The 122,571-nt window shown below is 41.4% G+C and overlaps 2 long non-coding RNA genes across 9 annotated transcripts; one reads left to right on the top strand and one right to left on the bottom strand.

Moving 5' to 3' along the window:
* Positions 1-15,735: 15,735 nt before the first annotated feature.
* LOC310714685 lies at positions 15,736-30,691 on the bottom strand. Of its 2 annotated transcripts, XR_014529971.1 has the most exons (4): positions 26,460-26,584; positions 24,079-24,275; positions 22,282-22,492; positions 15,736-19,071 (listed from the first exon to the last, which is right to left on the bottom strand). It is a non-coding gene; the product is annotated as an uncharacterized lncRNA (long non-coding RNA). The 2 variants fall into 2 exon arrangements; XR_014529970.1 differs by lacking the exons at positions 15,736-19,071; positions 26,460-26,584 and adding an exon at positions 30,544-30,691 and having other exon boundaries at positions 22,222-22,492.
* Positions 30,692-55,109: 24,418 nt separating this feature from the next.
* On the top strand, positions 55,110-83,657 carry LOC310714655. 7 transcript variants are annotated; one of them, XR_014529924.1, is made up of 7 exons: positions 55,110-55,411; positions 56,710-57,012; positions 59,255-59,498; positions 74,270-74,348; positions 75,801-76,048; positions 76,254-76,352; positions 83,362-83,657. It is a non-coding gene; the product is annotated as an uncharacterized lncRNA (long non-coding RNA). The 7 variants fall into 7 exon arrangements; XR_014529925.1 differs by having other exon boundaries at positions 56,707-57,012; XR_014529926.1 differs by having other exon boundaries at positions 55,111-55,411; positions 56,710-56,951.
* Positions 83,658-122,571: the final 38,914 nt, after the last annotated feature.

Here is a 122,571-nt window from a genome sequence, read left to right as displayed (position 1 = left end):
GACATTGACCCAGGAAGATTGCAACATCTTCAACTAATGATGCAAGGTCTTTGGGAAGCTGTGGATGGGGGAGAAATACAAGGTAGCTGCGAGTGGAATCTATGCTGTAGGGTTGTTTTAAACATTCATTTCAGATTAACAATCCCAAATGCTGCTACACACAAATGTATAAACCTTTAAGCGAAATATCATGTAGGCCTAAAGTTCTGGGCTACGACTCCTATAGGAAGGGTGCCTTTCATAAGGTAAGTTACTAAACACTATAAATAAGGATTCTATAAATTGTGGGATTTACTCTCCTGTAATGTAATAATGATGGGACGCGGGTGGCGCTGTGGGTTAAACCACAGAGCCTAGGACTTGCCGATCAGAAGGTCGGCGGTTCAAATCCCCATGATGGGGTGAGCTCCCATTGCTCGGTCCCTGCTCCTGCCCACCTAGCAGTTTGAAAGCACGTCAAAGTGCAAGTAGATAAATAGGTACTGCTCTGGCGGGAAGGTAAACGGCGTTTCCGTGCACTGCTCTGGTTCGCCAGAAGCGGCTTAGTCATGCTGGCCACATGACCCGGAAGCTGTACACCGGCTCCCTCGGCCAATAAAGTGACCCCAGAGTCAGTCACGACTGGACCTAATGGTCAGGGGTCCCTTTACCTTTACCCAATGTAATAATGGTCACCAAATTAGATAACTTTAAAAGCAGATTAGGCTAATTCATGGAGGATATTGCTATCAGTGGCCACTAGCCATAAAGACTACATTCTGCTCTACTTTCAGAGACAATATGACTCTGAATACCAGTTTCTGGGAAACCCAGGTACGGTGAGTGCTGTGGCACTCAAATACAGCTTGCCTGCTTCCCATAGGCATCTGGTTGGTTTGATTTACAATGTCCCCTGCATAGCCACTACTAGTCTCCTTGTCATTACTGGACTGCTATTTTATTATACAGTAACTATAAAACAAAATGTGAAACACAAAATGAATAATTAAATATAATCATAAAATAATTATAGATAGGTAGCCGTGTTGGTCTGCCATAGTCAAAATAAAAAAATTCCTTCCAGTAGCACCTTAAAGACCAACTAAGTTAGTTCTTGGTATGAGCTTTCGTGTGCATGCACACTTCTTCAGATACACTGAAACAGAAGTTGCCAGATCCTTCTATATAGTGAGAAGGTGGGGAGGGGTGTTTCCTGAACTCCTGCGATACATTGACGATATTTTTATCATCTGGACACATGGTCAACAGACCCTGGACACCTTTCACCAGAAATTTAATGATTTTCACCCCACAATCAACCTTACAATGAATCAATCTATGCAAGAAATACATTTTTTGGACACTACTATAAAAATACAGGATGGGCGCATAGACACCACCTTATACCGCAAACCAACTGACCGACAAACATATCTACATGCCTCTAGCTACCATCCCAAACATACCAAACAGTCCATTGTATATAGCCAGGCACTACGTTACAGCCGCATCTGTTCCAATTCTACAGACAGAGACTCTCACCTAAGAGATCTACAGCAAACCTTCTCAGAACTAAAATACCCAGCAGATGAAGTTAGACAACAGATCAACAGAGCCAGACTGATACCCAGAGAGAACTTGCTGCAAGACAGACCCAAAAAAGAAAATAACAGAACACCTCTAGTCATCACATACAGCTCCCAAGTTAAAACAGTACAACGCATCATCAGAGATCTACAACCTCTCCTGGACAATGACAGTTCTCTTTCTCAAGCTCTGGGAGGAAGACCTTTCATTGCCTACAGACAGCCACCCAATCTTAAACAACTCCTAACCCACAATAATACTACAACCAGACTTAACACGGACACTGGCACCAGAGCCTGCAATAAACCCAGATGCCAACTTTGCTGCCACATACACCCGGACAACACCATTACTGGCCCCAACAACATCACACATACCATCTCGGGACTATTTAATTGCTCATCGTCTAACATTGTGTATGCCATCAAATGCCAACAGTGTCCTTCAGCTCTCTATATTGGACAAACAGGCCAAACCTTACGCCAAAGAATAAACGGACATAAATCTGACATCAAGAATCACAAAACAGAGAAACCAGTAGGAGAACACTTCAATCTCCCAGGACATTCTATACAAGATCTCAAAGTAGCTGTTTTACTACAAAGGAATTTCAGAAATAGACTGGAAAGAGAAGCTGCTGAATTACAACTCATTACCAAACTTAAAACCATGGAGAGACCTGGGCTGAACAAAGACATTGGATTCTTATCTCACTATACATGACTAAACCATTTCTCACCTTCTCACCCCTTGCCTTTTCCTGTAAGACCTATTGCAGTCGTTAAGAGTCATCAACAGGCTCATCTCAGCTATCTGCCTATCTCCCATTCCCACCACCCTTCTGAGTAACACCCCTCCCCACCTTCTCACTATATAGAAGGATCTGGCAACTTCATCTCAGAAATGCACTCTTTGTTGCTTAGCCAAAGATGGCAGAAGCACTTTGTAAACAAACAGTTTTATATCAAAGGAGCCATGCCATATAATATGGCCGTGTAGAACAAAAAGCTATAACTAGAAAGCTGATAATAAATGGGTGCCTGAAATTTGCTGGTGTTGTTTTTTTTTAAATGCAAAGTCTAGACTTCAAAACTATGCATGTATTCATTCAGGCAGGTTATGAGAGGCCACAATGCCTCAGAAGTTGGCAGTTGCTCACAAACTATTCTAAAAATATCGCTGTCGTCAAACTTTCTCTTCTTTTGACTATGCATCTACTGAAGCAATACAGGCACTTATAATAATTAACACACCATTGTTGTACATCATTCAAACCCAAACTATTTTCTGTTGCTAACAAAAGAGAACAGCATTTCTTTTTCTTCCTTTATTGTGTTGCTGTGCTAGAGTTGCTTCTAACATGACCATTTCCTACATCATGTTTCAAGCAACTAACTGGCAGCTAAGGTCTGCTGGTTATGATACTATTTTCTGAACAGACGGATCTCTGTGCAGAAGAAGTGTGTTTATGGCAGTGTGTGACGTGATGAATTCTATTGTGAAACACAAGCTTTTTCAGCATGAATATCTCTCTATGACATGGTTAACATGCAATTGAGTAACATGCACGTTACTGCTGGTCCCTTCCAACTCTACAATTCCATTATTCTTAAAGTGGTCTAAGTGTTTCAAATGTATTGTGTGGATGTGACTTCTATCCTACCTCCTATTTATAATATATTGATAGTGCTCCTGAAGGGTTTTCCTCCCCTGAAGTGGATCAGGCTTGGAATAAACCTTTTTTCTAGTACCCGAAGTCCCCCCCCCCCCAAGAAATGTAAAGTCTTGCAAAGTGGTGTAAGGACAAAGTTCTGAACATCATTTGGAGTCATTTCAATACCATGTAATTGATTTTTACCTGGTTATATTAACCATAGAGATCTGTACTGAAGGTCCCTCTCCATGTGATCAGCAAACAAGTAAAAGCCCTGAGGGAGAAGCAAAATGGCTCCTGAAGGCTATGCCCACCTACATCGATTTTCACACCACCTGTGTCACCAGACAACTTAGGTGTGAAATGGTCCCCATTTGTATATATGGTTCATGTACACAATTGGAACCAGAGTCCTGGTAGCACTGAGAAAACCTACATAAAGCAGTTGTATGTTTGCAGGATCCCTTTTACAATAAATAAAGAATGGATAACATAATCAGTGGGCCTATTAGCAAGGGGGGGGGGACACATGGCCAGCCCACATTATCCCACCTTCCTTCAGGTTTACTGAATGGACAGGAAGGTCTCACAGGAATCCTCCAAACAACCTACTTGAAGCAGGCTTTCATAGTCAAGGATCCTAATTGCCCCCCAAAAGAGGTCAGCCTAAAGCAATACCCTTTGCGCTCGCATAACAGGGACCCCAGTAGGCCAGCACAAACATTGCAGCATGGTGACTGTATTTTCAATATGGGACCACTTGCTGATGGGTGCTATGAGAATGGAAATCCAGATTGGATGGAGGCATGTAGGTAGAAATGATCCAAAACGTGGCAGATTCAGTATGGTGAGGATGCGCTATTAAGAATGAAATAGCCAATTCAGAACCATGTAGCGTATTTGATTCTGGTTTCTTGTATACAAGTTTGCCCAAAGCATCCTGGGCAGAAGGGATAAGACTGGATAAGCCTTGCACAGAACACTGACTGGTCTTAAAACTTTAGACTACAGGTTGCTTCCAGATAAGCTGAAGATGAAAAGCTGTGAATTCTCAGTCGACCAAGACAAGGATCAAAATGTCAAAATCTATAGGAAGATAATGATTTATTGCCTGAGTTTATTTTCCTAGCTCTAAAAAAAAGAACCAGGAGGGCTTTCCCTGCTTTGTAGCACCACTGGAGGAAAAGAAAAAAATCTTAAAACCATCCATTTACTAGATTATCTTCAAACTTCAGAAACTTGAAAGCAAGCGGTATGGGAAATGCAGTTCAGCCTTCTGACTTCAGCCTGCAAAATAGATGGGAAATTCAATACCTCAATAGTATTAACTGTTGTATTTACAGCTGCTGCTGCTGCTGCCCACATGAAGAAATCTTTCCCAAGGGCAGAGATCAAAGGTACTGCCACAATGTGACATGGTACTGGACTACACTATAACAATTTTACAGATTGTTCTGAATGGGGGTGGGGGCTGCATGACATAAACTGCAGGTGTTCCTAAGCAAGGGCCGCAAGATCAAACCATTTAAGAAATGCTGGATTAGATTTCAAATTAGCCACTTCACATAAGCAGCAGTTTCATTTTGCACCTTCTGTGTACTACAAGTAAATGGATATTTAGAATCCACACTTTTACAGGGATGTAACCGCCCCCACAGAGTGCTTTCATATAAAATGAATGTTTTTAGTGTTTGATGGCAGAGATATCAAATGCTTTATGCAGCCAATTAAAATTAGCCATCATTTGTAATTTGCTTCTCTCACCCCCCGCCTCTCTCTCTCTCTCTCTTTTTGAAGCGGTTCCAAGTTGTCTTCCACTTGAAGGTTTTAAATTCTCCAAGCTTTAAAACAAAAAGTATTAGCTATGAGATCTTTAAGAACAGATTTGGTTGATGCAGATTAGAACAATTCTGCTGGCGCCAGTGAAGGATTGCTGATTAATGCACCATCCATTGTACTATGAAATTGCAATTAACCTTGAGCTAAGCATTTGTGGGTATGTTGGTAGAATAGTGCAGTCCTTTCCACACAATATTAGATTGCAGTTAATGCATGTGTGAATTATACACAGTCTTCAAGTCTTCCTTTAGGCTTGCACTTTTGATTTGCAAAAGGGATGGATGGAAAGTGGTGGAAACTGGTGACTGGTATCCAACAAGCCATGCTTAATTGTAAGAACATGCTCTACGTGCATTTTCACTAGTGTGTTATAGTCATTAGTGTTCCCAAGTGTTCAGAACGCTGCATGTGCATTATCTAGCTGCAATCCTTAAAACAACTCTGTAAGGTAAGTCAGTTGTGATCATGGTAGGCTGAAAGAGAGTAGCTTGATGAAAGCCATTTGGCGAGTTGAAATCTGAACTGGGATTGATGCCTCTGCAAAACAGTTGTTACACGGAGGCATCGATCCCTTGCAGTGGTGGCTGATAGACCAAGTGGGGTGGCCTATGTCCAAGGGGTCAAGTGAGTGTGTGTTGCACTTCCAGTCTGCCCCAACTGACTTGATTAGATGAAAACACATCCTTTTATTGTTCCTGTTCCCACCTCTTGCTCTGAAGCTCAGGTGGCTCTGTGGCAAAATCAAAATCTCATGACATTTCAGGCAGTTTAAGCCTGAAGATTTCTTGTTGTGTAACTGTCTTCTCTCTGACTTCCTTGGGTGGGTGGTAAGGATGTTGACATGGGGAGATTCAGGGCTTTTTCAGCTGGAACTCACTGGAACTCAGTTCTGGCACCTCAGGTGAGTACAATTGCCATTAAAAGAAAACAAGGGAGGTATTTATGTTGAATTCCAGCATCTCTTTTTCTAGAAAAAATAGCTCTGGGGAGATTACTTTCCCAAACACACATCTTCACAGTACTCTTGTGAATATTGTTTGGTATATCATTGCACAGACATGGCAGGCATGTATTGGTATTTTTATTATTGTTTTAAAAATGTGTTTAATGAGGAGCACGTCTGTGGAATTATGTGCCAGGCATGACTGATGCCTCTGTGATAATTATTCCTCAGTGGAGGTTAATGGGGAATATCCAACTCTCAGAATCACTTAAGGAGCTAAAATTTGAAATCAATTCTAGTCTTGTCCAATTAGTTACCATAGGGTTAAAAGCTGTGCCACACAACTGAGATGAGAGCCAGGCACCACTCTCAATGATAAATGTTTGGAATTCCTTGACTGCTTAAATGCAAAGGCATGCAATGAGTCCAACCAAAATAAATGGTCATTCAAGAGAAAGGCATGACCACGGCATACCAGAAACCAAGGCATAGAGTTAAAATATTTTTCATCTCCATTTGAGAAATGTCAAATGCTAATGCCCTAGGACGACACTGAATTTGTTAACTTTAAAGATTCCAAATTATGTAAATGAGCCCAAGTTCCATAGAGGGAACGGGCTACAGGGAATGTGCAATTCTAGAATGTATGAAAGCTGTTGGTGGTTTTGTGTAGAATGGGAAGAAGAAGAAGAAGAAGAAGAAGAAGAGGAGGAGGAGGAGGAGGAGGAGGAGGAGTTTGGATTTGATATCCCACTTTATCACTCCCTTTTAAGGAGTCTCAAAGCGGCTAACATTCTCCTTTCCCTTCCTCCCCCACAACAAACACTCTGTGAGGTGAGTGGGGCTGAGAGACTTCAAAGAAGTGTGACTAGCCCAAGGTCACCCAGCAGCTGCATGTGGAGGAGCGGAGACATGAACCCGGTTCCCCAGATTACAAGACTACCGCTCTTAACCACTACACCACACTGGCTCACAGAAGAGCATGTTCCCTCTCATCCTCTTCCCCAAACCTTCCCAACCAGCTGGAACTAAGAGAATCTGGTAGATGGAGGGAGAGACTATGGTGGCAACAGTTTCCTCTGACTGAATAGCTTCTGGTTATCAGGATCTCATGGAAGACGTTCTAACCAGGATCCAATTAAAGCAATGGCTGTGGTCAGGTATTTGGGCAATAAAACAAACATAAACTCCACCTCCAACATGCCCATGTACACTAGCTACTTAGATCATAGAATAAAAGAGTTGGAAGGGATCCTGAGGGTCATCTAGTCCAACTCCCTGCAATGCAGGAATCCTGCCCACATTCATCCCTGGGTGGGCTCGAACTACCAACCTTCTGGTTAACATCCAGATGCACTTGCCCATTGTGACACCTGAGGAAGGTGATTGTCTTCTTAGGTGCATTCAACTGACTGTCTTCCCACCCATGCTCACTCAAACATACTTAAAACTATCTCCAGACTTTTGTGCTAATTGCACAAACATCCCAATAGCAGCTGGTGCCCTCAGGGATGTTGGGGGGGGGGACTTGTGTGTGTGCCCCCCCACCCCATCCTGTGCTTGTTCAAGGATATACCTGAAGATAGGAAATGCCTCAGGGCCATACAGGGCAAGGGGAGAAATTCAATAAAGTTTGCATTTAACGATGAAGTTACCAAATCTGCACTTTCTGAAACAATACAAGGATCAAAACAAAACTATTCTTCAAAATCCATACTTCCCTAGATTTGGAAATGCAATTCTTCAGCCAAGCAATATGCACACACAAAAATCCATATACTAGGGTAAAGTGTGCGTATGAAAGCATACAGTAGTGAAAAAGCATACAAAAATGCATTTTGTTGAGTGAAATTGCTTGGCAAAAATATGTCTGTTAGGAAAATGTATATAAAATGCATATATTAGAAGAGATTTATGCTAGAATGCTGATGAATTTTTGTGAGGAAATTCCCCCCCCCCAAGTCACAAACTGGACATGTAGAGAACCAAATTTAAGACTGGAAAAATCAGAAACTGAGAGAAACCAGTATGGACATCTTTGTCATCTGCTACCCACTTGTTTCTCTTTGAGATGTTCAACCAGGTAGGAAGAGCTTGTGTGAGATGATTCCCAGGGCTAAAATTGGTCCACCTGACCTTCTGGCACCACAACTGCTATTCCAGGCCCTGAAAGCTTCTCCCTGGTATCCATGTGCTGAATTGAGAATGTCCATAGAGGGACATAGCTTGCATTCAGCTCCACATGCTCACAACCAGGCTTCCTGTATACTAAGCAAGCACCTGTGTGAGTTCAAATAAATGCTTGTAGGCACCCCCTTCAGATGTCCACTGTCCATGCATGGACATTGGGTGTGGGCCCAGAGAGGCACAAAAGGTGTGGGGCCAGAACCTGGAACTATGACCCCACTTTGCCTGTTTGTTATTAGTCCTATGTGTGGATGAGAATTTTCTGAATAGGATTTGCATCACCTCAAAATGCATAACACAGATTGCTTTAAGCAAACTCATGTCTAAGTCTTTTAGCACCTGGATGGGTTACGCAACAGGTCTTTTTGCTTAAACAATTGGATTTTGATACAGCTTATTAAAAATAGTGCTTGAAAGTCATGCGGTATGATTTTACAACAGTCGGTCATTGCTGCTGCTTTGGTACAAACCAGCCCTTCACTCCCTTCATTCTCGCGCTCCTTACTCTACAGCCAAAGTGTTTGTCCTTCTGGGATTGCTGCTGAAGCAATTGTATTCAAACCATGAGAAAATTCTCTGCTGCCCTCTTTAGAAAAACGAGCCAGGACGTGGCTCTGTCTGGTCAATTCCCTTTTGGGACCAGGAACAGTTGTTGCAGGTGGTGTCTCTTTTCATCTGCACAACCCATACTTTAAAAGCCTAGATAAAGATTTTGGCTTTATGCGTCTCTCATCTGTAAGCGTAAAAATTGCACTTGGATGCCTTACAGCCACACCCCTAAAAGACTCCTGAGGTTTGGGTTTCTGCTGTGTACATCATTCACCATGCAGCTGTTGGGCCATTTCCTTTGAAAACCACACATAAATGTTTAGCAGCTTTGAGGCCTACTTAAAATGTCTTGCTGCAGCCCCAATGAGTCAAAACAGTGGCTAGTTGTTTCGAGCCCTAAGTAATTGGAAATATAGACTATGCCTTTGCCTCAGATATCAAGACACAACAGAGCAGAGAGAGCCAAAAAAGAAAAAGGCAAATGCCGTGATCTTCATATGGAAGAGAGAGAGAACCACATATTTGCCATTTCTGCATTGCTATGACAAGAATAAAACACTGGTAATAGACTGCCTCCAACGTCCCTGGGCCTATTTATGAATTCACAGCAGCTTTTGAGGTTAAAAATGACTCATGCAGATATGGAAATAGAGTAACAGAGAAGTCTGACTTGTATAGGTGAAAGTTCAAAAATGCTGGCTGCCTTCTCTTGATCCTCCCAGTGCTGTAAAACCACATCCTCAAGCATATTTCCATATTACATTTGGAAGCCCCTGCATCCTGCATGCAAGAATGCAGGCTTAGTGTCCCGGTTCTTATAGTGCTGGTTGCCTTTAAGGTGGCAGAAAGAAGCAAGCACTTGGATCAGTTCCTTACATTGCCTTCAGCACTAACAGGTAATCAGCTTAGACCAGGGTGGAGAACCTTTTGCAGCCTGAACCACATTCCCTTCTAGGCAGCCACTTCCCAATGGTAGGCAGGGCCAGAGGCTAAAGTGAGTGCACCAATGAATGCAACTGTTACCTTTGCATAGTAGGCCAGTGTGTATAAACACATTGGAGGAGCAAGGGTGAAATATACTCGGAGTTGAGAGTGGATTTCATGCTCTTTATTCAGCTCATAGTGGTGAGGAGGAATGAAAGTTCCAAATACTTGCTTTATATATATTATTTACACAATGGACTGCATGTGATTGGCTAATTCTGGGATTCTCCTGTAGGCCAATCAGGTTGTGGATTCACTTCCACCTGGAGCTGGATTGGGTGGCTCCTGCGGACCAATCAGACTGCTGCATTGTTCTAGGACCATTCAGACTGCTGCATTTTGGATCCTATTCAACTCAGTACATAAGAAAGAGGCACCATCAAAGCTCAAGGACACATTCCAGCCAGGCGAAAACACCCAGTGTCCAAAGCAGGGCTTGAGAGGCATGTGGCTTGGGGGTAGAGCTAGAAAGAGAGGACTGGGTGGTCACAGTCTGTGCCTGGAACTGAAATTTCCCACCTATGACTAAGACATAACCATTTTTCCTGTGCACATTATTCACTTAACTTGGTTTTGAACTCCTGAACATTCTTTGTTATATACGCCCCTGTTTACATGGTTAAAATATTTTGGGTCAACTAGTGAATTGGACTGAACATGGCACAATGTTTGGCAGCAACCTTGGAGTGGGCGTTTGAGAAGACTGTATGGTGACTTTGCCCAATCCAAAGCACAGTGGCCTAACACTTACCAGGCTATATTGAAACCAGGGAGATTTAGGCAGCGGTTCTAGACCTGCTTTCCTGGGGCCCACTGAATTCAATCCAGCATACTTCTCATGATTGCACTGTTCAGTTCTTGCCATTGGGGGACAGTTTCCTTCTTCATGTTTTTGAACAGCTCTTCTTCATTTCCTTCAGGCTTGTGCTGGAGAAATTTGTAGTCTGTGCTCACTGTTTCCATTGCGGTTGCCTAAAATATGACCCTGAAAGTTGTGACTTTCCCTTTGAAGGAGTATTCCTGAGCCACCGCCCCCCACGAACCACGAGATAATGCAACATCACAAAATCTGAGTCTTCCATGGTTTCACAAAGCTGCGATAAATGAACATTCCTTGTTGCTAATTGGGGTGAAACAATATAGTATGCAAAACCTGATCAACCAATTTGAGGCTTGTAGCATAAGGTTTTTTGTCTGCCTAATATATACAGTATAGATCATATAGATCATGTATGGCTTTGCTTCCCACTTTTACAAAAGGCAGCCAGAAAACTGACTGGAAATCTATTTTATGCTGGTATTTCGTTTTCTGTCAAATTCTTTCCAGCTAATAAATGAAATGAAAAATCATTTGGCTTTCTTTCATAGGAAAATCTGGAGACCATAGAAAGTGATATGGCGGAGGTAAGCACCAATGGAAAACTGTTTTTGTGAGGGGTGTAGCAATTTGAAACACCTTGCAGTTTTCCTGCTACTAAGCTACACATAATATTAAACTGATTTTCTATCGGGTCTCACCAGGTGTTTGTTTCTGGGAAAGGACCAATAACAGGCAGCTGGAGACCACAACACAGCTGTCTGTCTGCAGTTTCTTATAGTTCTTTATTTTCTTGCTTTCAAATATTCACACCCTGTTTTATTTTTCCTTTGGCTGCAGTCCCACAAACAAAATAATGTCAGCAAATTTTAATGGGGTTCCCTGGAGTTGTATGTTGCTACCGACATAGATAAAAATGGTCAATGCACAGCATTCTTTTTCCTTCCATAGTCTAGCAGAGGTGTCTGCCTTTCAGTGTAGGGATAATAGTTCTCCTGTAGAATCCATTGTGCTCTCCAAACAAGCAATCAGTGAAAGATGCTGCAAACAGTTCAGACAATATCCTTTGCTCTCACCAGCCATAGTGGTGAAGGTTCCAAGCACTCAGTTTGCAAAAGGAAGAAAGAACTCGATATAAAACTCACATTTTTTTGAGATGATAATTTTCAATTTCTTCCATATTAAGTCACTCATTGCCTATACTGCCATTCCCACATTAAAAAAAATATTTATTGAGGGTATTAATTTAATAACAAATGGAAAGTTGAACTACATGACTCCTATTAAGTTCAATTTTACTATGGTACAAGACTAAAGCCATGAGTAAAAGTATGAATGACGGGGGAAGATTGCCTTTTCTCATAGCTATGGATTTCAGCAGCCATCTTATAGGAGATACCATTTTGTTTTCTCAGAATGCCCAAGATGTTTGGTCATTCTGGGATGTAAAAAAAAAAAAAAAAAAAAAAAAAAGCTGTGGATGAAAGAATCAATCATGTAATATCATTAGGTCTAATAAGGACACATTTTGGTTAGTCTAAACTACGGTTTATGATCCTAGCTTGTCAATAAACCATAGTTTACCACTCCAGTATCTATGCACAAAACATTACAGCATTGCTGGTGTTAAAACATGCTGCCAGGATCCTCGGTGTGGCCACACTGTAGGATGAATGGTGAAGAGAGTATACAAATCCAATGCTCAGGTTCATGTAAATGATAGCACAGTATGGCATCTGAATTTATTCACCAGGTGGCTAGGTTCCAAAGAGCTGTGTAAGATTTGCATGCCCTCTGGGATTTTAGACTATGAACTGCAGGTGTCCTATATCATCTCATGGCTAGTTTTTTAGAACTCTTTGCCATCAGTGGATGGTCATGTCTTAGAGAAAGATTTTAAAGGTGCCTTGTGGGTTGTGCATTTCCCCACTCAGTTTTATTTCAAACTATGCAAGCAAAAAAGGGTTACCTGACATCATTGTGACATCAAGTAATTGACAGTTGGGTTGCCCCATCCACCTGTAAAATTTGGCTCCTGTCAGCTAGATGGGGAAGGATGGCAAACCTATGACCTTCCAAATGTAGTAGTCCCAGGCAGCATGGATAATGGTCAGGGATGATGGGAGCTATAGACCAACAAATTCTGGATGGTACTAGGTTGTGGAAGGATGAGGGAGGCAAATGTAGGCATCACTGCTCCCTCTCAGGTTTTTGTCTGACCCTATAAAAAGCCACAGGCTGGCCTCAGTCTTCTTGTGAGAGCCAGTGTGGTGTAGTGGTTAAGAGCGGTAGTCTCGTAATCTGGGGAACCGGGTTCGCGTCTCCACTCCTCCACATGCAGCTGCTGGGTGACCTTGGGCCAGTCACACTTCTCTGAAGTCTCTCAGCCCCACTCACCTTACAGAGTGTTTGTTGTGGGGGAGGAAGGGAAAGGAGAATGTTAGCCGCTTTGAGATTCCTGAAGGGGAGTGAAAGGCGGGATATCAAATCCAAACTCTTCTTCTTCTTCTTGATTGACAACTGAAGACCAAGCTGCTACCTCTCTGCCTGTATATGCTTTTCTGTCGAGGTCCAAAGGATAAATTTTGCTTACATTGCTGAAAACTGGTAAAATATGCAGACTAGTGATTTTTGTTTGTTTGTTAAGTATTCTTTGATTTAAAATACAAACATATGCAAAAATATACAAAATCATTACAATAGAAGTGACAAAAAGTAAAGAAAGAAGAAGCCAAAAAAAGAACAAAAACAAAAAACAAAAAGAAAGAAAATGCTATGTACAGAAAAGAAAAATATCTTCTGTAATAACACTTAAATAAAAATTCTGGATGTAAAACTTCCAACTGTTCTCATTATACTGTTGGTACTGTGGTTATTTTTTCACGCAGTTTTATATTCTTTTATATCATTTCCATCTAGTCAATAAAATATTTGTTACCTGTTTTCACTTACAAGTATCATTCAAGTTCTGCTAAAATGGTAGGATTAGTACAATATAGTCTTAAGTAATCCTTAAATATTCTCCATTCTCCATGTATTTTCTGATTTGAGACTCCTCTAACTTTTCCTGTCAGTTTTGCTAGTTGTAAATATTCTATCATGAATATCTGCCAATCTGTTATCGTTTTTAATATTTCACTTTTCCAATTCCTCGCCACAAGAATTCTCGCTGCTGTAATTCCATACATGAACATTGGTCTTATATATTTTTTAATTTCTAATGGTAGTATACCTAAAAGAAAAATCTCTGGGGTTTTTTTAAAGGTAAGTTTGAAAAATTTCTTAAATTCGTTGCAGATATTATTCCAGTATTCACCAATATCTGCACAAATCCACCACATGTGATAGTATGACCCCACATCTTTTTTACATCTCCAACAAGTTGGTGACCTTCTTTTATACATTTTAGCAAGTTTTAAAGCAAGTTTTAAGCCTGTTTGCCAATATATTGGCAAAAATTCTGTAATCACAATTTAAGAGTGATATTGGCCTGTAGTTGGATATTGACTCTGGGTCCCCTCCCAGTTTGGGTATGAGAGTTACGTAAGCTACGAAAAATTGGGTATTTTTCCTTGATTGAGGGTGTTATTCATTATTTCCGTTAGTGGTGCTATTAATATTTCTTCCATTTTTTTATAATATTCTGCTGGGAGGCTGTCTGGACCAGGTGTTTTACCTATTTTAACTTTCTGGATTGCTTTCCTAGTTTCTATTTCTGATATTGGGGCATCCAACATTTGGACTCTCTCTTTTTTAATCTCTGGGATTTTCTGTTGGTGTAAATAGTCTTCTACTTCTTCTCCTGTAACTACATCTTTTTTGTATAGATCTCCATAGTATTTTTTTAAAAAATTATCATTTTGGAGTTGTCTATACATTTCTCTCCTATTTGTATTCTATTTATTTGTTTTTCGGTTTTTCTCTTCTTGAGTTGCCATGCCAGGTATCTTCCTGGTTTATTGGCAAACTCAAAGTTATTCTGTTTACACATTCTCAGGTTCCACTCCATTTCTTGCTTTATTCTGTAGTAGTCTAATTTCTTTTTTGGTTTTATCATTACTTGGTTGTTTAATTAATTCTTTTTCCTTTTTCTTTATTTCTTCCAACAGTCCCATTTTTTCCTTTTCCTTTTCTTTTCTAAGTATCGCATTTTGTTTTATGAAATATCCCCTAATAACTGCCTTACTAGCATCCCATATTGTTCTTACATCACTAACTTCATTGTTATTCAATTCAAAATATTCTTTCAATGGTTTTTTTGCACCCTCTATTATCTTTTCAGGGACACGGGTGGCACTGTGGGTTAAACCACAGAGCCTAGGACTTGCTGATCAGAAGGTCGGTGGTTCGAATCCCCGCGATGGGGTGAGCTCCCGTTGCTCAGTCCCTGCTCCTGCCAACCTAGCAGTTCGAAAGCATGTCAAAGTGCAAGTAGATAAATAGGTACCGCTCTGGCGGGAAGCTAAACAGTGTTTCTGTGCGCTGCTCTGGTTCGCCAGAAGCAGTTTAGTCATGCTGGCCCCATGACCCAGAAGCTGTACACCGACTCCCTCGGCCAATAAAGCGAGATGAGCGCCGCAACCCCAGAGTCGGTCACGGCTGGACCTAACGGTCAGGGGTCCCTTTACCTTTACCTTTATTATCTTTTCATTTTTCAGTAAAGATTTATTTAATTTCCATCTCCTTATTCCTGTTTCCCAATCTGGTTTTAATCTTAACTGGACCGGCTTATGATCCGAAATTATTTTTGGTAAAATTTGTACCTTATCAATCCTTCTTAGCAGCTCTATGGAAATCCAAATGGCATCCATCCTGCTAGCCAATTTATTTGATTCAGAAAAGTATGTGTATTCCATCTCTAATCTATGCTTATATCTCTAGGAATCCATTAAATCTAGATTTTCAGTCATTTTTACAAACGTGTGTGGCAATTTCCCCTGATCTTTATTCCCTCTGGTAATATTTCAAGTAGAGTCTTCTCCCTGACCTTTAATCTTTGTGTACTAGTCCTCTGGGGTTAATTAACATTTACTGGACCACCATGACTCGCGTCAGGTCGTTTTTACAAATAAAATCCAAACCGTTCCCCTTCTCCTCTTAGTCTCTTCTTTACTGACCCTTTTTCTAGGTTAAGGGGTTAAGAATAAGGGAAATTTTGCCGCCGTTCGTACCCCTTCGGGTTTTAGAGGCTTGCTGCCAAGGGTTGTTCACCTCCTTGCACCTGGGTATACTCCGTTGTCTCACCTCTTGTAGAAGATGCGAGCTCCAGAGGTCCCCTTTTTGACGCTGCAGGATAAGTTCAGTTCTGGGTCACCCCCAGAGCCTTTGGGGGGTCATGTAGCCTCCGTGTTGCCCCCTAAATCACCCTCTGGCAGCTACTTTTGCCGCAGAGACTCCGCGAGGCATACCCGAAGAGGAAGGCGGAAAAACCGGAAGTCAAATATGAAGACTAGTGATTAAATACATTTCAAGTTACTGTCCTGAGATGTAAATAGAATGTTCACACATCAGCTACATGTTAAGAAGCTGCCTGAATCTGCTTATAGATGTGTTAACAGGGACAGGGAACCCATAACCCTAAGCTGCTGCAGTCCCATCAGCCCCATCCAGCATGGCCAGTCATCAGGGAATTATGGCTTAGCAAGATCTGGACAGCCACAGGTTTCCTCATCCCTGCCTTATTATTTTTGAAGGAGAATATCATTGAGGCCAGTCTGAAATGGGTATTGCAATGGATTTTTTAGATTTCATGTCTTCCAGATGCCCAACTGGTTACCTTCAATCAAATATTGGTAACATTGTTTTGTTTTTAAAAAAACCTCAGTGTGCAAGAAAATGTTTTGTAATAAGAAGCAGCTACCTGAAGTAAAAAAGAAAATGTTTTGGCACATAAGTCACATTTCTGAGTTATAGGCTTTTGGATTGCATAATACCAGAAGCAACTTTCTCCTTTTATTTATGAAACTGTGCCACTGACTCAAAATCTGAAAGATGAATACGGAGTAAACCCCCTAAAGCAAAGAATGTGTGATTTATTTCCATGGGGATAAGCAGCCCAAGGTTTTGTTCCTCTGTTAATGCAGAGATAGCTTTTGCTGAATAAACATCTTCCCTAGTATGTGCAATATCTATGAAAAGCCATTGTTTAAACAAAAATTAATGCAGTTGCAGCATTTTAATAGTTTAAGATTGCAAATCCCTTTTGATATCTTTAAATTAGGTGCCACATGACGTTGCTATCTGGGAATTAAAGAAAGCAAATTAAACTACACTGTAAAGCAGGAAAACATGAAAGAGGAAAAGATTATGGGAAGGGGTTTGTCAGTCTGGTTCAACTGCTACCAGTAATAATGATAATATTTACTATTTCTATAGTGCTTCAAAGTGCAGTACATTAATGAGCTCACAGCACAGTCTTGTGTACATTTGCTTGAGAGAAAGTGCCATTAAATTCATTGGGGCTGACTTCGGGGTAAGCATGCATAGGATCATGCTGCTCATAATGCTTCCAGAATTCCTGTAAGCTTGGCAAGAACTTTTGTCCCATTGTGCAGATTGGGGAGAGATCAATGGCACCAAAGGAAAGCGGTTTGCCCAAGACCACAGAGTGAGCTTATAGCTATTGCAAAGTTTAAAACAGAGACTTGTTGCCAGGCAGCTGTTGAGGCCTCAATGTCCTGGCAAGTCCCACTGCTGAAGGTGGCTGGGTCCAGCAGCTGTCACTTCCCCCACAATGGCCTGGAGCACTGATCTTCAACAGGTAGTTCGAGAGCCATTACTGGGTTAAGGCATGATCCAAGGTGGGTGGCAACAGCATCATTTCCACCATGCAAACATATGCTGGTTTGGATAACAGTGGGTCCCAGGTCTGAAAGGGCTGAAGACTATGGTCCTAGAGGTATCCTAATTTAGAGGCATTGAAATGGTAACAGCCAGTTTACAGGTAGTGCTATCTAAGCCAGGGCATGCCCAAGAATGTTCAAGGGAGCACACCAGAAATCACTTTTCCAAGAGCACCCGTGCATCTGGAGCCAGCCCCGCCTTGAAGTTTTTGGCAAACCCCCCTATAAGTAACTACTTTGTGCCAGCAACCACATCACAAAGCCTTTTAGAAGAAAGCCACTGCACTTTAGACCAGTGAGGAGAGAAAAACCCTTCATGTTCTGGAACTTAATAGGCAGGGTTATTGTATTGTGATGGATATCAGGAATTTAGATGGGCTAGAGGAGATGTGGCAATTGCGGAGGGAGAGCTTTGACATATGAGCTGAAGATTGGGACTATTTAACGAGTCTCCTTTAGCCCACCTCCATGATTTATTGAAAGAGCTAATCTGAATGCAGAACAGGCACTGGCTTTTATGAGATGTGTTGACCTTCAGAGTTAGGTGATCAGGCTAACACGGAAAAGTGTACCAGAGCAGCCATATGCAATAGATACACTGTGGTACTAAAATATCAAGCTCCTAAGAAGTGCACAGATAGCTTTGATGGAGAAAAAATATGGGTTTTGTCCAGTTTTTTAGACATTTGCCTTTGCGTTCCTCAGCCATCAATTGTGTCCTCTTTCCTTTTGCTTCTTCTCTTCATGGTTATTCAGTACCATGGAAATGTTGCTCACCTAGATAAATTTCAGGGCATCAGCAGTTTGGCAATCTGGCTGGTGACAGATTAGATTCCCGAGAGCTTTGTGGTTTTCGGCTTCCTGATAACCTGAGGGAGGTTTCTGTGGGAGCTCTTCCAGGGGCTTATGCAGTTGGCAGTGTATCTCTGGTTTGCCGTATAATTTTTCATGCCTGTGCTTTGAGCCTTGCAGCACTTCCTGCTTAATGCCAATTCCTTTCCTCTGATGTGGGTAGACAATTTCACAGCTTCTGTCAAGCTGGTTCCTAGCTCAGGGCAACTCACCCCATGCTTTGTAAACAAAAGGCTCATTATATCAGCGTATCCTGAAACTCAGCTTGACACTCCCACAACACTCTTGGGGTGAAGTCCTGGCTCCGCTGGAGCTGATAAGAGCTTTAACCACAATTTCAAAGGAATCCATATTTCATCCATAATATTTGATGCCGTTATTACATGCTGCAGGTGTGCTGAGAAGGGACCACACCATCGAGATCTGTAGTGCCCCAAGCTAGTCGCTGTGCTGGATCCCCAACAGCTGGCACATTCTGTTCCTAATTCACAGGGAAGATGATTGCAAACAGATGTTACCCCTATGGCACTCTTACCTAGATGACAACAATCTCCAACTGGATTTTCCTGTGGGATTGTGTTCAATATATTCAATGCTACAAGGACTCATTTGAGTCAAATGAGGATATTGGCAAAGTAGTTTTGTGCTGCATTGTTTTTTTTAAAAAAAAATTATCCCAAAGGCAATGATACTGCTGTTAAGGAGAATCATGTAAGATCAAAGTGAGTCTTTGGTAACATAAGGACTCTTCTTCATTTCTCCATTGTCAATGGAACCTAGAAGAACAAATGTTTTTCATCCTAAGGACTGCATTTTCTCATGGACAATCTTCCAGAGGCTGCAGAGGGATAGAGAGGCACAAAATCTTAGTGAATGGGGAAGGGTAGCAGAGGCAAAAACAAGTAGGTCAGTGGTTCTTATCATTGTATAGTAGGCTACATTTCAGCCACACAGAAGTTTATTTTCTATTGCAGGAACATATTGGGCTCTCCCCCTACCTAATGTGCCTGATTGGGGCAGATGCATTTATTAAACTCCTGTCAATTGACAATTTGGACAGTTATCCCTCAAATATGGCATTGCATCTACCAGTACATATTTCTGTCCTACAAATATACTTAGACTGAGGCTCCCACCTTGCACTGTAAATTAATTGCATTAATTCAGATTGTATCCCTACATATATGCTAAGAGCAAAATATTTACATAGCTTCCTGCTTTAAGACTGAAGAGGAGATTTAAGTTTACATAATAACGTTCTGTTTATAAGGTTGAATCTTAACCCTGCCTTGATTATTTTGGTGTTGGCAAAGATGCTAAGGTCTGCTTTACCATCTGATGAATAATTTCAGTCCTCCCACAAAGAATAAGGTCCATAGTCTATGATAGGCAAGACTGCTGGGAAGGAACAAAAACCATTCACCATCAATAATGTGAAGTCATTAGAGCCCAGGAGCAAGTTTACTTCCATGTCAGGGCCCTTGTTCAGAATACACCTTTACATTTCCCCAGATATTTGAATACGAATAGAAAGGACTGTATTTTGGAGTGGGCCCACACTTCTGCCTTTGACACTTGATAGGCTTGTTGACCCTGGATGGAAGTGGAATTCACAGAATGCCACAATGGGCAGACAGAACCCCAAGAGAAGCAGAACACTTTGCTGGGGTCCATGTAGCAGACAGAACCCTTTTGCTGGTTCCAAAATGGAAACTTTTGCCAATTTTAAGCGCGCCTTAAAAAGAAACCTTAACTTTCAGTCTTCTTGATACAATAATAAGGCAGGCATGTTATTTGAATGCCACATTCAATGTTCTGTGGCATGTTCCCTCACCCCCCCAAAAATTGCTAACTTCAATGCCGTGTGTAATGACAAAAGCCATTTCAAACCATTAATTTAGCTTACCTGATATTTTTCTTTTACTAAGCAAATTTGGACTAGGTAAATTCACCTGCAAAAACCTTTCCAAAATGCACATTGGTTCCAGAGGGAGGGCAGAAGGAGTTTGAATTTGGGGGTGGCATAACTTTAAGAAGTGAGATCTCTGCTGAAGGCTGAAAAGCACCTGAGGGTCTGACAGCTGTTAGTTAGCTGTTACAACCCTTCTGCTCTTACCTTCCTTTTGCGAGCGAATTTTCCATTCCTGGATTGAGCTGTAACTACTTCACATGCCTTTTATTTACACAACACCGCCCCATTTCTACAGTTCCCAGTTGCAGACATAATATGGTGGGAGCCACTAAATGCCCTGAACAATGCTCCCGAGAGTCCCTTAATCCACTGGCGGGTCTTACTGTGCCATTTGGTGGTCATTATTCCTAAAAAAAATAAAAATAAAATACAAACAACCTTTTAAAGAGAATGATTTTGCGAACAATGGTAATTAGAAGTTTGTTGTTATTTCACTTATCACACATAACTTGACACTGTAGCATATTATTGCTTAAAGATAGGGAATTCTGGTTTTAGTCCTAGCTATCTTGGTATCTCAGGAAACTACATGATGTCATAATATTAAACAGTGAAATCTGAAGAACAATAAAGTCATTTAGATGGATCCCCACTCTGAATAGTAATGGATGATTTTTTGCTTTCTTGGGTACTTTACCTCTCTGGAAATCAGGGTGAAATCAATTATTTCAGCACTATAAAGACAAGGGTTGTGTCCCAGACCACAATCACAAAGCAGGCACATTTTAATACCCAGAACGACCATCTGGATCATGTTGACTTTTTTCTCTCTTTTTTACCATGGCAAAAGGGGTAAATGAAACCCAATTCCTGACTGCTGATGTCATGGGGATTCCTTCAGTCAGGCAACAGCTGGAATCCCCAATCCCAGAGCATTTATAATTTTTAGAAAATGTTACAGATGTTTTGTGTAAAGAATCACTCTAATATACATTAACATTACCACGCTCTCTGGGTAAGAAAGAAAAAGAGCAATTAAGAGGCCAACTGGCTGATCCACAACCCAGTTAAGCTGAAGCTCTTAGCTTTAAATTAATTCAGATCGATTGGCTTTAGCAGTATTAAACTGGCCCACATCCAAATACTTCTGCTTGATTGTGTTGGGGATTGGATGGAGTGTGTAATGCAATTGAATGCAATGACTACCGGCTATCAAAGAAAAGTGAATAGGAAACGTCTCAAGGTAGGCTCTACCTCTGGTTATAGACTCATAAATGTCAGGTTGCCAGGTGTCCCCCTAAAATTTATTTTCAGATTTTTATATCATGCTGTTACATGAGAATAAAAGTTATTGAGCTTAACAAACACACAGTCTAGGGATAGCTAGAGGCTGTCCCCTATCATTGCCCATTGACTGACATCCAAGATTATCTGTGTCACCTAGCACCAGGCAAGGGGACGACTGAATGGGTGGAGGAACAGTTTATGGAAACAGAAGGGAGGATGTGATAACCAATTGCAAAGCTGAGCTTATATGTGTGTACTGCAGTCTGAAACTTCCAAGCATTTACATTTTAGATGTTGGGTTTTGGAGATATTAAAAGCAAACTAGATTCCTTTGCCAGATGGATTTTCTAAGCACCAACAGCCTTAACAGAAAATCCTCTGGATTTGAGATGCGTTCAGAAAGAGTTAAACACTGTGATGAAACAACAAAGAGATGCAGAACCTTTTCATGACAACTCATTCAATATCACATTTGCTTCAGAGGTTTTTGAACCATCTGTTGTAAACAGCTCATTATACAGAGCTGTGACGAATATATTTCGGATAGAAGAGAAAACACTGACGGTCAATCTCTTTAAAGTGCAAAAATCTCATTCCTGGAAGTGAAAGAACAATGTGTCTTGGGATCATGGAAGATGATTTTGACTTGCTTATACCTACTATACCAAGAGTGTTGAAAATAACTTTTGTCATTCAAAGCCTTTAGTTTAGGAGGTATGTAAATGTGGCCATTAATCGCTGGGCTAAACTTGTTCAGTCATAAATTGAACAATAGAACTACAAATAGAAATAGCACACAGTTTTCTTATTTCCGTGTTCCAAAGTGAAGATTGTAGTTTCATAACTTACAGCATCACACTGAGCCAGTTTAAAGGTTGGTTCAGAGTGAAATCTGGCTCACAGGTACCTGTAGAAACCAACATCTGCAACTGGAGCTGCTGATATGAGTGCTTGATTCTTCAAAGGCCTGCAGTCAATTCTGGTTGCATATGAATTAACTTGCAGTCCAGTGGCCAAATCTCACTCTTCTGGGCTGCTACAACAGATTTTGTACCTGGGGCTGGGGGTAGAATGAAAAAAAAAGTAGTATAACCACATTATCTCAGGGGAAATGCTTCATTTCCATTCAATGCTTCATTTCCACTCCTCCTGGTCATGATGCAGATTGGTAGGGGGGGGGATTCAATTCAGTTCACATTTAAAGGCGAATTGCTTAATTTACAGTAACGAAAACAGTAGTCAAACTGAAACATTTCTCCAGATAGTTCTCCAGGCAAGTGTGTACAAAACTGCATATAGTGGGGTAAAGCATGCATAAAAATACCGAATTATGGAAAACTGATTTGCATAAATGTGGCACATTGAGCAAAATTTCATACAAAAATATGCATGTTCAGAACAGTTCACAGCAAAAAAACAGATTCATTTTCATGTGGACTTAAAAAAAAAAAGCAAACTGATACGGAAATGTGGGAACTAGAAAAATGAGAAACTGAGACTGAAGATTTGCCTATCACTAGTCGGCCCAGGTTACAAAGTGACTTCTATAGGAAGGGAACTGGAGGTTATTTCCCCTGCCCCTCCAATGAGAAGTGCTTTCTCCAAGATTGTAAGCAAGGTTGGAGAAATGAGAAAAGACACTTGTCCATGGTGTATTTCTTTTAAACTTTTGAGATGATCATTCTAGATTTTATTAGAAACTAAACTGAAACAGAAACAGACATAAAGCCATAAAAAAGAACCCAGCACATACAGTGTTATCAAGGGGACTTGCTGCCCTACACATTGCACCTTGCCCTTTTATGACAGAATTTGTCTATAGAAATAGATACATGCAACATCTGTGGGGATGCTGAAACATCAGAGCAGATGTAGGTAATTTTGAGAATGTTGAAAGGTCCACCTGTATGGAATGATTTTCCCCAATCCATTTCTGTTCCTTAAAAACAAAACTGAAAAGGTGCCTTTAACACACATCGAAAAGGCCAGTAATTATTTTAGACCTTCATAACAATGTTCAACACCTGGAAGAATTTGGTCTTTTAATCTTCGTGGAAAATGTTTTCACACTTAGCACAGTTTTTCCTCTCTTAACTCCGTCCCTGCCCCCCAAAACTCCAGAGCAGTCTGGGAATCATTAAGGAGTTAATGCTTTCATCAAACCCATAAGCAATGGGGAGATTCTACAGTAAATCAACTTAATTCACAGGAGGTTTCAACAAAGTTCATTTTCACTCATTCAGGGCACAGGGAATAAATCTTGAGTACCTTTGAAAGGGACCTATGTTTAAGCACAAGGCTTCTGTCTCAGGACTGGATTTAAAACAATAGGAGAGGCCCCTAAATTCCAGTGTCATTTTGGAGCTTGACAATACTTCAGCATGCAAGAGTTACTCTATGTTAGCTGAACTGTGGGTCAGCAACAACTCTATGAACAGCGAATATAGGCTAGAGAGAGTTCTAGGATGAGGTGGAAGAGAAAGAGAGAAGCAGTGTAGCATAGTGGTTAGAAAGCTTAATACCTGGTGTCATTGGGTGAGCTTGGGCTAGCCACTGCCTCTTAGCCTAACCTGTATACAAGGTCAGACCATCCCGCTTTGCCACTTGAGACGAAACAGGAAAGTGCTTCCACAAAGTCTCACTTACCAGGGTCATATGACAGTGGCTTCTGGTGATATGCTACAGAACTCTTGCAGCCATGCTACCCCAGTGCTGTCCAGCAGGATTCCCCTGCCTGAGGCAGCTGCTTCAGTCTGCCTCATGGGCAGGCCGGCCCTGCCTATCTCATGTGGTTGTTGCCAGGATATAATAGGGAGGTGAGTCATGTATGCCATCTTGAGCTCCTTGGAGAAAAGGAAGGATAGAAATCTAGTAAATTAATACAGAAGGAGAATAAGAATACTGGATGAGTCAGCTTCTACATTAGAAAAACTGGGAGTTCTTGAGCTTCAATTAATTTTGAATGAATCGGGAAACTTTCTTTGACTCTAGCCAAGGATGAACTAATTTAAACATCTTAATTTCTTAATTATCCTTAGAATTATTTAATGACTTTAAAGGCAATTAACATTATAGTTTGACTTTAATTGTAGATCATTTGGTAATTTGTTCTGTAACCTCCACTTATATTTACAAGGTACACTGCATACTTTCTGACTATGTGAAGTGAACCTATTGCTATGTACACCACATCTGTAACGACTTATGAAGTGTTTCTTCCCCTTGCATTTATTTGGATGGTAGAATGCCAGTCTCTTTAAGCTTTTGTACATGGTCTTACTTATGTTTCTTTTTCTTAAATATTAATCTTGCTTCATTAGTTTAAACTTTAAAAATTAAAGAAATGTTTTTAATAGTGGGGTGAAGTTCAAAATTTTTGGAATTCCTCCCTGCAGGTTTGTGGCATTCAGTGGCACTGTAAAGTCCGCAATGTGAATTTGGCTGAAACTTCAGTAGTAATTAGGAATGAGAGAGAAATTGGCATGGTCTGCTTTTCAGAGCAGACTGACCCAGTTTGATGTTCCTGAACATACTTGCAGACCGAAACATAACTATCCATCAGATCACACATTTCCTGGATTTTGCGCTGGCATTTCAGTCCCCAAAAATGTGCACAAAATCAACACATTTAGTGTTTTAAAATGCGTACAGAATGCATGTTTTAGGGAAAGGGTCATGCATACAGTGGATGAGTGGGGGAGAGCAGTACACTTAGAGCCCACATACTGAGCCCAGCAAGCAAAGTGGAGAGCTTAAAATCCTTTTTCACACCAAATAACCCAAATGAACCCAGCACAAAAAAGTTTTTAAGCTCTTTGTATTGCTTAGGGGCAAGGCCATCTCAGCGCACTAGCATTGGAAGGCAGGGATGCTCATGCAAGATCTCATGGGAACTCAGATGGCCCTGAGAGATCTCATGAGAGACCCATCATGCTGGGTGTCTCTTGTCCCTAAGCAAGGCAGAAAGCTTAAATGCTTTTTGTGCTCCCACCTGCCCAACTCATGGCAGAGAGCTTAGAAGCTCTTTATACATTGGGTAACTCCAAGCAGATCTGGAGCAAAAGGAGGTTTTATCTCTTTGCATTGCTTGGATTTGACTTTCACATTTTCAGCCAGTCTCCCTTCAGCAATGTTGGCATCTGTCTGTCTTGAGAGACAACAGAAGAGTGTGCCACTGAGGGTAAAGTCAAGCCATTGGAGCTTTACGGTGCTTGCTGGGGCTGAAGAGACAAATACAGGAGAGACATGTTTTATTGCATCTGGGGCAGACAAAGCCGTCCAGTTTTGCTGTACCACAGAGTTTCTTCTCTCTGCGCTCCTCCCAACAGTAATTCTCCTCTGGTCACTGCTGTGGATATACATGACCCGGCACTGTGGTTGTTTGCAAGGGATTCCCTCATGATAGAGTTATCGTTGAAATCACACAGGTTAAATGCATGTAAGATGTAATTGTACTGTATGAAATTGTTGTTAATTGGGGCTGGGATTCCATCTGGAAGTGCCCAGAGGTTAACAAAAGATAGAAAACAAATGAATCACTCAACATGATAAGATCATGTCAGATTCACATGCAAAGCAAATATTAACTAAAGGAATATAGCCTTTTTGCTAGGTTCTTGCCAGTCAATAATGAAAAACACTTGTCTACCTGTGTAGGCAAGACCAAAGAAGGCACAATGAATAATGTGGCTTGCCTATTTTTAAGGGTTATTTATTTCTACTCAGAACAGAGTATTGAAGGATGATTTATAGCATGTGCTCATTTTGACCCAACAGCAGTTGTTGCTTCAGTTTAAACTCTTCTGCAACCATGCTACAACATTCTTACCCAATCGCTAATTCAAACTAGTCCATGGTGCACTGTCCCTTTTAAAGCAATGACCTCTTGCATTGCACAAATGCCAGGAAATTCTGTGTATGGCAGGTCAGAATCTCTGTTTTGTTTTGTTGTAAAACACACACACACACACCACCTTTGCACTTAACTTAAGCAAAATTAACATCTCTGAATTAACTAGATAACTTACCTTATACAAAAGGATTTTTGTTGACACACAGGGGCACATAGTACTTGCTCTCTCATCCCCTTCCAGCTGTAAGTCTGTCCTCAATTGGCAAAGGATGTAGCAGCTGCCTTGCTTAATCTAACACTCTGTGGACATTTCATATTCTTTTAAAGCAAGGTCATTTCTTTCTCATCCTCTTTGGCTGCAGCAGTCTGTCTTCTTTTTCCCCCATCTAAGAATCTCATCGGTTCCTTTAGGCAAAACAATTTGAACTTAATAAACTCTTAGCTTCTCTAAGAATACCAGTTTTCAGATACTAAGGAGTATCTGGTTTATGCAAAAAGTAAGGGTTTTAAAAATAAAGAAATGGACATTCTTAGATTGTCAGACTGTACTGTCTATCAAGCATGATGAGGAGAGAAAAAAAATCTTGGAATTTAGCAGATTCAGCCTTGCATACTCCTAATGTTATTGATGTGAGAGACAGTGATAGCTGTAACTCAAACTTAATTGCCATTCAGCTGCTTATGAATAAAAGATCAACAAACCTATTTTCTTCTCTCTCCAATTTAGCATCCCAAATCATTGCATTATGGTTGTGTCCATTGCTAGTCCTACTCAGAGTAGACTCACAGAAATTAGTACACATAAGTTAGTTTCACCCATTAATTTCAACAGGTGTACTCGGAGTAGGACTGGCATTGGCTATAACCCTATGTCTATAAAAGAGGGGGAATCATCACAAATGTGTATTTTTTTAATCCCCCCTTCAAAATATGCATTTAAATAATATGCTGGTATAATACAGAGTATTTTTGATAGTTGCTCTGAGTTTATGTTATCTGGGAACTACGTCTTTCTCCTGCAGGCCCATCCAGTGGCGTAGCGTGGGTTGTCAGCACCCGGGGCAAGGCAAGTAATTTGCGCCCCCTAACCCGTGGATTTGCGCCCCCTAACCCTAACCCCCAGATGTTGCGCCCGGTGCGGCCGGCCCCCCCTGCACCCCCCATGCTACGCCACTGGGCCCACCACAGCCTTAGCTTGAACCAATGATAGGCAATAGTGTGACATATTTAGAAGGTTGCCAGAAGGAAATAAGGGATAGAAATACTTACTGGGAACACATGCCCAGGTGTATAGTATTCTGAGAGGTGGAATTATGGGTCATTGTCCAATAATGGCAAGCTTGGTTTAGTCATGGAAAACCATTCAGGTGGGTCAGAAGTTCTCTTGGATAAAAAAAATAATCATTTGAATTAATTGTCTCTTAGTGTTTATTGCTTTATTTGCCTGAAAGTTGAAGGTGCTCATCTCCTGTACACCTGTAGTGTACTGCCTCTGCTTCCTGAGTCAGATCCACCTCACTCAGAGGTGTGGGATTAGACTATGAAAAGGTCTTAAAGAGGTTTCACATTAGGGCTTCCACAGCCATTCTCTAGTACCCTACCATCTGTGATACAGAACTCTGGTTCCTTTTAACCAGGGCTTTTTTTTCCAAGGGGAACTCACAGGAACTCAGTTCCAGCACCTCTCAGGTGGGAGCTATTGCCATTCTAAGAGAGCGAGGGAGGTGTTCATGGTGAGTTCTGGCACCTCTTTTTCTAGCAAAATAGCGCTGCTTTTAACCAAATAGAAAACCAACCAATTCTTCATAGCCTCACCTCTCCCTCCTCATCTGCTCAAACAGAAGCCTGACTCCTGGCCTGTCTTTGACTGTGCCACCTGCCTCTAGCCCCTTACACCCCAGCAGCCTGCCTCTGAGCCTTGCCAAGCCCTGGCAATGATTCACTGACAGCAAGCATAAACCTTCATTTTAAGTTGTTATGAATAAAAGGAATCCACACATTGCTCCAGTGCTTACAAGCATTTCACAACAGGGACCCTGTGATGGGAGGTTGTCTGGGCCATAATAGCCAGTGACAGAATATTACCTTCCCTAAACACCCTTTTGCCACATTATCCCTCAATCAACAAACATCCCTTTAACTCAGCAGACGATAATGGCACTCTCAGAGACATTCTGGCCTACCCTTTGGGAACTATCATGTTGTTCCTCAATGCCAGTTTCACACATACTGTGAATCCTCTCTTGCAAAATCCAGAATGCCTTTAAAATGAGGACAGACCTAGAGGGAAATTTCTGTACTAAACTAGGAAACGGAAGTCTGTGTGGAAGAAATGAGCAGCAGATGGATGGTCTATTATGCATTTCTCATTTGGGGCACTGCATGCAATGGAGTTAATAAGAGAGTTTAATAAAGATAATAGGATGGGTATGCTATTATCTCCTGGAAGAACTTATGTCCTTTTAATTTCCCAGAGTCTCTTCTACCTCTCTTGTGACATGATTGTTTGCTGACACCACAAAGCAACAATCCTATTATCTCAACATCATTGCAATCACTGGCAAATTACCTGGTGCTGTAAAATAACTTTTTGAAAAGTTAATTCCATATATTCAATCCAGCAGTAACCCATACCAGTTCTTCCCTTACAACCCTGCAGAAGTAAAGCTTTTCTGTTCTCTGCCCCTACAAGTAAAATCTCTGCTTCATATCCTAGCATCTCCCTTATGTTATCTCAATAAACAACTTCTAATATTTGGTCAGGGGTAGGCTGACAAGAAGATCTACTGGTAGATTTCTAGATGACTTGCAATAGATCTCCAAGCACTTATCTTATCCCCCGTTGTTTAGCAACAGCAACAGCCACAAAGCATCTTGCCCTGTGCTTTAGGCTGCTGGAGTGGGGGAAAACAAGGAATAGATTTTGGGGTGACAGGATTAGGAGCTTGCTTCTGACATTGAAATCGCATTTCTGGGCTCTGCACCTGCCCAGAGGCAATGTGCTACTTGTTTTCTCCCACCACATCTGACCACCATTTTGTATCTAGTTTCAGTTGACAGAGCTCATTACTAGCTTAAAACATTGCTAGGTCATTCTTTTCCTGAATCTGGATTGAAACTAGTTAGTGGTGTTTGGACATAAAAAATCACCCCCCAAATTTTATAAGAAACAACAGGACACACACAGGATAGATTTGGCTTGTAGCTTACATCATGTGTACATCTCTTCCCAAACCAGTGGCTGGAGTGCACTAGAGTTAAGTAGATATTACAAGCCTGAAGTCTGCCCATCCCTGAAAGAAATCATGAATGGTCTTCAGATGTTGTAGTCAACAAATCCCATAATCCCTGACTCATGGTGACATCATGATGGCTCATGGTGATGGAAATTGGATGGCTGCAGGTTCCCCACCCAGAATAGGGTAAGCTGAAGCTGGGAGACAGCGACTTTGTCAAGAGAAGGGACTAAAGTCCTGCTCAGACAACAATTATGTGTAAAATGGAGAGGTAGGATTGGACCCACTGGTCTCACCTCTTGACCTTTGCACACTGATCAGGTCTGATGAGCTGTGTTTACACCAAAAAAGTTTATATTAACATAGGATCTGTTCACAAAATCCAATCAATATTCAGTCTTGTACTCTTTGCATTGATTTGTAAGAACATAAGAAGAACTTGCTGGATCAAGCCAATGACCCATCTATATGATTGTTTTCTGAATGGGGCTCTGGCGAATTCATTACTGAAGTGAAATTTGAATGGAAGAAGTCCTGGTTGGTGCTCTTAACCAATACACTAACTTCCTATAATCTCTGACTATTTGCGCAGACAGCTTTCATAATTGGTACAGGCTAACAGATATAGATGTCAAATGATGTTTATCTCTTCCCCTATGGTCATGTGAATTGGCCCCTCCTGATTCCAGGGATAACTATGTAGCTGAGGTCAAAATGGTAGCCTTCGGATGGCACTGGCAGAGGCAGGCCGCAAAAAGCCAGTCATACAAGAGGGCAGAGCTGCATTTCCTCATGAGTAGGAGTGATCCTTCTGGCCTAGTTCTGGCTCTTGATGAGAGTCTACAAAGCACCAGACACACTGCAATCAGAGCACTAACATTAGCTCAGACAGGATGCATGAGTCAAGGATACTGAAGGAAATGGGGAAGATCTGCCACTTCCCAGTTGCTGACCACTATTTGCGAAAAGAAACAAGAACAGTTTAATTTGGATTTAGCAACTGAACCCTCCCCTGTGACTTACTGAAAAAGAAGAAGGGCTTAGCTGCGGAAGGGAAGACTTGTGAGATTCCGGCTGTAGCAGAAGCCTCTCCAGAACCATCCTTTTCAAATGACAGGGCCTTTTCCTGCTGCCTTTGATTTTCTGTGTCCACACTGTCAAGAAAAGAGTGTGTGCTAACCACCAAGGCTGCAGTAACAATTATGCTGTCTTCTTTCCTTTATAGCGGGCTCTTGGACTGGATTAACACCCTAGGTCAACACATAAAACCAAAAATAGAACCATTATAACAGGTCCCATTTATCTGGGTTGGCGTAGTGGCTGCATGGAGAAATAAAAAAACAAAGAGAGCTCAGCTGGTTGACCTGGGTCAGCCCTAAAAATAGATGCTTCTCTTCCAGAGCACACTTTAGCTTAAGTAAGAACACTTAACGGGACATTTGGTGTGAAAGGATGGAGTCTGCAGGCCAATGAGCAACACGGGACATAGCCATTTTTTAACTCAGGTCCCTAAGCAATATAAAAATGTCATGTGATTTTGGGCTCCTTATACTAATAAAAGAATAATTGGGGAGGGGGAAGCAATTCCCTGGCTCCAGCCAGTGCTGGCCCAAGGCATTTTGTTGCCTGTGTTAGGATATTTCCGTTCCACCTTAAAAGGGAGCAGGCTTTTGTGAGTCACAGAGTCTGCGCATGTCCTGATCACAGGATGTTTTTGTTCTGATTTTCCTTTCGTTTTCTCAGTTGGCCGAAGATGCTGACACAGAACGGTCGTGTTCTCTTCCGTTCTGTTAAACGCTAATAAAGTCTGTAAATTATGCTCTTCTGCGGTGCAAGCTTTTGGCTGTGTTTCTGCTGATAAACAGTGTACACCCAGCCCTGGGATGTGGCTAGGAATTTCCAGAGGCTTCGTGTCGCTAACTGCTGGATCTGCCTGTCTACGGGAGGCCGATGGATCGTCCAGAACTCCGGCTTGGGGGCTCATGATGGACACTATCTCCCTGGCAGTTTCCCAACAACAAGGTTTCGGGCCCAGATTCACGGCACCTACAGGAGAGTAAAGCTGCAACAGACTGCGTTTGAGGTATGTTGTGGGAAAAGCGAAAGAAAGAAGGGACGCTTTTCTTTGATCTCCGGCAAGGCAGATTAATTGGCCTGGGAGCCGAGCCAGAAAGGCTTCGTGATTAATGGCTGCCAAGATAAGGAGTCTTTCAACTTAAAATAGACTCGCGGCTAAAGTAAAAGCTGGAATGGAGCTTTTTCAAGCTGATGGAGATGCCCAGTCCCTTAAGTTGCATGGGCAGAATTATGAACCCTGGGCAAAATGGTGTGAGAGTTTACTGCGTCAGTTTGGGGTGTGGCATGTTGTTTCTGGAGCCCCCCCAGTTCCTCTGACAGAGAGATGGAAATCAGCTGATTCGAAAGCGATGGACATAATAGTCCTATCCGTATCTCTTGAGGAAATTAAGACGCTGGCTGGCAACACCACTGCACGTGCAATGTGGTGTGCATTGTTGAAAGCTCACAAACCAATATTCCCAGCCCAGAGTTTGACTGCATCGGAGGTCCTAGCTGTTTCCCAGAATGCGAATGAGTGCAGGAATGCTGAGGGCACCGGTTGCAAGCTGCAGGGGGAGCTGACCGTCACGTCATCCCAGGCAGCATTCCAGCCTCCAGGGGGAGCCAAAGAGTCGGCAGCTGAGAGCTCTGTTTCTCATGGGAACCAAGGCCATCGCCTTTGCAGAAGCCGGAAAGGCAAAGGTAAACAGATGCCTGCAGATGGCCAGGAGCAGAGGGAGGGTGAAGAGCCCGCGGCGCCAGGGAAAAACAAAGCGATGTTTGCTGGCACAGCTTCACCAAAGGCTAAAGGCACGTCTGCTGGCCAGGAGCAGCAGGGGGGCAAGCTGCACAAGCCCAAACCGCTGGAGAACAAGGGTTTGCTTGCTGTAAGGACTGCTCCAACAGCCAAAGGCAGATTTATTGTGGATTCAGGTGCGAATCGCCATGTTTCCAAGGACAGGCATCTCTTTATCTCCTTCAAGCCCCAGGAAGGTGAGATCCACCTGGCTGATGGAAGGACGTTGCAGATTGCAGGAGAAGGGACTGTGAAACTTGCAAGTCTGCACACAACCATCAGCGGTGTACTTTATGTTCCAGGAGCGGCGAGCAACTTGTTGAGCGTCCCACAGCTTACTGGGCGTGGTTTTCAGATTTCCTTCAAGAGGAGCGTCTGTGTCATCAGTAAAGGCAAAGAGGACTATTTGCATGCAAAGTTTATGGATGGTTTGTTCCATATAACTTATGAGGACACTGTTGTTGTATCTAATGCTGATTCTTGTTGTGTTGCACAAACTAACAAAGTTCTTCATGCAGGTTGCATTCATGATGCGCATCGAAGGTTTGGTCACCTCTCTTGGAAGGCACTGGCCAAGATGCCAGAGGTGGTTGAAGGTTTGAACATCAAACCTTGTAAATTTCACATGAAATGTGTATCTTGTGCAGAGAACAAGGTGAAGGTTGCTCCAAAAGGCAAGGAGTCTAGCAGGCAGGCTTCCAAGCCCTACCAGCTAGTGCATGCGGACCTGGTTGGTCCACTAGCGCCCTCTATAGGAGGAGCAAGGTACTTCATGATTCTGATTGATTCTTTTTCCAGGTACATTCATGTGTATTTGCTCGAACAGAAATCGCAAGCGTTTCCAAAGTTTAAGGAATTCTGTGCTTGGTTGGAGAATGTGCACAGTAAACGTATTTCTTGTTTGTTTACTGATCGGGGCGGGGAGTTTACTTCTCAGCAGTTTGAAGCTTTCCTGACTGAGAAGGGAATCCAGCATGACATGTCAACGCCCAGATCGCCATGGATGAATGGGCTTGCGGAGAGAGCAAATCAAACATTGCTGCAAGGAATCAAAACCTTGTTGCATGATGCCAATCTCCCTGATAAGTTTTGGGGGGAAGCTCTGGGGAATTTGGTTTATACCGTTAATCGCAGATTGTCATCACCCATTGGTTGTACCCCCTATGAGAAGATGTTTGGTAAGAAACCCAACACCAAACACATGAGGATTTTTGGTTCGGACATGTGGGTACGCACACAACAAACCAACAAGCTTGGGAAGCGTGGGGCACATGGTTTGTTCATGGGGTACGAAAAAGGTGCATACAGGGTGTGGATGACTGACTCTAAGTCCATAAAGTTCACAAGGAGTGTTGAGTACAATCCTAAGTGGGGGGAAAATGTGGGAATTTTCCAGAGTTACCCAGAGGAGGAAGAAGGTGATGTCAAGCAAGCAGCTAAAGCTGAGGAAGCTGCTGATGATGATGAGGATGAGGATGATGATGAGGATGATGATGATGATCAGAGTTCGGATTCCAGTTCAGTGGGCGGCGCTGCTGCTGATGTCAGTGAAAGTGATGACACAGCAGACTACCAGAGCGCAAAGGCCTCAGTCAGACCATCTGATGCGTCTGACAATGAACTGGAAGAACCACTGTTCACCATTGGTCACTTTTCTCCTAAGAAAGAGGAGATGAGTCCAGAAGACTTGCGTCTAGTACGCAGATCTGAAAGGGCGACCAAAGGCAGACCTCCAAAGAGGTATGCTGATGAGTTTGCTAAGACAGCAACTGCTGTTCTTAGTAGCTCAGAGAAGGTATGGGAACCTTCAAGCTTCAAAGAGGTTCAGGAGTTAACCTCTAAAGATGCTGAGCCTTGGCTTAATGCCATGAAGGCTGAAGTTGATTCCTTGAACAGGAACCAAACTTGGGAATTGGTACCGGTAGTCCCAGGAATGAGACTGGTTGGCAGCAAATGGGTCTTCAAGGCCAAGACAGACCAGAATGGCAAGGTAGTCAGACACAAAGCCAGATTGGTTGCCAGAGGTTTTTCACAGGTACCAGGACAGGATTACCACGAGACCTACTCACCCACAGTCAAATATGAGAGCATTCGGCTGATGCTCAAGGTCGCTGCGGAGGAGAAACTGCATGTTTCCCACCACGACATTAATACAGCTTTTTTGTACGGGATTTTGAATGAACAGCTGTTCATGCTTCCACCTGATGGGATGGAGATACAGAAGGGTATGGTCTGTAAACTGCGGAAATCCTTATATGGTCTCAAGCAAAGTGCCAGGTGTTGGAACACAAAACTCACTGAGACATTGCTATCTCTAGGTTTTCACCAGGGCAAAGCTGATCCATGTGTGTTTGTCAAGGAGGAGGGACAAAACAAACTGTATTGTTTATGTTTTGTTGATGATCTTCTGATGTTTTGGAAGAATCAGGCTTTTTATCAAAGCACCCTAGCTCAGCTAAAGGAGCACTTTGACATGAAGGATCTTGGTGAGGTATCCAACTATCTTTCTCTGCAGGTGGAGAGAGACCAAGCAGGTAATTTTCTGGTACACCAAACACAGAAAATTGCTGATGTGTTAACCAGGTTGAATTTGGTTGATGCAAACCCAGCAGACACACCGATGGTGACAGGTTACCAGGTAGACAGTACTGCTGAAGCGTTTTCTGACACAACGCTATACAGATGCATTCTAGGCAAGCTGAATTTCATTGCCAGATGTTCAAGACCTGACATTGCTGTAAGCTGTAATCTGCTTAGCAGACATGCCAACAATCCTACGGTTCAGGATTGGAAAGCTCTGAAGCGCATAGCCCGCTATTTGAAAGGGACTATGCACTACAGGCTAAGGTTCACCAGTCAGAAGACTGGAGGTCTTGAAATCTTTGCAGATGCAAGTTTTGGGAGTGACACCACGGATGGTACAAGCACTTCTGGTGTGTGCTACATGTACAACCACTGCCTGTTTGACTGGTTGTGCAAGAAGCAAACAACAGTGAGCCTAAGTTCCTGTGAAGCAGAACTCAATGCTCTGTCATTTTCACTCATGGATTGTGAATGGTTGATGCAACTGTTTAAGGACATCGGGGTTTCTGTGAAATGTCCTATACAAGTGTATCAAGACAATAGATCTTGTTTGGCTTTGCTGAACTCCGAGAGTTGCAAGCAGAGAACCAAGTACTTGCAGATTAAGTTACATCGTGCAAGAGAGTGTATCCAGAAAGGACTGATTCAGGTGTCCTACATGGCAGGAAATGAAATTCCTGCTGATCTGTTGTCTAAGGTTGTTAACAAAGAACAACTAAAGGTTTATGTACAAAAGTTGCAATTGGGTGAACCACAGGTACAACAGGTTACACGGAAAGGGGGAGGATGTTAGGATATTTCCGTTCCACCTTAAAAGGGAGCAGGCTTTTGTGAGTCACAGAGTCTGCGCATGTCCTGATCACAGGATGTTTTTGTTCTGATTTTCCTTTCGTTTTCTCAGTTGGCCGAAGATGCTGACACAGAACGGTCGTGTTCTCTTCCGTTCTGTTAAACGCTAATAAAGTCTGTAAATTATGCTCTTCTGCGGTGCAAGCTTTTGGCTGTGTTTCTGCTGATAAACAGTGTACACCCAGCCCTGGGATGTGGCTAGGAATTTCCAGAGGCTTCGTGTCGCTAACTGCTGGATCTGCCTGTCTACGGGAGGCCGATGGATCGTCCAGAACTCCGGCTTGGGGGCTCATGATGGACACTATCTCCCTGGCAGTTTCCCAACAGCCTGAAGTACAGTTCAAATCTCTCTCTCTCTTCCTGACTAGGGCAAACACTTCAAAAAGGCTTGCTTGCTCATTCAGGCACCAATTTCTGCCTTATCTATTACCCTCTCATGGTGCTGCCTGAAGCAAGTCACCTGATTCTGCTGTACAGTCCAGGCAAAGACTTTGATGTAAGCTGCTGAGGTGGGTTTCAAAACAAAGCCTCCAGTAGCCAATCTCCAGTATCAGCTAGAGGCCTGTGGGAAACCCTAAAAACAGGATCTGAGCACAAGAGCACTTCACCCATTTGTGATTCCCAACAACTGGTATTCGGAGGCATACTGCCTTGTCCTCCATGGATTTTTCAAATCATCTTTTAAAAACATCCATGTCTGCGGCCATCACTATCACTTGTGGAAGCAAATTTGATAGTGAAAAAGTAGGTACTTTTCGAAGTGAAAAAGTACTTTTCAATGTACATTCAAAATTACATTCAGTTTCAATGGACATTCCTGAGAGAGGAAGAAAATATATCCATTTTCTCCAACACCATGTATAATTTTATACACCTTTAACAACCCTCCCTGAACTCACATTTTCTCTGAACTAAAAAGCCTGAAATGCACTCTTTCCTCATAGGGGAGTTGTTCCATCCTTACTTTTTTTTGCAGCTGTCACACACTGTGCTGACATCTAAGTACACAATGTCAACAGGATCACCTCTTGTCTATATGGTTGTTGACGCTCTCAAATAACTCTAATCGGTTAGGGAGACAGGACTTTCCCTTGCAAAAGCCTTGTCGGTTCTGCTTCCGCCAGACTGGGTCTTCTATATGCATGGCTATTTTATCTTTAACAATACTTTTCACTGGTTCTTCCAGTACAGACATTAAGCCAACTAGCCTGTATTTTCAATGATTCCCCCTGGTGTTACCACTGGCCACTTTCCAGTCCTCAGGTATGGGGGCTGACCTAAGGGACAAAGTTACAGATTTTTGTTAGAAGACCAGAAATTTCACATTTGAGTTCTTTCAGAACTCTTGGGTAGATGCTATTCAGAAATGTCAATTTGTCAGTTTTTATTTTGTCAATAAGGCCTAGGACTTTGCCTCTTGTCACAGTTCCTCAGACTCCCTTGCTGCAAAAGTTAGTTCAGGAATAGGTATCTTCTGTATATCTTTCACTGTGGAGACAGATGCAAATAATGAATTCTGCTTCTCTACAACCTTATTATTATCCTTGAGCACACCTTTTAATCTCTTGTCATTCAAAGGTCCAAATACCTCCCTAGCTGCTCTACTAGTGTATTTAAAACATGTTTTGTTGATCTTTACAATTTACTTTATGTCAGCTTGTTTATGTTGTTGGTCTTTATGTGCTCCTCAAATTCCTTTTTAGCATCCCTCATTGTCTGCTTAAATTTCTTTTGCCAAAGTTTGTGTCCTCTTTGTTCTCCTCATTTGAACAAGACTTCCATTTTCTAAAGGATGCCTTCTTGCCTCTAACAGCTTCTCTGACTGTGCTCATAACTATATAGGCATCCTCTTGGCCCTGGTAGTACCTTTCTGATCTGCGGTATACATTCCAGAATGTGATTTTAGAAGAATTGAGAGAATGTGTTGCATGACATTACCAACACACATTATATGAACTTTGAAAATTGTGAGGCTTGTTGGGGCTATGCTGTGATTAAGAGCTATGCTGTGATTTTTTAGAAAACCTTTTATACACAAAAAGTTTCCAAATAGCTGTTTCTGGGGGTGGGAAATGATCAGGTGAGATTCCAGCTGGTATTTTTAGATACACTGTTATATACAAAAGCTCATAATGCCAGCTTTAGGAGTAGAGCTTTAGCTTTGTGCGATGTAGCATATAATTTATATAATTTACTTTGATTTGCACTTTGTAGTGTAACCTTCTCAATCGCTAGTAGACTGTCATAGACCTTGCTCAGATGGAGACACATTGTAGCTGCATAAATCAACAGGCTTGGAGTCAGTATGTCCCAGTCTAGTTAGGGTGATGTGTGTGCAGAAGTGAGCTTTTGTGTGTGCATCTCTCTTTGTACTGAGAATTATGTACACAAAGGCTCCATATCTTAAAATGGCAGTAGAAGCAGTTACCTTGCTTGGAGTGCTGCCTCTGCCCAACTCTATCACCAGGCAAGTCACCCAGCACCCCTGTTCATAGGTTCACCAGAAGACATTTCTTAAACATGGAGCTGTTCCTGTGTAGGCTTGTTTAGTGTAGAGGATCATGCAAGTGAGACTCCACTTGCATTTCAAAGTGATGCTAACCAGTCAGATCTGTCACCTCACCTGCCCTTTCTCACTAGGCCTACATCCAAATGGTGACCACCTTCTTTCTTTGTAAGCTAAGCCTTCCACAATAACTTTTGACCACTTTGTTTGCAACAACACAGTGTTGTGAAATAACTTATTAGGACATCTGCTGTTTAGATCATTTATTGTAGAGCAACTCAGACTTGTGGGAAATGTGGAAACATTGATAGCAGCCAAATTCAATTGTGTGATGTGATCTAAAGAATCTAATCAAAGTCTTTTCAACACATACTCTCTCTAGTGAAACGAGAAAATTTCCAGAGCGAAGCAGCACAGTTTATGGAAGCACCACCTCTGCTGCCACCAGCACTTTCTCTAGTGCTGATGCACTAAACATATATGATTTTTACATTAGCCCGGAATGTTTTCTCTAATATAAAAAGGTGAGATTGAACACCAGTTGTAGGTTAGGGCTTTGACTAGGAGCCAATATGTCACAGAGGTTGACAAGAAACCCTGACAAGGAATGAATGCGGCTAAAAGACTTTGACCAAATCAGTATCTTTCAGCCTGACACCCCTCACAGTATTAATTGAGAATAAAGAAATGAGTCATGCAGTAATCTAAATTATTGAGACATGGTATACTAACAGTCATACAGAGAAAAGAGATAGTAATAAAGAAGTTGGACCTGCAACTAAATATTGCAGTGCAGAGTGCTCCCTTTTCAGGATTCCAGCCATTCCTTTCCATCCCCAATCCCTCCCATCACAATCAATTAATCTCCCATCCCCATAGACCATGTTTGGTCCACATTGGGCTACTTTTAGGGGTGATCTGGAGGGACACAGGTTCCCCTTCCCTATTAGAGGTGTCTTTCAGAAACTGACACAAATAAGGAGTGACACCATTAGTAATTGGGTAAATGGTGTCTTTTCTACTTTGCCCATGAAATGCAGTAAGGGGAGGACAGAGCAAGGAGGGAATGGTCCTCACCTTCCTTGAATGGTGCCCAGCTGTCAGAAAACATTTGCTTAAAGAGTAAGAAATGTGGGTGGTCTGCTCTTAAATAGGCAATGGAATTCACATTCATTTTATAGTGTTATGAATATAACAGACTTCTAACTGTTCCCCCAGTTCTGTACCTAAAAAAGGGAAAGTAAAATAAAAATCTGAAATTATTGGTGTAGTAATAATCTCAAGGAAGTATTCATGTCTCTAGCAGATTCAACAGTTCAGGACAATTAATAGAACTGAGTGATAAATGCACCTCCAGACATACTAGATATATGTCAAGAGGCATGTAAGTTGAGCAGTTAATGTGCATAATGACTGCCCATTGTGCACATTCTTCAGACCTCATGGAGAATGTGCACATAATCTATCCATCCAGTTACTAGTTATATATGAACATTTGCCAACATCATTTGCAGAAGAAATTATACAAAATTCTTTCATATATTGCTGCTTTCTTTTTGGAGAGTATTCTTATTGCATAGGTGAAGGAAAATTATGCACAGATTATGTTGAAGTATTCACATTTCTCAGTTTCATTGAGATGATGTATATTTCTCAGAGAATGTACAAAACATTACTGATATATGGACAGAATTCAATGCTTCCTGAAGACTGTAAACACTAACTGGAGAATTTGCATATTGCCCAGAGAGTGTACAAAATACAATCAAAGATATGCACATTTGCAAAGCCGAATGGAGATTACACATAAAAGCCAGAGAATGTACAAAATTCAGCCAATAAATGCACATTCCTCTAGGCCTGTCGGGGTTATACATAATGACCAGAGAATGTGCAAAAATGAATCAATATATGTACATTGCTCAAGGCCTGTTGGGGATTTTGTATATTGTCTGGGAAATGTGAATACGTTCCTATTCATGGATGGACGATGTGCACATCTTTCATAAGGCCTGGTAAACGTGCACAATGGCCTGTCATAATGGGCATTAACTGCTCAACTAATTCCCCCTTTGGCACATATATTAAAAAGTTCCTGCTTTACATTTGTTTTTAAACTTGAACACTGGCACATTTTGAGTTAGCAAAATGGGAAATGTTGGCACTCTCCTGCAATCCTTTGGGAAAGCAGCCAGTTCAAACTTCCTGGAAGTGAGTTTTTCTTTCTTTCTTTTTTTCAAGTGGCTTAACATCTTGGACTAAAGACAGAATACGGCATTATGAACAAAGATGATACTTGTGTTCGAGGGAGGGGGGTGCTAAAACACTACAGATTGTGAAAGATTTGGCACCGCTAGGCATTGAAATGTTTAGCAATGGTTGCATCAAGATACAATCTCTCTTCCAGAATATTTTCATCACTGAGATGTTTTCTGGGCCAAAGGATAAAGACCTAGATAGGAAAAGTGTTTTCAAATATTGTAGTCAAACATTTATCTTTATAGACTTTTTGGAACAAAGTGCAATTTAACAGAATGCACCGATCGGACTAACTGAAAGTGCAAATATGTCCTTGTAACTTCAAATGTCCATTTAGTATCTATTTCGCACAATGGGCCTTTTTGTAATTTCCAGGAAGGTATGTGCAGTCGTAAAAAGGGCTGTGCATGCCTGTTAAGAGCTGCTTTTTTTCTTTCAACAGATAAGGATCAGGTTAGCATTAGTAATGCCTGCAATCAGATAAAATTTCACTTCAAAACTTGAGCCTGACTGATCTACAAGCATTAATTACACATAAAAGTTAATGCTAAGCAGGGTCAATATAGTGAACGGAAGGGGCATAATTACTTCCCTTGCCTTCCCAGCATCTGCCTTGCATGCAGGATGGGCTGGGAGAAGGTTTCAATCTTCTGGCTCCTTCAGAAAATTAATATGTACCAGCTAAAGGTAGCAGAGGAAAGGGGCTACTATAGCACAGAGCTAGAGTAGTGTACTCCCCTTCTATCAGGACTTGGAATCTGCATTACATACATGAAAGTGGAAAAGTCAAATGTAAAGATAGCACTAGTTACAATTATTTCACCTGTAAACACTCCCGATTCTATCACCCGTGCAAAGTCTAAGCATGTGAATTATAGCTGTTAAAAAATTGTGCCAGCCTAGGTTGGAAGGCACCAAATGGTTGACGGCACAATATTGTTAAATTGTCATCTCAGTTTACTTCGTTCTTTCATGAGTGCTGACAAGATGAATCCCACTGCAGCTGTGCCTAGAACAGCGTTAGGACTAAGTTGCTTCTGCTGAATCTTGGAGGGCAGCCAGCTGGCAAGGGAGCTAATGAAGAAATGGGGCTTTGTAGGGAGCAGGGGGGAAAGAAGGCCTCTTTGCACACATGCACCCTGCTCCACGGCCTGTCAAGTGTGGGTGCTTGGCTCAAGGCTGATTTTGTCCCACTGGTGTCAAAAAGACAACTGGAGGAAGGACTAAGCATAAGGCAGATGATACCATACTGCTGTTTTTAAAATCAGTGGTAGTCGTACATTTCCAGGATTTGTGCATTGTATTTTATTTATACAGTGGTACCTCGGGTTAAGTACTTAATTCATTCCGGAGGTCCGTTCTTAACCTGAAACTGTTCTTAACCTGAAGCACCACTTTAGCTAATGGGGCCTCCCGTGCTGCCGTGCCGCCGGAGCACGATTTCTGTTCTCATCCTGAAGCAATGTTCTTAACCCGAGGTACTATTTCTGGGTCAGTGGAGTCTGTAACTTGAAGCGTATGTAACCTGGAGCATATGTAACCCGAGGTACTACTGTATAAAAATTATATTCCCACCTTTGAATGAAAGAGCAAGCAAAATGCCTATGTTTATCAGACCCAACTTCTCCTTTAGGCCAAGCCAGCAGCAAGAGAGCCAGATTTCATGTTGTAATGTACAACACCCTCTTTCTTCTTTTCTCATTCCCTGTTTCATGTGTGGCACAATATGATCTAACTGCAAATGTTCCACAAACTTCAGCAGTTCTACTTACCCTCTCTGGTTTTCTGCCCTTCTCTTTTTCATGGGGAAATATGCAATATACAATATGCAGGGTATGCTAAAGTTCTAAATTGAATATGCATAAACTATAATGTTTGTATGCACTGACGTTAAAACTTCTGTAAAAGCCCCCCCCCCTTTCTGCATTTGCAAGGCAGATAAATTTATGTTAAGCAAGAGGTTCCACTCTAGGTGAAAGCAGAAGGCTGGTGTTTTTCACAGCAGGAGGGGAAACCTGAGCAGTCAGTGAGGGCTAGCAGTAGCAGTGGCAGGTGAAACTAAGCTCTGCAGTGATGAACAAGCTTAGGATGTCTCTCTTGGATCAGAGAGAGGAAAGTTTACTGAACTGCACAAAGGACTGACTGAACAGCATTGCCTGCTACTTGAGTGTAATGTGTTACTTTGTATTTTTTTTCCTGAAACCCATATCTTTTGTAACTAGTATTTAAGACTGTTCTACAGTAAAGCTTGGAAACTCATTCTTGGGGTGGAAGCTCATTTATTTCTACAGAGGGTCCAGATCAGGGATTCCATTGAAAAATTCTAATAGGCTGTGCATCAGCAATGTGTGGTGTCTAAGTATCAAGGGGATTTGGGGATGTCAATTTGGGATGTCAAAGGGGATTTGGGGATGTCAATAAACCTGCCTCTCAAAACTACAGAGTGTTATTGCTCACTTTTCTGTATTGATACAGGTCTGTTTCCCCCTATATAATATCTCCATGTTTCTCTAGATCCATGGGTTCTGCAAGAAATGAGGCTGTCAAAAATATTGTCTATGGAGTACTGAAGAGCTCTGGATTGTTGTTTTTAAAGCGCAGCTTTGTTTTTAAAGATAAACACCTAATTAAGTTTAAAAAACAAGCCTATGTTGCTCTGCTTTAACAGCAACAAAAAACACCCAAAGCTCAGCAGGTAGTGTTCTAAATACCCTCACATTATAAGGGCTATGAGGTCCTATGAAGGCCTATCAGGAAGCCTACTGGAGAACACAATCATCAGAAAGAGAGGGTAGCGTGAAGCTGCAAAGTTTTTAAACAGGACAAGCAAAAATACACACTAGTCAGCCGCCTCAGTTTAACGTAAGAAAAATCCCAGCCCCTCTCTTAGCATAAAGGATAATGGAGGAAAGGGAATCCCTTTTATTCCCTCACAAAAAGATCCATGGACTTACTTGTCTGCAATTTGGTAGGCTTAATCTACTTCAGAGGATCAATAATAATAATACTAATAATAATAATAATAATAATAATAATAATAATAATAATAATAATAATTACATGCAGCCCATCTGAAGTGGGTTGCCAGCTTCCAGCAAGTCTCTCTACATACAGAGAATAGGCTATGCAATTAAGTTCTCTTGCGTCCCAATCTGATCAGCACTCATAAATGGCACATCCAGGAGGCTGAGGAAGAGAATTCCCCACCATTGCCCTTTGCAATGGCAGCTTCCTCTGGAGGTGAGGGAGCCAGCTGCAAATCAGCTATTTTGGTGAGAAGTATCCCATTCCTGTCCGAACTGCATTTATGTATTTATCTATTGTCTGTTAACTTTCAGTTTGTTCTGAGCTAGATTATTTCTGCATAACATAGAATTTATTCTATGTTTGTGGAATTGTACATTTTGTCCTACTTGAATTTGTGGATATATGATTTGTAAGCTGGTTTCCACCTCCCAACTGGATGACCACTTTGGGCACAGCTCACCATGGAAGGACAGCATCAAGCACAATAAAGATAGACTCAAACTCTTCATTCACTGCATCCACCACACCAATACTGGCTCTGTTTGTTTGTTGTTTGCAGGAGGGGAGGGGTGTTGGCCTGAGTCAAGATGCTCTCAGTGAGTCCCTTCCTTGACTTGGCACACCTCCTCTTCACTGCTGCCCAGGCCATCTCACAATGTCCAGAGAAACCTGGGCCACTTCCAGCTCTAGTCATAATAATAATAATAAAAACAGAGCATGTGGGGGGGGGGCGGGATAAGGCACTAACAAAAGAGTGTGACATATTTTGTACACACACACACACTTTAAGTCTCTCTCTCTCTCTCTCTCTCACACCCACACACCCACACACCCACACACACACCCACACCCACACCCACACAGGCTTTTCTAACCGAGGCAGTGGCAAATGTTGGTCTAATTGCAAAGAAACAATTTGTGGAAGTCATCAAATGCCAAAAAAATTAGTAAGTGTTCCCTTTGAGCTTGAGGCTTGAGCTTGAGGCTTATTCCTGCCCACCCCCAGTCCACTCTACTGGACCTGCTGCTGCCAATGTTGCCTATTCCTTTGCCCTCCCCCTTGAGCAGATCACGAGAGCAAAGAAAGAGGAATCGTGAGGCCAAAGGGGCTTGGCAGGTCCCCAACAGTACCAACCCTTGACGATCGCCCTGAAACCACCTTTGGAAGCTTGAGACTCCTAAATCTTTTTATCCAGCAGTGATCTTTATATGTGCAAGTATTTTGTTCTGTTATTGGAACACACTGTCCTCTCTCCTCCTCCCTCTCTCCCCGCCCCCCATGACTCCCCTCTCTTAATTTTTACAAATCTCCAGAACATGATCCTGTTTTGCACAAAGTGTAAACGGCACAGTTGATCTAAGGCAACACATTTCCTGGAGAAGCCTGAACTGCACATTTCCAGGTAGCAACATCACCAGAGAGACTCAGAGTGCTAATTTGCTGGGCTGGCAATTAAATGAGAGGAAATTAACACTTAAGAGTGTGAATGATAGCAATGTGTATTGCTGAAGGGAGGAGAGGTGTAGTCAGTAGCCCAGAGACAACAGCTCCTTGTCTTCAGGGCTGCCTGCTGGTACACTTGAGTTTGGGACTGAATAAAATGAAGTGCTTTTCATTTCCACTTTATAGACAGCTAGATCCATGACTCACCTATGGCCAAATACTTGGATTTAAGTAGAACTTGAAGCCAATGGAACAAAAATGGGTTCATATTCTAGTATTCAAGCTTAACAATGTTGTGGATCAAGCTATAAATTTGTAGATGTGAAACCTGTCAGTATTGATTGTGTTCAAATCTCCATATGTCTCAAAAGGGTTTATTTTACCGTTTTCCAGCAGCTACCCAGGAGGTGAAAACTCTAATCCCCTTGAAATATAACACCGTTTCAGGCCAAGAAATTCATATCATTGTAGTGCTTATGTGCTTATTTAGTGTATGGGAATGTCAAAGTCTTATTTTACAGCCCCGGGTCCCCCCCCTCAAAAATCCATTTGAGTTTTCTCTGCCTTTTGTACATCACCAAGGGTAACGCTAATATGTTTGGTTGTTTTCAGATATAAGAATTTATAGGCTCTAAAGTACAATGGAGGTTTTTTTGCAGTGCCACCAAACAAATGGATGGATTAATTTACAGTGGAATAAAATCAAATCTTGGTGGTTACTAAGCAGGAAAAGTGGTATTCCAACTCTCCCCACAAAGCAACATGCCATAGTTTATACAGTGGCTGGTGTTCTGTTCATGCCAATTTAAGCATTAGAAAAAGCAATACATTGCTATCTAGCTGGAATTAGTATTCAGTAAAAAGAGTGTGTCTGTCCAAAGAAGTTAAATAAATTGTAAAACAGTTTAGGTGATCGCTTCTGCTTGACCAGTTACATTTAAAAGAGTTCATTTAATGAGTTTTGAGTTTCATAGAACTCTGTCCACCAGCTCCTGAGTAAACATTAACATTCTTAGAGGAAGGACCCTTAATTGATGCATCTTCCCGCCCCCCTCTTTCTATGGCCATGATCAAAACAACCACTAAATGCCTAAATTAATTCCCCTCCCCCAATATCCACATGTGCTGTTGCCAAAATAATACAGTGGAACCTCGGTTTTCGAGTGTCTCAGAAGCAGAACATTTTGGAACCTGAACACTGAAAACCTGGAAGTAATTGCTTCCATTTTTGAATGCACCTCAGAAGTCAAATGGCTTCCGCCGTGTGCTTTTCCATTTCCTCAATGGAAATTGCCAACAGTCCTTTGCACCTTGATTGTCGGACATTTCAGAAGTTGAATGGTCTTCCAGAATGGATTACATTTGACAACCAAGGTTCCACTGTAGATGCTGTTCACAATGGTGTCCAAAAGCCCCACTCAAGTTTCTCTTCTTCACAATGAGTGGGGACAGGGAGTGTGTAGGAAAAATACCTTCTGGGAATTAGGTATTGGTTTAGATGTCCCAGATCAATATGCCACCCACGCCCTCATGGGTCTTCATTGCCTTTCTGTTTTTCTTTTCTTTTTAAAAAATGTATGAACCAGGGGCAAAATGTCTAAACTTCCCATTGATACCATTGTGCAGATTGAGCACTTTTGCTTCAGCATGAATGCCGTATATTTACCAATGAGGGAACCACAAAGAGTACTGCTGCAGTCATGCTCTTGGGGTACATCCGCACCACAGACTTAAACTGGTTCAACAGCCATCCCTCTTCCCAGGGAAATCTAGGAATTGTACCTCAGTGAGAGAGATAGGAGTCTCCTAGCAATTCCCAGCAAACCATAGCAAACGACAGTTTCCAGGATTCTTCAAGGGGAAACCATGACTACTAAAGCAGCATACAATTGATATAAAGATATACAGTTATACCTTGGATCCCAAATGCCTTGGTACTCGGACGTTTTGGCTCCTGAACGCTGCAAACCCAGAAGTGACTATTCTGGTTTGTGAATGTTCTTTGAAAGCCAAATGTCTGACAGTGCTTCTGCAGCTTCCGGTTGGCTGCTTCCTGTAGCCAATCAGAAGCCACACTTTGGTTTCAGAACGTTTTGGAAGTTGAATAGACTTCCAGAACAGATTCCATTCGACTTCCAAGGTATGACTGTAGTGTGGATGAGGCCTTAGATTTAATTAGAGGTATGCAAACAGTTTGCACAAATCATGACCCGAGGCTGGGTGTCTTGGAATAGTCAATACAGGAGGGAAAACAGAGTGGATTTCAAGGGAGAAGTCAAACCAGGCAAGCCACAAAGCAACAAATTTGGATCTGAGCCAATTTTTGTGGTAGGTGGCACATCATGAGTTTTACTTCCTTTATTCTCTCCCTCCAATCCATATTTCCCTTCCTTGCTGAATCTTACCACCCTAATGATACCCTCTGTATTGCAACCAGATTGAATTAATGAGTTTTTATGGACTATTATAAGTATATTGTGGAGATCCCTGATATCATGTATAGTAAGTCTGAGTGCTGAAGAAAAAAAATGGTATGTGATTTTTATTCCCAGTGTAGAATCTGGATTATGTGTGTGGAAGCTTTGAGTTCCTTAACACAACGAACCCAGCTGGATTGGATGAAAGGTCCATCTAGTCCAGCCTCCTGCTTCTCAAAGTGGTCAACAAGATGTCTCAAGGAAGCCCACAAGCTGGATATGAGGTCAATACTATCACCGCTATTTTCCCCCTTTGAAAAACAATGTTACTCAAAAGTAGATTGTCTATGATGATAGATGCCCCATACAGCCACCATGCAGACAAGCTACCTGCCTTGTAGAAGGATTCAGTTTGCTACCATTTTCTCTTCTATCCAAGTTGAGTAAAAAAATAATAATAAAAGATTGGGGGAAAGACGCAAAATTCACCTGACTCTACTCCATAAGACAGCTTTATTTGGTAATGTAATTGAATATAAAATATTCTAAGTGCCGATTTTTTAATATCTGTACTTCCATTCTTGCAATTTTATGGTAGGCCTGTTAAAAAGGTGACCTTTGAAGTTATTAGCAGAACAAATTAAGAAGTAACATATTGATAGCTTCATTGTGGATATTGATTTGCGCTCAGACATTCTTGCTTTATTGGTATGGTCCCCATGGGTATTTCATCTGTATGATAAGTGAATAATTAAATGCTCTGCAGTTAAGAATGTTCTGTTCTGAAGTTGCTTACTTATTCTAGGAACCTAGTGCTAACAGTACATACTGCAATTATGTTTGTGGGTTTCCCCCTTACATATTGCTGGCTTGCTGCTAGAAGCAGAGAGAGCTCTTGGCGATCCCCTTGTGGTGGCTTTTGGAAGAAGCAAAGATGTTAACAATTTGTTCACAAGATTTGCTGGGGGCCAGCTCCTGTCCTCGGTATTTTTATCCCTCCTCAATGCTGTGTAATATAAATGGGGGGGGGGGGTTTCTAACACACAACCAAGAATAGGAAGAAAGCCCCGCTACATAAGCCTGAACATGCCTCTAAAAACATTCTCTGGATTTCTGTATCTACAACCAATATTTTGGGAGTTTTTCCTTAAAAAAAAATAAAAATTCATGCAGGAGTAATTAGTTATTTTCAGTGTGTATTTGTAAAAGATCAACAGCTTAATAAAAAGAACAATGAATGTAGTTCCCCCCAAAGAAAGAAGCTACTCAAGAATGAAATGTATGGATGCAACATTTAACAGCCTTCGCTCACAGTAAATGAAGATTGAATTTGAAGAATGGAGAGTGGATTTATAGCCTACATTTGGGCTGTGAAATGAGAATTCTTTTTATTGTTGTACCAGAATACTGCTGGCATTTCAATTACATAGATGGGAATTCATGGATGGAGAAAACTTTGGTGCATATGCCTGTCTTGGTGACAACTTTAGACATAGAGCCACAAGTGCACAATTGACTGTTGTATCTGTCCAACAGTAGGGCCATAAAGTCTAGAAAATTTTGCCCAAACAAAGGATATCAGGCCTCCAAATATATACCCTCTTTCTGGGACAGCTTTTTTTCCAAAGGAACCAATAAATATGTACAGTACATGTGAGAATTGGTTTTCTATTGAAATCAACAATGGGTCCTGCATAGGCTCTGAATACATCCAGGCATCTGAGTGCATTTGGAGCTGCATGACTGATGACAGCTGTTATTATTATTAATATCCTACAGTAGCAACCATGATCAAGCAGTATTAAATAATACAACTGGAGTATTAATTGACAATCAGTAGTTCAAGGTGTAAAGATGAAAGATTCCTGCTTCTCTGGTAGCCGCCAAAGATCTGCTTCCCCTTCTGAGGTTCATTAAGAAACATTAAGATAGATGTCAAGCCTGGTCTCTGCAGCCACAGCAGGTGCTGTGATTCTCCAGCAGTTTGAATTCACCCTCAGAGGATTGTTGACTGTTATCTGTGGTATAAACAGCAACTCATTTTTTCCCCCATGTAAAGATTCAAAACAACTACTGTCTTTACTTCCTTAAATTTAATGGTGGGTCAAGCTGATGCCATGTCAAGCACATTTTTGAAAAAGCAAACTTAACCCTGAGCACTTAATCTTTTGACAAAAAGCAGCCACTTGGGCTGTGTTTCTGGATCTAGACTGCAGCAAATGGGATGCTAACTCTCATAGGAGCCAACTCCTAGGGGCTGAGGCCCCCAATAAAATATTTGAGGGGGGTGGCCCCCAGTTGATGGGCAGAATCTTTCTATTTAAGAATGGTCTATTACGGACCTCCATCTATTCCCATGGAAGCCAAAGGGCAAGGGATTCTAAATATGTGCATAATTTTGGTAAGGCTAGAAGCCATTTAGGGATCTCTTCACTAAGATTAGTCAATAGCAGCAGCAGCTGAGTTACTTAAATAAACTAAGTCTAAAGCCTACAATCCTGAACTCTCTTACTAGGGAGTAGGCCTGACTGAACACAGTGAGACATCCTTTTGAGTAAACCTGCAAAAGATTTGTGCTGAATTATGAAAATAAACCCTAAACAGAAAATGGTAGGAAGCCAAAAAGCCACCACCTTTATGAAATTTGAGGAAGAAAGGAAGGCTAGGCTGTTTATAAACAACAAGAATAAAATACAGTAATATAAATAAATAAACTTATTAAAAACATAGACTAAAAAAAAGTAGGGCAAAACTGATGCCATGTGGGTTTTCCTGGGGAAAGTATTCCATTGATGCTGTAAAGGTAAAGGATTCCTGGACAACTGAATTCAGTTGAATTTGACTATGGGGTGCTGTGCTCATCTCTTTTTTCAGGTCGAGGGAGCCAGCAGTTGTCCGCAGACAGCTTTTCTGGGTCATGTGGCCAGCATGACTAAGCTGCTTCTGGCACAATGGGACACTGTGATGGAGGCCAGAGCGCATGGAAACGCTGTTTAGACCACACCACCACCCATGCCCCATTTTTTTATGTTGTAGCAGCCAGTGAGGCAGAATGGTGTGGGATGGTCAATGCACTACTCCTGCCACTGTGCCTGGACCACAATAACCTTCCTGCTGCCTCATCCCTGCCCCTCTCACTCTCCAATACCAACAGCAACCTCCACATTGGGAAGCCAAGTAACCAACACCACTCCACTCCACTCCACTGGCTGCTAGTACATAGATGGGGAGCGACTACACAAAAGCTCCAATTTCTCATTACTACCTTCTCATCCTGCCTTGGCGATGGCAGACAGAGATGGGCCTCTGATGACCATCTCAGAGTCCAGGCACGTTCATATGAGGAAATGTGGAAGAGAAACAAAAAGCAAGACAAAAAAAGTGGAATGTCAATGTCAGTCCCAGTGGGGACTCTTGGGGCTCAGAGGTACCAATAATTGCTTGAAAATGTCTGATGCTGATGCCAGACCAGGTGCAAATAAACATCTGTATTCTGGTCCTGGACAGACGATAGCACATACTATTGTTGCATGTTTGAATTAAGCTTGGAAAAGGATTCTAAGCATCAAACCGGCTAGAAGAGAAAGGGGGAGGGATTAAGAATGTCAAGTCAGGAAAGTGGGTTGTGAAAAGATAAGGTACTGGACAGAGTGGGAGAGAATGAGTTGTAGGTCAACTAGCTGTATGCTCCAATCCCATTTAGTTGTCTGCATACAAGGAAACAGTTGCGCACAGAGTGCACTTATAAGTTGTATCTGGAATTTCAGATTGTGAGACATTCTGTGGCAAATGCTCCAGTACATTTGAAGTATAAGATTACATCAGTTAATTCACAGGCTACAAATCAAAAACATGCTAGGTGGAAGAATTATTGTCACTTGGCCAACACAGGGCCCTTAGGACGCCCTTCATGTTTTTCCAGAAGTTTCTTCATTGCCTCAGAACTCTAGTTCCAGCCATGGCTCAGCTCCACCATGTTGTGAAGACCACAATGGCAGAAGAGACAGTGACCAGAGACTGACAAATTACAGGCCAGCTGAGCCAGCACCATACTCTTATGTGGTGGTGCCCTGAGGCCAAGAAATCCCAGTTTTTGGTAACAAAGCTGGGATGCTGCTGCAAATTCCAACACCAGCTGCAATGAAGGGAAGACTTGCCTGTCCCATCGGTTGAGTGAGATCCAGCTGCTCAGTTCTCCTGCTTTGCCTTGAAGAACAACACTAAGGAATCCTGTCATTATAAGGACATTTCTTTAATATCATTTTTAGTGTGAGTTTTTTTGTAAGTCACTTTGAGAGGTTCTCATTGCAGTGTACCCATGCACTTAATATTTGTAAGAGCGAGGGAACTGAAAAAAGTGAGTTCTTTTCTATCATAATTTTATTTCATTCTTTATGATCCTGGTGGCCAATGAACAAAAAGTGTGTGTGTGTGTGTGTGTGTGTGTGTGTGTGTGTGTGTGTGTGTGTAAGACACAAGGCTTTTTACATAGATAAAATAGAAGAAGGTGAAATCATAGAAGATGAATTAATTAAAATACAAACACTAATAGAATTAAAATAGCATTAAAAACCCATTAAACATAGGCAATAACAATAAAAACGTCGCAGCATTGGCCCTTCCCTCAAACACATTCAGTTCCCAAAAGCCTGTTGTAATAGAAAGGTCTTCAGCTGCTAGCAAAAGAACAACAAGAAGGGAGCCAGTCTAAATTCTCTAAGTAGTAAGTTCCGAAGTTTGGGGACAGCCACTGAGAAGACCCTCTCCTGCATCCTCACCAAGCATGTCTGTGAGGATGGCAGGACTAAGAGAAGGTTTCCTATTAAGATCTCATAGCACGGGCAGGTTTGTGTGAGGGAATACAGTCTTTCAGACCATCATCTATCTATCTGTCTATCTATCTATCTATCTATCTATCTATCTATCTATCTATCTATCTATCTATTATTTCTTTTGCTGATTCCTAGCATAGAGTTAGGTAAATAGCCAAACATTGACATTAACAGACTTCTTTCTCCAATGGAAAGAATAAAAACCTGAAACAATTTGAGCGTCTATGTCATGACATTCACCCAATTGCTCAGTTCAGTAATTATGCAGAATGGAATTAACATTCCAAGTCAAGTTCCTGTCCATTAGGATATGCTTACTGTGTGTGAATGACTAAATCTGTATACAAAGTCCTCTTTCATTTTGAGAACTGTATAAGCAAACTTTCATGGATTCTTTTCTGAAAGAATTGACTGAGAATGATGGATAAATCCATTAGCAAACTGTGATGATGATAGCCTTACTTGGTCACATTACGAGATGTCAAACTACCATTTGCTAAGAGATGAATTGCTAAGTAAAGTGGTAACCGCCAGTAGGTTTTTAAGCAGAGGGAATTCAAATTTTAACCAGCTTCACCCCTCCTTTTAACCTGTGAAACTTGACCGCAATCGTCAACAGTGTTTTAATTTGGCCAATGTTACTAAAGGTTAAGATGTGCATTAGCTCAGTGCAGCAATTTAGAATAAAAATTGCATGCTTGCTTGCTAGTCAGAATGAGAAATAGGAAATATTAAGTTTTAATGCAATTGCTACTGAAGCACCTGTGGAGGGCTCAAGCACAAACAAGGAAATTCTGGGGAAATGGGCATGAAAAATTGTTGGGTTATTTATTTTGCTACTTACCATGAGGGTAGAGATCACAAGGGAGCCATCCTTCACTCTGTGGAGATTGAAGAGGCTGTACAATATTGTTAGGCTGACATCAGTCTTGCACCATCAAAATTTCCTTACTCTGACTCAAATTCCCATGGCACCATGAGCATCTGTGGGGTGTGTGTGTGAATAATAAGAAGCCAGAATGGTCAGTTTCTCTGCTTTCATAAAAATAAAACAGAACACCCTTCTAGCTTTTGTAGTACCTGAGAGATGAGGCCAAATGCACTACACTTCTCATCTTTTGTGCGAGAAACTAGTCTGCTCCCCATTTCGGTGTATTACTTTGTCCCTCCCCACTAGAAAAACTCATGCAGTTGCTCATACATGGTATATTTTAAATTTACAAGCAAGAAGTGACTATTCAGACTCTCTCCACAGTTTAAATTTAAAGCATAGCTTATCTGCATTGAACTATACTAAATATGAACTCTTGCTTAAGTCCATGTGCCTTGCTGGTTCAGACCAAGGTCCATCAAGTCTAGCGATTGCAAGAATCCTACCCAAAGAAATTACCATTAGTCCATCAGTAGTTCGTCTAAGATCAAATTACACCTCAGCTATGAATATGTTTAGCTAGAATCAGGAGCTTACAACCTCATCCTTGATGCTACCATGGCATTCACTTACCATGGTCAAATCAGGAGCATCACATGGGTATCTGTCATTTTGTCCATGTGCCACCTAGAACCATTGTGCTGAATGTTACAGTTTCAAACAGTTCCAGTCCTGCTTTCCCTTAGCCATATCAGCATTACAATGGCTTCTATATGCTTGGGACGAGCCACAGATAAGATGCAGGTGTTGAGAAGGCTGTCCAAAGTGTTTCAGCATTCAGGTTAATCTTTATTTATTTATGAATAGTGGAAGCAAAAAAGATTATGGAGCTGCTCATTTTACTCAGACTTTTAATTTGTGAAAGAAGCCCTGGAGCTTCATTGCCTTCCATCGTTGTAATATGAGCCTACCTAATTTGCATGTCCTGAGCCAGCCAAAACACTTCTCTGAATATTTTGATGCAGTCCTTTCTCAACCAAAAATTCACACAAGAGCATATATTAAGTGACAACAATATTACAAATGCATGAGAGGGGAAATGGCAAAAATGTGCGCTGTTAGGCAAAATTGCATACAAAAATACATAAATATGGAAGAAAATTCATACAAGTTTTCATCTAGACTTTTAAAAACGAAGAAAAAAACATTCACAAACTGATATGGAAATGGGGCACACTGAATTTAAGAGTGGAAAACTGAGAAATTGGGAGAAACCAATATAGACAGATTCATTCCTCCCATCCCTACCATATGTCGGGACTGTTAAAATTCCTGTTCCATGATTGCAGTCATGGGATTGTTGTCTTTCACATGACGTGGTATGTTTTAACTCCACAAAGTGGGAAATGATGGAGACAGGATGTTGGTGTTACTGTGTTCCATGAAGTGGGACTATTGTCCTTTGTTCTTTCTCTTTGCTATATGATGCTAGAGAGATAGGGAGCCATGTTGCAGTGCTCCGTGTGTGTTTATATGTAAATAAAGTAGATTAGCCAACATGCTCTGTGGATCCCTAAGCGTGCCGGTGTCTGCTGGCATCGGTCGCTGTGATGTTCGGGCTGAAGAAAGCTTTTGAAGCTCCAGATCGACCAGGAGGGAGAGAACATGCCAGTGGGCATGTGTCTCTACCAGGGTCCTACTCGAGTGTAGGACGAGCTCCTGACAATGACAAGGCCCTCTTGGTCACTGACAGTGATTGAAGGAAGGTTCTTCCCCCCTCCCCCAGTGCTTCTCCTCTTCACTGAGCTTACTGGATGGCTCTCTCCATAAAGCTCTGGTAGGAAACCTCCTCAGCTTGCCACATCTCACACTTCATGAGTGGCCGCCTCAGCCACTCCCTAGTATGGAAGGGCATCCCAGTCACCCAGGCAACCTGGCCAACAATCCCCACCCAGCTGGAACCCTCATCGTAACATGAGTGCATCCCAGTCACTTTGACAACTGGTCCAGTGCTCTGTTTCACCATTTGAGGCAGCTCCTTCTGCATCATCTCCACTGTTGCCTGCCAATTAGCCCAATCCATTCCTCCTTCCAGCTTGGGTGGGGGAGCAACGACTGCCATCCTTCTCAAACACGCAACCGCACAACTGACATCTGAGAGGCAAACTGTGGTGGCTTCATGAATTTGGACGTGATCTTCCCTTGCACTGTAGATCAACTGCTGGGTTCCAGGCTGAAGGAAGAATGAGGTAGGGTTTCATCTATTTTTAAGTATATATTCGATGTTTTCAAGAGTGATTTCAGCCCTCATGACAGAGGGGGACTAAAACCTCTTTGGCATGAGCAGAACAGAGGGTGGGCAGGCATTGTGTAAGCTTCTCCATCTGTCCCTGCCAAATCACATCAATCCTGACATGCAACATTCCTGCTGTCACCGTGCCAAGCCTTTCTTGAGCAACCATAATATGCAGCGGTTTTGTAACATATACAATTATCTTTGGGCCAGCCTCACAGAGCTACTGGTCACACAGCAACTGCCAAGAAAGCGGGGCTGGCTGCAACCACCTCACATTGACGTTAACCTTCATTTGGGAATCTCTCAGTCCTTATTTGGTTACCTCAGGACTCAGAGAGTGGATTTCTAAACTTATGGGACAGTAGTGAATCATGGAATAGATGTCATATTTAACTTTTCAAAGTAGCCGATATATTCTCACAATGCACTGTTGTGTGTTGGCTGCAGCAATCCCGCCGCCCGTGAGAGACATTAGTTTTGAGTACACATCCAATATGACTCCAAAAATACCAAGACCCTAAATAAATTTCCTCAGTGTGTTTTTTAAACAGCCCATGTCTTTAAATTGGGAAGTATTATCCATACCCTGCAAAAATAAAGAGATTTAACAGGGAAAAACCCCACCGTTGACTTCTGCATATTTTTAAGATTTAATCACTCCCTTGGTTATATGGAAGCTGGCAGACAGTTTTCACTTGCCTCATGAAAACAGCCCTTCAAAGAAAGTTGTCCTTGGCTGTGGGATGATTCAGAGCCTGACCCTGCTTTTGCTGAAGTCTGTGGCAGAACTTCTTATTCACAGAGTGGAACAAAAATCAGACTCTTGCATTAATCTCCTAAAGAGGCAAAGGATGGAATGTTATTGGGAGTCTGAGCAGGGCAAAGGTGAGGGGCTCAACCAGTGAGACCATCTGCAAAAAACAAAAACCCAAAGAATTGCCATGATTCAGCAAGCTATAGTCCACAGTCTTCTTTCACATGATGCTCAAGAAAAGACCACAACAAAAACAACAGAACAAAGAGTAACAGATGATGAATTAACTTTGGGAAAGGGCATAGTTCAGTGGCCGAATATCTGCTCTGCATGCTGGGGTCCCAGTTCAATCCCTGGCATCTCCAGGCAGGGCAGCGAATGTTCCCTGTCTGAAAGCCACTACCAGTCAGTGTAGGCAATATGGAATTAGAAGGACAAAATTGTGTGACTCAGTATAAAGCAACTCTCTGTGTTCTATTTGTACTTTGACCCAGCAGATCCTTTACCCTTTACCTTCATGATAGCCACCTCAGATTGAAGAAATAAAAGAGTTTTATTTCAGAATCCAGTTTCATGTTTCTATCATGCACAGCTATGGTGGCTAGCCCTGCCCACATCACTACACTTGCTGTCCATGACCTGCCGCAGCGCTGAATATGCATAGGGTGCCTCCATCCCAGGAGGAAGCCTAGATCACCACAACTGCCCTCGTGTGAATGTACTCTACATGGATACATCAGTAGGTGTGTAGTATGTCTTTGGGGCCATTTCAGCCGCTTGCCAAATGCACAAATGGAAGGGTATGTGTCTGCATTAGTGGTAGGGGATAGGGCGAGCTCACACAGCACCACAACTGCCTCTCATCTGCTTTAATCAGTGAGGGGGTTTTATTGAACCGCACTAAAGGATGCTTATTTCATCCCTCTGCAACCCCACACATCCATGGATTTCTTGCAGTTTCCCTTTTTAATTTTTGGTCGCTGTGCCCTCCTATGCACCACAGTACTTATTAACTATGCCTTTTGCTTATTTAGCCAAATAAAATTTTGAAAATAGAATCTGTATTATATTACTGTATGGAAAAACATGGGCAATGCAAATGCAAATATTCATGAAACATTCATAAGTTGTTATTCAAAATGCACAGTAATCTGCGCCAATATGGTTAACAGGGCATATAAACCAGTGTCAAGGGGCTGATCATTTTTCTCTCCTTCGGATTATAGCAATAGATGTTAATTAGAAATCATTTTCAAAAAAATGTAAAATCGAAAGCATTATCATGGTCCATTGGAAAGCAAATATCCATTAGCATTGTGGCATTTGACTGTGTACTACATATATGAATCTGACAAGAGTTAACTCCTCTGATCCAGTCAGGGTCACCTGCATAGTAATAAGCACATGTGGCTGATGTGGTGTAGATGCACATCTGGAGTGGTTGTAAGTCCTCATCTTCATTGCCATTCCCAGGCAGGCCCAATGGATTGACTAGAAGCATCTTTTGATGCATGTAGAGGCATTCTGGCACCCTGTGTCACCAGCTATTGCACTGTGGCAAGCTAGATGAAAGAAAAGCTCTTGTCTTATATCTCATCAACCAATTATATCCCTTTAAATTTGTTGGATAAGGTAAAATCCAATAGTAGCCAAATATGAGCCAAATGACCAACAGTCATATATAGGTCATAACTTTCCAAGAATGATTAGGGAACTTCTTTGTAAACAGCTGCTCGGTAGATGAGTCAAAGTGTAATTTTCAATGTTCCCAAAACTCAAAATATCTCATTGAAGGTCCATCCTGAAGTCCTACAAAAAAGAAAAAGTGCAACAAAGCACATTCTGGCAAATGAAGCATTCAGCGAGTGTCTTAGTCATCTGCTCTCTTCTCCAGACTCCCTGGTGAGCTGATCTTTTTAGACTTGCTTTTTTAAAAATCTACTCTTTGCACTCTGACTGGTAATGGAAGCATCATGCAAGTAATTGAAAAACCCAGTTCTGAAGGAGCCATTAAGCGCATGTCAGTATTCCATGTCTACATCACTGAGAAGAGAAAGGAATTTACCTTTTGTAGGACTAAACTAGCTTAGCTAGATGAGCTATTCAGTTCATCAGGTTATACAATGGGATGATAGTTAAAGGTGGAGTTCTTTCCCATTGCTTGTGTTTTTGGTTTTGTCCTTCAGGAAGAAACCAAACTTTTGAGTAATCACTTTCCTCGCAGCCTCCACCTTTAATCCTGAACCTTTCCTAAAACCGAGGTGCAACAATCAGAAACAGAGCAGCAGACTTCTCAGAACACTGCTGCCACCACAGACTTGACCTCTCTCCTCCATCACCTTCATTTGGGGGGGGGGGCTGATACTGGTTAACATTAAGAGGAAGAGAAGACCAAAATAATTGTGTGCTTCCTTAATCCATTAATGACAACAGGGGAATTGTAAGGAAAAGTAGTGGAAGAGCTCACTTACTACTGCTTCTGCCAGCTACCTTTTAAACCTTTCCCAGCAGAGATCCATCTATCCATTTATGCTATGTCTTTCCCCTCCCCCATTAATAAAAACATTTGTTCTATGTCATCAGCACTTGTCAATCACATATAGCAGAAAAGAACACACTTTTTCCATGTATAAATACTTTAGGGTATAATATCTCTCAAGAGGCTCTCTTCTCTCTTAACTTTCTGCCTAAGGAAGGATGAATCTGTCAATTTTGGTTTTTCTCGGTTTCCATTTCCAGGCTTAGCTTCAGTTCACCACATTTCCACATCCGTTTGCTAATGTTTTGGTGTTTTTTTTTTAAAGGTTGGATCTTGAGAATTTAGGCCACATTCACACCCTACATGTAAAAGTGCTGTGATATCACTTTAAACAGTCATGGCTTCCCCCAAAGAATTCTGGGAGATGTAGTTTGTTAAGGGTGCTGAGAGTTGTTGGGAGACCCCTATTCAACTTCCCAGAAAAGCAATAATAATAATAATAATAATAATAATAATAATAATAATAATAATAATATTCAGAATGGTTTTTGTATGTGTTGTAGATTCTACCTGCAATTGGGGAAGAGATGTAATTCTTGGATAATGTAATGGCAGGTCATCCCACTTAGCTTTTGATAACCATCCCATATTCTGATCTAATCTACAAGAGAACAAGCACAACCTGCATAAGTACTACAGGCCGTGTCCAGAAACTGGAAGAAAACACACCACTAGGCACATAAAACACAAAGGTGGAAGAAACCTCTCAATCTAGTTGAAGATCAGCTGAGAAGTGCAGAGTTACAGGTATTTAAAAAGCAAACAAGGCTGCTTTGTGGTAATGATGTTTTTCGGGAAAGCGAGATGTTTTGGGAAAACTGACATAGGGCTTTCTTTTTTTGGAAACAAGAACTGGAGCAGTTGCAAAATGCTTTACTGCTCTTTCTAAAAAGTGTGAAAACAATGTTTCTTTTCCACAGAAAATTGGGCAAAGGCTGCAACATTTCGTGCCCTAATCAGATGAGTCTGCATCTTGCAAAGGAAAAGTACAAACTTGGAAGTAAACATCCTACTGTTACAGTCACCTCCCATGCCCCATCCTTCCCTAGCAAATGTTTTTCATTCTGAACTGGTTTATTGCACCCATTCCTTTTGCTAATGAGAGCCTAGCTGTGTGTGCCTCTCATTTCGGCTTCTAGTCCATTGCCCTTCTGTTTTGCATTCCCTCAGAGGGTTGCCTGCCTTTGTCACTTAAGGCACTTACAGACAGCTCTAACTACAGGTGTTGGAGGCATGTTTAATGCTTCCAGGTTCTGCAGTCCAGAGCTCCTGATCTGATAGAGATTGATGCAAGGTAGTGTGGAGCATATGCCACACCTGCCTGCCTACTCTGGGACCCTTTTGATATCTCCCTTGTGTTACCCAGCCTAACTGGGCACACAGAAGGATGCCATCTGGGCACACTCATTGAAGTTGTGTATTGCATACCCTCCAACATTTTTCTGATGAAAATAGGGACGTCCTATTCCATAATAATAATAATAATAATAATAATAATAATAATACCTCGTCCATCTGACTGGGCTGCCCCAACCACTCTGTGTGGCTTCCAACATATATAAAAACATAATTAAACATTTTAAGAAATTTGCCTATACAGTGGTACCTCAGGTTACAGAAGCTTCAGGTTACAGACGCTTCAGGTTACAGAGTCCGCTAACCCAGAAATAGTACCTCGGGTTAAGAACTTTGCTTCAGGATGAGAACAGAAATCGCGCAGCAGTGGCATGGCGGCAGCGGGAGGCCCCATTAGCTAAAGTGGTGATTCAGGTTAAGAACAGTTTCAGGTTAAGAACAGACCTCCAGAACAAATTAAGTTCTTAACCTGAGGTACCACTGTACAGGGCTGCCTTCAAATGTCTTCTAAAGGTTGCATAGTTTCTTATCTCCTTGACTCAGGGGTTATATAACTCCATACCCTTCAACATTTCTCCAATGAAAATAGGGACATCCTAAGGAAAAGCAGGACATTCCAGGATCAAATCAGAAGCCGCAATGTTTCTGTAAATCCGGGACTGTCCTTGGAAAATAGGGACACTTGGACGGTCTGATATTGCTATATTTTCTTTTCCTATTTAAATTGATCGGCTGCATGTTTCTTTGCGCCAAATATATTTTCATAAGCTAAACCAATGATTCCATTCTCCTGTACAACACATAGGGCTGGATCTAGATCTAAGTCATATTTGAAAGAGACCCATTGACATCTGGCAGTGTGTGCACATGCACCAACCAGGACTCCTTCTCCCTCCCTCCCTCTCCCCCTTCTTTCTCTACTACCCCTTTCCCATAGACATGGGTCGGTTGGACAAGTGTATAAGCTTACAACAAATGAAAACTTGAAGAGGGAATTTGTTACACACAGAGACTAGATTTTCTTTGGGGGGGTGGAATTAACAGACTGTTATTGGTATGACAGTCAAGCACAAACTTCAGCATGTTGTTATGTGTTATGTTATTACATTGCATAGGATCCACCCAGTTTCTCTGTTTGTATACGTCTAACCTATATTGAAAGCCCTCTTAAATGTCATTTGAATAATGCACGGCAGCTTATTGGGAATGGAAATGAGACTGCTTCTAAATGCAGGCTAATTGAAGGTTTTAATTTGGAGGCTGAGGAAGGAGTGTGAAGAGTAGGAGCTAAGGAACTGAGGTGTCGTAGAAGCTGTGATGCAGTTTGTTGTGTGGGCTGCCTCTTCGATCAATCCACATTCATGGTACTCTGGGGGAAAGCAAGATTTGTAACAACCAAGTGGCCATTCTAGTTCTGTTTGCAAGCAAGAGACAATTGCTTTCCACAGTCAGTGCAATCGGTGTGGCCCCAAACCATGGATCTCCCTTCCAAATGAGATTAGACAGGCATTCTCCTTGCTGAACTTCAGGGGCTGAACCTTCTCCTTTTAAGGTAGTGTTGGGTTTGATGATACTTTTTATTGACCCATTTTCTTGTTGTTATGTACACTGCTTGGAAATTAAGTGGTATCTAAGTGTTTTAAATAAATAAATAGGCTTAAAGTGTAAAAAATCTCATGCACACTTTAGTCATCATTGCATTAAATGATATATACTCATAGGGGCTGCAGGATTAGCCATATAATAAAAATGGTCATCCTAATAAATAAGTCATTTAATCCATCCTGATAAATAAAACATTTATTTATTATTAGATTGTTTGTATGGAAGAGCCAGCTCAGGCCAGTGAATGAGAAATACTGATAGCTGTAAAATTATTATTATTATTTATTATTATCATCATTATTATTATTTGTTAAATTTCTGTACCGTCCTATACTTGCAGGTCTCAGGGTGGTTCCCAAGATAAAATCACAATATAAAAACACAAAATGCATCATCCAAAGAAAAAGAACCCAATAACACTCCCTTCCATCTAAGATGGTCCTACCAAAGTCCTTTGGTTATCAATAGAACTCAAATTATTCACGGATATTGACTTCCGGTCGGTGCCAGCGCTTAATGGCGGTCCTAGCTCCGAGCTCCGGAGAAGGACTGCTTCGCAAGTTTGGGTCTTACCCGCTACGGCAAGCGGGGGACCCCTAAAATCCCAGGCGCTGAAGCCTGAGAACAAGGAGACTCGGTGGGCACCTTCGCGCCCCCCGGTACCGTGAAAGAGCCTTTTTAAAGGCTACGGATCGACATCGGGAGAGAGCGCGGTGCTGAGAGTCGCTACCCAGCCTGCGAAGTGAAGCCGCGTCGCCATAAGCGGAGAGCGCCGATTCCTTCCTGAAAAGAAAATTTGGACTGAATTCCCGTGAGTAAGAGCTGAAAAATAATCGGGACCCTTTAAATTTTAAAAATTGGACTAAAAACGGGGGAGATTTAAACAAAGGAAGTCTGCCTCCCCCCGACTGCATGAAAGCGAAAGCAACGGAGCTCTAAACTTGCATCCGTTTAAACCCGCTCTTTAATCAGCTAAACCGGACATTTGGACCTTTGATCTCCCCTCTAGCTAGCAGGGCAGAGGGGAGGTGATTTGGATTAATAACTGCATGACCTATTGGAAGTAAAAAACCTCTGCCGTCTTACCCATCTGAAAGCATGAAACGGTCTGCCTTTTTAGCACACTGAACTGACTTTTCCCTGTGAAGTGATACTCTGATACAAAGTTTCCACAGTGCCTGGCTACTGTGTAATACAAGAAGAAATAGTATAAACTGGACAACTGTGGCAGTTTTTTAGCAATACTGACTTTGACTGTGTTAATCTCTTGTTTTATATCCTGGACAATCTCCTTTGTTTTTGTATTTGGAATTTTGTTCTATGGCCATTTTGATTTGCTCCCTCTAGAGGATAAAGTAAAGTCCGGCACAGCCTGATAGTGGAATTTTCCAAGGGAGAATAAATCCCGTGGGAATTGACCTTGACATGAGTGGCTCACAAGAAGAGATAGTCACAAGAGCCAAGACCAAGCAACATCAACAACAACAGCTGCAGCAGCAACAGGTAAAGAAAAGAGGTTCAATTTCAGGCGCAACAGCCGGATCAGCAGGAACAACAGGACAAGACAAAGGAGCAGCCGTCTCTATGGAAGCTGTGACAGATGCTCTGCTTAAGATAAACCAAACTCTGGAGTCTTTGACAAAACAGACTTCAGAGAACACACTAAAATTAACAGAAATTTCAGCAAGATTAAACCAGAATACAGAATCTATAAATAAATTGGTGGAGGAAAATGCCACTACGCGCCAAATTGCGGAAGACGCCAAAGCCACGGCGGGAGAGACACAGGAGAAATTAGAGCCGATTGCCAAGAAGGTCTATGAGCATGATGCAACTTTGGCCTTGTGGGAGTTACAGAGGAAAGAGAGAAACTTAAAATTAAGACTGATTCCGGAGAATGAAAGAGACAACCTTGTGGAATATCTGACACGGGAGTTTGCGGATTGCTGGGACCTTGAGGAAGACGAATTCAAAATCACGACTGCCTTTAGATTGGGTAAAAAGCAAGACAGAAAGACCCCGAGAGACTGCTTGATTACACTCAGATCTAAGGAGGAAAGAGATAAAATATTAAGACTACACTTTGAAAAGGCCTTGCAAATTGGAAATTCAGCTGCACAGATCTTCAAAGACATCCCAAAATACATTTTGGACTTAAGAAATTTCTACAAGGACTTAGCTCTTTTGTTAAAGAAAAATTCTATCCGCTTCAGGTGGGAATTCCCACAAGGATTGTCATTCGACTACAAGTTAAAGAAGGTGAAAATAAAGACAATTCAAGATAAAGATAAATTTTTGGCAAGATACCAGGAGGACCTACAGAAGGGGACTGTGGATGTACTTGCAGAACAGAGGAGAGCATTGGATATCCTGAATCTCTCGATTGGACAAAATCCACCACCATCAGAAGAAGAGCAACAACTTGGAGCTGTTGGAGGTGCCCTAGGAAAATAGCAAGATGGCTCTGCAATTCCTTAGTTGGAATTGTAATATACCTGAAGGAGCGTCTCCACCCCCATCGTTCTGCCCGGACACTGAGGTCCAGCGCCGAGGGCCTTCTGGCGGTTCCCTCATTGCGAGAAGCGAAGCTACAGGGAACCAGGCAGAGGGCCTTTTCGGTGGTGGCGCCCGCCCTGTGGAATGCCCTCCCATCGGATGTCAAGGTGATGGACAACTACCTGACATTCAGAAAACATCTTAAGGCGGCCCTATTCAGGGAAGCTTTTAATGTATGATATTTTAGTGTTTTTTGGTTTCTGTGGAAGCCGCCCAGAGTGGCTGGGGAAACCCAGCCAGATGGGCGGGGTACAAATAATAAATTATTATTATTATTATTATTATTATTATAATGGGCTCAATGGGCCTTTGAAGAGAAGACAAGTATTTCATATATTGAATAGAGAACAACTGGACTTGATATGCCTACAAGAAACTCACATAACCAGAGCCCATAGGAGACTACTTATAAATAAAAGGCTAGGACAAGAATTTATCTCATCAGACAAAGTTAAGAAGAGAGGAGTTGTAATATATGTGAAGGAAAAATGGGCTCCAAAAATGATATTCAAGGATGAACAAGGGAGATATCTGGCAGTGGAGATACAAATACAAGGAGAAAAATTTCTAGTGGTTGGAATTTATGCACCAAATGAAGGCAAATCTGACTTCTTTAAGAGACTCCATGAAACCCTCACTGACTATTTGGATTACAATATGATCATCATGGGAGACATGAATGGCGTGGTCTCCACCAACATGGACAAGGCACAAAGACTAACAGTTAGCAAGGAAGGGAGACTCCCTAAGACTTTTTTCGAAATGACAGAAAATATGGACTTGATAGATATATGGAGAACAAGGAACCCTCTGGAGAGAGAGGGAACTTTCTTCTCCCAAGCAATGATGACCTGGACCAGAATCGATCAAATCTGGATTACTAGTGGAATGGCTCCAAAGATTAAGAAAGTGGAAATCTGCTCAAAAACTTGCTCCGACCATAACGCCGTGAAGATGGAGATGAAACTCACAATAACTGGTCAATTTAGATGGAGAATGAATGACACCCTCTTTCGAGACAAGGAGATTCTCACGAAGGCCCAAAAGACCCTAAAAGATTATTTTGAAATAAATTTGAGGACCGACGTGGAGAAAAGAGTGATCTGGGATGCAAGTAAAGCGGTTATGAGAGGATTTTTGATTCAACAAAATTCAATAAAGAGGAAAAAACAAAATGAGAAAAAAGAGAAGATTTTGGAAATGATAAAGGAAGGAGAGAGAAAATTAAGAACAAAACCAAAATCTCAGGACATTTTAAGAGAAATTAAGCTATATCAAACACAATATATGGAATTGATGAACCAAGAGATTGAATGGAAGATAAAGCAAATGAAGCAAAAGACTTTTGAATCAGCAAATAAATGTGGCAAACTTTTGGCATGGCAACTGAAGAAAAGGCAGAAACTAAATACAGTTACAAGCCTAGAGGTGGATGGAAAGAATATATCTAAACCTAATGAAATTAGAAATTGCTTTCTAAGTTATTTCAAAAAACTCTACACTCAAGGCCCGCAAAATGAAGAAGATATAGACAAATTCCTTGGAAAATATGGATTACAAAAAATCTCTCATCAAAGCAAGATGGACTTGAACCAGAGAATCTCAGAACAAGAGATAGAGGCTGCCATTCAGAATATGCAACTGGGCAAATCTCCGGGACCAGATGGACTGACTTCTAGATACTACAAATCGCTGAAGGAATGGTTGACTCAACCATTAAGAGAAGTGTGTAATGAGATTCTTGAGGGAAAAAGGGCGCCTGAATCGTGGAAAGAGGCATATATTTCACTCATACCAAAGTCAGAGACTGAAAAGACCCAACTTAAGAACTACCGCCCAATATCACTCCTTAATGTGGATTACAAAATTTTTGCAGACATTTTGGCAAAAAGATTTAAAAGAGTTTTGATGGAGAAGATTCATAAGGACCAAGCAGGTTTTCTCCCTAAAAGACACCTGGCAGACAATGTAAGGAATGTAATAGACATTCTGGAAAAGCTAGAGGTGAATATAAACACTAAAGCAGTATTGATTTTTGTGGATGCGGAGAAAGCCTTTGACAATATTTCTTGGAGTTTTATGAGGAAGAATCTTCATGGGATGGGGGTAGGCCAGGGTTTTGAGAATGGTATGGCTGCAATATATTCTGAACAAAAAGCTAAACTGATTGTAAACAATGTTGTGACTGAGGAACTTAAGATAGAAAAAGGAACACGACAGGGGTGCCCGATTTCCCCATTACTTTTTATTTCAGTTCTGGAGGTGTTGCTGAACATGATAAGAAACGACCAGCAGGTCAAAGGTGTGCAGGTCGGAGCTAAACATTATAAGTTAAGAGCGTTTGCAGATGACCTAGTATTGACTTTGCAAGAGCCAAACACTAGTACGAAAAAGGTTTTAGAAATAATACAACAGTTTGGCCAGGTAGCTGGATTTAAGTTGAACAAGCAAAAAACTAAAGTTTTAGGGAAAAACTTAACAGATATGGAAAAGGAGAAATTTCAAGAGGAAACAGGTTTGACTGTGGTAAAGAAGGTGAAATACCTAGGGGTTTACTTAACATCTAAGAATGTGAATTTGTATAAGGACAACTATGAAAAATGTTGGTCAGAAATTAAAAAAGATCTAGAAATATGGTCAAATTTGAAATTGTCAATGTTAGGCCGAATTGCAGTAATTAAAATGAATGTATTGCCTAGAATGTTATTTTTGTTTCAGACCTTGCAGATTCTTGACAAGATGGAATGTTTTAAGAGGTGGCACAAAGACATTTCGAAATTTGTCTGGCAGGGCAAAAAGCCCCGAATTAAATTTAAGATATTGACAGATGCTAAGAGGGGGTTTTGCCCTGCCGGACCTAAAATTGTACTATGAGGCTGCAGCTTTTTGCTGGCTGAAAGAATGGATGCTCCTCGAGAACACGGACATCTTGGATCTGGAAGGTTTTAATAATGCCTTTGGTTGGCATGCATATCTTTGGTATGGTAAAGTCAACAGTGCCTTTAAAAACCACATTGTCAGAAAAGCATTGATTAATGTTTGGATAAGATACAAAGATCTATTGGAAAATAAAACCCCTAGATGGGTGTCACCAGTGGAGGCTAAAGCAGTGAAGAAACTCAATATGGAGGTCGGATGGCCGAAGTATTGGGAAATCTTAGAACAGGATGGAGATAAGTTCAAACTACAAAGTCAGGAGAAATTGAAGCATAAAGTAGAAAATTGGTTCCAATATCGCCAAATAATGGAATTTTTTAAACAGGACAGGAAAATTGGCTTCCAGGTGGAAAAATCAAAATTAGAAACCGAACTGTTAGAACCCAATACTAAGAATTTATCTAGAATGTACAACTTGCTGTTGAAATGGAACACACAGGATGAAACAGTTAAATCGGCTATGGTTAAGTGGGCTCAGGATGTTGGACATAACATTATGTCAGCTGACTGGGAATGGTTATGGAACACCGGTATTAAATTTACGGCATGCAATGCCTTAAAGGAAAACATTATGAAAATGGTATACAGGTGGTACATGACCCCAGTCAAGCTGGCAAAAATCTATCATTTGCCTGATAATAAATGTTGGAAGTGTAAAGAGACTGAAGGTACCTTTTATCACCTTTGGTGGACATGCCCGAAGATTAAGGCCTTCTGGGAAATGATCTATAATGAAATGAAAAAGGTACTTAAATGTACCTTCCCTAAAAAGCCAGAGGCCTTCCTTTTGGGCATTGTCGGCCAATTGGTGACAAAGAAGGATAGAACTTTTTTTATGTATGCTACAACAGCGGCAAGAATACTCATCGCAAAGTATTGGAAGACACAAGATTTACCCACTCTGGAAGAATGGCAGATGAAAGTGATGGACTATATGACATTGGCCGAGATGACAGGCAGAATCCGTGACCAACGAAAAGAGACGGTGGAAGAAGACTGGAGAAAATTTAAAAGTTACCTTAAGGACCACTATAAACTTAATGAATGCTAAAAATGTTGTGGTTCTCAGAAACAAAGGGGTACAGGGATATAAGGTTAGAATATAAAAAAAGGACTAAGATGACAGAGATTTGAAAGCAACAATTGGGAGTTGCTAGTTGAAGTATGGACATTGGGATGCAGAGAGGGGGGGTATGGGGAAGTCCAAGAAAAGAGGTTTATATGAAAATATGTTTGAAACTATGCGTGTTTGTTTGTCACTTTTAGTGTTTGTTTGTCTTTTTAAAATTTTGTAAAACCAATAAAAATTTTATAAAAAAAAACAACAACAAATTATTCACGGATATTTGTCCTACTGATGGGGCAGACTTGGGTAATCTTTCATACTATAGCACCCTGTGCAAGGCCAAAACCTGGTACCCTCAAATGGGGCTTCTCAATTTTGTGCCTCCTCGCTGAGTGCCACTCACACCACCCTAAATCTGGTACTGCTGTTGATTTCAATAGGACATAAATGGCACAATCTCTTACTGGAGAGAGTTAATTAACTAATATGATTAGAACAATTTATCAGACAATTTATTTCATTGTCCAGCCTTTAGCAAAAACTTTATCCAGGATACTGTATATATATTTATATTCTTTAAGCAATACTAGTTTCATACCAATATATAAAAGTGGTCCCAAGAAAAACAGTCAGTTTGGGGGGTGGGGGTGGGGGAGGAAATCATGTCTCATTTTATTTCATGAACTGTCAGACTAGCTTAATGTGCTTTTTCATATGCTTATTATTTGCAGTTCTTAAATATCATTATGGGAAACCATTACACTTGATTTTCAGAATGGAGAAATATGTTTCAGAAGGAACAAACCTACTTCTGTCAAAATGGCATCTTCTTTACCCCAAGCCACTGATCCAAACATCCATACTTTTGCCTATTTTTTAATGTCAGATTGGATCAGAATCCTTATTCTTACAGTCTTCAGTTTGAAAATAAAATGGTGCCTCAGGAATATTTTGACGCCTTGCAGGTTTTTTTATAGACTATGTAAGAATTTTTTGGTTTTTTCACTTTCAAGAGAAGAGAAGTTTTTAACATATCACAGTAAGTAAACTTTCCAATAATAAGCTCTGTATCCTAGCAAAAGTTCACTTTATATTGCTGATGAGCAAAACAAACCATGATGAGAAGTACATTGCGTGAAAAACAAAACAAAATGCAGTTGTATATCACCCCAGTCTGGCACAACAAGGTCTCCTTTCTGATGCAATCTAATTGAGAGTGTTTCATATTTAAAAATTAATACCCTTCAGGACAAGGCTTAAGAATGCAATACACATCCATAACCCTCTGTTTTGATTTCTGAAATGCATGTAGAAAATATATACTTTAAAATGTTTAGCAAGTCTTGCAGATGAGGCACTATAATAATTTGCAATGTATATTCTGAACAATAATCAAAAAGCCAATTATTGTCACATTCACCCAGTGCTATACCAGCTGCACTGGCTCCCGGTGGAGTACAGGATCAGGTTTAAGGTGCTGGTTTTAACCATTAAAGCCCTATACAGCCTAGGACCCTCGTACCTACGGGACCGCCTCTCCTGGTATGTCCCACGGAGGACCTTATGGTCTTCAAACAAAAACATCTTGGAGATCCCGGGCCACAGAGAGGTTAGGCTGGCCTCAACCAGAGCCAGGGCTTTTTCGGCTGTGGCTCCAATCTGGTGGAACGCTCTGTCACAAACTAGGGCCCTGCAGAACTTGACATCTTTCTGCAGGGTCTGCAAGACAGAGCTGTTCCACCAGACCTTTGGCCAGGGCACAGCCTAACTTCCTCCTTCGGCAATCTTCACAGAACTCCAGCCCAATGGTTGCCATTAATCTGATTTGAACTGATTTTATAATGAAATGATTTTAGAATGTTGTATCATTTTACTGTTGTTAGCTGCTCTGAGCCCGGCTTCGGCTGGGGAGGGTGGGATATAAATAAAATTTTATTATTATTATTATTATTATTATTATTATTATTAGTAGTAGTAGTAGTTATCTACACAGAGTTTGAATAACCCTTGTTAGCCACTAGTTTTCTTGCAGAGCACCTTCCTAATGCAAGGAGGAGGTGGGGCGCTTTGTATACCACAACCACAGTCACCTGCCTGAAAGTTCAAAAGACACCACTTTCTCCCTATCACTTTTGGCACTAGGTCAGCAACTGAGTGGCCTGAAGGCATTTCACAGGGAATTGGATTTGGCCCGGGAGACTCAGCTTGTTTGCTCCTTAGAACAGGAGCAGGGAACATTCCCCCACCAGACTGAATTTCCTTAAAACTGAGGAATCTTTTTTCACCTGCTCTATTCTACAGTATCCCTAGAATATGCGTAGGCAAACTAGGGCCCGGGGGCCAGATCCGGCTGAATCACCTTCTAAATCCAGCCCACAGATGGTCCAGGAATCAGCGTGTTTTTACATGAGTAGAATGTGTCCTTTTATTTAAAATGCATCACTGGGTTGTTTGTGGGCCATAGGAATTCATTCATTTTTTTCTTTCCAAAATATAGTTCGCACCCCCCCACAAGGTCTGAGGGACAGTGGACCAGCCCCCTGCTGAAAAGGTTTGCTGACCCCCTGCCCTAGAACATCTTTCCATGAGCCAGCAAATATTTTCGTTGGGTAAAGGGCTTAAGGATATTTCATTCTCCTCAACTTAATGCCTTCTCTTTCCTTCACTCCTTGGCTGAAATCTATGCAAGGTTGTGATCTGATTTGGATTTCACTCCTGGTACCTTCCTGCTCCCATGTGCATGGAGGCTTTCAAAGGCTTAAAGATTTTTTTTCTACTCAATTAGCTGTGTACTTTAACTAATAAACTAACCAATTATTCCATTAAAAAAGCTCGATACTAAAGAGGCTCATTCCTGCCATAGGCCACACACTCCAGAATCTCAGTCCTGTGTAGTTCAACTCTTAAAGAGAACTCTACTGTACACAAACACACAGATCTAGATATTACAATTTATTACCCCCTCCCCTCTAATTAATATCAAAACACAACATTAAACAATAGTAAAAGCAGTTCAAAACAACTTAAGATTTCAAAAAAGTGGGTTGTAAAAATCTCAAGTGTCCAAAGCCAGGGTGAACAGCTAGGTCTTCAACATTTGCTGACTGCTGCATAAGGAAGGTGTCAGATGTGGGGAGAGAGTTTCCCCACTTAGGCACTGCCACAGTGTATCACCTCAAAATGTAAGTGTGTGTACTATAATTGTGTATATTGTATGCACACTGTATAGGACTGCCGAGCATTCAGGCATGGGGAATACAGTGGTACCTCGGGTTAAGATCTTAATTCATTCTGGAGGTCCGTTCTTAACCTGAAACCGTTCTTAACCTGAGGTACCACTTTAGCTAATGGGGCCTCCCAGTGTCGCCGCGCCGTCGCGGTGTGATTTCTGTTCTCATCCTGAAGCAAAGTTCTTAACCCGAGGTACTACTTCTGGGTTAGCGGAATCTGTAACCTGAAGCGTCTGTAATCTGAAGCATCTGTAACCCGAGGTACCACTGTATTATAATGCCAGCATTTTTGTTCCATTTTCTAATGCTTCTCTCCCACTGCAGTAGCTGTTGTGTTATGGGACTGTGACTTTTTGACCAACGTACCGGCATGTCAGACAAAATTCCATTCACAGCTGAGGTTTCTGTGTGACACAGGAACAGATGTCACTGGACAATGTCCCTACTTCCCCATCCTTTCTGCAGATGTCTGCTTCTGTACTCCTATGACCCCCCCCCCATGAAAACAGCAGGAAAGAAATATATGCCAGTATATATGCCCTAAATTTCATCACTTTACTCCCACAATCTTCCAGGTTAAGGGGAATGCAAATGGACTTTCCCCCATCATCAAACAACACTAAAAGGAGTGCTAAACATGGGCTATATTCCATTAGTTTTATGGAAGTGGCTTTTACATCATGTAATTAACAGCTGGGAAAACATTGGGGAAATGGAATAAATGGACGTTTGAATGAAGCCTAAGTCCCATTCTGCAGCGTTCATTGGGCAGTGCTTAAACATGGTTTTCCCTTCCTGGCTTGTTTTGCTTTGATTCTATTCCTGTTCCATGCTTCACATCCTCATTTACAAATTTTACAAATGTTACACATTTACAAATGTTAACCTCTATTAAATATATTAAGTTATATTTCATTATATCGATTCTTTCCCCTACACATTCTTCATGCATTTGTAACACAGATTTTTTTTAAAAAAATTTAAAAACCACCCTCATATTATCTGATGCTCACTCCCATAAGAATAATTCTGACACACCTAATTAAATCCTGTAAACTACTTTTTATGCATCTTTCCAGCTTATGCAGGCCCTTTCTCACTGCGGACATGATTTATGACCCCCCCTCCACCCCCCTTGTAATTAAAAAAATCTATTTTTGTCCATTTCTATTCTAGGCATCATTCAGTTGCAGATAAATTTTATATTCTCCTCATGAGTACAGCTGTGAGAAGGGTTTACTGTATTTAAATAATGCCAAAACCATTGGCTTTAATTTACATAGTTAATGCCAAGGTCATGTTTTACTGCTGTGTGTGGATGTGAGCTATTTCCAGAGTCATTACTATTGGTTAGGTGTGGCTATGGCCAAAAAACACTGACAGAAGATCAGTGCAAAAGTTGATTAACAGTTCCAATGAGAGAGAAAAAATATGATTTCTCACACCCATGCTCAGTGAGCACTTGACAAATACATTTTCTACTCAGTTTGTCACTATAAGAATTGCGGGACTGGAGTTATCCTGTCCTCCTGGCCTGGATGTTGTCTCCAGCTCTGCTCTTCGATCCAGTGTTGGGTGGGAGAGGAAAGAGTGCTTCAGGAATGGGACTGCTTTTTCTCAAGGGCCTGAGAAGACATCCTGGATCTAGTACAGCATCATGTTCTCACAGTGGCCAACCAAGTTACCTGAGGGAAACCTACAAGCAGGCAATTTCTACTCCTGCAGTTTCAAGTGACTGATATTCAAGAAATACTGCCTCAGACTGTGGGGACAGAGCAGCCATGGGCTTTAAGCAATATAATTAAGAACTTGTGCTCAAGCTTGCTTTCTCCCTCTTCTCTCCTATTCCTTTTTCCTTAAGTGCCATGTATTTTTTAATATTCTGAGTCTGATGGCAAGAACCACCTCAGAAATTATTTTTGTACATTACTCTGAGAACTCCCCCACTTTTTTTTACTATAAGGTAAAATGGTAAAGGACCCCTGAACGGTTAAGTCCAGTCAAAGGCAACTATGGTGTTGTGGCACTCATCTTGCTTTCAGGCCGAGGGAGTTGGTGTTTGTCCGCAGACAGCTTTCTGGGTCATGTAGCCAGCATGACTAAAGCTCTTCTGATGCAACAGAACACCGTGATGCACAGAAATGCCATTTACTTTTCCTCCACAGTGGTACCTATTGATCTACTTGCACTGGGATGCTTTCAAATTGCTAGGTTGGCAGGAGCTGGGACAGAGCAATGGGAGCTCACCCTATCGAGGGGATTCGAACCGCTGACCTTCTGATTGGCAAGCCCAAGAGGCTCAATGGTTTAGATCACCGTTTAGATTACTTTACCTTTACTATGAGCTAAAGTATAAATGCTGTAAAGGAATAAATAAATTTTTAAAAGTGAGCAACCTAAGCCTCAAAATTCTATGCTTGCACAAGCCTGGGTAGAAAAAATGGGACTTTCATAGGAACCCAGGAAGTTGCTTTATGCTCAAACTAGTGGTCTATTCAACTCAATATTGTTTACACCGATGGGTACGGTTGCTCCAGAGTTTAAGGAAGAAGTATTCTCCAATGCTTTCATTCTCTGAGTAGCTTTATAAGCAGAAAATATTTAAATGAGACATATTTTCTATTTTACAATTGCAACCCTAAAGTGCACCAGCTATGGTAGGATATCAACCACAATATCCCATGCCCCACTAGAATAACCTCTATGAGGCCATAGGATTGCAGCCTTGTCGTATTTATATTGTTCTATATTGTTCTAACTTTTTGTAGTTGTTGTAAAAGGGAAGTAAAAGAGATTTTTCCACACTGAGGAGAACATTGGCTAATCCAAGAAGTCTAAAGAATTCAGGCAAGCCTTAAATGAGATTACTCTGAGACGCTGCTTAAGATGGGTTAAGAGACAGGCGTGCACGCCAGCAAGCCTCTACAAACATTTTAGCGCATGTATCCAATAAGTATTTCCTAACTGGAGAGTAAATAGCTTAATTTGTTTCCCGGCAGTGTTTTCATAATGTCAAACGACATCACTATTTCCCTTTGAAAAATCTCTGGGAAGAAGGTTGGTGCATTCAGATAAATTGAAGCTGAGCTCTGCTTGCTGCACGCTTGAGGGAAAAATAAACAGACGTAACTTAATGCACACACAAAATGTCCCTCTCCTCATTTTGCCTCTGCCAATAAATTTGTGAAGTGCCAAATCAGTAAAACAATCACTCAATAACACTGAGTGGTTTAGTCATCCATATTGCAGGGGTGGAAATACATACAGTGTTTTAGGGTAGAAGCTAGGAATATGGATGTTTTGAAATGCTGCAGTAAGCCCAATTTAGATGGTGGAGGAAGGAGTGACAATTTGAGAGAGGAAAAGTAATTTTTGGTCTCAATTGGCTGTGGATAATCTCTGTAGCAGGGATAATTCTTTCACAATTGTTCCAAAATAACATAACTGGCTAGAACTGGAACCCCCAATGTGGCACCCTCAGATACCCCCATGGTGCCCACCAAAAACCCCTGCCCCTTCCAATTTTAATTGTTTAAAAATTTGGAGGAGTGGTTTTGCCTACATATTTCAAAAAGTGAAAATCTTGACACAAAAGTTGAGTTGTTGAGCTTTTCTGGGCAAAGTTGCTGAGTGTTTTGGGGTTTTTTGGGTTTTACCAAAAGTTGTTGAGTTTTTTGCCAAAATCTACACTTCCTACATAGGTTGCTATACTTCCGGATTTCCCTGGAAATTTCAGCAATTTCCACCCGGACACTGTTTCTGACTGCCGTATTCCAGCTATGTCTGGGATGTATAGCAACCCTAGGTTTCTTGAAGGGGAGGGGGTGTTGGCTGCTGTTTGATTGTCAGTTTTATTTGTTTTGAGGTACGTGCCAGTGTTTTACTTGTATTTTTGGAGGGGGGGGGCAGCGTTCTGAGCAGTGCCAGTTATTCTTCTGTGTAATGGATATTTTGTGGTGCCTGTAACTTAGATTTCCTAATGTTCTACCAAGGCAAAAAATATTGGGGATCCTGGACTAGAGAGTTGGATTTTGACTGGAGATGCTTGTATTCAAATACCGGTACCAGTACTTGCTGAGCTTTGAAGCTCACTTGGTAACACCTCAGTAAGGTAGTGTCTCTTAGCCCAACCTACTCTGCGGCTGATTTTACAGCTCTCTATTAGAAAGGCTGTCCAGTCCATGTCCAGTTTAAAGAACAATTGGATAAAACAGTTACTGGGGAATCAAAGCATGCTACTCTGAAATTCATAAAGGAAAAGGGGTAATTCACCTATTTATTTATGGTATTTCTATACAGCTTTTCAGGCAGTCCTGATATTTCAGTATCGTTGGAAATGAAGACAGGTCCAGTTGGTTAGATCCTCCACACCAATATCATTTCCTTCTCTCTAGTTTGTCATCTACACAGCTGTTTCAAAAAGCACAAAGCAAGATCATTTATTTATACCATTTTGAATCCTGTGCCTTAAGAAAACCTTAGGATAGGGGATATGAAAATGAAGCAAAGAAGAAGGAGAATTGCAGGAATTATTATAAACATAAAAGGTAGTCCAGAGTTTAATTTCTCTCTCTGGTTGATTCATCTAAAATGATGTGTGTGTGTGTGTGTATGCATGTGTAGATATTCCTTGAACATCTGTGAAATTCGAAAAGATTCTGAAAGTCCTCTTCAAAGTATTGCTGGGAATTGGTGGCTTGAATTCTTTTTTTAAAAAAAAACGTTTTCATCCTTTTGCATCTGTTCAAACAGCTGTGGATGTGGTGAGTCGGAAAGGGTGAGGCAAGTCATCAGCCGTCCCTCTGAAGAACAAAGACAAGCTGCCTTGCTAGGATGTGGTTCTGTTAAAAGGTAGTTGTCATCTTCCCACTGGCATGAGATTTGAGGAATCCAAAGTCACCCTGAAGCCAGATTTCCTGTGTCACAGAGCTCAGGTCTAAAATCAGTACTTACTACTGAGTCACTAGGCTGGTATATGTATGTGAGCAAAACAATCATTTGGGTCTGGCTCATAATTACTTACATTGCTTGAGGAACAGGAAGGTTAGGTAAGGTACCCTAAATTTCTCCAGTCCACAGAGTCATGGCTGTGTTGCCTAACAGGCACAGAGCAGTGCAAAGCTTCACTTACTTCATCTCTAGGAATGCAACATAAGAAGAGGCCTGTTAGATCAGACCAAAGGAGCATCTATTACGGCATTCTATTTTCACTGCCTGTGAAAAACCCACAAGAAGGACATGGGAGTGACAGCATCAGAAGCCTAAGTAGCTTCTGATACTGGAGACAATATTTTGTCCAGCCCTTCATTATACAAGTACGTAAATCAATTTCAGCAGACTAAAGAATGGGTAAAACAACATGTCCATAACACCAATGGCTTCAAGTTACAAGAAAGGAGATTCCAACTAAACATACAAAAAACAACTTTCTGACAGTCAGAGCATCCGTCAGGGATGCTTTAGTTGAGATTCCTGCATTGCAGGCGGTTGGACTAGATGACTCTTGGGGTCCCTTGGAACGATACAGTTTTATAATTCTATTAAATACCATAAAGAAATACAAAATAATCACCAGTTACTGTCTCATCTAAAGGAGAAAGCATGCTAAACAACAGAACAGGATTGTTGCATAAATGAGTCTTCAAGAGACATCTGAAGGTTAACAGTGAGGATACCCGCTGAATCTCTGCTGGAAGAATGTTCCACAACACCAGATCAATCACATGAAATGCCTCCTTTGAGGCTGTACACACAAGTCACCCAGTTCATCCATTTGCAACAGGCAGCTAACCCTGACAGTAGAAACCTAGACAGATGTGCTGGCAACCCTACCAAATCTGCTTCCTAAAAAACTCAGCTCTATAATTGATAAAAATAAAAAAGGTAAAGGTAAAGGGCCCCTGGATGGTTAAGTCCTCTCAAAGGCAACTATGGGGTGTGCTGAGGGCTTGTCCACAGAGAGCTTTCTGAATCATGTGGCCAGCATGACTAAACCACTTCTGGTGCAATAGAACACCATGACAGAAGTCAGAAGGCACACAAACATTGTTTAGCTTCCCGCCGCAGCGGTACCTATTTATCTACTTGCACTGGTATGCTTTCAAACTGCTAGGTTGACAGAAGCTAGGACAAAGCAACGGGAGCTCACCCCGCTGCAGGGATTCGAACCACTGACCTTGCAATCGGCAAGCCCAAGAGGCTCAGTGGTTTAGACCACAGTGCCACCCACGTCCTAATAATAATAATAATAATAATAATAATAATAATAATAATAATAATTTATTTATTCCCCGCACATCTGGTTGGGTTTCCCCACCCACTCTGGGTGGCTCCCAATCAAATATTTAAAACACAATACAGCATTATGTATTTATATAATTGAAAAACATCTATTTGGCTTAGTGATTGATTACATTATGATGGCAATGCTCCTTTATCTAGGCAACTATATGACCAAATGCATATTTATACAATTTGTATAATGGCTAGAATGGCAGGTTGTAAATACATAATTAATTCTTATACTCCAGTGCTGGATTGGTCCATTAACTTTATTTTTTATGTTTTGCTTAAGAGAACTGTTCGTTCTAGTTTCTGTCCCCACCCCCCTTTGGGATTTCTTTCTAAGCCAGCTAACAAAGAACTGAGAAACCAGAAGGTCTTTTTGCTTTCTTAGTGTCTGGAATCCAGTAAGGAATTGCATGACTTTGGAATACCTTGGGGGGGGGGCATCCTTCCACAGTTCATGGATAAACCTATAAATGGCTTCCAGTCATAATGGCTGTATCAGCTTGGCTGGGTTCTTAAATCTGGGGGGTCTTTTTCATGGTCCCACTGCTGGGGAAGACACATCATGTGGTGACACAAGATAGGGGCATCTCTGTAGTGGATGGCTCTATGTAGGCCTTAAAAGTGATAATGGAATCATAGAATTGTAGAGTTGGGAGGGTCATCAAGTCCAACCCCCTGCAATGCAGGAATCTCAGCTAAAGCATCCATGACAGATGGCCATCCAGCCTCTGCTTAAAAACCTCCAAGGAAGGAAAGTCCCCCACCTCCCGAGGGAAACTGTTCCACTGTCAAACAGCTCTTACTGTCAGAAAGTTCTTCCTGAATCTCCTTTCTAGGAACCTAAATTCATTGGTTTGGATCCTACCCTCTGGAGCTGGAGAAAACAAGCTTGATCCATCTTCCATGTGACGGCCCTTGAGATATTTGAAGTTGGCTATCATATCTCCCAGTTTCCTATTTACCAGGCTAAACACCCCCAGCTCCTTCACAACCCCTGTGCACCACTTTGATGTTATTGGATGGTATAGAACTATTAATAAATAAATGTAAAATTACTTTTGAAAGGGGTATTCTGATCAATACAAATATGCTTTAGGAGAAGTTTGCTGCCATGATGTTCCTAGCCATACATTATTTGGAAGGGCTCATTGTTAACCTTTCTCTTCCTTTCTTTTTCCCATTCTTTGGCCTGCCCTCCTGTTCTCTGATGTCCTAAGGCTGGACACCTGCCAAGTCGTTCCTTCCAAACACATTAGTTTGTATCATTCATCATGCAACATGCCACAAAGCTGATAGCCCAAGTATGAAAGGCAAACAATGTCAGGGTGTTCACAGGGTGGAAACTACACTTCTTAAAACGAATCCATGTTCTTTTTTAACCCTCTCAAAAGCAGTACGTTTGTTGCCATAGTAATGCTTCCTAATCTGTCCAAAATGTATTCTTAGGATGACACCCAGTGGCCAGGTCAATTAACAACACTACATTTTCTTTAGTTCATTCTTTTCTTGCTGCCAATAATTGTATATATGTAGAGATAGGTCAGAACTTCCAGATAAAATTCCATTTCAACTATCAGCCAGCTTCAAGTTTTCTCTGAAATCCCGAAGGCTCCACTTTCTCTAGATTCTTTTTTTAGAAAAGAGACTGAGGTTGATTATCTTTAAGAAAAAACAAAACACAAGAAAATTCACAGACACACAAACGCAATATTCTAACCAAATGCATGCAGAAAATAATCTTGCTAGTTCTTCTACAAAAGCAAGCATGCTGCAGCAGCAGTGCACTAAGCTATGTCAAGGAAGAGTCCTTCTACATCACCAGCAGCAGACAAGTGAAAACAAGCAGTCATTTTTAATTCGATGCTGTTAAAGGGTTTGTATGGCTTCCACTCATTTCTATCCTCCTAGATTTTCATGGTCAAATTTTTGGGGGTGGCATAATTAGGAAGCTAAGAATAATTCCACACTTACATTATTGTAGACTATGGCATCATTTTGATGGAAGAAAGCACAATGCTACGGTTTAAAAATAGAGCCTTGCAATATTCCTTGTGTTATTCTAGCAGATCTAGGTGACTGCATGTTCAGTGAGAGGAGCATTCTGTCTTATTACTTACAGAGCCCTCTCCTCTCACCTTTGCCAAGGGCATGGCAAGAGTAGTGATATTTTACTGAAAGGATCTACTCCCAGCTTACATTTTGTGGAAGGTAAGAATGGGGCTTCTGTGTATAAATAGCTGTGCTCTCACATACCGTTCCACACAAATTCTTCACCATCAGCTTATGCAGAAGACCCATTCTCACTTTCCACCATATGCATGGAGTTTGAGAGCAGGGCTAGCATATAAAATCTCTCTCCTTCTCCACTCACTGCATGAGTAGCACTGCCAAGAAACCCATTCATATAAGAAGGGAATCCCTCAGCTGCAGCTTCCACCTCAATAGTCTGCACTTCTTGTTACCCAACGATTACCTTAATTATGAGAATCTAAAGTGCCACTCTCTTTTAGGGTCCCCAAAGGTAGAGTACAGATTCCAGGTTGTGGTGTGGAGGCACAGAAGGTCACCATCTTGTTGAAACTAAGCAGGTGTGGGTCTCATCATTATCTGGGAACCATATGTATACTACCTTGGCCTCTGATGGAAGAATGGCAGTATATACATATAATAAAAGAAGCACATGCACTCTGATCATTTTTAATCACAGCATGGTTGCATAGTAGTGTTTCTGTTTTGCAAAACATGTGTTGCAAGTGAATTTCTGAAAAGGGAGGGAGGTGGAGAAAATCCTTAAGGAGGAAAGTGTGTGTCCTTTAGAATTTCCTTGCATTTTACTGCAGCTTTCTTCTTGGAAACCAAGATAGATTTCATTGTAAAGGAATCAATGCCAACCTTCTCTCTGTATTGATTTCCAAAGGTTAAGTCTGAATGACAAGATTAATTTTAAACTTACTGAATGTAGCAAAGAAGAGTCTCAACTCCACCATCTCTCTCCCTCTTCTGGTTGGCTTGGGCTACAATTTGGATTTTTTTTTTTTAAAAAAAGAGCTTTGTAATTGGTCTCTTACCGCTTTTCCCCTTCAGCATCCATATGCAGATCAGTATCTTCATATTTATCAATCCCAGTTTATTGTGTCCATCTTCAAGGGAGTTCTGGGCAGTAGACATGGGCCACACAGCCACCATTTAAGCCTCACACTATCAACAGCCCTTTGGATAAGTTCAGTGTAAAGTGAATCCTTAGTCCAGGACCACACATTAAGCTTCAGAGGTATGAAGCCAGATTTTCCCAGTCCAATACTGACATTCTGTCTACTGCCCCCACCTATACTGGTCCAATACAATTTGCTGCCTGACGCAGAACCCAAACCACACTGTTTCTTGCCTGTACTGCCTGCTTTACCTCGCACCACAAGGCAGGCCCTGTACTAGGGTCAGAGGTTGATGTGAACCTCTCTAGTTTGCACTTTCCGAAACAATATGTGACTCCAAATGAAGCCATCCTTCAAAATTCACACTTCTCTGAATTTTGCGTAGCAGTTCTTCAACCAAATAATCTGCACAAAAATTTGTACATTAGGAGAAAGTGTAAAATGCATACATTTGTGGGAAATAGCATATAAAAAGCATAGTATATGGCAAAATTGCTTGCAAAGATGTGTATCTTTGAGGGGAAATTGCATAAACATGCCAGCAAATTTTCATGATGAGTTTTGAAATAAATAAATCATAAACTAATGCATCCTTACCCTGTCCCACACCTGTTTCATAGATGAATCACTTGCATATCAACTTTCTATATGCCCAAAATTAGTACAGTGTAGTAAGTGACAGCAGATCTAACTTCAGCTTTAAATTATTATTATTATTATTGAATTTTTTCCACCCTATACCCAGAGGTCTCAGGGTGGTTCACAGAACAAAATCAAAATATAAAACCACAAAATATATAATCAAAATAAAAACAACAATCCAATACCCCCCAATCCACATTTTAAAAGGGCATAGGATGTCAATCAAATCAACCAAAGGCATGGTTAAAAAGGAACGTTTTTGCCTGGTGCCTAAAGGTGTATAATGAAGGCGCCAGGTGAACTTCCTTGGCGAGAGCATTCCACAGATGGGGAGCCACTGCAGAGAAGGTTCGTTCTCGTGTTGCCACCCTCTGGACCTCTCGAGGAGGAGGCACACAAAGAAGGGTTTCAGAAATTGATATCAGGGTCCCAGTAGGTTCATATGGAAATAGGTGGTCCTTGAGATATTGCAGTCCTCAGCTGTTTAAGTCTTTATAGGTCAAAACCAGTACTTTGAATTGGGCCTGGAAACTAATTGGTAGCCAATGTAGTCGGACAAGGATTGGTATAATATGCTCAAACCATCTTGCTCTGGTGAGCAACCTGGCCATTGAATTCTGCAGTAGCTGAAGTTTCCGAACCGTCTTTAGAGCCAAAAAAAGATGAAAAAACAAAACTATAAAACAGGCACATAAAATAAAGACTGTCAACTTTATCAGAGCATCATAGTTCCATATTTGCCAGGCATGTGACAACTGTATATGTCATAAAGAAATGCCAAATAATTAAAAAAGTGTCTGGAGGTTCTAGTCCTTGTCAAAATCTCAAATTATGTGTGGCATTCTACCTTATAGCTTTATTCCAGAGTGATTATTTTTTGTGAACAAGGAAAGCTATCTCCAAGCACTCAAATCCATGTGTGGGAGAAAGTCTTTATGAAAACACAGAAAGGATGAAAAGGAATCTAAAGGGCATCCAGACCAATGCTCAATAACTTGAGGAGGAACTAACCATTTCTAGTTGATTAGCTGATTTCACCCATCTGCTTAAGTGTGACAAGAAGGAAGGTGATGCTCCCCGAAATCTTCATACAGATGTTGAACAGGCTTGGGGGTAGAATAGAAGCCTGTGGCACCCTACAGCTTAACAACCAGGGTGCCAAGGCTTAATCAACCAATGACACCCTCTGCAACTGACGCCACAGGTAGAAGCGGAACTTCTGTAATACATTGTGTGTCCTCCCCCTCCCATCTTATGGAACTGGTCCATCTTCTATATTATCAAAACTGCTGAGCCGTTGTGTTTTACACACACACACACACACACACACACACACACACACACTTAAAAGACTGTCCTCTTTCTCTTGTGAAATAATAAAAGTGTGTGTGTCTAATGAATGGCCTAAAAAGGAACATACAAATGTGATGAGAATATAGAGAAAGAAAGAAATTGGTTGGTAAGCCTTCTAAATGATTTCTCCGCAAGTATTCAAAGAACTACTTAACCTGGTGCTCAGGTCAGCTGGGAGAGAGAGGGAGAGAGACTGTCTACATAAAAAGAAAAAATACATACAAATGGTTTATTGAATAAAATGAATTAGTTCATTCATAGATCTTGAACTTCAAACCTTTGGCTGGTAGACAAATCCTGTAATGCTTTGCCAACTATAGAATACAACTTAAAATAAGAGAGAATTCCCTGTATTTTAAACTCACACTTGCTCTTTAACTCACCCCCTTCCTGTAACCTTTTTATGTCAGTTTCTTTTTCAGTATTTTACAAGGATCTGTGCATGAATGATGCTCCTGATTTGCAATTAGAGACAAGCCAAACTCCAAGGAAACCAATTAAGGAAAGAATATGCTGCACAATGTATTATAACGCATTATGAAAGACAGAATTTTCTACTAAGAATACAGAAGTCATTGGCGGCTGAGTAAAATGTGCATCTTAGCAGCAAAATATCTCTAATTAGTGGTTCTGAAAGTTTAGTACAATGCCCTGTTTCAACACCTAGCTTTTTACTGCAAAAATGCAGTGTACGATTAAAAATAATTCTTAGAATGGATGCTATAATTACAATATCCAGTTTTTTTGCCAAGAATGTAAGGTCCCACATATTCATCAGTTGTCTTGCTGACAATTTCATTTCCCAGAAGGTGGAAAAAGTAACAAGGGAATCATCCCTCTTGGGCCTGAGAGGAGGAGGAACTAGATGACTTGGAACCTTGGGGGGAAGTGATCCTGTCCTCTTGGGTTTCATGAGACAGAGGCAAGGGAAAGCTGAATGTAGTTGGACATGCACTCTGGACTTTAAGAAATCTGGTTTCAAAAAGTTTAAAGAAATACTGGGTAAGATGGCACGGTCAGAAATATTCAAAGAGAAGGGAATCCAAGAGGAATGGGCTTCTTAGAGGTGAAATATTGAAGGTACAAAGGCAGAGAATTCCAACAAGAAAGAAAAGTGGCAGCGGTGTGGCTGTATAAGGAGCTTACAGATGAGCTGAGATGTAAGAAGGGTATGCATAAGAAATGGAGAAAAGGGGAAATAACAAAGGAAGAGTATACATGAATACCTAATGGTTGCAGGGAGAAGGTCAGGTGGGCCAAACTTCATAATGAACATGGGCTGTATATTTTGACAGAGTGTGTATGTTATGCAATGGCTGGTCCCTGCAGACTGGAAGCAAGCAAATGTGGCCACCAGCTTCAAAAGGGGTGGGGGTGACACAGGGGAGACCAACTGGTGAGCTTGATATTGATACCAGGAAAGCTCCTAGAACAGATAATTCAACAGTGGGTCTGTGAGCACATAGAAAAGGGTGTTGTGGTTTATCAAAAACAACTCATGCCAGACAAATCTCATTTTCTTTTTTGATGGGGTTTCAAGCTTGGTGGATCAGGGGAATGCTGTGGACATAGTGTATCTTGATTTAAGTAAAGCTTTTGACAAAGCCCCCCCATGATATTCTTGTGAGGAAGCTGGTAAAATGTGGGTTGAACAAGGTAACTGTTAGGTGGATTTATATCTGGTTGACTGACTGAACTCTGACTGGGAGTCTGCAGAATGAAGACTGGTCTCAAAGTACAACATATAAACATTACACCAATTGGGAGATTCCCAACCAATGGTGCTGGCCTGGGTTTATCAAACTTTCTTAAAAGTTTCAATATTCTTGAGTGCATGCGTCATTGGCAAAACAGGGCTCTGTATTGTGAATAGTTGACTCCAGTCCTTTATGTGATTCATTATGAAAAGTAGAGAGGAAAGTACTTTACTATCAGATGAGAATTGCCATGAAGACTACTTGGAGTCGGGTAATTATATATTTCTGCAGAAGCTGCATCAATAGTTTTCAAGAGCCCCTGTTGCTTTTGAGAGGTGACGGAATGAGTCTAAATGTCTCTGTTCTAAAAATTATTTTGTATTAATTTTTAATTTTCAAATTTAAAGAAGTAAAGAAAGGGGGAAATTATTAAAGAGAGAAAAGGAAAAGGAAAATTATATATATATGAATAATACTGGATGATATCTGTGGGCCTCATCTAAGCCTGTAATTCTGTATATGAGAAGTGTAAAATCCAATAGAGGAAGCTGCTGATCCCGTCAGACCAATTGGTTGTTGGGCTAATGGCCTAGGCTGCTCAGTGAAGCATCGTATTTTGCATGACTAAAAGAGTGGCCCATGTTTCCATAGTGACAACTGAATGATGGTGCTCTCCAGGAGGGACAGGCATTCCCCACCACTCCTCTTGACTTTGTGCCATGTCATCCTAGGATAGAGAACAATAGGTTAAGTGGGGGCTAGTTTTTGGCTGATGATGAGAGGTAGAGACACAGAGTTTTGTCTTGCACTGTGCTGGACTCCACCTATGGTTTGGGGATCTCCCTGGAAACCTAATGGGGAAACTAGATCTGTTAAAGTGTTAGTGGTTTGATTCCTTCCATCCTATGCTCAAGTTGTATATATGTAAAAATTAAAACATATGCTACAGTCTCCATTGACTTTCACTTCAAGATAGCTGGGTAAATACTGGAACCCCCTGGATAATATAAGCCCTCCTTATGTCCAAATAGGTATCTACATGATATTGACATCTATATGCTCAAATGTAGTCAGAGCAATGAGGTTTTTCAAGATATTCAAGGGTTTTAAAAAACTTTTTATATTGGTATCATTTTCCCCACAATGCACCAGAATGATATCATGACCAAGGCACAGACGGCAGCAAAAACCACTGCAAAAAAGAAAGAACAACGCATGCAGGTAGCAAATTGAATATTATTTCTATGATAATAAACAACTAGGGAACAAACTAAGTACTTAAAAATATATATATCATGCCCACCGCCATAATCCATTCGAAAGTCCTGAGATAAATAGGTAATTGAAGTAATTCTCGACTGTGTGAAGATTACACATGCCCACCTGTTTTGTGAAATTGATCATTTAGCTCCTGAATTTTTTCAAGATCCTACAACATGAGATAGGATTTGGCAGTATGTTCACTGAATATTTCCCTGCTGTGTACATCATAACCATTTAAAGAGATGCACCCAAGAACATAACTAGTAAGATATTGGTGTTCTCTAGACAGTCTATGGCCCAGCATTTTGATTCTGGGGAGTAAAAATATGCAGGTGAAATATGCTTAGGAGATACTACTTATACAATGAGTATTTCTCATAGATAAATATTTGAGTTTAAAGAGCTATTTGAAAATCAATATCCGCGTTAGCAGCTCTTTTAACAGCAGTTGTTTGTATTCCCTAATTTTCCCTAACTAGCAATTGTGCATCATGACACATACTTTTATGCAATAAAAGAACACAAAGTAGGAATACAGACATGTTAGCTGATCCATATAAACTGGGGTGCTAACCAGACTAACAGCTTGATCCTCTGCAAGTGCACTTATGCTTGTTGATTTCCATTATTTTAAGTGTAGCCACTCTGCACAGAATTCCTATGTACAAGTCACCATAAACTATATACTTACAGGATAACTTCTAAAAATGTTTGATGGGAAGAGAATTTACTGTTCCACAATAATTTTATTCCCCAAATCAAAGTCCCCTTTTCTTTTCTCAGACTTGGAAATATTCCCCATGTACTTTACAATTCATTTTTGACAGCCTTTATTTTCATTTTTTGCCCTCTAGAGTACAGAAGCACATTGTTCTGAATTCCTCTTTCACCTTTTTCATCACTCAGATCTTTCGCAGACATATATTTAACATGTTTTTGTATCATACTGTATGCACCAAAGGGCTTTAAACTTTAAAGGCATGCCAAGGGAAAGTTACAGTGTGAACATTGTTAAGTTTCTCCACATCCAGACAGCATGCTAGAATAACAGGCTGCAACCTTAGCTACTGTACGTAAGCCACTGCAGAAAGAGACTTTTAAAAAACATGTTTTCACCTTGTCTTCATTTTCCAGACAGCCAATCACATAGCACTCCTTAGAGCCTGGATCTTTATAGGAAACACATGGGGAAGCCAAAATCATAGTATGATTAAGCATTCGGCTGCAACGCCATCTTCAATTCAACCCAACTCTACCAGTATTGAGCAGGGGGAAATGGCATGGAAGTAAACATATCTGCCCTGGTATTGTTATTGAGCAGCATCCAAACATTTCATTACATTGAAGGTCAAATATTTCCCCAAGCTATTATAATGCTGCCCTGAATTTTAAAATTGTGTTTATTGCAAAAAAATAAAAATAAAAATTGCCAGTATATCCGCTGAGCACATCAAAACTTAGCTACAGAATTCTGAGCATAAATGAAATAACGGACTGATACCCAAGGCACAAAGAAGGGTATTTTCTTCTTTCATCTCAGTGTCTGTATGAGGTTGATCCAAATCTAGTGATAACTCTCCGTTTGGGGACAATAAGGGAAAAGGGCAAATGTGATACTGGAAGACCTGTTAGCAACATTTCTAGGCATCTAAAAAAATGATATTTATCTAAAAAATGATAAACCAAACAAAAAATGGATACCGGCAGACCTAATTGGAGGGATATGAAGAATTAGGATCCAGCATATTGTTTGGTTAAAGTAGGGTAAGGAAACTGGGTTCTTAAATTCCCTACTACACACAGGGCAAGTTTGACAGCTGGGCAGGGCTGCCTAAATGTTGATCATCTGACATCACAATGATGTCACGTATTCTGAAGTTGTATAGTGCTTTGCATAAAAGTGTCCGGATTAAATGAAACAAGCCTTTCAAAACTGCCCAGATTCATTTTCTGAGGTATATTTGGATAATGTTCAGAGCCATCACTATAGAAACATTTATATTCAGACCGGCCTTTCACTTCATAAGCAGATTTGTGATGGCTTCTGTAAATACGTTCCAACTTAAGTGACTGCAGTTTTCATTACTGATGAATTTTACCAGCTCTTTTTAAGTTTTTGACATTTTGTATTCTATGGCTGTTAGCCTACTTCATCACCGTTTGGTGAAAAGGTAGGATACAATTTTAGCAAACAAAAATATCTTTGCCCTTTGAGCTATATACCCATTTACTTGGGAGAGACTCCCACTGAACTTGGTGGAACTGAATAGACTGAATAAACATGCATAGACATGCATTGTGAAACTGCTGAAAAGTGCACTGTAACATTTGGAGAACGGCAAAATGTGGGGAAAGTTGGAATCCCACTTGACGAGTCAATACTCTGTCTCCACACTTGGAAGTAGTAATGGTTCTGATGGGCCATTAGCCTGATTCACCAGGGTTCTATTAAATTCTTATGTAATTCTCCAAGAAATCTTAATCCCAATCACTTTTTTTCCCCTTTGCTGGGTCCTTCCACATGTCTGGGAGGCTCTACAGTGGTACCTCGGGTTAAGAACTTAATTCGTTCCGGAGGTCTGTTCTTAATCCAAAACTATTCTTAACCTGAGGCACCACTTTAGCAAATGGGGCCTCCCGCTGCTGCCACTGCGCAATTTCTGTTCTCATCCTGAAGCGAAGTTCTTAACCTGAGATACTATTTCTGGGTTAGCAGAATCTGTAACCTGAAGCATATGTAACCTGAGGTACCACTGTATTCTCTTTCAAGTGCTAATAATGCTCTATTCTTTTTCAAGATAAGGAGGGAGGAATTGTCCTTCCCATCCGTCAGATGCCTTGCTTCAAATTCTGTTGATGCATTCAGAAGTCGTTGCAGCACACATCCATGCAGGAACCTCTGCTGTCACCTTGTGCTGCAAAGCCATGCTAAATGCTTTTAAAAACAACTGAGCTGCTTTGTTCAAGGATTCATTCGCTGGTTTTTGTTTTTTGCTTTTGTTTTTTGGTGGGGAAGGGTTGCAATAATCTTTTATTGGCTTTCAAATCACAAACGTAAACAGGAAATCCCTCCCATTTCTACCAAGGTGCACTAGAGTAACTAAACAATGGAATTATGAAATGCAGAAAGAAAGAAAATGAGAAAGAAAACAATAAACACAGCTGTCCCAATAAAAACAGCCAGGAATATAAGCAAATATTTAGCACATGTGGATATTTCAGTCATTACTTACTGGCCATGGTTTCTTGAGGTGGGTGCTTTCCAAGGCAATGGAATGGAACTTGGGGTGCTTCTAGATGACCTGCTTATTGAAAAATCATTCTGATTTGTTTGTAGGGAGATTAGACACAGTTGCATCAAAGCCAGTATTATGCCATACTTCTCAGTGCATTTCCTTCTTAACTTTTCTTCTCCCCGCAACATCGGATCTTTTGGGGGAAGTAGATTTGTTGTGTAAGATCTCTCAATCAAATATGATTGTGCACACTGAATTTACCAAAATGCGATTAAATCTCCCACCCACCCAATAGAGAGACTATATTTTGGGTTATGCAGGCAAGCCAAATGGAAACGTGAAGTCCAGAAACTGCTGCTGTAGATCCATGGGCATAGCCACACTGCAAACTAAAAATAAATAGATTCAATCCCTATTTGGAGGTTGAGCAACTCACGGTACCAGGCTGGATGATGGGGGTGGAGACGCTCCTTCGGCTATACAGAAAACTAGTCTATCCTGATAGGCTCCCTGTGTGATTTAATCAGGGTTAAAAAGTGCACAGGAACCAAGCTCCCTCCACCAGATCTCTCCATTTCCAAAGGTGGGGCTGGCTAGCAGAGGGAAGGGGGTGAGTGAGCATGGCTCTCCTCTGCTCTAATACCTAGGGGAGCTCAATACCTGTGGAGTTGATTTCCACTTCCAACAGCAGCCTAAGCATAGGAGAAGCAAATTCTGATCTCTAAGATGACTTTTCCTTCAAACCAGAGTGGTGCAGTTGTTAGGCAGTCAGACTAAGAGTGGGGTCACCCAAGTTCAAATCCTCCAAACAAGGAAAAAAATGGAGCAGTGGGGAGAATGTACACAGTCTTGAGGGTCTTGGAGGGAAGGAAGTGTAGAAATACAGTGGTACCTTGGGTTACAAACACCTCGGGTTATAGACTCCACTAACCCAGAAGTAGTACTTCGGGTTAAGAACTTTACCTCAGGATGAGAACAGAAATTGTGCACCGGTGGCACGCTGGCAGCGGGAGGCCCCATTAGCTAAACTGGTACCTCAGGTTAAGAATGGTTTCAGGTTAAGAACGGACCTCCAGAATGAATTAAGTTCGTAACCAGAGGTACCACTGTATAACTAATCATTTGACCACTGTTGTTATTATCATGTGTGAGCACACTTCCTTTACATATCAGGTGGGGCCACATCTTCTTAGCCCAAATATTTGTACGGCCCAGTGCCCATTATTGCTTGTTACAGGACTGCATTAAGTTCACTTAGTGGAACTAGTGGTAGGTATTAAACCTGTTCTGGAAGCTGCTACAAAACTGATGTCCATTTTCATTTTCCCTGGACTCACAGCTTTGTATCAATACATGGATAAATTTATTTATTTATCAATTGATTTCATTTATATCCCACCTTTTCCTCCAAAGAGCTCAAATGGAATAAATGGTCCTTCCCCAGGTACTTTTACCCTCACGAAAACCCTGTGAGGATGGTCAGGCTAAAGATAGTAACTTGCCCAAGAGCAACCTATGAGCTCCCTAGCTGAGTGGGAAGCTGAATTTGGATCTCTCCCAATTCTAGTGTGGCATTCTAACCACTGTGCCATATGGATGAAGTTCTTTGTCACCTTTCTTGTTTCCTGCCTCCACTTTCTAACTCTTGTCGATATTAATGTTTGCAATTTATATAGTGCTTAAAAAAAGTTTACCTAGCCATTTGCAATGACAATATAATTAAATCTATGTTCTTCAGTCAAAATTGGAGAATAAAAATAGTACAAAAAATGAAATCATACATCTCATTTAGTGTCTGCATTGCTCACTAGGGCAATGATAGCTATAAAATATAATTATTTATTGGGGAGCTCATCACATTCCTTCTCTGTAGCTTTTGGCTTTCTCATCCAAATGGGTCCTAAAGGACCTTTCAAAGCCCTGTTCGTTATCCTTGGATTTTCTTCATTGTGATATATGTATCTGAGTACTGAAAAATATAGAGAGACTGAATCGGGGGGGGGGGGAATTCTATCAAAATACTACAGAATGATCCATTGAGATTGCTTGCTGGTATCGTTAGCACATAAAATTGGGGTGGGGGTGGGGAATTAATACAACACACAATTAGCTGAATTCATTCCCACACAATGGTGAGCTGTGCCAGCCTTAAAAGATGAATTAGTTAAACTCATGAAAGATGTCTATAATTGGCTATTAGACATGAAAGCTAAAAATATCCATTTATATTGTTATTCATATGCTAAGAGAATTTTTATTAATTGAATTATAAGGCTGCAGCTCTGTATTATACATACCTGAGAATAACAGCCACTGAACTGAACAGAGCTTACATTGAAGTTGATAAGTATAGTATTGCATTGTAGGAGATCACAAACAAGAGGGGATACCATCCTTCCCTTCGCCTCAGGCAGCAAAATGTCTTAGGCTGCCCCTGTGAATGGGGTGGCATATGGATTCACAGCCTTGGGTTCCTTACTGATCACCAGAGACCAGCGGGGGTGGAAGCCACTTGGGCGCCTGAGGCAGTGCCCCCAGGGGAGGGGCGAGCCTCCCATAGGGGTGGGGTGCACTGCAGGGCCTCTGGAGTCTGCCTGCCTCCTCCCACTTAGCCGCCCTACAACTTGGGGGGAGACTGTTTGGGCAGCACAAAGCCTGCGCTCGCCCAAGCGACTTCGTCTCTTCCAGGAGAGAGGCCTGGCTCAGGCACGCTGCAGGCCCTGTGGTGAGTACCGCCTGGTATTTTGTCACCCCTCTCAGTGGTGACACCCAGGGCAGCCCGCACCCACCACACACCCCTTCCTCCGCCCCTGGCGGGGACACCATGGCACATAACACTTTCTGCCACCTCAAGGTAATGCACCAGCTGTGGCCCCTTCAGGATGCAGATAGCGTGACCACATCCATTCACCGCTGAACTCTAAATGAGGCTGCAGTAATGAATTGAAGACTGCTTGGGAGATGCAAGTTAGTTCAAAATAGAACAAACCGGCTTCTCACTGGGACCAGACATAAATAACTCTGTTGTGACCACTCACTAGCTCCTACTTCATTTCTATGCACAAGGCTTGGGATCTGTGCAACAAAACACATTTTTCCACATCAGTCTGCATACTTTGGCTATCTAGGACATCTGTTTTCAGAATCCCTCATGGTGTCTACAGTAAGGCAAAACTTGGGAAAGGACCCTCTTAGTTGCAATGCCTCTGCCACTTGGGCGGGTGGTAGCATTTGATAGTAAAACATTTTCAAATTGCTTTTGAGGTGCATTGTATGGCACAACTACAATTGGCTGTTCAACATATGTCCTAATTCTACACTAATACAGAAAAACCACAAAGAAGAGGCTAAGAGAAGAGCATCCATCCATCATAACTGTAGCTCCCATGCGAATAAACCTCACCCTCCTTTGTTGCTTCTTCAGACTTTGGATAACTTAAGAGAATTTTCAAAGGCGTATTTGTACAAGTATTTCATATAGAAACTTTACATTTGCTTTCTTCAGTTCCAAGACACAGTGTTCATAGATGTTGCGAAGCTTTTGGCTGGTTGTTCTGTATCTCAAATTAAACGTGCTGTGGATGAAAAACAAGCAAAAAACACAAGTAACTTCATTTGTGCAGATTAGGAAGACTTCTCTTTGGGTTTTAATTTGATTTAATTTGTTTTTTGCTTTTGCTATTCTAAAGATATATTAGTTTTCTAAAAAAGGATGAGAAAAGTTTGTTATGTTGTAAGGGATACAACAAAGCCCCATAAGAGGAATAATAATAATAATATCAACAATTTTAAGCAGAAATAGCTTCTGTGTAGGGAAAAGCACATTGACTATCTACAGATCATAATGTTTCACAATTGGTGGCATATCTGTTTAGCCCTGTGCTAGCCCTGGACCTGAGGGTGGAGCAGGTGGGTGAATCTGGGTGGGAGTGCCCAGCTTTGTGCATCCCTATCCACAAAGAGTGTTTCTTTCCATTTCTGTTATTTACCTTAAGTTTACTTGGCCATCACAGTTGGTGATAGTAAGGATAGAATCCCAGGGAGCAGCTGAAGCAGGGAAAGAGGGAGGCCGAGAAGCAGAGTTACGAGTGTCTCCTCCTCCTGCCATGACAAGCTCCCCTCCTCCTCCTTTGTCTCCCAGAACCAGTAGACACATTAAAAAGGTTGGAGGAGAGATTGACTGTGCACAGACACAGTCTCTGATTGCTTGCTTAAAAAACTGTGGAGAGGAGGAGACCTAGGCTGCTGTAGAGAGGCAGGGACCTGCAGTTTCAGCAACTGCTTCATGGGGAAAATATCTACTGGGGATGAGTTGCTGTGCTCATTAGGCCTGACACTCTGACAAGTCTATGAAGAGGGTGTTTTAGCTAATAAAGAGATAACTCCAACTTGCATGGTGTGGTTTACTACCAGCTCACTCCTGAAGTGGTATGTATAGAGTTGAAGTGGTGGGTATGGAGACAATGTGACAGGAGATCCTATGGACCTGCTGTGTAGTTAACTTGCACATGAATGCCATACCTAAGATTGAGATGGTTCTTACATCCCATCAACTGCTGTACTGAAGTCGGGTTGGGGTTCTAATTTGAATGAGATAAATACCTTTTCCAGGTGACCTGTGCCAGTATTCTAACACCACAGCCGGCAAAGCAACACAATAGTAACAACAGTGAATGACAATTGATTGAAGTGTTTTCCCTTTGCTTGCTGCAAGGATTTATAATTCTTATGTGTCAGCATCTGTGTACAATGTACTAAATCCAAGCGGAACGTGTAGTCCATAAAATGCTTGGCAGCTATCAAAGTATTCCACCGGTATGGGGAAACACTTTATTAGAGGTTTACACTTCTGTACTTGGCATGCGTTTCTTGCAGTTCTGTGAATCTGCTTTATTCGGAATGAAGTTTCCATGCTAGAACGCTGGTTACTGTGTAGGTGAAATGAAATAAAAACTCAAAATTCCATGGATATCCAGACTTGAAAAATCAGAAATGCATTGTTCCTTGCTTTCTGCCTTCCTTCCCTTCTTTGACCTTACCTTGGGTGCAATCAGCAAAAATGAGTGTTAACATTTTTCCAGACTGTACTATCTCAGACAGCAGGGTGGGTCCATATTTGAGTGATCTGACATAAAAAAAGAACAAAACAGCATCTCGGAACATAGAAATCAACTCGTCTATGAGCAGGCCATGCTAAATCCTCGTAAGTTTTTTTTTATGATAAGCTATCCTTCCCCATAAGGGACACGGGCGGCACTGTGGGTTAAACCACAGAGCCTAGGGCTTGCTGATCAGAAGGTCGGCGGTTCAAATCCCCATGACGGGTTGAGCTCCCGTTGCTCGGTCCCAGCTCCTGCCAACCTAGCAGTTCAAAAGCACGAAGTACAAGTAGACAAATAGGTACCGCTCCGGCGGTAAGGTAAAGGGTGTTTCCGTGTGCTGCTCTGGTTTGCCAGAAGCGGCTTAGTCATGCTGACCACATGACCCGGAAGCTGTACGCCGGCTCCCTCGGCCAATAAAGCGAGATGAGCGCTGCAACCCCAGACTTTACCTTTTTACCTATCCTTCCCCATACATTTTCTCCCCACCCCTCCCTCCCTCTCTCTCTCTCCCCCACCCCCTTGTGTAACTTGAGGTGGGGTATGGATGGAACCATCTTGCACAAGCAGCAAGTTGAATCTTTTTTTCCCCTCCCCCAGATCTAAGCATCTCAAATGTGAGTGCTTCAGCTGGAGGCCACACAAGAAAAATATGATTATCTTGAAAATAAAAGTTCTAGCGCTTTTTTGTTTTAAATTTCTGGAAAAGTTTCCAGGTTTGTTTGGGTTTTTTTAAATTCTTTTCAAGAATGGACTAATCTACTTTTCCTGAAATAAATGAGAAATCCAGTTTGAAAAGAATTTTTTTGTAAGGTTGAACACATTTGGATTTATTAAACATTTTGTAAAGCTTATTAAAATCTCCTTATCTTGGGTTGCAGAGCAAACCAGCTCCCTTTGTTACTTAATTGCCGCAGATATCAATAAAGGAGCTCACTAGGTATCACAGGCTGCGAGAATGAGTGATTAGGTTAGCCTAGGTCAGTGCTCCTTATCCTTTAGAATCTGACATTCCAGGGTTGCTTTTTCAAGAGCTGTTCTCTCTGTCCCGGCTATTGTTGTATTTTAATAATTATTGCATGATAAGCTGCTCTTCAATAGAGCTCAGCTCTGTGTTCAAATGAAATGAAAATGATAGTGGCATCGTAATTAAATGGAGCAGAGCGCACACTGTAATGTATGTTATTACAGTATGTGCTCCGTTCCATATATATGTACACACACACTTTCTAGTAGTTTTGACTCTAGAAACCTTCCAATTTTTATTGCAATGCCTTCACAAGAGGGACCGGATTCTGTAGTTCTCAGAGTGTTGGATATGGACGTGGGCCTCCTGAGTTCAAATTCAGCTGCGAGGTATACTAATAACATCAGCAAATCACTCTGTCTAACCAACTTCACTGTTTTGTTGTGAAGTTTAGCTGCTGCTTCAAAGCCTTTGGAGAAATGTTGGGATTGTGCCCCTACTGCAGAGCAGGGCAGGCGGGCAAGAGCAAGAACTACACATAGACTGAAGTGAGATTCAAAATGGCTATGATGTTTATAGGACATGGTTTGCTATGAGATGCAGGATGGATCCAGATGCCAGACACCTTGGTTGCTGACCAATTTCACCATTCAGTCATCATTTTCGGGAAAAGATAGATGAGATAGCAGGAATCCCAAGCTTAACTGAGAACTAGTATCATGGCCAACTTGCGTGTGTGGCAGATATGCCAACCCCAGAACGGGACTGGGCCATGAAGCACCACCCCCAGATCACAGAATCAAGGGACCATCAGGATCATCTAGTCCTTGAAGGAGATCTTCCAAGGGGACCCCACCCCTGCTTCCTCCTGCTATGGATTCAATCCAATGCCCCCAGAGCCTTCAGTGAGAAGCTGTAATGGGAATATATAACTATAAAATGAAGTGGAAGGTAAAAACATGTACAACTGAAGACAGTCTTGAATGCTAGAAGAAAACCTTCCTAGAGCCTAGTGACTAACCTCTGACCCTATCAAGGTAAGGCATCATACGTATATGTTTGTCTTATTACAAACAACAACAACCCTGGAACCTTATGGTGGAAGATGGCTAAGAAATCTTTTAAATCAAGTGGGTGAGGAAGTCAGTGATGGCTATGCCATGGGAGTGTTCCAGGCATCTCCCTTGTAGCCTGGAAGCAAGCCAGAGGGAAGAAGCTCTCTCTGTAGTTCTCAGCAAGTCACCTGCTCTCTACCAGGCCCCAGGCTTCAGTTTGGGCAAGTGGTGAGCAGCTTAGTGCACCACCAGCTGCACAAAGGAAAGATCTCATTGCTCTGTCCCTATTCCCCAGGTGACAAGAACAATGACGCCCCCATCTCCGCAGTCAGTGAACTCCAAGGGATACTAATCTATCACTTAAGACCTCACTGTTTTGTAAGTTTGAGACATAAACTGCTGCAATGTTGTTGAAGGAATTTGTCATTAGGCATGATGTGATTTAACATGATGAAGACTGTGGCATCTGCTTAGGATGTATGTATCATAATTCATCTTTCTTTAAGATTTACCGAGAGCAGTTTCTATGTATGAGCTATGAACACTGGGGCAAAGAGATATGTTGTTGGGTTTTGCTCTAGGCTTTGGCGTCCTTTTTTCTGGAAGTCTGGAAGATACATTAAACATTTTTTAAAGAATATTTAAGCAAGCATTTAGTGTGTGTATAGTTATTTTATTATTCCATGGCTTGTTTCAATCTTCTGGGCCAAGCTAATATTAGAAGAGAACACTTAGAGTTTGATCCTAACTGTGTTTACTGGGAAGTAAGTTCAATTGATTTCAACCGGATTTGTTGCCAACAGGATTTGCTGCCTAGGATTGAAGCCAGAGGATAATAATATTGTGGCAGAACATGAACTGATCAACAAATGTGATTTGTGACTTCAAAACATTTGCAAGCTCTCTTTGAGTCAGAGCAACATTGCATTTAGAATAATAAATTAAAGGCTCCATTGAACGTGCGCTGCTTTTTTGGACAAGAGGGTTGTGTGGGTTTTTGGTGATGGTCAAAGATGGAGCCCAATAAAAATTGAGAACAAGGAATGTAATTAGTGTGGTTGAAACTGTTGAGGTAAGTAACATTCTCCTCCAAGGCAGGGAGATCTGTGTATAATAGCAGTGAAATGTTTCATGAGTTAATGTAATTCATCCATTCCCAGACTTTTGCTGTTTTCATATTGGTAATGATACTATATATTGTGATATTCATTATAACTACAGCGTTTACAAATCCTCTTCTCACAATAAATCATTTAGAAGTCATAAAATCCCCACGCCTTTTCCTACTTCTATTGAAGGGTGATGTATTAATAATGTTTCCCCTTATGTGGGATAAAAGAACAGACAATTTGGTTCTGTTTCCATTGTGCCCCCCAAATTTCATTCATTTTCCTTGCCCTGATCAGTATTCAGAACTGAAGCCATCTTCACTTTCCAAATTAGTTCAGCAGAAATATTAATCAGATCCACAGTGAAAACAGAACTTGGACTGGCATGATTCCTTTCCCCCTTGTGTTTTAAGAAATGATTTCTCAGGGGCGGGGGGGTGGTATGTTCCACTGAAGATATTCGAAACTGCATGTTTATATTTACTTATTTGTACCTTGATTTGCTGTAATATGTGTATACCACCTTTCCAATAGCAACTCTGATCCCACAACAATAGCAACAAACACTCCCACTAATCTAATCACGAGAAAAACACCAGCAAGCATATATATGCTTGCTGGTGTTTTTCTCATGATTCAGTTCAATAAAAATCCAAAATAATTTATTTGCAATGGTGACTGAGCACAGCCCATTGCTGCTTAAATAGAACTAAAAAAGATTAGTTTTGATCTCAAGCCAAGGAGAGCTCTGTGTGGAATTCTGCATGACTGAGGGTTGCTACAGTACCTTCAGGGAAATGATCTATATTCCCTCTATTCCACATCTCCTTTGTGCTGATACAACATCCCTTGACATTAAATAAAGCAAGCCCATCTCTTACTGCAAACAGTTTCATATGTGCACACTGGAGCCATTTGATTGTCCTACTTTGATATGAGTTTCTGCCTGTACACACACCCCTTACTTAAAATGCTCTGCTCTGAGATTTTGGATACTCTGAAATGTGTGGATCCTTTGAGAGCATTCCAAGTGTAGATCAAAAAGGATCGAGTCCTTGCAAGTATTCACTTTAAATGCCTGCTATGTTTTTGTCCACTTTCACTGTTGCTCTGAGGTATACTTCCCTCCAACTTACCTGGGGTGCAAAGAAAGTGTACCACTCTCTGGTAGAACATCTTCTCTTGTGAGAAACTAGGTTGGGGTCCTGGGTCTTATCAGCATTACATATGTGCAAAGCATCTTCTCTCATCAGGGATGAACTGGAGTAAGATTTAGTCCCCATTGCTGTTTCTGGTAAGAGAATATTACTGCTACTACTACTACCCCACCCTTTCCCCTGATAGGGACTCAAGGCAGCTTACATATAAAATGGGAACAGCTAAAACATTTGTGGGGGGGGGGGGCATTAAAAAACAATGAAAACAATCAGAGTGGCAGGAAGGGGGAGCTCTAGTGCCTCCCCCTGTTGTCCCCCTCCTCCCATTTGTGCCTGATGTTGTTACACTGGTATTGCAGAGGTATTAATTCATGTCAGTTGTGCGGGGGTAGATGCACAGACACAGCATTTCATATCCACATTTGCAGTGTGTGTAATGCAAGAATTTCCTTCAGTATTATTTATGGTTTTTAAAAATCTGCCTAGTTTCTGTCTTTTGCCTAGAAATCAACTATCTTTTGACAAGTTATCTGGAGTAAATATATTATTCTGAAAGGGCATTTTGTCAACTAGCTTGATAGATTTCTTCCATCCAGCCCCTAAAGGTATGTGTGCGAGAGTTTTATCTCCAACTTATTCTGTTGCAGAAAGAAAAGAAAAAAGCCTTTGATATCAGTTGCTATGTAGAGATTTTTTTAAATAAAAAAGTTAAATAAATAAATAATTTAAAACCTTCCAAAAGAACTATGACCTGCTTTAAACATTCATTATTCTTTAAATACTCATTCATAGGTAGAATCCATGCGCTGCAAAAAAAGGAGAATGATTGTTTATTCTTCCAGGGCACCACAACCTGCTTTTCCCATTCCGCCTTTGAACTGCTTTGAACACCATTTCCACTGGGCATGCCAACTTTTCACATTTTGTGAGCCAAGGCCTCCTGATTTCAAAGCCAGTTTGCATTAACATGGAAGTTCAATTTATATTTTATTCCTCAAGGATTATAATGATGAAATTGGACTCTGTTACATTAAGGCTTAAAAAACAATCCAATCCTGAGGTTTTGATCAATGATCACTGTCGGTTTCTGTGCTTATTTTCTTTAATCCTACATGAGTGCCAAAGCTTTCCCTCAATGAATTCAGAGATCCAAGGCTGAGAAAGTCCCTTTCATTTTATTTCCCCCAATTATCTACATATCCAGATTCTGTAAATATATAAGCCCCCCAATTCATCTCTAGTCAAAGCCTTCCAGTAATGGATTGGATTCAGATGCATACATACTCTTATTTTCATCAGTGCAGGTCTCAATGAGCATCACAATGTGGATGCTAATGCCACTGAGACTGTAGCATGGAAACCTCCTTCTACTTGTGAATCTCCCTCAACAAGGTGTCCAGAGCTCTGCTGGGTGTTGTCATCATGCAAGTGTGACATCACGCGAGCTTCATATGTCCACAACCCATTATTATGCTGCTCCTATCCTTGGATGAAACAGATTGTTCGTGATTACTGGTCAGTCTAGCTCAGGACTGTCTACACTGCTTAGCAACAGTCTCCAGGATTTCAGACAAGGGTCTCCATCTCTACCTGGTGATGCCAGGGATGTAAACTGAGACCTTCTGCATGTGCTTTTCCATTGAGCTACAGCCTCTCCCTTGGGATGTCTATATATATATATATATATATATGCAGGTTTTGGTGTCTTCGGGTGTCTTCCCGTGTAAGAGTTGGGGTGTCTAGGCGACGTTTCGACGAGGTCTCACTCGTCATCTTCAGGCTGGTGCTTTCGGCTTCTTGTTACTGGAACAGAGCAGGATCTCAGTGTTTGAGTTCCTATAAATACTGTTGAGGGGGTGTGGTGTGTAGCCTCCAACGTTCTGGGCAGAGAGGAAGTTCCCAGGTTAGTGTGCCTTTTCTTCTTTTGTTCCTTAATTACTTGAGGGATATCTTGAAGCCTTGACAGCCATTCAAAACAAATACAATCCCCCCAAATACATCCTGGACCTGACCAACCACTGCCTAACCAACACGTACTTCATCCACAACGGACAAAGATACAAACAGATAGAAGGAGCACCTATGGGATCACCCCTCTCACCGGTCATCGCAAATTTGTACATGGAACACTTTGAAACCAATGCTTTAGACAAGTCAGAACACAAACCCAAACTTTGGCTCAGATATGTTGACGACACCTTTGTAATTTGGCCACACGGGAAAGAAAAACTAGATAGCTTCCTCACACATCTCAACAGCCTACACCCCAAAATACAATTCACTATGGAAATAGAAGCCAACAACCAACTTCCCTTCCTTGACGTCCTAATCTACAAAAAACCTGATGGCTCCCTAGGACACACTATCTACCGGAAAAAAACACACACCAACCGCTACTTACATGCACAATCACACCACCACCCTGCACAAATAAACTCCGTAGCCAAGACTCTCATCTCCAGAACCAAACGCCTGGCTGACAAAGACCACTTGACAACTGAGTTACAGAATCTCTCAAATGTGTTAATCGCCAATGGATACCAGCAAAATAGGGTTACGAAGCTAATCCAAAAAGAAACACCCCCCAAAAACCAAGACACAGAAGAAAACAATGGCATGGCCCTCCTTCCTTATATCAAGGGCACTACAGATAAAATTAGCAAAATCCTCCATAAACACAATATCAAAACAGCCTTTTGCACCAACCAAAAAATAGCCAATATCCTCAGAAACCCCAAAGATAAAATCCAGTTGGAAAACCAAGGGGTCTATGAAATACCCTGCAAAGTCTGCCCAGCCACGTACATTGGACAAACAAACAGACGAATAAATGCACGTATCGCAGAACACAAGAATGCCGTCAAAAAAGAAGAAAAAACTTCCTCTCTTTTCCAACACATGAAAGAAACAGGACACGAAATTAATTTTGCAGATTCCAAATTGCTCTTTAACATGGAACATCACCACAAGAGAATAATCATGGAAGCCATCGAGATAGAGAAACACCCTCACAACATGAACAAGCGTGACGACACGTCCCGCCTGCCAGACATCTGGAAATTAGCCCTCCCCACAAAAACCGACACCAGAACCAGAGGCACACAGAACGCCATCACCAATCAACCACACCAGACCCAAACCCAGACCCTCTCCACAGATAAATTACAGACACCATCCAGTAGCCAAACCATAGTGGCACCTCCAGATGCTGCACCCCCCTGCAATCCCGACACAGATCTGGCGGGCACAGGGCACAAAACCACAGCTCGCCCCTATACACGAAGCCAAGCCAGAGCACAACTAAGTGCAGTACAGCCATCTTCTCAGAAAAACTCTTCACAAGCTCAAGAGGTCAAGACACGAAAGCTATAGCAACTAATCCACACTTAATGACCCACCTAAGTGGTACTCAGAATATCACTCAAGAAATCACTCAAGATATCCCTCAAGTAATTAAGGAACAAAAGAAGAAAAGAACACTAGCCTGGGAACTTCCCCTCTGCCCAGAACTTTTGAGGCAATTCACCACACCCCTCTACAGTATTTATAGGAACTCAAACACTGAGATCCCGCTCTGTTCCAGTAACAAGAAGCCAAAAGCACCAGCCTGAAGATGACGAGTGAGACCTCGTCGAAACGTCGCCTAGACACCCCAACTTTTACACGGGAAGACACCCGAGGACACCAAAACCTGCATTCCTGTACCCGTGAAAATCTACGAAAACAAATATATATATATATATATATATATATATATATATCAAGGCAAAGGAGTGCCAAGATGTCTCTGGTCAATGCAGCAGCAAGATTGTCAATTTGACTGGAAGAGGTCCTGATGGGACCTCAGAATCTAGCCCTGCTGCTAGCAAATTGCTCCAGTGAAGTACAGCGCCAGAGTCAGGTCTTACAAAAAAAGCAGGCCCTGCAGACCTAGTGAGGATGCAACTCTTTCAGATAAAGAGTTTCTCCTTAAAGGCTTCATGCTTGGACTCAGCATCTTGGCACTTGAGACCACATGCAGCATTAGTGAGCAGGGTAGCTGACAGGTTGGGGAAGCCAGACTCCTTCTCCTGGGGCTTGAGTCCAGAGGCACCATCCGCACATGTTCCTCTCCAAACTAGGCTGCTGATTTGAGTATGCTACATGGCTTCTTCATTTGTGCCTCTCCTCCTCAGTGCCTGGGCCAGTTGCTGGAGTCCAGACCAGTGTGCTTTCTCACTCATTGTTTCTGAGTCTCTTACTGAGTCTGTTACTGACTATGGTCATGCTACACTCCACGGAATATACAGTGGTACCTCGGGATAAGAACTTAATTCATTCTGGAGCTCTGTTCTTAACCTGAAACTGTTCTTAACCTGAAGCACCACTTTAGCTAATGGGGGCCTCCTGCTGCTGCTGCGCTGCCGGAGCATGATTTCTGTTCTCATCCTGAAGCAAAGTTCTTAACCTGAGGTACTATTTCTGGGTTAGCAGAGTCTGTAACCTGAAGCATTTGTAACCTGAAGCGTCTGTAACCCGAGGTACCACTGTACCAAATTTAGTATGAACAGTGGCTGCCCATTGTCTTCAAATAGAAGAATTTCTTTGTATCCATGCATGTGTCGTTTTGAGCAAAAAGCATCCTTTTGCATTCGAAATAGCTGTATGAAATGTGAGATTTATTAGGATAATGCAAACTGGTGTTCCAAAACTCCGCTTCTTCTTTATTATGAACTAAGTTAGCCATCTATACTTGCATAAGAGGAACCTTAACTGGGTTATTTTGTAGTTTGCAAGGGGTGGTTTCCCTCTCTATAAAATTAATCCAACTGCAATTGTTGCACTGAGAACCAATAAATGTATAACATCACAGAGAAAAAACAAAAGTCGAAGGTATGATTTTGACAACAGCAGGGATATTGAAAAAGTATAAAGATTAATTTTAACATTGTTTTGGTGAACTTATAAACAATGGATTTGTGCCATTATATAATACCCAGATAACCTTCATTTTTAGTAGCAGTTGCTAGGATCCCATTCTGTTTCCTAGCAACATAAATTTAACCTACTTTCTAAATCCATGGCTCAAATGAATGGGAATCAGTATAAGTTTTGCACAGGGCAATCACAGCAGTCTCATCAGTACAAGAACACCTTGAAAACAACACATTGGAAGTATTGTCTGGAAATATTTCTTAAAACTTAATGGATATCTGAAATTGCATTTTACAAAAGAGAAATGAGCTCTCTACAATCACAGTGACTTTCCTAGTGTTTTGGGTTTTAGATTAATTTATGACCCTGTACATCAATCATACAACCTAATTTCAGCTGTTGCTGAAAAGGCAGACGCAAATGAAATTGAAAATGCAGAAGTTTGCAAGGATGCTACAGAGATAGCCATTGCTGTTATCTCTGGCAGTGCTGATCTCCTTTGGAGGAAGGGGAAGGGGAAGGGGAAGGGGAAGGAGATGTCTGCAAGGAACGCTGTTGCAGTCTGACAAGTGATTATCAGTGCTCTAAACAAATCTGCCGCCCCCCCGCAGCATCCCATTGTACATGTGGGGTCACCCTTGCTGAATCAGTGTGTAAAGCTTTTGCCATTCTCAGCCTTCCACAATAACGTAGAGAAAATGTTCAGAAGTGTGCTAAAGGCACTCTATGTTAAATATTAAACACCACAAAACTAAGGCATACTTTGAAGACAGATAAAGCATGCCAAAGATCAGCGTTTCTGTTAAGAAGAGAGCTTTCACTTTGTAAGTAGGAGGGAAAGGAATAGGTGTCTGATAGGAATAAAATCTACTAGCCAAGCCAGTACTGTTGTAAGAAATGAAACCTCACAGTTTAGATATAATCATATAAAAATGTGCATGCTTCTTGTTATTTTTAGAGTAGCACCACCTGGATTCATTGTCAATTTTTAAAAAAGTCCCCACTCAATCCTATCCTCTAATTATGTCAGCTGCATGAAGATGGGTTTGCCACTAAATCCTCCAAACTGTCATAAATCCATGTTAAGATAGTGTGGTGAAGTTAAAATGGCATCATCATGCTGTTACACGCTTGTAACCTTAAGATAGTGGTGACTAACTGTTTTAATGGGTCTGCTCTATTATCTCTTCTTAGTCATTGTCTGGTGTGCTGCTATGCCACACAAAAAATGCTGGATTGCAAGGGGGGGGGGAGAGATGGAGAACTGGGTAATGGCAGTGGAGGAAAGGAGTCAGCAGCTGAATGCTGCATGGGGGCAGGGCTGGGGCAGAGCCTGAGGAAAGCAGCAAACAGGAAGCAGCAGGCTAGGGAAAGGAGGCCTTCAAAAAGGACAGGAGCAGGCAGAGTGCTGAGAAGCCAGCCACAAATTAAAACACACCAAGGAAGGCTGAAGACATTGCAATGCAAAGTTAGGTCAGACTACAAAGCAGGACTAGCCAGGATGTCAGTGAAGTTATCCCAAGCTGGGCTCCAAAGTCAAAGGAGGGGCAAACATTTAAGGCACCTGTCAGGACTGCCTCAAGACGTTTTGCCTGCCTGAAGTGAAGGACAAGATGGTTTTCTCTCCCCAGGCACACACAGAAGCCAAGTTGACAGGCAGTTGAATCTTACTCCAATACTAGTGAAAGGAAAGTGTCTTTCACTGCACTTGAGGGCAGTAGGCTACAGGGGGTCACATGACACTCATGCTGTCTCATCACAGGGCCGTTCCTGGTACCTGTCATTCTTCTTTGGCTTAGACCAACTCCAAGCTGGAGAAGAACCCCCCCCCCCCGGCATTTTGCTGCTTTGAGGCAAATGATAAGATACTACTTCCTCTACATTCCACATATGGAAGCCAACTGGGTAGGTGATAAAGTCTTATTTTGAAACTAGTGATGGGATAGCATCCTCCTCTGAACCTGAGGTAGCAGACCAGATTAGGGGGCCAAGGACAGGCAGAGAGGCAACAGAAGGGAATGGCATAGGCAGTGGTTCAGGAGGAACAGCCAGGGGCTGCTGTTATTGCCCCTCCAGTTTCTGCTGCCTGAGGCAACTCTCCTCACCCTGCCTAATAACAAGGCTGGCCCTGCATCTCCATCTTGTGAACTTTTTGTAGCATCCTCTGATGGTTAGCTTAATTCGAGAAAAAATAAACCAAGTTCTATTTGGAAATGATCCTTAACAAATGCATGTGGTATGGTATTGAGAAAGCTGAATTTAAAACTGACCACTTATGAGCTTGCTTCGAGAGAGGTTAATTTAGAATGGATATGTGGGGAACAGGAGATGCTTAACCATTTCCCCACCCACCAACTTTCAGCTCCAAATCTCATCTCTTGCGGCCTGTGGATATTACCCCTGCAGGGTTCCAGATGCATGTTTACAAGGACAAATCAGATAACTTTATGTGAAACCAAGAAATGTTTTTCCCCCTTAAACATATTTAAAATAGGATTGCATATCCATTTAACCATTTTTGCAGGAACCACTTAAATACATTGAAGAGCAGATTTCAGATGCTGAACGTGAAAGATAACAGCCATGTTTGAGTCAAGGTTATCCTTTGTGATACTCAAAGATTCTTATTTCCATGGCAACGCTTCCGCCATTCTATTGAGATAACAGCCTTTACAGTCAGAATGAGCTTTTATGAAATGAAATCTGGAGAAGACTTGAGCATTAAAATATGAACACACAAGTAACAGAAACAAATGTACTTTAAGTAAACTGAAAGATAAAATTGCATTGTTGTTTTCATCCTTTCCTGTTACTCTTCTGTGAGGTTCATGATGCAGGCTTCAGAATGAATCTGTAGAACAGGAATGGGAAAGTTGTAGTTCATCAGCATCTGAAGGGCCACAAATCCCATCATCCCTCACCATTGGCTATATGTTGGGGGCTGATGGGAGTTAAACAATATCAGGAGGGCCGCAGGTTCCCCATCTCTGCTTTAAAGTCCAGCATTGCCATGGTACAGCTTTAAAGAATCACATCATGTCACAATTTCAAGGCATTTTTGTCCTGGTTGTGGAGCACATGGTGGATGGAACAGGAGCTACCACCATCACTGTAACTAGCTAAACAGCTGGCACAGTTAATGCTGCCTCTAGGGTCTACATGACAGGCAAGGACTTCCAGAAATAGCATCATGTGAAAATTACTGGCAAATATGTCTTGACAACACTATGTGGAATCTTTAAAGGCTGTGATTAGTGGTAGCATCAGTTTCATACCAGTATTTATGGTTGTACTATAGCAAGCTTCTCATTGTGCCTCATACCCTCCCAGACTCTTGCAAATAAATTCCTTCTCCATTTCATTTTGGGTCCCTTGTTATGCTATGTAATTCTTTGCCTGCTGGGGAACATTTTGTTCACTGCTGCTCTTCTGTTTTGTTTATATGATTGTTGTGCATGTGTGCATATACGTGTGTGTGTGATTATGGCTTTGGAGGGGTGGTGCCAGGAATTTCTAGACCTTTCCAGACCTGTGATCTATGACATAAACCGTATGGAAAATAATTCCTAGAACACAGGTTGACCTTTTCATGCTTCCTCAAATCTCCTTCAACCAAGAAGGGCAGATTCATCCTGTTTGGGACAGAGTCATTTTCCCTATGAAGGACCAGATTTGTAGTTTCAGAGTAATGCTGGCTTGTCACTGGAGTCCCAAGTGACCTACATGATGCACTGGAATCCCAAGTGACCTACCTACATGATGCACAGTGTTTTCTAAAAGTTGCAATTTGACCTGGTCACAGATACCTTGGCCACTGTCATCCATACACTGGTAACCTCCAGATTAAAATGCAGCAATGTGCTGCTTATGGGGCTGCCTTTGGAAACTTCCTGGAAATCTCCATTAGTACAAAATCCAGCTGATAGCTTACTAACTTGTGCTGGCTATATAGATTACAGGTCTCTAACGATGACACTGATTGCTGGTCTATTTCCAGACTCAGGTCAAAATGCTGGTGATTGCCTAAACATCTTTGGTTCTGAGTACCTGGAGGACTATATTCTATTACACAAGCCTATACAAACTTTGCAGCCATCCCTCCATATCGGTGCCACCACCAGCTGAAGTTAGATAGACGGTATTTTCAGTCATGCTATCTTGTCTGTGGACTAAATACCCTTCCCAGAAAATAAAATGCAGTAAAGATTTCTATCATTGCTACACTCTAGATAATGATTTTACCAGTGCTTGATACTACTGCCTACGTTTGGCTCCCTTGCAATGCGCCTGTCATTTATTCATGAGACAGGAAATCCAACTATGTCAGATAAGACCAGTAAAGTTTGAAAAAGAAAACTGAAGAAAATACCAGTTTATATCAGTTGCTGGGGGGGGGAGGGGGGGGAGCTTCTGTGCTTGAATTCTGCTTGCAGGTTTCCCACAGGCATCTGACTGACCAATGTAAGAACAAGTTGCTGGGCTGGATGGGCCAAGGGCCTGATCCTGCAGGCTCTGCTTATGTTCTTTAAACTGAGACAATTGTATAGCTGTATAACAATCTCTACCCAAACCCAGACTTAAATGTATCACCCCCACTTACATTAATGATATGTTTTATAAAATGCTTTAGATTTGACACTGATATAAATTTTTCTAAGAAACATTGACAGCAGCTATATTTCTTTACCTGCACAAATACAATTCATAAAGGTTTGTCAGAGAAGCATTACTGTCCCATTACATGTGCTTAATCTTAGTCACATGCCGCATATAACCTGCAGATGTTGCCTGCTACCCACAGAATTAAAGCAAAGATTTATGTTAATGTAATGAATAATACAATTTTTTTATTTATTTGGGGTTTTTTTGAAACAGAACTTCCTCTAGCAATCATCAATGTCAAACTAAGGGCAAGATGAGGAGTTCACACAGAGACTTTCGCTTCTGGTTTGGAGAGAATTGCTTTCTGATTCGGTGTGACTCACGTGGGAGCACAAACCCAAAAGACACGTATCCTGGTTTTCATCTGGGACCTGTTGGAGGGGATGAAAGTCTCCACCACAGAGGGCTAGTATTAGAGAAGTCACCCCTGCAATTCCTTGGGCCCAATCCACTGTAGACTTTAAATATTGGTTTTAGTACCTTGTCTTCCATGAATATGGTTTTAATGGTGTGTCTGTGGCTGTGGAGGCCAATTCTGGATCCACATGTCCTCCCACAGTGGGGACATTAAGTTTCTGGGTGGGAGTTGATCGCGGTGATGATTTGCCAAATGTGCCTTCCTCTTAGCTCACTTCTCCCTTTTGTCCTTGTTCGTGCTTCTTCAAAGTTCATGATGCCTTTTGTAGAGGCTATTCTCCAATTGGAGCTGGGTGTCACATGCTGCACCACATGCAGCTTCTGAATCTTTTTCAAAGTTACTCCTATTTAGAGTGGAGTACCATTGGAGTCCAATGGTACTCCACTCTACATTAGTACATTAGGGACGCGGTACATTAGGGACCCAGGTGGTGCTGTGGGTTAAACAACAGAGCCTAGGACTTGCCGATCAGAATGTCGGCGGTTCGAATCCCCACAACGGGGTGAGCTCCCATTGCTCGGTCCCTGCTCCTGCCAACCTAGCAGTTCAAAAGCACATCAAAGTGCAAGTAGATAAATAGGTACCGCTCTGGTGGGAAGGTAAACGGCGTTTCCCTGCGCTCCTCTGGTTCGCCAGAAGCGGCTTAGTCATGCTGGCCACATGACCTGGAAGCTGTACGCCAGCTCCCTCGGCCAATAAAGCGAGAGTTGGCCACGACTGGACCTAATGGTCAGGGTCCTTTTACACTTTACCTTTACCATTGGAGTAGCCCAGCTGGGAGGTTATCACTGAAGCTAGGTTATCCTGCAACTGGTAAACCAAACCTCTTCCAGGTTCTGCCCAGGTGTTGATTAGCATGGGGGACCTCACAATACAACTCTCAAACATCCTAGCAGAAGTCCCTCAATGCTAATCTCTGGCAGTGTCTCAGAGATAGGAGTGGAATCCCTGCACTTTGATGGTGATTATTATTTTTATTTAGAATCTGACAGTGCAATTCTATATACATGTTTACTGGCAAGTAAGTCCTACTGTGTTCAATGTAGCTTACTCTTAAAGGCTGTATGGGCAATGCATCTGGAAGACAGTTAGTGATTTGGCACACTTGCCCTTCCTGCCTCTGTTACTTCCCCTTCCCTCACTCTTGTTAAGTTTTTTGATGGTGTGAGAACAGTCTTTAATGTCCTGGGAACGTTGGGAGGAGGTGAAGCTCCCCACACAGCTGCCTTAATCAGCTGTGGAGGATAGTGCTGGGTACCTTCTTTGATGTTAGACATTGTTTTGAGAAAGTGAGGCATTGGGAGAGGGTAGCTAATGGATGATCTGCAGTAGCCAGTCTTGGAAGCCACACATGCTATCTATAAAATTGGATGGTTTGGGCAGAGGTTTTTTTGAAGCTCTTGCGTAGACTGATCAGCTGCTGGGCTGTGCAAACTGAGGCTACCTGGGGGAGTCAATTCGCCGTTTCTTGAGGGCTTCCAAGTGGCAGACTGAAGTGCTTGCTTGCTATGTAGACACTGATTGCTTTTCTAGAATAAAATATTTAATCTTCTCACTCACTTGTGATTTTGTATTGCTTCTGACTCTTATTTTACAAAGGGCAACTTAAGTGTGTTTAGGATTGCAGCCGGATCCTATGATCTGCTTCTCATGCCACTCAAGGTTTTAGAGCTGACTCAGGGTGCCAGTGTTGAGGGTTGCTTTTGATCCCAAGCAGCAAAAATTGTTGATACTTGAGCTTCAGTGCAGAATTTACCTCTTGCTTAACATAGTGCAGGAGTTTTGATGCCAGGGATATCTCAGAATAGGGAAGAGCATCAGGTCCTTGTGTCCTATCTTGACTCAGAGATGTCCTGAGATGTCTCTTTGGTTTTTAAAGACTAATGTAGAAGTTTCCTCTGTGGGTTTGTGCACATGCTGAGATGCAGAATTGCAAACCTTTGGATATTTGTCAGTTGTGATGTATGGCTTTGCTTTTCATATCAATGTATTAATCATGAGGTCTTTGCAGATAACTTATTTTTCGAGCAATATGGTGTGTGTGTTTAAAAAAAATGCAGCTTAACTGTGGTTTCCGTCTAAACTACCAAGGGAATGTACTTCGTGAGGATATAATTTTCAACAGGAATTTATATTATTATGTTTCTACTCTAGTGATATTTCACAGAATTTCCCATAGGATACTCAAATGCATGTTACAAAAGGCAACAGTTATTGATGGTGCATGTATTAATAAGGAGGCCTGTGGAGATCAAGGGTCTATCCATACATTTTCAAATATTCAGAGAGATGCCTTTATATGACCAGGATATCTTAGATTGTGAACAAATATCACCGAAGGAAAATAAAGCTCCAGTAAGATATAAATTTGTACTGGAAAATCACCACCATAATGGTATTGATCCAAGTCACCACTTTCTTCCTCAACCTGGGGCATGTGCAGGGAGGAAAAGGCATGGATAACCTATTGAAGGGGTGGGTTTTCAAATCCAAATCAAGTGACGACATCCACTGTTGCAGATGGCGAGATCTAGAATCAATCTAGATTGAAAGCAGCATTTGAGGGTGATCATAGATGATTCCAAATTTAGGGGGGAAACCACATTTTTGCACTACAAACAGGTTAGCGTATACGTGGCCCTTCCTCTTTTTCCCAGACCTGCACTGAGAGCCTGAGTCACCGACAAAGGAATTAGGAACATGGAAGGAAAAGAATCCCAGAAGGTCATAGCTGCTGGGCTGTGCATCCGGACTTGGAAGGTAATAAAAGGATGTATCAAGAGAATTTAAAAACCATGCTCTGGCTACTTATGTGTACTGTGCATGTTCCCACCACCATTTCTATAGGAAAACTGCAGCCTCTCCTACCTTTTAGTCAGAAGTTTGTTGGAAGTGAAAGGAAAAACCTGCAGAGAAGGAAATCAAGAGGAGCCACTGTAGGCGTATTGATGGTGTAACGTAGGGGAGAATGCTTTATTATTATGCATTGTCGGCATGGTAAAAATTAAAGAGCAGCTGAAGAGAAGCCAATTTTGTCAACGTGAAGCAGTCTTGGGACTTGGGAATGGGTGATGTGCCATGGGGAAGGGCAAAAGAAGGCTGCTTAACCCTTCTCCACCCACTGCTTTTTTGGGGGGGGGGAATGTCACCCTCCCACATTCAAACCGCTTCTCTTCATGCGTGCATGAAACTTGCGCCTAAAATTGCAAGTGATGGAGAGGGAAGAGTTTCAGAAGGGAAGTGGTTGGCACTGGACTGACACATTCCCTACTGCTCCTCTGCTCCAGATCTCTGCCCACCACATAAGTGGGCTGTTGGGGTTTTCTTTTAACATTCACATGTGTTCAGCAATTAAATATAAACACATTTGCTGGGAATAAATTCAGTTGTTTTAGTGGTACTTCCCTTCTTCCCTTCCAAATTGTTTTATATTTTAATATAATGCCCAGTTAAAGGTAAAGGTAAAGGGACCCCTGACCCTTAGGTCCAGTCGTGCTCATCTCGCTTTACTGGCCGAGGGAGCCAGCGTACAGCTTCCGGGTCATGCGGCCAGCATGACTAAACCACTTCTGACGAACCAGAGCAGTGCACGGAAATGCCGTTTACCTTCCTGCCGGAGCGGTACCTATTTATCTACTTGCACTGGCATGATTTCAAACTGCTAGGTTGGCAGGAGCAGGGACCAAGCAACGGGAGCTCACCCCGTCGCGGGGATTCAAACCGCCAACCTTCTGATTGGCAAGTCCTTGGCTCTGTTGTTTAACCCACAGCACCACCCGCGCCCCTAATGCCCAGTTAGGTTCCAGTATAATTTGTTATAGAAACAAAGTGTAATTGAAAGGACATCCAGATTGAAGAGACCGAATCAGGCTTGTACAGGTCCATCAACCTAAAGAATGGAGCCTTAACAATGCTGTTTTCTTGAAGACTTTACCACCAACACGGAATATTTCTTAAGAAAAACACCTTCACCAACATAACAAAACACTTCTGAGTTATTTGCTGGAAGCTATATTTCTGTCAAACCTTGCATCTCCACATTGAAAGCAGGTCAGCAGCAGGATGGGTCCATTGAAGAGAGATTTGTTCCCACTTGAAGAGTTTACACAATTCAGGCTCTTCATTCTGTCTCTTATGTTCTGTGCTGGCTCTGTGTGATCTTGAAAGGTAGCAACAGGACTCTGCAGCACAATACCCCACCAAATCCTGAAAACTGTCACAGCCCCCTCTCTGCACCATCTGCTTAAACAGCAATGCTCACTCTCTGGACTATTTATCTTTCATTTCCACTGTACTGCACAACAGTGCTTATTGAATCTTTGCCTGCATAAGTGATCATTGCCTACTCCTTAGATTTGTCATACTTCTTTACCTATAATTAGCTTTTCAGGGCTTAGTTAACTCTGTAAAGACTCTATGGAGCTTATCCTACTGTGCAAGGTTCTTTCTTTCCCAGAGGATAATAATTTACTTAACTTGAGATGCACAATGAAATATGAGGAATGTGATTATTTGCAGCAATGCTTCAAAGAACTGGAATGGAGGAAATTCCTGGCAGCCATGAAATACATTTTTGTCCACCTTAAAACACTGCCAACTTTTTAAAATGCATTCCTGCAAAGGGGTGTTTTACTCATGTGTAGCCCCTATACATGAGCAGCTGCTTATGAAAACGCTTCCATTTCCAGACTTCCACGCTGGGAATTCCCAGTGAGTTAAGAGCTGTTGCTCTCAGGTCTTGCTTGTGAGCTTTCCATAAGCATCTGTTTGGCCACTGTGAAAAACTGCGAGAGCTTTCAGCTTTTTCAATCTCCTGAAGGAGTCTTTGCATTCCAAAATGTGTCAAGCTGCATTAAAGATTTATCATGCCAACTGAAGAATTTTAAGTTAGGGTCACCTCTCTGAAGGTGTAAGATTAGTCAAACAGAGATCTCTAACTGCAGAGAACTCCTTCAAACTATCGTGCAAATTTTAGTGCATTGGGCTAGCTATGTGAACAAGCACCGGAAATAAGTCCTAAAGAGAATTTATGATACAAATCCCTGGTGCAGAAATGCAATCTAAAGGTTGTTACAGGAGATTAACATACTTACACACACAAAGCAGAACGATAGAATCATAGAACTGTAGAATTGGATGGTTTCCCAATGGTCATCTAGTCCAAGCCACTCCAATGCAGGAATCCCAACCTGCAGTCTCCCATCCAGTTTGAAAGCATACCAGTTTGAAAGCATTGACGAAACTACAGGCCAGATTGACCGAAATTCACCAACAAGGGCAACAAAATGCAGTAGAAACAATACACAATCAAACTTTACACTTACCAGCCCTCTCCCCTAAATGCATAGTCAAAAAGAAAGCCACCAATGGAACTTTCAAATGTATAGATGCAGACCTTCAAATCCAGCCTCCTTTAGAATATGAAATGGCAAGGAAAAACTCCAGCAATGAGACCACAAATTCCTGGCTGAGATATCAAATACTAGCTCTAAACGAAATAGGCACCCCTTATTTAAGTACTACAAAGGACTCTAATATTGCCGAACAAAAGATGACCTCCAACAGACCTGATTCACTGAGCCCAACATCAAATGAGGCCAAAGAAATGGAAGTAGAGACTGAAAACAGTCCTACTGTCCACAACAGTCTACCAACCACAGAAATTTCTCAGGAACAAGGAATAGTTAAGGAAGAAAACCAAGAAAGGGAGGAAATTTTAATTTCCCGCACTTTAAAAAAGAATCTAAAAGACCCACCATTATGTTCCCCGCCGAAAGCAGCGACAAATGGCTGTATCTGCACAAGACAAAATCCCTCGCTGGACTCAATAACAGAACTAGAATGACTAAATGCTGTCAACCAGCCATCAACTCAAAAACGGATCCTACGCTTGCTGTCCTGGAATATTGCAGGGTGGGGAAACAAAGATGGAGACCCAGACCTAATGAACTTCCTTAAAGATTTTGAATTAATACTTCTACAAGAAACATGGTCAACTAGAGATATTAAAATCAATGGATTCACCTCCTATACGAAACCCGCAGTGAAAACAAACACGAAGGGCCGGCCGAAAGCAGGGTTCTGTTGCATGATCAAAGACAACTTAGGGTTTGAAATCAAGCAGCTAGAAAAATGCTTACCACTTGCACAAGCTCTACTTTTAACCCAAAAAGACGATACTTTGCTACTTGTAAATGTCTATATCCCCCCAACCAAAAACAACAGCAGCAGTGAAAATTGGTCACAACTAACCTTTTATATAGAAAATTTGACCGATAAATACCCAAATGCCTCACTGATAATAGCAGGTGATTTTAATGCCAGAGTGGGAACCAACAATGAACAACTATGTAGCAAACTAAATTGGAATACTGATAATGATATCGCACATGCCCTGAAAATAGGACGATTCTCCAGAGATAGGGTTGTAAACAACGAAGGCTTACGCCTACTTGAATTATGTAACAACTTTAATTTGCAGATTGTGAACGGTTCAACAAAAGGCGATAGAAGCGGGGAGTTTACATACTTCTCCCCCCGAGGATGCAGTGTCATCGACTATATTCTTGTCCCTTATAATATTATAAATTCAATCATGGACCTCAAAATTGGAACGCGTACTGAAAGCGACCATCAGCCATTATTGTTGTCTATTAACTTAAAGGACGAAACCAAAATAACCAAGTACAATATCATAGAACCTTCTCAATACAAACAAATGACCCAATTAAAATGGTCCCAGGAAATGAGTGCAGCAGTGGGGCAAAAACTTACAGCCAACCTGAGAAAACAAGTATTATCCAACTTAAAGACCACTAATCCCTACAGTGATATTCCGAAAATTTATAATGAAATCTTCCAAATGTTCGTAGAGCTTAGTACTCCACCTAAAGTTTGGGTACTTAAACATAGCGCTAGCCCTTGGTTTGATGATGAATGTTTCCAGCTAAAAAGAAAGCTGCGTCAAACATTTAAAAATAATCGCGCTAAACTAGAGCCCTCTTATCTTGATGAAAAAAGACAATACCATTACATTCTGGCCGAAAAGAAACAGAAATATGCAACCCAAAAATGGCTACAATTACTCGACTCAATTCAGAGTAAAAACAACAAAGCGTTCTGGAACCTAGTGTACGGAGGATTGAAAGCCGAAAACCAACTAACTCTACCACCAATTGCAGAATCCAAATGGTCCCAATACTTCACATCTGTATTTAACAATCTACACAGTGAACTCAAAGGAAATGAGACCACTAAAAATAAAATCAATAAACTCCAGGAGTGGCCAAGGGTAGAAGAAGAGGAAATTAGAGAGATAGTTAAAAATTTCAAATCGGGGAAATCTCCTGGGCCAGACGGTCTACCAATAGAATTATTCAAGACCTATATAGATTGGTGGGCAGAACCCTTAGCTCAATTGTTTACTCTCATAGATAAATATGGGATCATACCTGAGATATGGTTAAGATCAATAATTATCCCAATCTTTAAAAATGGCGACCCAAAAGAACCAAGGAATTACAGACCGATAAGCCTATTATCAGTGATAGGGAAAATCTACGCTAAGCACCTTTTATCTAAACTTCTTACCTGGATGAAAAATCTAAATTTACCAGGGAAAGAACAAATAGGTTTCTCCAAAGGTTGCTCTACATTAGACCACTGCCTTATACTTATGCATTTGGTTGAAAAATATAGATCCCAAAGGCAATCTAAGATATATGCTGCTTTTGTAGACTTTCGTGGTGCATTCGACTCAGTTGACCGCCCAAAGCTGTGGAGGAAACTCGCAGAATTAAAAATTGATCAGCGCTTATTGATTCTAATACAAAATCTATACTCTTCCAATACCTGTCAAGTCAAACTTAACACCAAAGGTCACCTTTCATCAGACATCCCAAACTCGAAAGGGGTAAAACAAGGGTGTATTCTCGCTCCCTTTCTATTTAATTTATTTTTATCAGACTTGCCAGATCACCTCCAAAAAATAGAATCACATGCCCCTAAACTTAATCAGAAACCAGTTCCTCTCTTATTATACGCAGACGATGCTGTCCTACTATCATTAACGAGCTTGGGTCTGAAACGTCTTATATCTTCTCTGATCCTTTACTGCGAATGTAACAAACTCTCTATAAATTATGAGAAGACAAAAATTTTGGTCTTCTCGAATGGTTGGAAATTAGAGAAATGGAAAATAAGAGGGCAAGAAATCCAACAAGTGAAAATCTATAGGTATCTGGGAATCTTATTCCAGAGCAATTTAGGGTGGGCAAATCATCGCACAAATGCCATAAAACAGGCAAAGTGTACCTCATCAGCAGTTGCCCGTTTTTATTATCAGAAAGGTAATCAATTTATTCCTGCGGCCAATCAGATATTTCAAACAAAAGTGCAATCCCAGATATTCTATGGAATCCCGCTATGGGTCCAAGCATATAACAATGATTTAAAAAAGATTCACTCCAGCTTTCTGAGACGTATTCTTGGACTCCCAGCTGTGATCAAATATGAAACAATGTGTGCAGAAATAGGCATACACACAATGGAATATTGGGCATGGTCCACCTCAATAAAGTACTGGTTACGCTGCCATTTTCGCTGCCCTCCATCAAGTCTGCTCGCTGATTTGCTCAAAGACTCCTACAAATCAAGATGGTATCAGTACCTCGAAAAAAAGATTGAATCTTTAGGCATCGAGCTGGAGCCCCTGTACAATTCTAATGAGCAATACATTTTCCATAATATCCTAACTAGACTAAAGGATGTCGAGAGACAAAATATTATGGCAGCTGTAAACAAAATTTGCTCCCCCATATTCTATGATTTAAATATCTTAGATAGCAGAGCCAATTACGTCACTAAATTAATAATCCCAGCCCAACGTAGGGCTTTTATGCTGGCCCGTTTGAATGTTTTTCCCTCAGCATTTGTCAGGGGAAGATATCAAAACATTCCTAGAAACAAGAGATTCTGCAGATGTTCTATGAATGTCCCGGACACTGTAGAGCATATTCTCTTTCATTGCCCATTGTACAGTATCCCACGTCAACGCGTGCTGTCCCCTCTTTTGGGTGGTCTGGAACCCCAGCAAGGTGAATGTGTGGGATTCTGCCTATCCGACGTCGACCAAAGGGTAACGGCGGGGGTAGCCGAGTTTTTGGTAGCAGTCCTCCAAGGAGCAGGTTAACAACGAAAACCACTGATTTTATATGTATATATATATATATGTATGTAGCCAACTGCTGCCTTTTATATATATTTCAAGGCTTTTATATGTTATTTCCTCTTTTATGGTTTTATTTGCACAATGCCTAATAAAGGTTTGATAAGTAAGTAAGTAAGAAAGCATACCAGACCCTGCTTCTTTGCAAATGTGCTAGCAGTTTTATTGTTGCACCACTAGGATGTTTCCAGAAAGGAGACTCCTCCCAGAATTCTGGTTCTGAAGAGACAAACACCAAGTGGTCTGAAACATATGCTGATATCTCTTCCAAAACTGACTTAGGCCCACTCTCAAAGCATAAGCTATGATGCAAAGCTTTTAAGGATCTCAACTGGAGAATGCATATCTATGATCTCATTTCCCTATAATCTTACCTCAGACAAGACACCCCTGATTCTGCAGAAGGCACAAAACCAATTTCACTTCCCGTTTTTCATATCCTTGTGTGCCAGCCCAGATGTCTGCTAAGACCCTTACCTCCAGTCTGGTCACTTAAAATAATTTCTCCACATCCTGTCACAAACCACATGTTGAGGTAATGTCTCATATAAACTCTGCACATATGAAGAAATACCGGACAGTTTTGATACCGGACAGTTCCTTACTCCCCCTGAACATTTGTGATTACCTCATTCTGTTAAGATTTGTCTCTCAAAATACTTCTACACTGTTAGCTCTTAATACCAGTGTTTCATGTCAACTGAGTGTGTTCCCAGAAATGAGCCCCATGGTCATTCGCCTATATTCTTGGGCTTCTGATATCACTTCCCTGTTTCCCTCTCCTTATTCCTCCAGTTCAGCAAGGCCAATTAGCAATGCAGCATATTTGCAACTTCTAGTCAGCTTCTTGTTGTGTAATATAATAAAGCATAAAGCTTGTGCATCTGGTCTGCCCTTTTCTCTCCTTTTCTGCCAAAATAATCTTCCCCATACTTGAGTCTCCAAAGCCAGAGAGGTTGCTCAGATGGGGAGAAAGCATGATAATACAGTCTGTGGTCCATTTTTGGTCAGTTTACTCATCTGCCAAAAACCATCAATAACTAGGAGCTAGGTCCTAGTCATTTTCAATCTTAGGCTCTGTAACACCAGTTATTACTCTTTGTGTGTGAAATCATTATGAGAGGTTTTAAAAATAAAACTCTAAATTATTCTAAATGTGATAGTCCCAGGCATCCTGCTCAAGCATTCCCTCACTGTTTTGAAGTTCTCGTTCTGCACTTCTCTTGCTTTTTGCAGCTCCACCTGCTCATATCTCTCCATTCCTTCAACATCTCAACAAATCAAACCTAATGAACACAATTTTTATTGAAGCCCATTGGGCATAACAATAAGAAACAGTTCAACAAAGTGTCAGGAGAAAGAAGCATGAAAGCTCTCAATTGGGAATGTTCCTTCCAGACATGCTCTCTAGTCATTATGATTCACCCATGTTTGTTTTAATAACCATAAATAAATGGATTCAGACAAAAATATTTGGTGGGGCCTCAAGGCAGCTTTTTCAAGATTTTTATTTTATTTTAATTTTTTTGGAAAATCAATGCTTTGTGTATATTCTTCACTGGCAAAAAATATGTGCCATTCTAGCTACAACTATAACATGTGAGTTACGATACAATATGATACGATATGATAATCTTTATTGTCATTGTCCCATACAGAACAATGAAATTGAAAATCTACACCAGACATTCAGAAACCAACAAGCCTGCTATCCCAGCTATCCCAGCCTGGTTAGCCCCCAAAAAACTCTGATACCCCATAATTAAATACAATATACTCCCATGGAAACTACCTTACACTGTGTTTAAAACCAAAGTGGCATTTGAATAGAAACTGTTTCTCAGGCAGCTAGTCCTAGTCTTTATAACCCTGGACCTTCTTCCAGAAGGCAGAAGGTGAAAGTGGTCATTTCCGGGGTGTGCACTATCCTGCACTATCTCTGCAGCTTTCTTATGGCACCTGGAAGCATGGATTTGATCCAAGGTGGGAAGAGTGCACCCAATTAGTCTCTCCACAGTCTTAACAACCCTGGACATTGTTTTTCCCCTGACAGTGCAGCTCCCAAACCACACACACAGGTTCTTTAGACCACTTATGTGAATGTTCTTGTATCTCAAACACTCACCCTCTTGCTTTGTCAGGGTGACAATCTGTATAGTTCTAGATTTCTTAATTTTTTTCTCCCAGTATGCAAAAAGAACTGTGGCTGGGCATTCAAATAATGTGATCCCCCCCCCGCTCCATTTGAGAAATTCCAAAGAGAGCTCTACCATTTATTTCTTCTGTTTTCTTGAGCATGCTGACCAGCTCTTTTTTCTTAAATGGATATCTCCATTCCTGACACTAGTCTCTTGCTCACTGTAGCTCCTGCCTGCAGAACTGGCAACAAATCTAACTTGTCCTTGGCCATTTATCTCTTTATATATCAACTAACTTGATATAGCCGCCACATAATACATGTTCTCTGGATGGCTCACAAAACATATTGCAACAATTAAGCTACAATATAAAACAATCAAAACAATGCAAAAGCTAAAATCACAGATAGTAAAAACTGAGCCATGAGGCCAAAATAACAAGTTATATAAAAGACCTGCATGAACAAGAAGGTCCTGATGCCTATAATCCTATCTCTTCTCTGGCTGGACCCATCTGACTATGTTCCTGACCCTGGACCTGCATCCTGCTATGAGGATGATGCCTTGGCCCTGATGTTGCCAGACCTCTATCCCTATGACCCTAATTCAACACAGTCTATGTCTCGCTGTATCATACACAATACAACCTGGTGGCATCATGACTGCAGTTATATAATAGTAGCTGAAGAGTAGAAAGTCAACAACATGTTTGACCAAGAGAATCAACACATTATAAAGAATAAATATCTAGCTGCCAAATCATAATATTTCACTTATAAAAAACAAAGATTCAATGTTGAACACAGAACGTATAAAAGGGAATGAGCGCATTAAATTATTGTTTGTAATGAATCAGAGATCCTTTGCTCTAACATGCCTATTCTAAACATCACTACTCACTTAATTTATTGAACATGCCAGAACAAATACAAATGTCTCAAAGGGGTGGAGGGAGAGAGCTCAACTGAGAGACCATTCTCTTGTTGACATTTTGCCCCAGGCTCACATTATCCTAATTTTAGATAAATACTGTTGTGCATAAAGGAATGTGAACAATTTGCTCATATATACAGAATAGATTTGTTGACTTAACTAGGAGCCTGTCACCACTATGAAGCAGAATTGTGTGGTAGCTGACAAAGACCATTGCTTTTCATTCAAGCATATTTTGAAAAAAGAAAAAAGTCCTTTTCTATCTATGTTAAAGTTTAATCTAAGAGTTAACCACCACCGCCCGTCACCCAATGTTTGGTTGTTTGTGCTTTCACATTTATCAGAATTATTAATTTAAAGCAGTCATAGCTGACATGCTTATGTTTTTCTATATATCTCAAAGGACGTACTGAGGGTCAAGCGCACCAAAGTCCTTGTCTACCCAACCACATTCATATACCCTGTTAAATATACATGAGTGTAACGTATGGGATTTCCCCCTCATGGAAGAAATTGAACTAATTAAATCTAAAATGCAGTAGATAAAGAAGAACTAGAGGATTACTTACTTATTAAAAGTTCCTTCATTTCATTTGCAAACTGATTCTTATGCTCAATTTAGAAACATAAAAATACTAAATAGCATTTGCTCATGTTTATTAATACTGCACAGAATTTCAAGTTCCCAAAAGAAACATTTGAAGCTATACAGTCGTACCTTGGTTTTAGAACAGCCTAGTTCTTGAACCTTTAGGCTCCCGGACAATCAAAACTCAGAAGTGAGTGTTCCAGTTTTTTAATGTTCTTTTGGAAGCGGAACGTCCAGTGGGGCTTCGGTGACTTCCGATTGGCTGCAGGAGCTTCCTGCAGCCAATCAGAAGCCATGCTTTGGTTTTCAAAAGCTTTGGAAGTCAAACAGACTTCCAGAATGGATTCCATTCGACTTCTAAGGTACGACTGTACAGTGAAGGGGAAAGGAAGTCAAAAAAAAAGAAGGCCCACTCTTTGATTCTAAAGGAGTTCATTTATTTTGAAGGAAAACTCCATTCTGATATTTATGTTTGTCCATGAGGACCAGGTGAGTTCAATTGAACATTTAAACCAAATGAATTGTTCCTGCACTTTCCTACCTGACATTTTGCTTCCTGAAGGAGCACCAAAATGGCACCTCCTCTCCCCTGCTCCCCTCCGCTCCCCACAGTGCTAAGAAGTTTTGCTGCTGCATGCAGACCCCAATTCCTGCCTTGGTCTATTCTTCCCTGATGGTGCTACTTAATTCAAGTTGCTTCACTCTTCTTCATGGAAGGCTGGTTTTATAGGTGGGTTGTGGGGAACTGAGAAGTGAGGAATCTTGCTATATGGATGATAGCCGTGCACATTCCTTTTTCCAAAAAAGGCTGAAATGTTTTCCAGTCAGGGGAGGAACATCACTCACATAATAAAGGAAGACCGTGTTCTTGGGAAAGTATTTTTGGATCTCTTCTGCAGTTTTATGTTAAATAAGAAACAATGTAAACCATTGTGGTTATTAATTGCGCTGATAGTAAAATCCAGTGCTCTAAAAGTTAGACATTACTATCTGCCTGTCATTACACATAAAATAATCTGGTGGTCCCAGACCATTCATAAATCATCAAAACTTTTGAAAGATCAATCAGGAAGGGGTTATCAGACTCCCAGTCTTTCCAAAATACAGCAAAATGAAAACATTTTGCTCCTTTGTGGTGCTTTATGCAGAATTCCTTCCTTTTGTTTTGT

This window comes from Podarcis liolepis, assembly GCF_965112155.1.
Source record: "Podarcis liolepis genome assembly, chromosome: 9".
NCBI classification, from domain to species: domain Eukaryota; kingdom Metazoa; phylum Chordata; class Lepidosauria; order Squamata; family Lacertidae; genus Podarcis; species Podarcis liolepis.
The sequence above is the reverse complement of the archived record's forward strand: the minus strand, read 5'-3'. Positions and strand labels throughout refer to the sequence as shown.